The sequence below is a fragment of the Camellia sinensis genome, unplaced genomic scaffold (genome assembly GCF_055761805.1).
Source record: "Camellia sinensis isolate YWXY unplaced genomic scaffold, ASM5576180v1 Unanchor1, whole genome shotgun sequence".
Classification (NCBI taxonomy): Eukaryota; Viridiplantae; Streptophyta; class Magnoliopsida; order Ericales; family Theaceae; genus Camellia; species Camellia sinensis.
In genome coordinates this window covers 16,834,046-16,978,224 of record NW_028128987.1, presented here as the reverse complement: position 1 = coordinate 16,978,224, position 144,179 = coordinate 16,834,046, and the positions used below count along the sequence as shown (strand labels likewise).

The 144,179-nt window shown below is 37.0% G+C and overlaps 5 protein-coding genes, 1 non-coding gene and 2 pseudogenes across 11 annotated transcripts in view; 3 read left to right on the top strand and 5 right to left on the bottom strand.

Moving 5' to 3' along the window:
• Window positions 1-429, top strand: part of LOC114318548 (uncharacterized) — a 5,267-nt gene extending 4,838 nt beyond the window's left edge. Inside the window, exon 10 of one of the 2 annotated variants that reach the window (XM_082910575.1) lies at window positions 155-429. In XM_082910575.1, the coding sequence (XP_082766701.1) occupies window positions 155-190 (36 nt within the window). In that variant the 3' untranslated portion in view covers window positions 191-429. The remainder of the gene's footprint in view (window positions 1-154) is intronic. The other variant, XM_082910574.1, reaches the window with a different exon arrangement.
• Window positions 430-3,343: 2,914 nt separating this feature from the next.
• Window positions 3,344-3,415, bottom strand: TRNAH-GUG (transfer RNA histidin (anticodon GUG)). The gene has a single exon. It is a non-coding gene; the product is annotated as a tRNA-His (tRNA).
• A 33,148-nt stretch (window positions 3,416-36,563) lies between these two features.
• On the top strand, window positions 36,564-45,067 carry LOC114286339 (T-complex protein 1 subunit eta-like; annotated as a pseudogene). The gene is made up of 14 exons (XR_014357497.1): window positions 36,564-36,734; window positions 36,955-37,215; window positions 37,861-37,986; window positions 38,101-38,304; window positions 39,258-39,428; window positions 39,504-39,639; window positions 40,175-40,291; window positions 40,452-40,571; window positions 40,650-40,748; window positions 40,838-40,927; window positions 41,728-41,815; window positions 42,635-42,723; window positions 42,830-42,904; window positions 44,531-45,067. The product of XR_014357497.1 is annotated as a T-complex protein 1 subunit eta-like (transcript).
• Window positions 45,068-45,851: 784 nt separating this feature from the next.
• Window positions 45,852-57,363, bottom strand: LOC114286340 (NADH--cytochrome b5 reductase 1). 2 transcript variants are annotated; one of them, XM_028229492.2, is made up of 9 exons: window positions 56,960-57,363; window positions 53,822-53,963; window positions 53,612-53,702; window positions 53,414-53,491; window positions 52,846-52,926; window positions 52,628-52,717; window positions 47,799-47,864; window positions 46,350-46,436; window positions 45,852-46,216 (listed from the first exon to the last, which is right to left on the bottom strand). In XM_028229492.2, exons 1-9 carry the CDS (start codon window positions 57,081-57,083, stop codon window positions 46,124-46,126), a joined length of 852 nt encoding a protein of 283 aa, XP_028085293.1. In that variant the 5' UTR covers window positions 57,084-57,363; the 3' UTR covers window positions 45,852-46,123. The 2 variants fall into 2 exon arrangements, with proteins under 2 accessions (XP_028085293.1, XP_082766984.1); XM_082910858.1 differs by lacking the exon at window positions 52,628-52,717 and having other exon boundaries at window positions 56,960-57,272.
• A 9,019-nt stretch (window positions 57,364-66,382) lies between these two features.
• On the top strand, window positions 66,383-68,148 carry LOC145814111 (uncharacterized). Its single transcript, XM_082910638.1, has 5 exons — window positions 66,383-66,710; window positions 66,812-66,925; window positions 67,012-67,117; window positions 67,211-67,408; window positions 67,506-68,148. The coding sequence occupies exons 1-5, from the start codon at window positions 66,383-66,385 to the stop codon at window positions 68,146-68,148; spliced, it is 1,389 nt and encodes a 462-aa protein (XP_082766764.1).
• An 8,010-nt stretch (window positions 68,149-76,158) lies between these two features.
• Window positions 76,159-79,578, bottom strand: LOC145814249 (zeaxanthin epoxidase, chloroplastic-like). The gene is made up of 5 exons (XM_082910857.1): window positions 79,180-79,578; window positions 77,921-77,985; window positions 77,775-77,835; window positions 77,095-77,241; window positions 76,159-76,420 (listed from the first exon to the last, which is right to left on the bottom strand). The coding sequence occupies exons 1-5, from the start codon at window positions 79,451-79,453 to the stop codon at window positions 76,290-76,292; spliced, it is 678 nt and encodes a 225-aa protein (XP_082766983.1). The 5' UTR covers window positions 79,454-79,578; the 3' UTR covers window positions 76,159-76,289.
• Window positions 79,579-83,986: 4,408 nt separating this feature from the next.
• Window positions 83,987-86,045, bottom strand: LOC114270945 (cation/calcium exchanger 1 pseudogene; annotated as a pseudogene). Its single transcript, XR_014357595.1, has one exon. The product of XR_014357595.1 is annotated as a cation/calcium exchanger 1 pseudogene (transcript).
• A 9,216-nt stretch (window positions 86,046-95,261) lies between these two features.
• LOC114270944 (BTB/POZ and MATH domain-containing protein 4-like) lies at window positions 95,262-121,166 on the bottom strand. Of its 2 annotated transcripts, none has more exons than XM_082910855.1 (4): window positions 120,449-121,166; window positions 113,853-114,198; window positions 113,177-113,453; window positions 95,262-95,796 (listed from the first exon to the last, which is right to left on the bottom strand). In XM_082910855.1, the coding sequence occupies exons 1-4, from the start codon at window positions 120,841-120,843 to the stop codon at window positions 95,609-95,611; spliced, it is 1,206 nt and encodes a 401-aa protein (XP_082766981.1). In that variant the 5' UTR covers window positions 120,844-121,166; the 3' UTR covers window positions 95,262-95,608. The 2 variants fall into 2 exon arrangements, with proteins under 2 accessions (XP_082766981.1, XP_082766982.1); XM_082910856.1 differs by lacking the exon at window positions 95,262-95,796 and adding an exon at window positions 106,955-109,649.
• Window positions 121,167-144,179: the final 23,013 nt, after the last annotated feature.

Here is a 144,179-nt window from a genome sequence, read left to right as displayed (position 1 = left end):
GCAGCTTATGAATTTAGTTATTGAAAACTTTTGATTGTTTAAAAATGAACTTATTTAATAAGCACTTAGATGTTCCTGTATAAAACTTCTTTTCTTTTAATTTGTCTATAATCTTTTGAATTCCATATTTTTCTTATCTCCATATTTCAAGTAGGTTGTGGATGAGGGCAGCAGTGGAGCAGTGGTGTGACTTCTTTGCACGAGTGTGTTCTTTGTTGTCTGTTTGCACAAATATTCTAATATTTTTCGGTTAGTGCACGGACTAGCGATTTCCTAATGGTATAGTTAACAATGACTAGAATTGGTAAAGGTGCATCGTTATTACAACTTGTTTCGTTCATTCAGTAGTTTGGATAAGCATATATAAATCTATGGATACACATACAACATATGCTAGTGAAGGTCTAAGGCTCCTCATGGTTTTCATTATGTTGATCTTTGATAGTTGCAGCAGGGCCTTTGTTATCTTGCTGTTGTTATTTTTTGTTTTCTTGAATTTTTATTTTTACAAAGTCCAGATTGTCGTTTCCAAATAGTTTTGATCTTTCATTATCACAAGTTGACCACCCAAAAAAACTACCCCTAAACTAATCGGACTCGCAGGTTTGTATCTTATGAGCATTTGACTTCTAGTTCTAGTTGAGTAAAATTAATATCAGTGTAATTCACCCAATTAACTTTTGACCAATTTTTTCTATCATATTCATAATCTAATGTACATATTATTGTTTATTTTTATTTACTAATAATACTTTTGTATGAAATATTTTTATTAAATTGTCTACTTAATTCCTAAACTATTAATTGAGTCTATTCGGTCCTTATAGTATATCAATCAAAGTGTTTTTAGTGCTTAAATTATCGATTGAATCTATTAAGTCCTTAAAATATTTAATTCAAACATATTTAGTCTCCGAAAGTATTACAAAAATAAAATATATGTTTATACGTATTATAAATTAATAAAAGACCCTACTTAATTAAAATTATATTACAAAAAAATTATAAATTTTTATTTTGTCTTTAAAAAAGTGTAATTGTGTGTTTAAATTAGTATTAGAGTTTGATTTTTTAGTTATATGAGTATTAGATATACTAAATAAGTAAAATTAGATAATTTAAATAATCGCACTTTGGTATAAATAATAATAGAATAAAATAATACATTAATTAAATTATAAAAAGAACTTAGGGAAAAATTTAAAAACAATCAACTAAAAATTATAAACGAAATATGACATAATATTAGATAAAAACAAACACCTAGCCATGGTAAAAGATAAGTAACTTTTACTCTTATAAAGAAAATTCACTATGAGAACTGATGTTCACTTTTTAATGACAAAATAAAATTTTCAAATATTTTTAAAATAAAAACTTAACTCAATAGGATCTTTCGCTAATTATTTATTAACATTTATTTTTTTCATAAATTTTTTAGTAATTAAATAAATTTAAACTAAATACTTTAGGTGGCGAGATACAGTGAGAGAGCCAAAATAAAAAGAGACATGGAGTGCCTGTTGTGGGAGCTTCGAATTGTACGGGGAGAGAGTGGCCAAAATAAAAAGAGACATGGAGTGCCTGTTGTGGGAGCTTCGAATTGTACGGGGAGAGAGTGGGTGGGAAAATGAGAGAAGGGTTCAGCAACTTTATTGGGCAGTAACTCAGGGTGAGTGGCAACCTGGTAGGGGCACGGGGTTTAAGCCCCTAAGTCTTAGGTTCAATTTTTCTCTGGACCAATTTTCTGGACGTAGTACAGATGGTTAGGAGGTTGATCTCAAGGATGCCTTATCAGCTACTTGATGTGGGTTTAATTCTCTTCCGCTGTGCGAGTCCTGACTTAAACGGAGCTTACCTTGGGAGGTTGGGACAAACTTCCAGGTTATAGTCTCTTACTCAACAGGACACCCTGGTTTAATTCTCTCCCGCTGTGCGAGTCCTGACTTAAACGGAGCTTGCCTTCGGAGGTCGGGACAAACTTCCAGGTTATAGTCTTTTACTCAACAGGATACCCTGGTGATCTCCTCAAGGGGCGCTGCCTTGGATCTGCGGGAGAGTGGGAGGATTTTCCTGTAACAAAAAAAAAAAAAAAACTTTATTGGGCAGTTTGCCCTTTTTTGTATTAAAAAATTTAAAAAAAATGTTATAAGCCTTAAATTTTTTACTAAATAAATGATCAAATGTCTCACATTTATTTAGTAAAAATTTTTGTATTCCTAGCATTATCCAAAAATTAAATAGTCAAAATTAGAGATTTGTAATATAAGAAAAAATAACACTAGAAAAAAATAATTATAAAAAATAATAAATATTTCCACTTATGCATAACAATTTTTAAATATTATAATGGTAATTTTTCCGTAATCTAATGGCGTGCAGTAGTACTAAACTTTTCTTTTGAGTTTAAAAAATTAGGAATTTGCTTTTCTCCTATCTTCATTTAGATTGTAGGGTTGTTGTTTGGGCATGTAGGTTTCATCATGCAATCTGTTTTAATAATTTATTTTTATGATTTTTTGTGCGTCAATTTGATATTTGTAACATCTTTATTTTATTGTGTCTGTCTCTAAAAAAATACAAAATGAACAAGTGTGCTTTTAAAAATAGATAATTTATTTTTTAAAAAATAAATGCAATAAGATGAATATCTTATAATTATTTGATAGATCTATTTTTTTGTATGGACCATATACATGAAAAAATATATAGTTTGAATAATTGAAACAAGACCCATAATAAACCCCAAAAGTCGGGATGGTGCTTTTCCTGTACAAAATCCTATCCCTAAATCTAAACTTAGCATGTGAGACATATCATGAGTCCCTTTAATGATGTGAATTGTTTATTTTGTAACATAAAATAAACATAATGTATATTGTTTATACAAAAATAATAATTTGACTATTGAATTGTAAAATTTTTATTTTTATCATATTTTGCTAATGATAGAGCCTGGGACGTTTTTGAAAAATACTCTGTTTATTTCCTTTTCAAATTTTTTTTGTGAAAATTATCAAAAACTAGCTTGATAAAAATAAACACTAAAAAGATGTTTTTGAATTTTTAGAAATAAAAAGAAAAAGAAAACAATGTAAAAATTATAAGTGTTTTCAAAAAAAAAATTATCAAATTAATTTTTAGTGTTTTTTAAAAAATAAATTATTAAAACGAAATTAAAAATCTATTTTGTGGGTTAAATTCTAGGACTCTGTTTTTATATTCTCTAGCCAGCTAAGCTTTGTTAGGGGTTTGTTATTGTTTCTCTTGTAATCTCTCCGTGCAAAAAATACGACGACACAATACTTGGGAGAAAAAAAAAAAAAGGGAAAATAGAAATCATTGTGGCTGCTGGGATTCGAGCCCAGGTCTCCACGGCCACAACGTGGAATTCTTACCACTAAACTACAGCCACCAGTTATTCAATTTTTCTTCACTAAATTATATCACTCATAACCTTGGGAGAATATCAAAAATTTGAAAGTAGAAAAATAATTACAAAATGATAAAAGTTGACATGGACAGGCCCACGAGGCATACAGCCCACGGCAAACCGCCCCGAACCCATCGCTTTGGACCCATAGCATAACTTGATTGGCAAAGCTCAGGACAGCTGGAGTCCACCTGGACGTGGAGGCCCAAGGGCATTCAGACACATGACAGATGAGACACAGGCCACATCAGCAGAAAAAGATCTGCAGAGTTATTGCCACAACACATCACCATTAATGCAGCCCATCACAGCATTTATTACAACAACACCTCCCCGTCGGAACAGAGCCCCCTCACCCTGAACAAGGTAAGCTACGGCACAGGCTTTCGGCGGAAAGGGGGCACGTCACAGAGGACAGTGAAATGATTACCAAAGGATATAAGCAACAAGAGAAGCACAAGAATAAGGTTAAGCTTTTTATCTCTCCATCTTCTTCCCTACATCTTCCTGTTTTCTCTACTAATTCTCTCGCCGGAGGGTTCACTGGGGTACTGCCCCGTTCCTCTTTGGACTTGCTTGCAGGTCATTTGACGGAATCACCACCCGAAACCGGAACCTGAAGAACCTGAGCCAGCCTGGCCCATCCACCCCGGACGGACTGTATTATCAGTTGGCGCCGTCTGTGGGAAACTTTGTGGTTTATTCGTGCGCTAGTTGTGTTCACTATCGCCGGAGCCCCCTCTTCTCACCGTTACCTTTTCCTCTCACCCGTCCAGGTGTATGGTCACGACTAGGTCCATGGCTTCTCACCATAATAGCACCGATCACCAAACAGACCCTTCCCATCCAAACAACCCACCACAATACATCATCGAACTTACTAACAGCATTAACCGCATCGCCGAGCAAAACCAGGCCCTGATCAGCGCCTTACTCCAAAGAAACCTCCCCGCCCCACCTCCAGACATTCCACCCAACGAAGAAAGAACCCCGGGCCACACTGCTCCACAACCCCCTGCGCCCAACCCAGAAGGTTTACAACCCCCTGCCCCTCCACATATGAGCCTACCACCTCCACCTCCACGACCGTCAGTCGTGGCACTCGCCCCTAAGGGGGAAGCCAGCAGTGTCCAGCCTCCATTGACCGACCATGGCGACAACATTCCCCTCTGGGACGCTGAACTCCGAGCTATGAAGCTCCAACTACAAGGGGTCATGTAGAACATTCAGCACAAGCCCTCAGTCACCGCCAACTCTCCTTTTGTTGCCTCCATCCGCGACAAACCATTGCCTGCCAAGTTCAAAATGCCCACCATTGACTCCTTTGATGGCACGACGGACCCAGTCGACCATCTGGAAACCTACCGCACCCTCATGATCCTCCACGCTTTTCCTAACGAGATCATGTGCCGAGCTTTTCCAGTGACACTAAAGAGATCAGCTCGGTTGTGGTTTAGCCAGTTACCGGCGGACTCCGTCTCCACCTTTCAACACCTCAGTGACTCTTTCCTGAGCCATTTTATCGGAGCCCAGCGTCAGAGACGCCCAGCCACCCAACTCCTTAACATTCGTCAGACTGAGGGGGAGTCGCTCCGCAGCTTCGTCACCCGCTTCAACACCGAAGCCCTTCAAGTAGCTGAGAATGACGACAAGGTCATTCTCACGGCTTTCATGGCCGACCTGCGGTCGTCTGATTTTCTTTTTTCCCTCTCCAAAAACCCTCCAACCACCATGGCAGCCCTACTATCCCAAGCCCAGAGATACATGAATGCTGAAGACCCTCTGGCCGCTCGGAAAGAGCCGACCCCTAAAAATCCGACCCCTAGAGACAAGAGGAAAGACTCCGAACCAAGAACCGCCCAGTATAATAACCAAACACCCCACTATAATGACCGACCCCCTCGTGCCGATCGGACGACTCCGACCAGACCGCTCGGTCGGTTTGAGCGATACACACCTCTCAACTCCCCTATGGAGCACATCCTCAATCAGATCCAACGGGACTATCCCCTCAAGTGGCCCCTACCTTCACGAAACCCTTCCACTTGAAAAGATCAGTCCAAATACTGCCGCTTCCACCAAGACCATGGTCATACCACCGACGAGTGTGTTAACCTCAAAGATCAGATTGAGACTTTCATACGCCAGGGCCGCCTCAGCCGATTCACAAATAACCGCCCCCCAAAGAGACAAAGAACCGACCTCACCAGGAACAATCACCGACAAACACCACCCCGCAACCAAGGCCCACCTAACCAAGGCCACGATCGCCCACCACCACAACCTCGACCTCCTGGTAATCCCCCTCCACCAGTTGGAGAAATCCGAGTTATTTCAGGCGGTCTTGCTTGCGGGAGACCATCCCGCTCGGCTCAGAAGGCAGAACTCAGAAAAATTAGGCAGGGCTCAGACAAAGCAGTGGCGACGGTGGACCGACCTCCCAAACAGTCCAAACAATGGATCGAGCCTATCACCTTCATCGACATTGACTGTACGGGGGTCCGTTACCCACATGATGACCCCCTTGTCATTTCCGCCATTCTCTCCAACTACAAAGTCAGACGAGTCCTCGTAGACAACGGCAGCTCTTCAGACATTATCTTCCTCAATTGCTTCCGCCAGCTCCAGATTGGGGAAGAAAGCTTGTCTCCTCTCCAAACCCCTCTGGTCGGCTTCACCGGCGACCGTGTGACCTCCATCGGCTCCATCGATCTGCCCATCACCATTGGCGAGCACCCACGGCAGACCACTAAGTTGCTCACCTTTCTTGTGGTCGACTGCCCCTCTGCCTACAACATTATCCTTGGCCGCACAGCCCTCAACGCCTTCCAAGCCATCACATCTACATATCACCTTGCCATCAAATTTCCTACCGATCTCGGTGTCGGAACTGTCACAGGAGAACAGACCGTGGCCAGGGAGTGTTATGTCGCCTCACTCAAAGAAGTCAAGCTCAAAGAGGCCATGATCATTGAAGGGCTTGACGTCCGAGACGAGGACGAGCTCGTCAGAGGTGAACCTGTAGAGGAACTCGTTGAAGTTAACATCGATCCCACCAACCCAATCAAAACCGCCAAGATTGGCAGCCAATTACCTTCCCAAGTCAAGGCCGACCTTACTGCTCTCCTGACCGAGCACAGAGATGTATTCGCCTGGACCCATTCTGACATGCCAGGTATCGACCCTTCCTTCATAACTCATCGCTTCAGCATCGAACCCCACTTTCGATCCCACCGACAGAAGCAACGCATTTTCCATCCGGAGCGCAACACCCTCATAGCCGCCGAAGTTGATAAACTCCTCGAGGCCCAATTCATCAAAAATGTGGACTATCCTAGGTGGTTGTCCAACGTGGTCCTCGTCCGCAAACACAATGGCAAATGGCGGCTCTGTGTCGACTACTCTGACCTGAACCGAGCTTGTCCCAAAGACAGCTACCCCTTTCCCCGCATAGATCTGCTGGTCGACGCCACGGCCGGTCATGAAATGCTCAGCTTCATGGATGCCTTCTCTGGGTACAACCAAATCCTGATGCACACATCCGACCAGGAGCACACATCATTTATTACCGACCGAGGTACCTACCACTATTGTGTAATGCCGTTCGGATTGAAGAATGCTGGGGCCACTTATCAGCGGCTGGTTAACGCCGTTTTCCACCACCAAATAGGTCAGAATATGGAAGTCTACATCGACGGCATGCTAGTCAAAAGCAAATACTCCTCCGATCACCTTGCTGACTTACGTGAGACCTTCGCCACCTTGCGCAAGTACCAGATGAAGCTCAACCCAGAGAAGTGCGCCTTTGGCGTAGGGTCTGGAAAATTTTTGGGCTTTATGGTCAGTCAGCGCGGCATCGAAGCTAACCCTGAGAAGATCAAGGCCTTGGTTGAGATGCAGTCGCCTAGGACGATCAAAGAAGTTCAGAGACTCACGGGCTGAGTGGCGGCTCTCAACCAGTTCATCTCCCGTGCGACAGATAAGTGCTTGCCCTTCTTCAAAGTTCTTCGGCAGACCTTTGAATGGACAGCTGAATCCGAAAAGGCTTTCCAACAGTTAAAGCAATGCATGGCCAACCCCCCCTTCTCTCCCAAGCAATCACGGGCGAACCCCTCTTCCTCTACCTAGCGGTATCGGGAACCGCAGTCAGTGCAGCCCTCCTCAGAGAAGATGGCTCAATCCAACAGCCGGTCTATTACATCAGTCGGGCTCTCAGAGGCGCGGAGCAGAACTACCCCTTGCTGGAAAAACTGTCCCTGGCCTTGGTCATTGCCTCCAGACGACTCTGCCCATACTTCCAAGCTCACTCCATTGTGGTCCTCACCGACCAACCCCTGAAGAAGGTCATGCAGCAACCAGAACTCTCAGGTAGACTGATGCAGTGGTCCGTAGAACTCAGCCAGTTCGACATCTCTTACCGCCCTCGGACAGCAATTAAGGGGCAGGCTGTAGCTGACTTCATCATGGAGTTCACCAAGCCGACCCCGACCACAACACCTCCACCCTTACCCACTCCAACAGAGCCAGAAGATCCTCATTCTTGGACTCTTAATGTCGACGGGTCGTCCCGAAGAGAAGGAAGTGGTGCCGGCCTCATCCTCACCTCTCTTGAGGGCGGCTACTTCAAATGTGCCCTCCGTTTCTTGTTTGAAGCAAGCAACTATGAAGCCGAGTACGAGGCATTAATAGCAGGACTCCACCTCGCCAAGGACATAGGGGTCAGCCACCTCTGAGTATTCAGCGACTCCCAACTCGTCGTCGGTCAGATGACGGGGGACTTTGATGCCAGGGACGACACGATGCGAGCCTACAGAGACCTGGCACTCCCCCTTGCTCGCCTCTTCAATACCTTCCACATCAGGCATATTCCTCGGGCAGAAAACTCCAAAGCAGATGAGATGGCTCAGTTGGCTTCTACTGACCATCCTACTCTCAGCCATGATGTCCGCGTTGAATATCTACACCACCCGGCCGTTTCACCCGATCTACAAGCTGTACAATACATTCAAAATGAACCTATCCCTTGGGCATCCGACATCCTCCTATTCTTGACCACAGGAGCACTCCCAGATGACCAGCAGCAGGCTTCCAAAGTCCGATCCCGAGCGTCCAATTACGTCATTGTCGACGATATATTATACAAACGCGGCTTCTCCCGGCCATATCTACGGTGCCTCAATCCAGCGCAAGCAACTTACGTAATGCAGGAGATCCATGAGGAGATTTGTGGTAATCACTCAGGAGGCAGGTCCCTTGCCCAGAAGATACTCCGTACTGGGTACTTTTGGGCAACTCTCAATCAGGATGCGACCGACTTCGTGCTCAAATGCGATAAATGTCAACGCTTCGCCAACATCCCTCATGCTCCTCCTACAGAGTTAATCACACTCTGCAGCCCTTATCCGTTTGCCAAGTGGGGGATCGACCTGGTCGGTCCGCTTCCCACCGGTCGAGGTCAGACCAAGTTCGCGATCGTTGCCATTGATTACTTCACCAAGTGGGTCGAGGCTGAACCCCTTGCCACAATCACCGAGCGGAACACCACCAGGTTTATCTGGCAATCGATCATTTGCCGGTTTGGCATCCCTCAAGCCATCATCTTTGACAATGGCAAACAATTCGATAACGCGACGTACAGAAAATTTTGTGCAGATCTCCAGATTCAACCGTGCTTCTCCTCCCCCGGTCAACCCCAAGCAAACGGCCAAGTTGAGATCACCAACCGTTCCCTTCTGAAAATCATCAAAACTAAGCTCGAAGCTGCTAAAGGCCTTTGGGCTGAAGAACTACCAAATGTACTCTGGGCTTATCGAACCACTGCTCGCACTCCCACTGGTGAAACCCCTTTTCGCTTAACATATGGCGCTGAGGCGGTTATTCCGGTAAAAGTCGGTTTGCCCACTCCCAGGATTTTACATCCGGATCTGGCCGCAACCGAAGAACTCCACCGAACAAACTTGGACCTCGTCGAAGAGCTCAGAGAGACCGCTGTTGTCAGATTGGCTTCGTACCAGCAGAAAATGAGAACACACTACAACCGCCGAGTTCGACCACGAGAGTTCTCCGTAGGGGACCTTGTCTTACGAGAAGTGACTCTTGCCACAAAGAATCTAACCGAGGGCAAACTGGCAGCCAAATGGGAGGGGCCCTACGTTGTGAAAGCCCGACCACGACCAGGCACTTACCGACTTCAAGACATGGAAGGCAGAGACCTGCCCCATCCCTGGAATGCAGAACATTTGAAGCGTTACTACCAATAAGTCCATACTTTTGTATTGTCAACATTGTTGTATTCTCCTTTCTATACATAATGTAAATTCCGACTGGTGACCTCGGTTTTCGTAATTCAACTGTCTCTATGTGGCCCCAATAACTTTTCCACTTGCAGCACTTCAAAAGCCTCAGCCAGACTGAGCACTTCAAAAGCCTCAGCCAGACGGAGCACCTCAAAAGCCTCAGCCAGATTGAGCACTTCAAAAGCCTCAACCAGACTGGGCACTTCCAAGCCTCAGCCAGACTGAGCACTTCAAAAGCCTCGGCCAAACCGAGCACTTCAAAAGCCTCAGCCAGACTGAGCATTTCAAAAGCCTCAGCCAGACTGAGCACTTCAAAAGTCTCAGCCAGACTGAGCACTTCAAAAGCCTCGGCCAGACCGAGCACTTCGAAAGCCTCGGCCAGACCGAGCACTTCGAAAGCCTCGGCCAGACCGAGCACTTCAAAAGCCTCGGCCAGACCGAGCACTTCAAAGCCTAGCAGAACTACATTTTCAACACTTAGTCACATTATGAAGTTTCTTCACAGTTCCAGGACCACGTTTTTTCCTAGTTAAATTCCTCACGTACTCTCACGTATTTCATTCACTAATCAGATTATTCGCCAACTATTTAGTTACGATTTGCAACCTGCCTCTTACTCCAATTTTTGAATTATCCTTTCAATTTTCATACAACTCCAATCGCACTCCGCAGGGAGGAACTTTTAACTTTCATTTTACATGATATTTTTATTACCCAATCTTTACGACCAGTTTTTATCATAACACTTCATTCATTCTGGCAACATAAGCAAAATAAATAAAAATTCAACTGGCAACATAAGCCAAATAATCTTTGTACACAAATTCATTACAAGTAAATTCTGCATACGTTCATTCATTCATTCACTCCTTTACAATGTGTTCACAAGTTCAAAAAAAAAAAAAAACAAAAAAAAAACAATATAGAGCACGCCCAACTTTCCTTCCCCTTGGCTATTCCTCCTCGCTAGATGCCAGATCCTCTTCTTCAATACCTTCATCCAGGGGGGTCTGGGCCACATCATCTTCCCCTATCGTCACACTACTAAGGTCCAAGTGTGGGAACAGCTTTTCAGCTCTGCGCTTGAACATGTTCCAACCGCTGTCCCAGAACTCGGCCATTTCGTGCTTATAGAAATCTGACTGCTGGAAGCTTTCAATCACCTCTGTCTCTGTCCTACCTCCAGCAGTCTTCCTTGATGGGCCCACCCCCCCCGACTCTTGACCAGCTAGACTCCTGGCGACAGCGGCGTCCACCACCATCTGAAATTCGGAGGACCCCTTATATTGCTCCACTGCTGCGACGCACAGATCAGGGTAAGCCGCATTTTCAGACGCCGCCTTCGCCCTCTCCTCGTCCAGCTCTCTTTGCAGGGCCCCCCTTTCAGCCGCCGCCGTCGCCCTCTCCTCCTCCACCCCCTTCTTCAGACTCTCCAGCTCCGCCACCGCCTTCGCCTTCTCTATCTCCCACGCCCTCAGAAGCCTCCCCTTCTCCTCCTCTGCTCTGGCGCGCTCCTCACCCAACTCCTTCAACAAATCTCCAATTCTGGAATCCGCTTCATCCTTTTGCCTGACCAGCTCTTCATTGCTGGTCATGGCCTCTTCATGACGCTCGACTGCCACGGCGCAGGCCCTCTCAGACTCTTCCAACTTTTTTTGTTCACCAGCCAGTTGGAACTCGAGCGACACGACCTTACGGCGTGTGTCCTCGAGCTCCAACTTGACTACTGACAGATCGGCATGGGCAGTCTTCCAGTCGGCACTGTCCTTCCTCAATTTGGCCAACTGGACCCTGGCCTCCTCAGCCTTCAACTTGGCAGCCCCTGCCTTCCTAAGGAAGGCCCCTGCCAAGGTAGTTACCTCCATTTGGGCAGAGCATAACCCCCTCAGCAAGTCGGCCTCGTTATACCCTGATGCCGCGCGCGGAGCCGTCTCCTCCACAATCTTCACCAGGCGGTCTGCCCCCGCCCTGGCTGGGCCTTCTTCTCTCTCCAACCTTCCAGCTACCGCGCGCGCATGATAGATCACCGTAGCCAGACGAACCCCTCCTTCCTGGGGGTCAGTCCTCTTCTAGACCTGTTCCATTCCGCTCGGCACTGCCTCAGTCGACCCAACCTCTACTTGCACTGATGGAGCAATCTCCACAACCTCCACCGTTGGGATGATCTCCACCACCTCTGGGGCGTCCTTGGCCACGAGGACCTCCACCTCAGTTGGGGCCACCCTAGCCCTCTTGGCCCCAGACGCATCTGCTGCTTCCTCTGGGGCACTCCTCTTCTTCTTCTTCTTTTTTAGAGCTTCCACCGCCTTTCCAGCCTTTTCCTTTATAGGGTCTACAGGCGGCGGTCGCGACTTAAAACTGTTTAAGTCTTTTTCACCTAACGGCCTTGGGCGCGGCCAGATTCTCTCCCGCGCGATCGGTTGAGGCGGACGGTCCCTCTGCGCCTCCTTGAACTTCGCGGCCTTTGCCAGAATGGCCCGATCCTCTACCTCTTGAGCTTTTCTCCTCGCCTCCAATTCCGCCCGGCCGAGGTCTCCGCCTTTCGGCTGCGGTCCCAGCCCCGCCTCAAACAGTACAGACGGTTGGACAAGCTCGTCCCATCTGGCCTTCTCTCTCTCTCTCCACTCCTTCACCCGCTTCACCCTCTCTTCCGCCATCGCCCCCGGTCTCGACTCCATCGACCTGGTTGGCACCTTCCAGATGGTGCGCACCCCCATCCCCCCATTAACAGTCACGTAGAACCACCGTGGCCGCCACCCCTTGATCGACGTGGGCAGCCCCGCCACCAATCCCCTCCCCATCACCGCCTGTAAGGTGACCCAAGTTTCTTGCTGACCCGACGCCTTGTAACACGAAAAGAACTCATCTACCGTCATGGCCTCCCCCCCATTCGCCTTAGGCCAGGCACTCGCACAGGCCAGCAGAATCTTCCAGGCATTGGGCATCAATTGCCCCGGCGCTACCTCCAGGCGATTCAGCACGTCAACCACCACTTGAGGCAGTGGCAACCTCAACCCCCCTTTTAGCGCCTCCTCGTACAGGGAAAACTCCCCTAGCCTCGCAGTAGACGGCCTTTCCCCTGATGTTGGCAGCAGTAACTCTACCTCCGCCGGAATCTGGTACCGCTCCCTAATCATTTCCAAATCCGCCACCGTGAGTGTGGATTTGTCCGCCTTAGTGTGCCACTGCTCTGGCTCCACCTGGCTTAGTGGCTTTGGGGCCAATATCAGGGCCGACGCCTGCGATTCTCCCACCGTCTCACCCACCCCCGCCCCCACCGTCCGTGCCTCCGTCCTGTATTGCGCTGCTAACTCCTCCCCATCATCATCCCCCAACGGGTCCACCCTCACATTAACTCCTTCTTCTTGTGCCATTTCTAGGGTTTGCTTGCAACTCACTTCTGACGCAGGAACGAGGAAGTTCAGAAAATGCTACACAGGTATGTCGTATGCAGTGAAGGAATTAACACTTGGATATTTTGGGTTTTTGTACACAGGTAGTTGAAACGCATTATACCAACAACCCACGGTTTACCCGTATTCCATGGATCCGCATTAATTTTCGCCCGTTTCAAAACCTTTCAAATCAACCGCCAAAGCCGCCTTTTCAAAACCCCACTCGTGACCTATCGTTTCATTTCTGCTTCAACGCTTCACTTCCCCCACGATATTACCACGTGTCTGGCCATGATGCACTGTCCCCTCCCCTTCCCCTGTCCTTTCCATTTCAAATCATCACATGGCCCCACCCTATCCCCTCTCTTTTCGAACCTCGCGCCGTCCTGGTCGGCACGCCTCTCGGTCGACCCCTCTCACGCGGCCACCCTCGCGGTCGGCACGCCTCTCGGCCGACGCCTCCCGCTCGGCCACCCTCACGGTCAGCTTCTCCCGATTCAATCACCCTGGCGATCGGCACGGCTTCCCGTAGACCTCTCCACTCGGTTCGAACTTCTCTTTCTTATTACTATTCCCTTCGTTGGACTAAAGTTGCACTCGGAAATGGGGGACTACTGACATGGACAAGCCCACGAGGCATACAGCCCACGGCAAACCGCCCCGAACCCATCGCTTTGGACCCATAGCATAACTTGATTGGCAAAGCCCAGGACAGCTGGAGTCCACCTGGACGTGGAGGGCCAAGGGCATTCAGACACATGACAGATGAGACACAGGCCACATCAGCAGACAAAGATCTGCAGAGTTATTGCCACAACACATCACCATTAATGCAGCCCATCACAGCATTTATTACGACAACACCTCCCCGTCGGAACAGAGCCCCCTCACCCTGAATAAGGTAAGCTACGGCACAGGCTTTCGGCGGAAAGGGGGCACGTCACAGAGGACAGTGAAATGATTACCAAAGGATATAAGCAACAAGAGAAGCACAAGAATAAGGTTAAGCTTTTTATCCCTCCATCTTCTTCCCTACATCTTCCTGTTTTCTCTACTAATTCTCTCGCCGGAGGGTTCACTGGGGTACTGCCCCGTTCCCCTTTGGACTTGCTTGCAGGTCATTTGACGGAATCACCACCCGAAACCGGAACCTGAAGAACCTGAGCCAGCCTGGCCCATCCACCCGGGACGGACTGTATTATCAGAAGTAAAGTAATTTATGCATTGAATTATGCAAGAATGTCTTGTACTTTCATCACTTTATAATTATTTTATGGCAATAATATTTTTCTGCAATTGTTCCCATAATATTTCTTAGCATCACATACTTGTATAGAAGTTTATGATCATTGTGAGGTTCTTGAAATCTTTGTTTGGTTAGATTTATAAAGTGATTGTCTGTTCATATAACAATAAGTGAACACATGAAAAATAAAAAATAAAGATACCACATATCATATATGTCATATTTAGGGATGTTTTGGCAGAATTGGCTTTTTAGAATGAAATTGTACTTAAAAAAATTATGGTAAATTACACTGATAACCCATGAGGTTTATGTTTATTGTAGTTCTTCCATCACCTTCTGAAAATTACATCTCCCCCTAAGGTTTAAAGTTTCATTACAGATTCCTCCCTCAGTAATTTAATTTTTTAAATACCAATTTTGCCCTCATTGAGTAAATTACGTTGACACCCCTCACATTTTAGAAATTACAATCCCCTCCCTAAGGTTTAAAGTAGCATTACCAATTGTCACCTCGGTTAGTATTAGTTGGAAAAAAAATCCATTAAAAAAGGAAATTAAAATTAATAAAAAAAAAATTGTTAGTAAAATTTGTAAATTTTTTGTTTAAAAACCAACGTAAACTCATTTTTTGAATTTATACTTTTTCTTCAAATTTACAAACTGAGACAATATATATAAACCAAAAAATTATCAAATAAGTTTTTATGACAGTTTTTGAAATTTTTGTAAATATAAATTGAAAACTGAAAACGAAATGGTTACCAAACAGGGTTCAGATGGTAAAAATGTCGTAAAATTAACAAATAATTAAATAAGTTACCAACATAAAAAATGACTTATCAAAAGATTCTTAGGCTATGTATGGTTTGATTTTTAGATTTTTTTTAAAAAAAAATTAAAAAATAATTTGGTTAAGAAATAAAACAATAAAAAATAATTATCATTTAAGGGTAAAAAATAATTATTATTTTAACTTTTGGGCAGATTATATACATATGTATGGCTATTTTAATTTAATTTGTAAAAAATTATTTCTAACCACTCGAAAGATAAAAATTATATAAAAATTATATTTATTTCTTATTTCTTATTTCTTAACCAAATTAATTTTTAATTTTTTTTAAAAAAAATCAAAAAATCAAACCATACATAGCCTAAGAATCTTTTGATAAATCATTTCTTACGTTGGTAACTTATTTAATTATTTGTTAATTTTACGATATTTTTACCATCTGAAGCATGTTTGGTAACCATTTCGTTTTCAGTTTTCAATTTATATTTACAAAATTTTAAAAAACTGCCATAAAAACTTGTTTAATAATTTTTTTAGTTTATAAATAGTTGTCTCAGTTTGTAAATTTGAGAAAAAAACGTAAATTCAAAAAATGAGCTTATGTTGGTTTTTAAACAGAAATTTAAAAATTTTACCAACAATTTTTTTTTTAATTAATTTTTTTTCCAATGAATTTTTTTTTTCAACTAACACTAACCGAGGGAGCAATTGGTAATGCTACTTTAAACCTTAGGGAGACGATTGTAATTTCTAAAATGTGAGGGGTGTCAATGTAATTTACCCAATGAGGGCAAAATTGGTATTTAAAAAAATTAAATTACTAAGGGAGAATCTGTAATGAAACTTTAAACCTCAAGGGGGAAATGTAATTTCCAAAATGTGATGGAGGAAACTGTAATAAACCTAAGCCTTAGGGGTTGTCAGTAGTAAGTGTGTTTGGTTTGAATTTTTTGAATTAAGTTTTTTGAAAATTAAGTTTTTTGGTTTTTTTATTTTTTTATTTTTAGTGAATATTTTTGAAATTTTAAACATTTTTTTTACTTTTTTTAAAAGCACCTTACTTAGATGTATCTAAAAAGTAAAAAATTTGTGAAAAAATATTTTTAAAAATTAATAAATACAAAAAATATACTAAATTCTTGCATTTTTTTTGTATTTTTGGAATTTAGTGAATTTTTAAAAGGTTTTTTTCAATTTTTTTTTACTTTTAAGGTATATTTATGTTAGGTATGTCTAAAAATTAAAAAAATTGTTCAAAATATTAAAAAAATTCAGTAAAAACAAAAAAACACGAAAAATAAAAAAATAAAATTTTTTAAAAAGTATTTTTAAAAAATGATAACCAAACATGCTCATCATATGTTTAATGGTACATATGGAAGTTATATATATATTGAGTCGTCTGAATTGCTCATACAAAATACATTTTTTAACTGGTCAACAGAATGAATATACTCCTAAAGATGGATCATTATTTTGAACTAATTATAATATATGTTTTATTCACACATTTATCATTATAATACATGTCACTACTATTTTCTTAAGTTATAGGAAATGTTTGTTTGAAAATAAATTTTTTTGTTGACAAGGAATGTAATAAATACATTGATTAATTTTCTTCCTTTGAATAAGGATAGGGGAAAAAATTGAATGATGCTAACAACAGACCATGGCATATAAGTTGAACACTTGGCTTCGAATGTGGGTCTGGGTCAGATTGCACTTGAATTGAGTGTGACTTGTTTGCCAAAATTAAGAAAATATTTATCTAAATGGTCACTTGGTATAATTTTAAGTTTAGATTAGAGATCTATTTTTAAAACTGTTGATTAAGTATGTCTAAATGTAAATTTTTTTAAACTAAAAAATCACTTACTTGTCTAAAAACTTACATATCTATACATGTTACTTATATGTTTATATGTCACCTATTTGTACACGTATTATTTATCTGTCAAATGTCACCTATCTATCTATCTCATCGCCACCAGTGACTTTTCTGACCAATTTTTTGAAAACTTTTCAATGTTTGTCCTCACTATAAACATATAATTAAACATTAGACCAAATAATGTATGACTCTATAAATGCAAACTTTTCACCAATTAATCTTATTTTTAATTGTGAGGTTAATGAATGAATGTATACCTAAATGTTTACTCTTCACACTCTAAAATTGGACTCCATTTTTTGCTGTCCCAAAATTTGCTTCTTTGGTTATTAATCATTACACTTCAGCTGATGAGAAATGGACTTCCCAGGTAAATTGCTTGAAGTAGGAGCCTTCTTTTGGCATTGACTTTTTGAGCTATATTAGGCATAAAAAGGTAAAATAAATTAAAAAATTAATAAGATAAAATATCACATCTAAATTATGGGGACATAATTTTTGAATGACAACACGTGACCGAGGTGACACCGAAGTGTCAGCCGAGGTGTCACGTGTCCTAGTTATGATGCTGAGATGATCTCAGCTAGGCCGAGGTTATTTGCGAGAATACCGAAATCTGAGATAAGCGGATAAGGGACAAGAGTCCTAGAATGGGAGAATACTTCAGTTTGGGTAAAGATAAGACTCTTTGAGAGTTTATCCTAATCCTACTGGGAGTCCAAGACTAGCAGTAATCCTAAGTCTATTAGAGCTAGGCTTCTATTGAAACTAAGATTATGTTGGCTATAAAAGAGAGGCACCCTCATGGGTCTAAGGTATGTCTTTTATGCTTTGTCCAGTGAGTTTAGCACTATTGATTATCTTTGAGAGATATACTGACTTGATCGTCGGAGTGCCCCGGGTGGACGAACCACCGCCGGAATCTTCTCTTTCTGTTGCAGGTCAGACAGGTGCCATCTATTCTGTTAGTGCTCTCCAGCTGAATACTAGTTTGGCAGTGTGGTTGGAAATTGACACCCACAATTTGGCGCAGTCTGTGGGAAAGAAAGGAGAATAGATGGCCAACACCGGACTGAAAGAGAAGGTTGGGTGTAGACGTCCCCGAACGTCCCGGGAGAAATCCCCTCCCCCCCGGTTCTGTTCATTTGGGCTCACTACAGTTTGGACTCAAATTATCACGGTTCTTAATCTGATCTTGCAAAGTGCAATGCAAGACTGATAAATCACCAAAGAGTCCAAATCCGGCAAATCGTTTTTGGAAAACAGATTTTTTAAAAAGAAGTGCCAAACATGGACTGCTTTGCCAGATACAGAGTCGCCACCTAAATATTTTATTTTGGGAAAATTTAGGAAACCCTAACTCGTTGCCTAAGGCCACGTGTCCGTCATCACCAAAGTTGCCTCGGCTCGGGAACTTGGGTACGATTGGGAAAGGTCAGCTATGAGCACCCCCGCTCTCCCGATCAAAGATCGGCCTCTACTAACCATGATATCGATTTTTGAAAACATTATGTGCTCTTATTCTGGTTTATTAGCCTAGAATTACTATATGATGCGCACAGCATACAAGTATAGACTGAATTCCCTGAATTGGAACAAAATATCGCATATCCGTTTGTTTTGAAAATGAATTGAAATTTGCTACTCGCAAGTAGGCTAAAACACGGGTTTCAACGAATTATTCCAATTCAAGCAACCCAACCTTTACCCACAGGCATTCAGGCAGTTATAACACATAAGCACATAGCCTCATGGTAAGCATGCTATCATGGCAACACTTACACTCATGCAAGGATGCTACAACATAAATGCTTATTGAGTACTCCAAGCCAAAACAGAAACTAGTTAATAATCATATGCATGATCCTAGTTCATGTTAAGATGGCTAATGCAACACATGCAAGATGCAACTACAATAGGCTCGGCTATTCTAAGATGGCATATGATGATACTACAGCTAACACGTATTCAACTTAGAATTGAAATACAAATGCAGTTAGTATGATGCGCCGAACCTGGTGCATGTAATACAGATGAATGATGCAAACATGCGAAGCATAAGTATGCTAAATAAAACATGCCCTAATCAACCATCATAAGCTAGTAAATAAAAGGGAGAAAGACGTGGGGTTGGAAGACATACACACACTCACGCACACTTATTACAGAATTACCCTCGCTCGGAGGGACCAAAAGAATAATACAAATTAAACAAATAATTAACTACTCTAGCTAATTAAATATTACAAAGCTTCTAATTAAATATAGAAGGAAAGTGGCCGCAGCCCCGCCTCAGAATGATGGGATGATGCATGCTCGGTTCGCCTCACCTGGAAACCCGGTACCATGCCACTGTTGCCTCTGTTTACACTGCCTTGCTCCTCTGAAATTTATGAAAGTTTCCAGAATCCTTCTGAATCACTCCCTGAGTGTTATGGAATATCACCGGCCACAATTCAAAACCACCAGCCATGGGAATAGGCTTATCGACCAAATATTAAACCACCGGCTGGACACTGATGGTCGGTCGGCACAAAAAATGGTCGACCGGCCATTTCTTCCTGCAGAACCCTGTTTTGACAGCAGCAGAGGACAGGCAGTGCATGGTATGGAATTTTCAAAGTAACGTGTGCATGGCCACTCTCCCTATCATGCTATGGGCTCAAGGGAGTTTGGTACTCGACCCTCGGACCACCAATCGCGCATTTCAATGCGTGATGGTCCAAGAAGTCAAGTATGCATTTCAATGTGAATGAATGTAACAAAACACATGAGTGCTACACGCCTTATCATGTTGAGATCAAGGACATCGGTGACCGAGGATTGAGGCACGTTACGTCACTTTGAGTACGAACGCCCCTCATTCCTCATGCTTGGTTTGACACCCCAAACCAAGAAAAATGTAATGCAAGTATGCAATGTGACTCAAGTATGCAACATGTCTCAAGCATGCAATATGAGGCTAAGGTAACAAACATGCCAAGTGCAATGTGCCAAACATGCAAGATACAATGCAATGCAACCTATCATGCAAGCTAGGATATGGAATGCAACTAGCTAAACAACATGCAAACGTGTAAAGATGAGACAATGCAAGCATGAAACCAAAGTAATACAACATGTCAAAACATGCAATGGTGGACTTAAACCGCAAATGGCAGACCTTAGCCTTGCCATAAACAGTGGCCAAAGATGATGCAAATGATGGACAAATGCTCATGCAAACATGCACACCAATGGGCCTAAAGCTAAGGCACAAAAGGTAACTTTCAAGAACACTCAAAAGATGATAAACATGGACATTAGACCAACATGTTAAACTCTGAAAATGCATAGAGGATGATGCCAAATCAACCATGTTATGCAAGTAAGGCATGCAATAATGACCAAAACTTGAAGCCAACAAAGAGGTCCATACCATAGCTATGTCAACCAAACCCCAAAGGACCAAAATGGATTAAAACAGTCCTAAGGCACTCCAAAACAAGATTAAAGCATGCATAGTACATGATCAAAACATACCAAGAAATGGGCCCAAAACAAAGGGCATTCAAAGCCACGAAAAGGAGCATTGCTCTACACCCACCCCAACTAAACATGGCATGGACTAGACAACTAAAAACAGAGTTTCAATACATCAAAATGCACCCCAAAACCCACTGATATGGCAGCCCAAAGCCTCAAACACATAGGCATACACCAAGGCCCTATCATGAAGCATAAGATCACATCTCTTCAAGGTATTGAAAGGGTAGCAAATGCAAGCATGTAAGTACAAAATAAGGACTGAAATGGCATAATCAGTGATTCCAAATCACTGAAATAGCCTAGGTAATGCAAGCTAATGACTCACACACTCAAGGCTCACAAGCCAAAATGCAAAGAGGCTATACCAAACATGGCAAACATGATCAAATCAGCATCCAACAGACCTTAAGTATGATGAAATATGACCAAAAGCTTCATGAATTCAAACTAGAACATGCAAGCATGGAGGTCTAAAGGCAAGATGCCTTTCTAGGCAAAATGGAGAAATACAAGGCAAGTATATTATGCATGCAACAGGTCAATAAACCAACATAGAACAGAGGTAAAATATGCTAAATAAACTCCAAATAACCTCTGAAATAAGGCCAAACAAAACTAAGCATGCATGCTACCCTTATGAGCCAAAAACATGAACAAATGAGACACAAAGGGAGAGGGGTGTCCCTCCCCTATGCAAGACCTCAAAACCTCTTCTTCACTACTGAAAATCCTCTGGATTTCAATGGTGAGAAGGCCAATACACGAAAGTTTCAAAGGCTCAACAAAGAAGGCACAAAAAAAGGCCAAACAAGGCCAAAGAGGGGGAGGTTGACCCCAACACTAAAGTGACCTTAATGAAACATCTTAAGCATGAAAAATCAGAGTTTTTATCATTTATACACAAAGCTCAAAACAGCATGCAAAGTGGGTTAAAAGCTAGTGCAAGAAAGGGGAATATAAAGTAGCTATGCTCACCCTTGAAGAACACTTGAAGAACAGCAACCTCAGGCCCCTTCTTCTGATCAAAATCAACTCAAAACTCCAAGAACAAACTCTCAAGACCCCAATAACCCAAGTATGGTGTAATACTAGATGCCTTAGTGCAAAACTAAGAACAAAACACCATTTTAGGCCCTCTAACACACACAAATGAAGAGAGAGAGAGAGAAAGAGATATAGAGAGAGTGTGGTGTATATATCACATATATATATCTGATTTTGCTGAACCTCATCAAAGAAGAAGGAACGCTTCCTTTTATAGAGGAAGACAAAGGCCTAAGCTTCTTAAATAAGCTAAGGCAAAAGGGTCAAGGAGGTCAAGCTTCTAAGAGAAGCTAACTCAAAGGTCCAAGCTTCTTGAGGAAGCTAAGACAAAGGTCCAAGCTTCCTCAAGAAGCTTGAGCAAAGGGTGCAAGCTTCTCCAAGAAGCTTAGAACAAAAGGGTGCAAAAGGGGCAAATCCTCCATACACGTGTATGGAGGACAAGTCCGTGCACTCCAGCTGGCACACCTGGCATGCACCATGCTTGAAAAAGGCGAAAATGAGGTATCGGCCAGAAAAGGAGTCAATCGGCCAAATAAATGGTCGGCCGACCACACAAAAAGGCCGATACACCTAAGAGAATACCGACCGACCAAACATTTGGTCGGTAGAAAAAAAATCAAGGCCGGTGGCATCATGCCATGGTCGGTGGGTTTCAGGGATGGTTAACAAGCCTCTTCCCACCCTCAGAAGCACAAAACACAAGTCCTTGGTGCAAAACCAAGCACAGAACAGGCAAGTTAAGAGATCCTGAGACAAGGTGCGCGGCCGAGGCCTCCGGGAACTCAAAATGAACACGAACATGGATGATCACCGAGCGTTCAAATGGTGATGTCCAAGTCTTGAGGACGGTCAAAAATAGGGTGTCTACATTGGGAACGACACCTCTACCGAGAGTGGGAAACATATTGACCTTGACGTCGAAGAAGACAACTGCAACAAAGAGACTCGTGATAAGAATCACGGAGGAAAGGACGTCGGCCAAGAGGGCGGCATACCGAAGAAATCGGACCAGAACGGGTATTATAACGAGGACGACCTCCAGGTATGGAAGGATAGATAATTGCGGAGGGACGAAGAGGTGAAAGAGATAGCAAACAAGTTGGCAGACCTGCAATCGGTCGTCAATTTTATGATGCAAAATAACGTCATGCAGCCACCATTCCCGCTGCAGGACACGCCGATTCTAGCGGCCAATGCCCAAAAGGGAGGGTAGAAACCAATCCCAATAGCCCCTCAACACACCAGGAGTGAAAGACACTCTCACCGACTTTCAAGGGAGGTCGGGCGAGGAGAGTCAAGAAGGGAAAAATCTCGAAGGACACACCGCTCCAAGGAAGAAGACCCTAAAGAACATCGGCATGTTCAAGGGCAGGAGTTGTGCACAACTAATGGAGAAAGGTCAAAAAGGGCTCACAAAGAACCTGAGAACAGTGCACCGAAAAGATTAAAGTCAGGAGATAGCCAAGCTCCTGGGCGGACCAAGGAGGACTTAAGAGATCATCTACAGAAGAAGTAACAAGATGCCGAGGTAACCTCCCCAATCAAACTGAGAACGCCGTTCTCGGAAGAATTAGACAAAGTTGAGGTCCCGAAGATATTCAATATGCCAAGGTTCCAGATATACGATGGGAAGTCGAACCCCAACTTTCACGTCGGATTATACCTAAACGCGATGGCGTTATACACTGGGAACGAGCCGTTGCTCTGCAAAGTGTTCCCCTCATCATTCAGAGAAATTGCATCAGACTGGTTTCACAAGTTGTCGAAAGGAATTGTGAAAACCTGGGAAGGCCTGGCTGAGATGTTTGTGGCCAGGTTCGTGACAAACAAACTATAGCCATTGAGAGTAGACGCCCTAATGGCCCTGAAGATCGGCAAGGATGAAAGCTGTAGGGCCTATGCTAAAAGGTATTATGAGGTATTCAACCGAATACCAGGATGCAATCAAGAGGTGGCGGTCATGTTGTTTAAAAATGGCTTAAAGGATGACTGTTTGCTTCAAAAATCATTGACAAAGACATTGCCAAAAAGTATGGAGGAGCTGATGGCCAGAATAGAAAAGTATGCCAGAGCCGAGGAAGACACGCCGGGGACAAAGGTGTCCAAACAAGAGAAGAGAAATGGTTCGCCGAAGCAAAGCCGAGATAATACTGGACACGAGAAGACAAGAGCTTAGCCCAAGTGAGCAGATCCCAGATTCTAGATCTGGAATCCCAGAAGACAAGATCTCGGCTTAGATGATTAAGTCCGAAAAGAGAAGAGCTTGGCCTAAGTTAAAGAATTTTTTCCACAAAGGAGTATGTGGAAGCCATGCAGGTGGCAAATCCCCTGCCCATAGAGCAATATCAAGGTCAAAGCCACGTGCCTAATGAGAGCCCAAGTGGAACTTAAGTTCACATTAGGGGGCAAAGGACTGAAGAATGATGCTTGGGAGTTGGAATTTCACAAGTTGAAGTTAAACCGAGACTAAGGTTAAACACTTGTTGAAATTTTTTGAAAAAATTTTACAAGCTGAAACCAAGGTTATGCTAAGAAAGGTACTTGGGTACTTGTTGAGGTAAATCATCAGTTTGTATAACCGAGGTGTGTCACTCCGAGAAAGTTGCACAAAGATTTAAGTGTATATTAAAGCTATGCAAATTATTTTTAGTATAGAATCGCACAAGAGTAAAAAGAAGACACATATAACCACGTTGAAAGAAGAAATTAAAGAATGCATTCAGTAAAGGAAAGAAGGCACTTCGGCCTAACATTGAAGAATGATTGTTTAGATTACAAAAAGGCCGATGTGAAGTACGCCGGTGTCAGACGGTAATAATGAGCAAAGAAGTGCAACGAAAGCAGCAATGAAGGATTTGAGAGAAATTTTTTTTGATTTTGATAAAAAAACATGAAAAATGGCAATTATGGTGCCTTGGACGACGTGCTTGACAGACAGCACGCACAAAAATGATGCGACTTGATGGCGCGTATCAGATCTGGTCCAGTAAGGGAAAGACATATGGTGAAAACGGTTGAATACTGTGCGTAGTAACTTATACGCATGCTGGAACTCTTGGAGTTCTCAATTTAATGAAGCAAGTACCTCGGCTAGGAGGACGATTTCGGTTGAAAAACTTGAACGAACTTGGTCATCGGTTCTAAAACATTTATGAAAGCAGACTATAGGTCTTAGTCATTGTCACAACCCAAACCCGCCCCTATAGGTTTAACATCGTAACCGGCCAGTAATCCTGGGATTACCGAAGGCCTCTGAGATAGATTAACATAATATTAGGGACTAGCAGAAGCAATTACAATATACAACGTCCATTGAGCTGTGTAAACTTATATGAAACAGAAAAATTTTAAACTTTTTATATACATATATACACATTATCTTTAAGTCATCACATATATACAGATTAGACAAAAAGGGATTTAGCCCTATTTACAAAATACACAAGACTTGTTCAACCAAACACGAAAACAAAACTTAAACTTTAAATCACATAGCGGTAATCACTTCACATATCCGGAACCTCCACGGGAGGCACATAGGTTGGCTGACAAAAACAGATTCTAGGCAGATGCCTCTAAGCCTGGTCACGCGCCTGATCACCTACATACATAAATAATACAGTGAGGTAGAGCCCAGTGAATAATAACAGAGTAAAGGGGTTTTATGAATGATGTCCAGCACAAGTTAAGATCCAGTATTTAAATCAGAACATATTCAGACTTCAAAACAGAAATAGATTTAGATACACACTCATGTTCATATTCAGATTTTGCATAAGATCATACGTGGTACACCCATTAGCTATCAGATCAATTTGGTCCAGAGACCTACATGCATTGTTGGTACCAACGACCATAAAGGTCCATATCTTGCGCGCAAGTAGCCATGGTATTGTTACCCCCAGGTAAGGGCCACGTGTAGATTGGCCGCGGTATTGTTACCCCCGGGCGAGGCCACGTGAACTAAGAGTGCCACAAATACTTTTCAGAAAATTAGACATTCATTCATAATTCGTAAGATAGCATTTCAGAAAACAGATCATACCATACCAGTCAGAAAATACTTAAGTTAAACATAACTTTACAGAGTTATTACTCACAGATGGTTGCAAAAGCAATCAGACAGACTGGACATATCAAATAAATCAGGCAGACAATGGTGCGTGACCTACACAAGCACATAACATATACACATTAAAATACAATATTACTCCATTGATCAAACTTAACTTTCCTAGTTTTTTCCCGTCTAAACAGTCCGAAGTTCTACTATGCTTATTCTTTTTCATTCAAATAAACTGGGTTCTTATTTCACATATTCTTTCATTACTAAGCCCTTCTTTTCCAAATAGATTGATCTTTTACTTGGCTTGTTAAACAATTATCACTAGATCAATGATTCATTCCTTAACTAACTAATCTATGTTGATTGGTAGCTTCTTAAACTTCATTGAATCATAAATCACGTCTAGAATGCCTTAGAAAGAGATGAGAATAAAAATGTGAACTAAATGCAATTTTCCAAAATATGTTGAAAATTGGTCTTCGCTCGAGCGCCACTTTGGTCGCTCGAGCAGACTGTAAAATTTGAAAAACTACTGGGAGCTCGATTTTTACGCTCGAGCGAGACTTTCCTCGCTCGAGCGGACAGCGTAAATTATGAAATTTTCAGAATTGCAATTGAAGTTCAAATTTGATATTCAAAGCATCAAAACATGTATTTTTGGTACACAAAAATGGAGGACCATTGTATAATTTAGTAAATACTTTTAATTAGAGATCATTCATTCAAAATCATACTCCAATTGTCCAAATATAGTTTTAACTCATCTTCTCCATATCAAACCCAATTTCGAGCCCACTAATTTTAAAACACGAATTAAACTTTCAAAACTTTTGAAAAATTCATAATGTACGTACAATTGGAATTCAATTTCATGTTAGGACAAATAAATTCAATCCAAAGTAATTAATTTCTAAGTTAATTTTCATACATTTGATCATAGCTTCAATTTCTCATTTTCTCTTTAATTACATAAAATTGGCGTCAAGTTCTTTTTATTTTCCTTGAAATTATGAAATTGGAGTTATGAAACTTCTTATAAATTTTCCAACTAATTTCCATAATCTTAAACTCAACTTAATTTTAACCTCAACTTAATTCATGATCAAAATATGTTTAATTTAAATAAAATCTTAAATTACATTACATGCATGGATTAAAAATCTAATTATAAAATCAAAGCTTTATCTAGCATTAGGATTAATTCTAATTTTTCATAAACTTGATGTTCATAAAACATTTCATTTTTCTCTTCAAAATATGAACTTGAATGGCTCAATTTCTTTAAAATCCATGATGCATGTAAATATAAATTCAAATACTCATAGAATTCCATCATGCATGTAACAATGGAACTTAATCTCATGCAAGATTACAAAAATGAAACTCAAAATAATTAATTTCTAATTTATTTTCCATAATAGTCCACATGCATGTAACCCATTTCATGTTTAGAATCCAATTCCAAATTAACTTCCATAATCTTACACTTAAATCAATCTTCTTCATTTTCTTGCTAATTCCTTTCAATTACATGATTTGAGTCTAATTTCATCTTTAATTGTAAGTGTAATGTAAGGATTCTACACAAATTAAGCATAAATTTCATACCTTGAGTTTTCTAATTCTTCTTCTCCTTCTCCTTCAAACCTTGAGCTCCTCTTTCCATTTCTCATCTCTTCTAGCTTTTCTTTCCTTAGTTTTCCTTCTTCTTGAGCTAAAATTGCTTCCTTTCCTCTCTTGGTTCTCTCTCTCACTCACGAGTTGCCCAAAGAAATGTGAAGTTCCTCTCTCTTTTTTTTGTTCTCAAATCCCTCAAGCATAAGAATGCACCCAAGATAAAATAATAAAACCAAGAGTTACCTACTCTCTCTCTTCATGTATACACACTCCCTTCTTTACAATACACACGTGCACACTCCTTTGATTTCCAACGCATCACATACACACACATACACAGATTTCTCAATACACCCACATCCATTTACACCCCTCAATACTAGTTTAGTCCCTAATTCAATATATGTCTAGGAATAATTTAATTAAGCATCACTTAATCTTAAATAATTTTAATTAACACAAAATTAGTCAATTATAACTAATCTCAAATCTCACATAATTTAATTAGTCTAGTTGAGTTCCATTAGAGCCTAATTAAATATATTTAAATTTAACAATCCGAATCAAATTTTTAATCAAACTTCCAAAAGGCTCCAAATATTAAATTAAACTCATTTCCATCCTCAATTTTGATTTCTTAGATCATTTAATCCTTCAATTTCTGATCAGACTCAAAATTTGGTCAATAAATTACATATTCAAATTGGACACATCATAATTAAATTTAATTTATAATAACCACAATTCTCAATCCTCATGACTTAATCAACTCCAATTAAGAGCTAATTAATCGAATCTCAATTTAATAAACTGAATCGATTATTTAATTAAACTCCCAAATGGGTCCGTAATTAAAATTAAATTGATTCAATTTCTTAATTATACTTCCTTAAGCCATTTGGACCCTTAATTTCTAAATTCAAGATAAATCCTTGATAAAACCATATATGAAGCAATCTCCATAATTTTCGTGAATCCTATATTAAATTATAATAATCGGCAGTTAAATTTCAAATCCTCCTAATTAATCAAGTACTAATCATTATACGTGGTGGGGTCGTTACAGTCATATTGAGTCGACGAGTTCTGACTTCGGCAATAGATGATGAAGCGAGCTTAGCCGACATGCTAAATGGAAGAAATGATATAGGTTCCATCACCTCAGAATGCCGAGGTAATAGAACTTAGGGGGCAGTTGTGGGAACATAATTTTTGAATGACAACACGTGGCCGAGGTGACACCGAAGTGTCAACCGAGGTGTCACGTGTCTCGGTCATAATGCTGAGATGATCTCGGCTAGGCCGAGGTTATCTACGAAAAAACTGGAATCCGGGATAAGCGGATAAATGACAAGAGTCCTAAAATGGGAGAAGACTTCAGTTTGGGTAAAGATAAGACTCTTGGAGAGTTTATCCGAATCCTATTGGGAGTCCAAGACTAGCAGTAATCCTAAGTCCATTGGGACTAGGATTATGTTGGCTATAAAAGAGAGGCACCCTCATGAGTCTAAGGTATGTCTTTTATGCTTTGTCCAGTGAGTTTAGCACTATTGATTATCTTTGAGAGGTACACTGACTTGATCGTCGAAGTGCCTCCGGGTAGACGAACTACCGCAGAAATCTTCTCTTTCGGTTGCAGGTCAGACAGGTGCCATCTATTCTGCCAATGCTCTCCTGCTGAATACTAGTTTGACAGTGTGGTCAGAAATTGACACCCACATAAATCATAATCATTTTTTTTTCTCCCTTTCAAAAATCAAAAAAGTAACCCCAAATGAACTTTTTAACCATAATTAATTAACTAAAAAAAAGTCACATATCAAACCACAGCTAAGAGTATATCTCACTCTTCTCCCAATTTGCAACAAGCGAGCGTGCTCTTCCTATGATAACGGTGGATTGAATGAGTAAAGCTTCACTAGATTCTTATAAGTATCACCTGTGATGCAAATTGGACATACCTGCTTTTTGTCCTTCCGTGGAACACACCTCTTCAGGTGCATGATAATAGATAATTGGGTCTTGCATATGTTTTTAGGGGTGGTTTAGAATGATTTAAATAAGTGTAGTTTTTGATATTTTATAAAATATGAGTTAAATTTAAAATGATGTGGTAGAGAAGTAATATGAAATAAGATGATGTGTCTTAAATAGGATAGTAATTTTTTGACTTTCTGACTTTTTTGTATTATGTCAAACTTAGCCTTATTATGAAAGGTTATTGGTGAGTTTATCAAATTCACAGTATGCTTGGTTAGAGCTTTTCAAAAATTCTTTGCAGAAAATTTACTTTCTTGTTTTTCGTATTTTTTTTGTATTTATTGAATTTTTTTAATATTTTCAGCAAATTTTTTTTTACTTTTTAGACATACCTAACATAAATATACCTAAAAAGTAAAAAATTTGTGAAAAAAACTTTTTAAAAATTCACTAAATACCAAAAATACAAAAAAAATACAAGAATTCCGTACATATTTTGTATTTTTATGTATTTATTAATTTTTTTAAAATATTTTTTCACAAATTTTTTACTTTTTAGATACATCTAAGTAAAGTGCATCTAAAAAAGTAAAAAAAAAATGTTTAAAATTTTAAAAATATTCTCTAAAAACAAAAACCAAAAAACTCAATTTTCAAAAAATTTAATCCAAAAAACTCAAACCAAACGCTATACAAATCAAATTGAATAATACTATGGCCCCGTTTGGTAAAGCTGTGGGAAAAGTGATTATAGATTATAGCTTACAGTTGTGAGCATAAGCTGGTAACCTGTTTAGTGTAGCTATGTGATTATAGATTTAAGTAGCAGAATAGTGTTTCGTAAATAAGTTGTAAATAGCTTTTTCTGTACAATTGACTTTTTTGCCCTTATATAATATAAAAATGATAATTTTGTCAGTTTTTTTTCAATTTTAATTTAAAAAAATATTTCATTTATAAAAGTTAATATAATTAGTATTAATTAGTATCAACTAATATAAAAATTGATACACTTGATAAAAATGTAATAGAAATATTATTGTAATAATTTTTTTCCATTATAAATTAATTAGTATCAATTAATTGCTTAATCAGTATCAATTAATACTAAAATTATTAATTAATATCAATTAGTGGCTTAATTAATCTGAATTAATACTAAATAATTAGTATCACATAAATCATTATTTTCATTAACAGTATCAATTGTTAATTTTGTTTAATTTATTAATTCATTACAATTAATATCAATTAATATAAATGTCATTTCATTTATTTCATTTTTTTATTATTTTATTTTGTTTTCATTAATATAAATTAGAACAACTATTACAATTTTTTTTATTATTTATTGATATTAATTGAAATATATTTATTTAAATTGTGCAATTTATTTTAATTGATTATTTTTGTTTTTAATTTTTGCTTTTAATTGGTAAAGAAATTACCAAATAAATTTATTTTTGTTTTTAATCATTATTTTAATTATTATTTATTGATATTAATCGAAATAAATTTATTTAAATTGTGCAATTTATTTTAATTGATTATTTTTGTTTTTAATTGGTAAAGAAATTACCAAATAAATTTATTTTTGTTTTTACTTATTATTTTTATTATTATTTTTTTAATTATTATTTATTGATATTAATCGAAATAAATTTATTTAAATTGTGCAATTTATTTTAATTGATTATTTTCGTTTTTAATTTTTGTTTTTAATTGGTAAAGAAATTACCAAATAAATTTATTTTTGTTTTTAATTATTATTTATTGATATTAATCGAAATAAATTTATTTAAATTGTGCAATTTATTTTAATTGATTATTTTCGTTTTTAATTTTTGTTTTTAATTGGTAAAGAAATTACCAAATAAATTTATTTTTGTTTTTAATTGATTATTTATTGATATTAATCGAAATAAATTTATTTAAATTGTGCAATTTATTTTAATTGATTATTTTTGTTTTTAATTGGTAAAGAAATTACCAAATAAATTTATTTTTGTTTTTAATTATTATTTTTTAAATTTTTTTTTCTTCTCTTCCTTCCTCATGAACCTTCCGTATGCCGGAAATCTGCAACCTAGCCACCGCCGCGATCTGGAACGGCCGAGAGGGAGTGCCGCCGCTCGTCACCGTTCACCCGCCTGAACAGCGCCGGAGATGGTTTATTGGTTCGTGAGAGAGAGAGAGAGAGAGAGAGAGAGAGAGAGAGAGAAAGAGAGAGACGACGGCAGATCGCGATGCCTAGGGTTTTGAGATCGCGATGCCTTGAGATCGCGATGACGGCGACTTTGGATCAACCCAGATATTCATCTACGAGCAACCCAGATCTTCATCTTCATCGAGATCGAGAGAAAGAGAGAGAGCATAACGTCGGAAATTACCTTGACACGCCGGAAATCGCCTCCACACTACTGGAAATCGATTTCATCGAGAGAGAGAGTGAACAGTGTTTTCAGACGGGTATATATAATGCCATTTTTGTAAATAATGGAGATTAGGAGGGGTATTTAAGTCATTTTAGCACCCACTACACAGCTGCGTGCTTAAGTTATGAACTTAAGCATCTCCAGACCCACTTTCCAAATAAGTTGAAAATTAGCTTTATTTAAGCTATAAGTTGGTGAAATAATTTTTACCAAATACTCCAAAATAAGTTATTTTAAGCTATAAGTGGCTTTAAGCTACAAATAAGTTTACCAAATGGGGTTTATACCAATTAATATACTAACAGATGATGTGACATAATTTAAAAGTTTTGAATATTTATAATTTGTATAATAGAGTAGGTCAATAATAATATGTTGGTACACTAGTTAGTATACTAATTGCACCACTAAATCAAATTACTTGAGCACACCTTATGTTCAACAAACTCTTTTGAGATCATCGGCTGGAAAGGTAAATAAATCAAATTTGAACATATTTGAAAATTCATAACAGTTAAATTTTTGTATATATATATATATATATTTTAAATGATTTTTTTTAAAAATTTGGATCAAAAGCTTTTATTTTCAGGTTCATTCAGTCTAAAAGAATTTATAAGTAATTGTTATTTTGAAAATATCAAAGAAAGTTCACTACAAGAATAAATAAATAAAATTTTAAAGTTTTTTTTTTTTGTCTTTATAGTCTTTTTTCAAAATTTTAAACTTTTTATTTACTTTTTAAATGATTCTAATATAACCTCAAAATAAAAAATTTAAATTTTTTTAGAAAAAATAATTAACTAAAGACACAAAAAAAATTTAAAAAAAAATCTGCTAGAATACAATTACCAAACCCACTCTTTAATAATAGTTTAACCTCCAGTCTCTTGGATTAACCATCAATCCATGGATTGTTTATTTTTAAAAAAACATAAACTACAAACGCGTTTGGTAATTAACAAAATGTTTAAAAAATTTTAAAAATATAAAAAAGAGTGAGAAATGGCAAGTGGTGGCAAGTGGCGGCGGACGACGGTGGTGGAAAGTGGTGACGGTGGGTGGCGGGTAGCTGGTGGTGGCGGGTGGGTAGTGGTGGTGGGTGGGTGGGTGGGTGGCGGCGAGTGGGTGGTGGTAGCGGTGGTGGCGGATGGCGGGTGGTGGTGGGTGGGTGGTGGTGACGGGTAGGTGGCGGTGGGTGACGGTGGCAGGTGGTGGGTGGTAGCGAGTGGGTGGTGGTGGTGGCGGGTGGTGGTAGGTTGGTGGCGGATGACGGGTGGTGGTGGGTGGTGGCAGGTGGGTGGGTAGGTGACGGTAGTGGGTGGTGGGCGGTAGCGAATGGGTGGTGGTGGTGATGGTAGTGGTAGCGGGTAGTGGTGACAGGTGGGTGGCGGATGGCTAGTGGTGGCAGGTAGGTGGCGGGTGGTAGGTGGGTGGGTGACGGTTGCGAGTGATAGGTGCTAGCGAGTGGGTGGTGGGTGGTGGTAGCAAGTGGGTGGCGGGTAGGTGGCGGGTGATAGTGGTGGTGGTGGTGGTGGTGGGTGGTGGTGGCGGGTGGGTGGCAGGTGGCTGGTGGTGGTGGGTGGCTAGTGGTGGCAGGTGGGTGGTGAGTAGTGGTGGCAAGGTGGGTGGTGGTGACGGGCGGTGGATGGTAGTAGCGGGTGGTGGGTGGTAGCGGCGAGTGGGTGGGTGGTGGTGGCGGAAGACGGTGGTAGAAAATGGTAGCGGGTGGTGACTAGTGTTAGGTGGTAAAAAAAAAAAAAACTCAAAACTCAAAACGGAAACACATTTTTTGTGTTTTCATTTTTTGACCAAATTTATAAACTGAGACCACTGATTTGTAAATCAAAAATTTTACCAAACAAGTTTTTATTTGAGTTTTTTAAAATTTTCTAAATATAAACAGAAAACTGAAAACGTAAGTGTTAGCAAACGGCATATAAACAAACAAGATTTAGTTTATTTGATAGTACTTATAAGTTAATTTATTTAGATTATTTGATTTTAAAAATTGACTAATGATGTTTAGTGGTAATTTTATATTATAAACTTAACTTACTTGACTAAAAAACAGTAGATTTTCTTAAATTACAATTTGAATTTTTTTAAAACTTAATTGAAATCTTTAAACATGTATGGACAAAAAAATCTCAATTCTTTTGTCTTAATTATAACTTTTGAGAAAATCTTAAATATTTAACAGCAAGTTATGCGACAACTTATTTATTTAAACAAGTTCTATATATATATATATATATATTATAATTTATGAAATTTTACACCAGACAAATGTATAACTTATTTCAAATCTTTTGAATTAATAATTTAAAATTATAACTTATAAGTGATATTAAAAGGGCTATTGTAGAAGAGCAGTTCTAGAAAAAGAGAGAGCGAACAGACTCTTTCTCTCTTAAGAGATTTTCGGCAATGCTCCAGTGGTTTTCCGATGACATTCTGGTGACTCGTTTTACACTTCTAAAATGTAGATTTGTACTCCTAGAGTATAGATCTACAGTTTTAAAGGGTAAATCTAAATTTTTTACATCTGAAATCAGAGTTTTGAGAGTTTTCTCCTCCACTTTTGGCATAGATTTTTGATTTTTCTACACGCACAATGGTTCATTCCTCTCTCAACTCTTTTCCATACCATTGTGGGTGTTCTTCATTCTCTGGTGGAAGCAGTGGTGGAGTTGGGCAACAACGACAGGAACGACATCAGTGGAAACGCCGTGCTTTCAAGCAGATCTTGCTTTCCAGATCACATCTTTGAGCAGATCAGTTATTTTCCCTGGATCGTAACTGTTTTTTAACGAATTTATTTTTTTGTTGTTTGTTTGGTTGGAATGGCCTAATTATGTACTGTTATTGTCTTTTATTAATATAATGTTTCCTATGTTCTCAAAAAAAAAAAAAAAAAAAATGAGAAAAAGAGGCTGTTGTAAGTTCAACTAATTTATTCACCCTTTACCTTTTCTTTCAGATAAATTCTCCATCATCTTCATTTCTCTTGAAACGATGGTGTTTTAGCCTTGTGCATTCCAATGAGTAGCCATTGTATTGTGTGCACTTGAATGGTCCATCTATGCACAATCAACCATTCAACTGTTGCAAAAATTTATATTATAATATAGTTGAAGGATTGATTGTGCACAGATAGACCGTTAAAATGCACACAACACCATCATTATGTGGCTACTCATTGGAACACACAAGACTTGGCCAAAATGCTATTGTTTGAAGAACAACAGTTACTGCTACACTAGAGTGGCCCCGTCTCCCCCAATTTCCACCCATACTCCCTCAATAATGTCCCAAATATTAGAGATGTAATTAGAGGTGATAAAATAGAGAGATTAGGCATTTTTCATATCAAAATAAGAGTTTTAAATATTGATTATTATGTACTATAATTTTTTATTTTCGATACTGTTATTTGACCATATACCAAATAAAATTATTTAATATTAATTGTATTACGATATTGATACATAGTTTAATATTGTTATTTAAAATCATAATAAAAATCCTATTCACTCAATTTGGTTTTCATTTTCAGAATTCACTTTTCAAAAAAGTTTACTTTTTTTTGTTTTTCATATATATTTTTTTTCACTAAATTTTTTTAATATTTTAAGTATTTTTTTTTTCATTTTTAGACACACCTAATATAATTACACTTAAAAAGTATAATATTTGTGAAAAATTATTTAAAAAATTCATTAAATGCCAAAAATACAAAAAAATGAAAATTTAATAAATTTTTCATATTTTGGTGTATTTATTAATTTTTTTACAAATATTTTACTATTTAGATATATTTAAATAAGGTACATCTAAAAAAGTAAAAAAATTACTTAAAATTTTAAAAATATTCACTAAAAAAAAAAAATTGAAAAACGAAAAAAAAACTCAATTTCTAAAAAATTGAATTCAGAAAATTAAAACCAAACACACTGATTAGTTTTGGAGTTTTTGAAAACAAATTTTGAGTTTTTAATATGCATAATTTTAGTTTTTTTTGTGAATTTTTTAAATATTTTAATCAATTTAAATTTTTTTATCTTTAGATCTAATTAATCTAAATACACTTAAAATATATATACTTTGTTATTTTTAAAAAAATTCACTAAATACAAAAAAATATATTTATTATTTTTTTATTATAGATTTTTCACAAATATTTACTTTTCGAGAACATTCAGAGGTTGTTTGGGATGATCTAAATAAGTATACTTTTTAACTTATTATGAAAAGTTATGCAATGTGGTAGAGAAGTGATGCAACCAAAATAAGAAGTGACGTGACCTAAATAAAATAAAAAGATGATCTAAAGTAAATCACTCCAAACAATTCCTTAGATTATGTGTATCTAAAAAATAAAATAAAATAAATTATTAAAATATGAAAAAAATTTATTAAAAAAAAAAAAACACAAAAAATAATAAATTCCAGATCAAATAAATTTAACTTATAATGAAGCCCTTAGTTGTAAACTAAAAAAATTGGAAACTCAAAATTGATTAAATTTAACTAACAATAAAGCCAATAACTTGAGTAATTTTTAGATTCAAATAAGGTGTATGTCATGTAATATATTTTATTATTGTGATTAATTGTAATTGTATAATCCAATATATTTATGTTAAGTATTTAAAAAATAATAGATGATATACACATTTACTTGTAGTGAAACGTCATGTCACCTGATACTATACAAAAATTTATCTCTTAATTGTAACTTCAATATTTATTTTATTTTATTTTTTTTGAATTTTTTCTGGGAAGAAATGGAAGAGTCATGAAAAAAAAATAAAAATAAAAAACCTAGAAGAGGGCCGAAACATCTAAACCGCAAAAGCTAAACCGAAGGAACCAAAACCCTAACCCCCTCTCCACTCCCCACCGATCTACTACGCCGCTGTTCTCTCTCCTCTCCCAAGCTCGCGCTTCATTTCTACTCTCTCTCTCTAAGCTGCTCAACTTCCAATGGCAGCTATGCTGGTAAGCTCTCTCTCTCGCTCTCTCTGTTTACTCCGATTGGTTGCTGAGAAAATTGAACAGGCCAGTTGCTGAGAAAATCTAATACCTAAGTTTCAACTGTTATTTTCTCGGCACCCAAACCGAGGATAATGTGCAATAAAGATAACTTACTTTGTTGATTTTGATGATTCTTTTCATTTTTTTTTTTTTCTGGATGTGGTGGTGATGATGGAAACAACAGCAACCCCAGATCATCTTGCTGAAGGAAGGCACGGACACGTCCCAAGGGAAGGCACAGCTGGTTAGCAACATAAATGCTTGTGCTGCTGTCGCCGATGTGGTTCGCACTACGCTCGGTCCCAGGGGTATGGACAAGTTGATCCATGACGACAAAGGCAATAGTACTATTTCCAATGATGGTGCCACCATCATGAAGCTTCTTGATATTGTTCACCCGGCGGCTAAGATCCTTGTTGACATTACCAAGTCACAGGACTCTGAGGTATTCTTGCTGCCCACTGCTATTAATTTTGTTGCTGTTGTGGATAATTTATCAAGTCTACTGAATTGGTTTTAGGCAATGGTTCCATTATACTAAAGGGATGACTTTTATTTCCATTTGGGATTCGTATTCAAACTATGGCCATACGAATTTTGTATAGGTTCGTAGTGCAGGGTGGTTGTTTTGTGGCGTTGGCCTCATTTTTATTGTTAATCCAAATTATACTTTAACTAAACACTTGGGTTCTTGAGAAGTTGAAATGTAAAGGAGAAAATTAGTTTGTGGTTTGGTCTTTATTGTACTATCTCATTTAAAAATTGTGTTTGTATTTTTTTTTTATTTTTTTATTTTTTGTTGATTGATTCATAAAAAATTGTGTTTGTCTTTAAGAATACATAGTTTTTAAATTTAGTCAGTTAGAGTAACCCTAAATTTTGGGGTGAGGGGGCAATTATTTGCTGCTGTGTGGCCAAAAATACCTCATGCAAACACGCAAAATTAGTGATCCTCCTGGTGCGCTAAGAATTAGTTACCTTCGAATGTCTTAGGTGGGTTTGGCTGTAGAAAACAGCTCCACTTACTTGTATATGACACTTCTATGGTTGTAAGCTTTTCACTTCTGCAAATATTCTGGTTGTGGCGTAGGTTGGTGATGGAACCACCACGGTAGTTCTGCTGGCAGGGGAGTTATTGAAGGAGACCAAGCCTTTTATTGAGGATGGGGTCCACCCTCAAAATCTGATCCGGAGTTACCGCACTGCAAGCAATTTGGTATACGTTTTGATATATTTTTTTTTGTCCCAGTTTGTTTTTGTATCATTTTTTTGTTGATGCATTCAAGAGCTTTGTTCTTATGTGTACTTCATATTGCATGCTACACAATAGGCAATTGAGAAGATCAAAGAACTTGCTGTTAGCATAGAAGGAAAAAGTCTGGAAGAGAAGAAAATTTTACTGGCAAAATGTGCTGCTACAACTCTCTCTTCAAAGCTCATTGGTGGAGAAAAGGAGTTCTTTGCATCTATGGTTGTTGATGCTGTCATTGCAATTGGCTATGATGACAGGCTAAATATGATTGGAATCAAGAAGGTACTCATATTTGACACTGAATGTTGTATTTTTGTTTATTTTGTTGCATTGCACCTCTGATCTACTTGTTTAGACATGAGATTCTTTTCAATCTTAATTTCTGTAGATTTTTAGCTGCTATATATGATGAATCTCACCATTGTTGTGCGGTGAAAATTATTCTGCTGATAAATATTCGTTGTGCCATAGACAAGTTCAAATTTATGGCGTCATTTAAAATATTTGTAGGTTCAAAATCTTGAATATCTATTTGAGGTATTTCTCTTTCAATAGACATTACACTGATAAGAAATGATATAATATATTGGATCTGGTGATGTTACCATATATATTAATTTTTTCAATATCTTTCTGTTTGGTACTCAAAAATCACAGTATAGAGATTTGCCATTGCCTTGGTAATAAATTTTAGCAAATAATATGTGTAGTGAAGAACGCAGAAGTTTATATGTAATGTGGCATGCTGTAGGTGATATATCTTATGATTAGAGAATGTCTGCCAGAAAAAAATGTTAATGTCTCCCCTTATAAGTCATAGAAAATGGAAAAGTATCTGTTTGCAATAAATAAACTAGTAAGGCTCACAATTTAATGCTAAAAGATGAGAAACATGGAAATCCATAACCACTCAATAGATGCATCTCTGTCTCCCTATGCCAAATTGCCAATGTTTCAAAATGAAGAAAAATTGCAATAAATGTAGTTTTTTGATACTTTGAATTTAGGCTGTTAGGTTTTGTTGATTTATATGTCTGTATATATGGATCTGTGTATATGCATGGATTTGCACTAGTGTTCTTGCTTATGACATTTGAGTTGATTTGAATTGGTCCACATAGATCATATTACAGCTTTTCCCTTATTATAGTATATTTTCTTAATGAATTTGGCATTGGCTTGAGATAATAGTTCAAAATAATTAATGCCTTGGGAAAATTGGTTTGCATTTATAGGTTCCAGGAGGTAATATGCGGGACTCCTTTCTTGTAAATGGTGTAGCCTTCAAAAAGACCTTCTCATATGCTGGGGTTTGAACAGCAACCGAAAAAGTTTTTAAATCCCAAGATTCTTCTGTTAAATGTTGAATTGGAACTAAAATCGGAGAAAGAAAATGCAGAAATAAGGTAGGATTATTGTTGTTAACGTTCTTTTATTGTGAAGTGCTGAACATACCTGATTGATTTTCTTATTTGTTGTAGACTTTCAGATCCATCACAGTATCAGTCGATTGTTGATGCAGAATGGAACATCATATATGACAAATTGGATAAATGTGTGAAGAGTGGGGCCAAAATTGTTCTTTCTCGGCTGGCTATTGGTGATCTAGCCACTCAGGTTCGTGACTTATACTTTTCTCTTAGTGCATATTAACTTTTATTTCCATGGAACACTAGCACATGAATTCATTCAAAATGTTTAAATATATCCCAAATACTGATGCAGTTGTCTTTTTGTTTCAATTTCATTAATTCCAAAGCCATTGGTAAATTCATTAGTAGACTTGGCCATATATCATATTCTTAGATATAAATGTCAATTCCAACTATGCAGCAAGGTGTTGCTTGATGACCTTTAAAAAGACGTTTTTTAATTTTGATGGTGCCAACATATGCCTCACTAGGATGCATGTGGTGGGAAGAAAATCTATGATGCTTTTACTTTGCGAATTTTCTTTGAAGATCGCTATCCTCATCCATTATGGATGTATAGGCCCTCTCTCACATGGTTGGGGGGGGGGGGGGGGGGGGCGCTTTTGATTTAGAAATCTTCTTTTCTGTGCATGTAGACTACATAAGTGTGACATTTGTGGCTATTTTAGTAGGTTGGTGAGTGCCAAAACAGAATTCTCAAATGGTTTGTGTGTGATCAGTATTTTGCAGATCGGGATATATTTTGTGCCGGTCGTGTTACAGAGGAGGATCTGCAGCGAGTTGCAGCTGCAACGGGTGGAACTGTACAGACATCTGTTAATAACATTATTGACGAGGTTTCTGCCTTGCTTTTTGTCCCAGAAGTATTTAATTAGCAAATGAAGCATTCAACAGTTAGATGTGTTGGTTGTTAGGGTAATTTCATGCTTTAGTAAATGACCCTTTGCTCTCTATTGTAAGTCCAGCTGATTTGGCTGAGCTTTGATTTGTTCCAAGGTTCTTGGGTTCTGTGAGATTTTTGAGGAAAAGCAAGTTGGGAATGAACGGTTTAACATATTTAGTGGATGCCCATCAGGTCTGACAGCCACTATTGTTCTACGCGGTGGAGCTGATCAGGTGTGTCATTATATGCCTAGCAAACACGTGTATACTAGTTTTATCTTGGCCCGCCCTTATTGTTTTGAATATTTTCAGTTCATTGAGGAAGCAGAACGGAGTCTACATGATGCAATCATGATTGTTAGGAGGGCTTTGAAGAACTCTACTGTGGTTGCTGGTGGTGGTGCGATAGATGTATGGGTTTACATCTACTTTTAGAAATTATTCTCAAAATCTCAGGATATTTAATGCCTTGATGATTTAAACTATGTTCTTGGTTGCAGATGGAGATAAGCCGATACTTGCGGCAGCATGCACGGACAATATCTGGGAAGTCTCAGCTTTTTATAAACTCTTATGCAAAAGCTCTTGAGGTAGGTGTTATGGGGTGTCTTTTCTGCTTAGAATAAAATTTGCTATGAATTGATCATTTTCTTACCTTTCATTATTTGTGTGAATTGAAAATTCTCTTGCAATATGAAATTATCTATTATTTTGCTTTGAAAACAATATAAAATTATTTTAGAAAATATATTTTTAGATGCTGCAACGTTTGATTAAAACACATTGCAAACATTCAATTTGTGATAAATAAAGTTAGAGCATGCTTATCAACGAGTGTTTTGGCATTTGCTAATACTTGGAAAAAAAATTCACATGTTCAGTTTTCTATTTCTGTTACACCATCGGTTGATACTCCTGATGCCAATTACATGTGATGTGACGGTGACCATTGTACCAGCCTATACTATGATTTAAAACCATGGTGGTAATGATGGTGTTACACACGGTCGCAACCATTGTGCTGGCCTATACTACAATTTAAAACCATCATTTGGCAATTTTAATACTTTCTTAAAAATGGTTTAGATTACTTTAAAGTTGTTGTGTTATACTATTTTGAGTGATAATAAAACCTATTGTAAATAGGAGGTTTGCTTTACCATATTTCATGGTTTTGTTGCAAGTTTTGGTTGAATGTACTTCTGATAATGTCGCTAATTGGTTTTTACCTCTTCAGTGGAAAAATTAGTATTTGTGTATTTTCCATGAGGTTTTTGTAGTGTATTGATGCAGGACACTAGTTCCGGATCAGTAATTGTCTAATTATAATTTGTATGAAGTTTAAGAATGTGTGACTGGTTGAAATTATAATGCATCTCATGTGTTGCAGGTTATCCCAAGACAACTCTGTGACAACGCGGGCTTTGATGCAACTGATGTGCTGAATAAACTGAGACAAAAGCATGCATTACAATCAGGTTTGCCTCTTTCTGTGTTATATTTTGTGCTAGAACTTGACACTGGCATTCTGCCCATGCAAAACCATTGAATTAATGATTGTTTTTACTGTCTTCCATCCATTTCCTGTACTGTGGTGCCTTGTGTTTGGTTAGAATGACTTGTAGGTTGGATGGTTAGGTCTAGGAAATTATTTAGGTGGCTTTAGGCCAGTGCTTGCCGTGCCACCTTGGTGACAAATTCAGGGTTGGGGAGTTGATTTTGAATTCCAGAGATTTGAGGAAATACTGCTATTATAATTATTCGATGTAATTTGAAATGAAAAATGCAAAATTCTTTGTAATATTTGGGATAATAACAAATTGTTTGAGAAGTAAAGTGGGTGATTATGTATTTAATGAAAAATATATGATAAATTCTCTAGATTCTAAAAAATCAAAGGCCTTGTTTGGTTTGTTTTTGAGAAACAAATTTTAGAAAATTTTCTAAAATTTTGTTTGGTTTAGTGATTTTGGAAAAAAAAATTCCGAAATCACTTTCTATCTCTTACACATCAATCAATCACTTTTGGTCTCTCCTCTCTCTTTCTCAATCACTTTTCTCTCACACGCATCTACTCAACTACGACAAAATATCAAATCATCCCAAAATAAACTCCCACACTCAAAAACTATTTCCAAAATATACAACCAAACAAACCAAACAAATTTCTAAACTCTTTCCCTAAGATTTTTTTTGAAAATTTATCTCCCAAAACCAAACCAAACACACCCAAAGTATTTTATTACTGAACTTATGTCCACCACATATTGTTAAGAATGTTGCGGGATTTTGAACAGGTGAAGGTGCACTCTATGGAGTAGATATCAACACTGTTGGAATTGCTGATTCATTTGCTAACTTTGTGTGGGAGCCAGCAGTTGTCAAGGTAGTTACCCATTTTAACTCGGTTATGGGTTGAAGACATCTGTTGTTTTCTTGTTGATGTTTTAAAGTTGTCAACAACTATGATAATTTTCAAAACTTTGTTGCAGATCAATGCCATAAATGCCGCTACTGAGGCAGCTTGTCTTATCTTAAGTGTGGATGAGACTGTGAAAAACCCAAAGGTAATGTGAACTTTTATTTTAAAGTGTTGATAGTGAATGCCTTCTCCACTTGTTTTTATCATACATAGGCATTTCTATAGATATTGTAGAAAGTGTGGTTTCTTTAACCTCCTGGCTCTCAAGTTGTTACTGGCTATTTCTGTTTCAGTGTCTTATAAAATTTAGTTATTGAAAGCTAGCTTAGAATCTTTCATTGATAATATTAAAAGGATGAACAATGGGTTCTCTTTAGCATTTGGAGTATGTTTTACCTTTTAAATTGTAAACTTGCGAAGTTGGTTTTTTTTGTTTGTGACCACTTCAAGTACTGGGCGTCTGTCTTTTTTAATGTGTAGTCCCTTGAAGTTTCTGATATAAGTAGTGTTGAATGGAGACAAATTTTGGGGTCAAGGTTAATCTCTGGAGACGTGCCATAGTGGTTATTAATCTTTCACAGATTGTTTCGCAAAAATTGGCTGGGTTGATAGGGTGTCCAATCGTATCTCTGCAATGAAGTATTTAAAACTAGTGTGAAGGGGCAATCCTATTATTTTTATGCACCTTTCATTGGGAAGATTGGTAAAAGACTGAAAGGGTGGAAGAGGGCTTTAATTTCTAAGGGGATTAGGTTTATCTTGGTCCATTCCGTTCTGTCTAACGAGGGGGTAGCAAATAAGATTGAAAAATTATGAGCGACTTTTTGTTGAAACGTAGTGACGAGGGGAATAAAGTTCACTTGGTCATTTGGGAAGTGTTGTTCTGCCCAAAAGAGAAGTGGGGCGGGGGTTGGGGTGTCATGCTTTGGGTAATATTGTAGCTAAGAACTTTGCTTTGCTTGCGAAGTGGTGATGGATGTTTCCTTGGGAGAGGGAGTCCTTGGCGTGTTCTGTTGATAAGAGTAAGTATGGGATGGATACCAATTGATGGGACTTGGGGGAATTCTAGATCTCCATGGAAATTTGTTTCTCACTACATCTATTTTTTCTCTAGATTTACTCAACTCATTGTGGTTAATGAGGAGAGATTATTTGATTTTGGGAGGATATTTGGGTGGGTGAGGCCTCTTTTCAGATTTTGTTCCTTCATTTGAATCACCTTTCTTAGTTTCATAATATTTCCATTGCCTAGATGAATTTTCAATATTTGGCTTCGACTTCTTGAAATTCAATTTTTTTTAGAATTCTTAATGATTGGGAGTCCAATGAGTTGACTTCTTTATTTATTATTTGTCGTTGACGGTGTTTCATTGAGTCATGAATCTATTGATAAGAGGATGTGGGCTATTTATTCTTTTATTTGGTTTTCTCGATCTTTTCAAAGATATTATTAATTTATTGTTGATGCCATGTATTGTATGCACATTTCTGTATGTAGGGTATCACAACACGTGATACATAATGGTAATGTAATATATGATATTGCTCTTTACTCAAACTGTACAAGGAAAACACACTTGGATGCTGGTTACATGTGGGAGCAATTGTACCCTGTATCCTGTTATACTTTCATGGATCTCATGGCTTTGATAACTTCAGGTGTTCTGGGTTGTCTGAGTCCTGATTTTACCTGTGAATCTGTGATGCAATTCTGTTTTGTTTGATGTGATTTTAACTCTTATTATGGTCCTAATTGATGTTGAAAATGCAGTCTGAGAGTGCACAGGGAGATGCAGCAGCAAGTGCCATGGGTGGTAGAGGGCGTGGTGGAGCTGCTTTCCGTGGTGGTCATGGACAAGGAATGCGGAGGCGATAGGCTTTACAGATTTTGAATTTTCAAGGAATCATTTTCTTGACTAAAAGTTTTCGACATAGCTTGGGTTTTAAGATGGTATTTTTGTTTCATCTTTACGGTTTCTTTTTTTTTTTTCCAAGCCTAAACTCATGGTGTGATTTTAAGTTGTATTTGCATGTGATCCTTCTCCAACGGTGAGTGTAATGAACCTCAAGTAGCTTTTTGACACTAGTTTCTTTGTGGAATGTGGCTTCTACCCCCTCTAGTTCGTTGTGCAATGTGGGTTCAAGGAGAAATTTGTTTGGTGTATTAGGACCATTACATGAGCTGGCTGGAATTGAAGCCCTAGCCTATGCCTTTTATTCAGATACAATTTGAAATTTTTCCTGCTTGGATGTAAGATCAAGGTTGTTAAATGAATCAAGCTATTAAGCTCATATTAGTTTGTTAGAAGTTCATTTGATTTGTTGGGCAAACAAGTTAAATTTGAACACACTTTATAACTTGTTAAGTTTTCAAATTAAAGTCTAAGCCTACGTTTGGGAAGTGGGTTGGCTTTTTGGCTTTTTGGCTTTTTTGGCTATTTTAGCCTGGGCTAAAAAGCTTGGTTTGGGAAGGGCTTTTTGGCTTTTTGGCTTTTTTGACTTTTTTTGTGAGAGAAGAGTAATGATTATGGGTTGGATGTGATGTTTTGTTTTTTGTGGCTAAAATAGTCTATTTTGTCTTTTGTGGCTAAAATAGCCAAAAAAGCCCCAAAATTTTCTTCCCAAACGTAAGCTAAATAATTTACTATTCGGTTTGGTTTGTTAAAAGTTCTTTTCAAATTGACTCTTTAAGTTACTACTTATAAGGACGCTGACAAGGGCACTAAATAATGCAAAGTCGTAACCTAATAGCTTGACTGAATCTAAAACAGTGAAATTAAGTCACAAAGCAGAACTTGAACCTGCATTATTGGATAAATTACATCTAGGTTTTTCCATCATTCAGATTATATATATATATATATATATATTTTGGCGGCCCTATGGGTTTTAGTCATCACTTACCTCTCTCTTCGCGGGTGCACATATATATTAACTCTCAAATTAAGCCTTTGACATAGGGCAAACTGCTTCTGCATCTCAGAAGCCGTTGTTCAATTTCAAGTTTGCATGCCATGAGACTAACTGAATTGGAATCTGCACAGAAGATGAATGGTTTCACCAGTAGAGCTGCACTGTGTATAGAAACCGAATGGGGATAATAGAATGTTTTCTAAATAATCGAGCTACTAAAGAGTTCGCTAACACATTTTGAGTTTGAATGACAGTTGAAAGGCCCTCTCCAAACTACATCAAGCTATGCTAAAGAAACACAGCCTCTCACTTTATTGACAGCCTCTCTCTCTCTCTCTCTATATATATATATATATATATATATCTCAAAAATAAAAACAATAGGATTACATTGTTCATGTAAGTGACAAATCTTGCACACGGAGAGGCAAACAGAAGTTATGTGAAAGGCTCAGAACTGGAACTGCATTTGTGGAGCGTATCCAAGAGCTTCAAGGTGAGCAGCCATTGCCTTGTTCATGGGTGGAGGCCCACACCTCAGTATCTTTAACATCATGGGAGATTCGTTTAGATCCAAGATGGATGCATAAGAAAAAAGAGAGAGAGAGAGAGAGAGAGAGAGAGAGAGAGAGAGAGAGAGAGAGAGAGAGAGAGAGAGAGTTAGTTAGTTAGTTTACCTGAATATCCGACGCAGGTGCAGGGCAGTGGGCTTGAAGAATTTCTTTGGATACAAACCCAACTCCACCGTCCCATCCTTCAGGTGGCTGAGGATGTATTATTGAAGCAGTTTAAAATCAGGAAACGCATTTATCATCAAAAGTAAGGGGAAAAAATGGTATTAAGGCAAAAGCACAAGAACTTTGAGGAGATTTTGAGATCACAAAAGACGAGAGCATAGTAACCCTAGGAAAAAGAATTAGAGGTCATCAATATTTTTTTTGAGTTACCAAAAAACCACCTTAAATATGATACGTGTCCTATTCATTTCCTATTCTCTTACTATAGTGATCCACCAAGTGATTTTCATTAGTTTCCTAAATGTTTCTCCTTTAAGATTTAACTAAGAATTCGACATCTTTTGTTCAAGTATTCCTATAGGTTTCTAAATAATTTTTTTAGACTGTGTTTGGATCATGGATTAGGATAGGAATTTGGAAAGGAAAAGAGAAAAATTGGGTGAAATATATTTCACCCAACTTTTCCCTTTCCAAATCCTTATCCAAATCCAGAGGCTGTGTTTGGATCTTAGATCTAGATAGGGATTTGTGGTGAGAAGAAAATGGAAGGAAAACATTAAAAAAAAAAAGAAAAAAAAAAAAGCTTATATTTCATTCACATTTTCCTACCCTTTTCTTTTTCCCTCCACAAATCTGACTTAAAATCCAAAATCCAAACACAACCTTAATGTTTTCTTCTATTTGGCAAAAGTTTCTTGCTAGGATTTCTATTAGGTTTCCCTTTTGATTTTCAATCATTTCCCCACTTCCCATATCCCACATACTTTTTGGCCACATTTCCCATTTCTGTCTTCCCTATCGTTTCCTGGTTTCATTTCCTATTATAGTAACTATGATCTGAACAACACATTGATTTTAATGCTCAATTTTCTTTTGAATGGCATTTGAAACAAATTTCAATAACATTTGCACAAAACATTTTAAAGGAGGGTCACATTGCACAGACAATTTTAGGATGCAAAGAGAATCTGTCCGTCTATCATGCTTTTTTAGTTATGGCATCACTTCTGATCTAAACGAAATGCAATTGCCGTGAAATTAGTCTCTTAATGTACCTCAAAAAAAAAAAAAAGCTAAGAGTAACCCAGGTAAAAGTTTGGTGATGTAGAGTAGACACATGTTCTAGAACATCAGAGGTAAAAAAATTGCAGTGCAGTATGTCCTAAGCAATAACAGTACAAAAATTATTCCCTTCCTTTCTTTTTTTAAACAAAGATCAGTAAGCAAAACAATTTCTCCATTTTGTGTGAGAATGAATGTGAATCCTTACCCAAGAAATAACTTCAATAAAAAAAAAAAAAGGGTCCTTGTAAATGGATGTCTCTATCCTTATCAGAGGGTGAAAGAAATTAAAACTAAAAGTGAAGATGCAAATAAAAAGGATGATACCTGATTCAAAACATAGTAGACATTAAATCGGTTAGGAAAACTACATGCCAAATTAGCCAATTCTTCCTGCAAAAACACAAATGAAATAAATACGATGAACACAATTATTTAACTCCAGTCAACCACCAGCTAATCTGATCAAGTTCTTAGAATCATTGCAAGCATGATCAGATCCAAACACAATGATTACATTTTCCAAAACCTGTGATAGTAATTGTAAAAACCACTGTAATTTAGGCCAGAGAGATCAAATGAAGATTTCTTAAAAAGCTATTAAATTGCAAGAGCAAAAACAAACAAAAAATAAAAAAATAAAATCCACACAACAATTTGTGTATTGTGTACAAACTAATAAAGACTATTTACGCTATTCAAATAGGAATATTAATAACAATTTCTCATTATCAAATATTCTTCTCAACATTAAGTTTTCAAATATCCTAACATTTGGGGAAAAAGGGCTGAAATTTAAGCTGATTGAGTATGCAAATTTAAAGAGAAACTGAAAAGAAAAGAAATTTTAGAGGAGAACTGTGTTGCACGGTCTCATATGTGTGTTGGACATGGGAATGCATTTATGTGTCCAATTCAGCTAATTCCCAAGTCTAAGGACACAGAGGAAAGGCTAAATATTCATATTTCTTAATGTTCTTTCATTTTCTAGAATAAAATGGTATTATATTTTATATAGATGTTAAACATGGCACTTCACTCATTTTGAAGCAAACATGTAACAAATAACATGATAAAGGAGTATTATATGCCATCCTATGTTACCTGAATCATGGATAATTCCGGTACGTGGAACAAGAATGTGGTGCACCACATGTTCTAAAATGCAGTATGATCGGGATAGAATTGAGTATAGATTACACTATTAACTCTTCTGTTTACCAGTTCTTGGATGTGGTAGAGCTTTTCGATATAAGAGGAGGTGTATATGTAGTTTTTGCCTTTTCTTCCTCTCTTTTGTATACTCACTCCCCTTATGCAGCCTTTTATAGAATTATTATTTATAAAAAAATTATGTTACAATAAACTTTAGCTATCAAACATACTTGCTAGTTGCTAGGTGCCAAACACGTAACCAATAATCCTTACCCAAGTGTTTTGTGTTTGTGTTTGACTTGGTAACAACATATTTGGAAGAGTTTATGTCACATGGGCCAGAATAACTATACTACTGTAGAGGGGAATCAAATCTTTTAATCAGTAATAATAACTGACGATGTGATAGTAACTGACAAGAGATAATGGGAAATGACTAAACACATAGGAGCAAAAATATAATAAGGTGAGGAACAAATCATAGTGCACACCATTCTCTAGTGAAACTCTAACTTTGATACCTAGTCTTGAACCATTATCTGGTTTTGAGCAAGAAATCAAGTTGCTACCTTCCCTGTATTAGCAATGCAACGTTACTTGCTTCTGCCTAAGAGATTATTGGTCTCTTTACAGGTGCCATTGGTGGAATTGGTGAATCATGAATGGGTCTGAATTCCAGGAAAGTATCCCCAACTGTATTCTACTAGTAATGGGATTGTATTAAAAAAGTTTTTCAGACATAATTTTTTTAGCAGTAAGGGTATTTTTGGTATTTCACAGTTAGGAATGGCAACGGGGCGGGGCCGGGCCGGGCCGGGGATCACCCTCCCCGTCCCCGATCCCCGATGGTGGAAACTCCCCCCGTCCCCGGTTCCGACCCCGACGGGGAGCTCATCACTACCCCCGCCCCCGCCCCTTAACGGAGATCGGGTTTCTCCGATCCCGAAAAATCCCCGACCAAAAGAAAAAAAAAAAAATCAATTCCAAATTTCTTCAACAACAACAACAACAATCTGATGAGCTAAAAAAAAAATAAATCAGATCTAACACATATATATATAACAGATCTAACATATATATATATATATAACAGATCTAATATATATATATATATATAACAGATCAAAAAAATAGATCTGTGTATCTGGACGAAGAAGTGGCGATGGACGACGTCGCGACAGTGGCTGTGGTGTGGCTGTGACTGCGTCGCGATGGGCTGTGGCTGTGATTAATGATCGACGTCGCGGATACCGATGATCGACGTTGCGAACAGGCCGAGAGTGAGAGAGAGAGTAGAGGGAAGAGAGTGAGAGAGTAGAGGGAGGTGACGAGAGGCGGAGAGCGGATCTGTAAGACAGCGTAAGAGAGAGAGTTACGGATCTGTAAAAAATAAACATATATATATAATAATAAACAAACATATAAACATATATATATATATATATATATATATATATAATATATAATATTCAAAGACACAGTCTGTAACCAAACCAAACATATATATATAATATATAAATCGGGGGATGACCGGGGCGGGGAGCGGGGCCAGGGCCGGGCCGGGACCGGGGATGAAATATGTATCACCGTCCCCTGCCCGAATGTCACCGGGGATTTAATTTTGAATACCATCCCCGTCCCCACGGGGGTATTTTTCGAGGAAAAACCATTCTTATCGGGGACGGGGGTCGGGTCCCCGTTGGGCCAGGTTCAAATTGTCATCCCTACTCACAGTTTTCCCCGTTGCCCTAATACTATGTATCTCTGTTATCAGAATCTTACGATTCACGATTCGATTCACGATTCGATTCGCAATTTTTGCAAAATCAATACGAATCTATGGGTGAATCTATTTTAGAAGTGAATCTCTAGTGAATCGCACGATTCACAATCGATTCACGATTCGATTCACTTTTTACGATTCATGTAATTTTTGAAATTATTGTGTCCGACATATTTTTGACTCTTTTTTTCTCCATCTTTTTAGTGAAAATGGCATAATGCAACTTTTAATAGTGTTTAATACCAAAATAACCAACATATATACATGATTTATTGTTATTTTAGTGATTATGGAGTTTTTAATAGGATCCAATCAAATTCAATCAGACCCAACATATTTTTAACATTTCTTCTCATTTTTTTTCTTTTTAAAAAATCATAATATATCTTCTAAAGATGTTTAAGATTAACGTTACACTATGAATTATCTATTACTATTTTATTAAATTGAATATTACATGTGTGAGGTGGGTTATACTTTTTAAAATGTTTTAGACTTTAAAATAAAAGATTCTAAATAATTTATTCTTAGTATTTGCTCACTATTACGTAGAAAAGTATATATGCTTATAGTCCAAATATCAACATTGTTGTTAATTATTGATACTTTGGAAATTGATAGTTTGTCTATTTGGTTACTATCTTTATTAAGAATGGCTGATAAAAAATATCTAAAAAAGAGAAAAGGCAAGATGGTGATATTACATCTTTATTAAGAATGGTTGATAAGAAATATCTAAAAAAAAAAAAAAGGTAATATGATGATCTTACATAAGAACCTTTGTTAACTTCTTACCTATTAAACTACGTGATTATTATCAAAATAACATTTTTATTGATTTAAGTCTAAATATTTTATATTCATAAGATATATTTAACATCTAAATGTGTAGATATATGTTTTTAAGTAATTTAGAAAAAGTGACCGAATCTTTACGATTCACGATTCGATTTGATTCGTGATTCGGTACAAGGCCATTTCGATTCACAATACGAATCCCGATTTGACAACTATGCTATGTATTTATAGTTTAAATGCCACATCTCTTTGTATTGTATTGTAACACTTTCAAATCACAGTGAAAACTGTAGCGACTGTGGACGTAATCTTATTCTAGGGTGAACCATGTAAATCTTTGTGTTCTTGTGTACTTGAAGCCAAGTTTGGCATAACCTAAATAATACAAAAAGTCAAAAAGTCACTATCCTATTTAAGTCACATCATCTTATTTAAATCATATCACCTTTCTAACACATCACATTAAACCCAACCCAAATCCAACCCATATAAGCCAATAAGTCAAAAAGTACACTTTTTTAGAACATCCCAAACCAACCCCTTCTTGTTTTATTCTTGTCTATGTTTCATGTCTCACCAATCCTTGTTAGGTGTATCAATGGCTAACAGTGCTGACACCACAGGTGGGGCAAAGTTATTGTACCACATGATCTGTCCCAAGATGACCAAAATTAAATACTACCTCTGTCCCAAATTGTTTGTCCAGTAGGTAAAGCAATAACTTAAAAATAATGTGTTTTTACGTCAAAATTTTCAATTTTTTTTACACAAATAAAAAGTACTTAATGAGATCTTTCAATTGGTGAATTTTTTTTTTTAAAATTTTAGTACGAGATGAGAATATATTATTTTTAAGTTCTCATTTTCTGTGCCAGACAAACAATTTGGGACAGAGGGAGTATCATATCAGAAACCATGCACTCTTGCATTCTAACAGTCACTTATTTCCTGTCAAAACAGGGAAACATGACCCAGTTTTCCCTAGAGTTCGGAGATTGTATCCCTCACTGATCGAGATACCAAAAGCCTACACTAACATTGTAGAATTGTTAAACTTATAAATCCTACTTGCTTTCCTCTGTGGCATAGACTTGATGATGGCGTCTATATGCAAAATAGCATCTAAAGCAATATTTATTCACTCCAAAATAACCATGTAAAAGACATTTACTATCTTATGGACTGCTGAGTGACGTGAAATAAGTTCCTCTCTTTCTTCTTTCCTTTCAGGTATGTTTAGAAGAAGGCATGAACGCACATACAACCTAAATATTTTCATTATGATGCCAAGCTGTATAAACTGATGGTACAACAGAAATTAAATTATGCATATCAGTCAAATTCCGCTTATATCTCTTTGTGTGAGCATGATTTATGTTGGTAGAGAGAGAGAGAGAGAGAGAGAGAGAGAGAGGTTTACCTTCAAAAGGATGTCTTCGTATGTGACATTAGCATAGATAAGATTAATATTGGTTTTGTCATTTGGGTTTTCAAGTATGGCTCTAGCAACCTAATTCAAACAAATCGAGAAACATTAAAAGCTAGCTAGGTCAAAATAATATAAAGAACAATGTGTGACAAAAAAAAAGAGTCCTTGTTTGGGGAAAGCTATCGATCTTTTGTCAATAAGTTAGGTACCTGAAACATTGGAGTAATGCCAGTGCCTCCAGCAAGCATCCCAAAAGCTCTAACTTGGCCCGGTTGATACTTGAATCTTCCCTAGAGACACCGCACATATACATCAATTACAAAGATTTGGAAAACATGAACGTGGTTCAGAACCTTGACTTCAAATAACCAGCTTAGCTTCAGAAAAGAAATTTATACATCATGAGCTTCACTGAATGTCTTAAAATATACTTCATTGAATGTTTATAGAAAAGTGTAGACAGAGCTCAACATGTAATAATTGCCAGAGACCTTTTTTAAGAAAGTCAAAGCTTAACAATATGTTTTCGTATTCAATCGCCACACACCTACAACCTTTCTTATACCTTCTAGAACCTTAAATCTACAGGCTTTTCTTGCCCTAAACTTGACACAAAGGCAAATCAAACAATAGATAATAGCATACTAAGTTTTCCAATAGTTATCAGACATCACACATTTATAACTTGTGGAATATTAAGTTCTCATATCTGTTTCACATTACCGTAATAATCCATATTCCAATTACCATTATGCTAGAAAGAGGAAGAAAATTTACCTTGGGTCCCTTCACAGCTAGGTAATCACCTTCACGCATCTCTCGAAAATGGTGGGACATCCTTCCTTGTGGATACATCTAATTAATATGAAAATTCGAAAATACAAAAGCCATTCAAAAGGTATAAGAACCAGAAAAAAAAAAAAACTAAATCAGAAGTATTAAATAAATTAGTGGAACATTTTAGAGTACATATACCTTTATAACAAGTTCAAAGTAACCAACATCTGAATCTAAAGTGGTTGGTGTGTAAGGCTTGATAACGTCTTCACCCTGACTATCCTTTCCTCTGTTCGAGAAAAAAATGAAGCTAACAATAATAACCTCATATATTTGACCTTAATCCAACCCAATCAGCACTTATGCAAAATTTGAGCCAAATAGCATTGTGTTGTAAATTGGACAAACCTGCAACTCATATGTTGTCCAATCGGAAGTCCCAAAACTGAAGTTGGTGTAGGTAGATCAAATCTAAACTTGGCCACATTATGGCTGAGCTGGGTGCGTTTAACAAGTTTAAATTTCTTGAAGTTTTCAGGGTCCAAGCAACCTATCAATGCATATGAAGGGTTCAGTTGAAATGCAAACACAAAGGAGGAATAGTCTTATAACACAACCACAAAAGGGCTGTAATCATAGTTGTCAAATCGGGATTCGTATCGTGAATCGAAATGGTCTCGTACCGAATCGTGAATCGAATCGAATCGTGAATCGTAAAGATTCGGTCACTTCTTCTAAATTATTTAAAAACATATATTTACACATTTAGATGTTAAATATATCTTATAAATATAAAATATTTAGACTTAAGTTAATAAAAATGTTATTTTGAATGATAATCACATAGTTTAATAAGTAAGAAGTTAACAAACGTTCCTATGTAAGATCACCATCTTACCTTTTTTTCTTTTTTAGATATTTCTTATCAACTATTCTTAATAAAAATAATAACCAAATGGACAAATTATCAATTTCTAAAGTAGCAATAATTAACAAGGATATTGATATTTGGATAATAAGCATACATACTTTTCTAAGTAACAGTGAGCAAATAATAAAAAAGAATCTTTTAAAATCTTTTTTTTTAAAGCTTAAAATATTTTAAAAAGTATAACTGACCTCATACATATAATATTTAATTTAATAAAATAGCAATAGATAATTCATAGTATAATTTTAATCTTAAACATCTTTAGAAGGTATATTACGATTTTTTAAAGGAAAAAAAAAAATGAGAAGAAAGGTTAAAAATATGTTAGGTCTGATTAAATCTAATTGGATTCTATTGAAAACTTCATGATCACTAAAATAACAACAAATCATGTATATATGCTGGTTATTTTGATATTAAATGCTATTAGAAGTTGCATGATGTCATTTTTACTAAAAAGATGGAGAAAAAATAGAGTCGAAAATATGTCGAACACAATAATTTTAAAAATTGCATGAATCGTAAAAAGTGAATCGAATCGTGAATCGATTGTGAATCGTGCGATTCACTAGAGATTCACTTCCAAAATAGATTCACCCTTAGATTCATATCGATTTTGCAAAAATTGCGAATCGAATCGCGAATCGAATCGCGAATCGTAAGATTCTGATAACAGAGGCTGTAATTACTTTTTAATGGAAAGGTGGATAAGAAAACAAAGATAACAAACAAACAAAATGGAATTTTTTTTTTGGATAAATAAAATGGAAAAAAAAAAAATGTTATCCAGCCAAAGCAAGCAAAAAAACCTTTTACTCAAATTATTCACAATTATTAAAACTTACAATTAATTTCAAATAATCCAAAAAACTCAGCCCTAGTACACTCTTCTTGTTGAATGAGGGAAGGTTCAAAAGAATGGAAGACAGGGATGAAATTCCCATTTTTATGTGCCAGCTGAGGCAGCTCAGAAACATAACCTCTTGAAATCATATGAGGAAAAAAAAAATTGAGAAACGTGGAAATGCTGAACAAAAACAAAAAGAAAATCTACAAATGAATGAAGATAATCCAACTAATTGATCAACTAAAAATGGTTTGGCCTTAGACATCCATATATTCAAGTGAACAGTAGGGAAGATTGTGGGAGAAACAAAAATGCAAACAGGTCATCAAAATAATAGCAAACATTTCTTTACTGGTAAAAAGCGAGACCAGATGATTGTGTAGACTGATTTTCCCATGTAACGATGAACTATCATAATCAAATAAAGCATCCCCAAATAATTGGGCATAAAACTACACAATATACACATCAAATTAGTTGGTCTTGCAATGAGAGAAAGGTTGTCAACTCAAGATGAGGTTTTGCAAATGAGATTGATTCAGGGAATGTTCTTTAATTTTTTCAGAAAAGGACCGAGTCACGTGACCATCTGTTCTTTCAATGCAGCCTTTGCCATAGGATATGGATCAATTTAATGCAGAAATGTCAAGTTCAATGTCTTAGCAGAAATTGATCAGATACAATTTGTTTTTTTTTTTTTTTGGATGAATCAAATTGTACCTGATTGTTGGGCAGTAGTTGTGATTACAGGGAAATCATTGCAATTCTATCTTACAAAATTGTGTTTAGGTGCTGCTATTTATGTTATTACCCAAACTATGATATAAATACACGTGCTGATACACTTCTAAAGGTCTCAAGCGAGTCTCAATACACATCCAAATCCATTATATCTATTCTATTATATAAACCGTACACTCAATTTGGTGTGAACACTGTCCCGTTCATCAATAATTGTCAAAAAAATGCCCTTCACTTCCAATAATTGTCACATCGAATAATTGCTAAACAGTTTTTTTCACCCTTCAAACTGTTTTTACAATTGCTAAATGGTTTTCCTCATTCAAAAACTGCTATATGATTTTCCTCATTTATCAAACTGCCAAAAAATTTAAATTTATAATTGCAAATGCGTCACCTTTGCATCCACTACTAGTGTATATACATACATGTTCAAGTGGTCAAAATCCATCAGCAGTCCAAGTTCCCTACACAACTCTAAGTTCAAATACAATTCAAGTTGCAGATTCAATTCAAATTTCATCTCATCAATCTGCAAGCACACCAGATTATTGGCCTTCTTTGATGGTTTTAATGAGGTCTGAAGGAATGAAAATGGAGTAGACAACATGAAATTAATATTGACCATTGCATTCTTACCTCAATGCAAGTGATTTTCAATTTTCCTTGGATATTTCTTCTTGCATTTCCTAGATTTTCTTCTATTTCTCTCTCTATGGCAATACAGTTCAAAATGAAGACTTCTCTCTTACATTTCCTTCTTGTATTTTATATAATTTTACAAAATTAGTTAGGACACCTGGCTCTGGTTAGGTAGAGATTTGTCCCAAGAAAAAACACATCAGACCATAAAGTTAAAAATTCATAATAAACCAAACCCATATAAAAAAAAAAACACTACATTATACAAATATTTGCATACATAGATTTGTTTCTGTTTTTTTTTTTTTTTTTTTTTGAAATAGATTATTTTACATGAATACATAGATATAAATAAATGAGATAGATGTATGTAGATTGGGATTACCTTTGGGTTTGTTCTTGTTGGAGAGATAGAAGTAATAGGCAGTGCCGGCACCAACTGCAACGAGAGCAAAGGCTATGCCCACCATCAACTCCACCCTCTGAGATTGTAAAACCTCCATTCTCATCTTTTTGCTGATTCCAATTTCTGGGTTTTGCTTTTAATTTCCTAAAAGCTTGGAACTTGGAAGAAATATATTAATGGTGTTTTTATCCCCCTCTCTCTCTCCTCGAGCCTGTTTGGTTCTGTTTGTTTCTCTCTCTCGGTACCAGAGAAATTGTTATGGGTTGCAGATATGATTGGGAAGTCTGCGTTGTAGATGATTATTCCTTTGTCTGTGATTCCAACAAGGTTGGTTGTTGAATGGATGGTTGGGTTGTGTCGCGTGGTCTTTTGTTTCTCCACGTGTGGATGACATCCTGGGTGGGTCTTCTTAGTCCTCCCGCGGTTCGGTTTGATTGAAAAAAGAAAAATGCTTGGCAGCACTAATTAGTGCTCTCACTAATTAAGTGGCAGTGAGTCCCGTCATTAATGATGTGATGTTTTGGTCTTGAAGTTGTATTTTTTTTTTTTTTTACTTTTTTAATGCATTAGTGCTATTAGTGGTGATATTTTTAGTGGGATGAATCATTGTTGTTGAAAAAATTTTAATTCATCATTCATCTGTCGGACGAGGGGTTGAAAAAAATCAATTTATATTCGCCTATTAAATTGGTAAATGTAGATTGAACGAATTGACGGATAAATATGAATTGATTTAACAGTTTAAATTTTTATAAATTTTAAACATAATATAACTTGTCAATATATATTTTTTTAAGATAATAATCAAACTCAACATAACCAAAAGATTATTAAATAAATTATCAAATAACAATAATAAATACATATAAGAAAATCATATATTATCAAAACTATTTTATTATTATTTTTTATTCAAAAACTATTTAATTTGATTTTTTAAAAAAATGACAAAACTATTGCGGTTCGGTTCGGTTCGGTTGTGGTCAAAAGAATCTCAAATCCGCTATCCGTTCAAAACTAGATGGTTTGGAAAAAATTAATCTGTAACTGTCCACTCATCATCACACATCCGTCCAAAATGCGGCAGATCGAATCGATTCGGTCAGTTTGGACAGATCAGAATATCCAACCCTACCTCCAACTACTTCCTGCTTCATGTGGTTGTACCTTTGGGCAACCAAAAAATAAATAAATAAATTATAAATACATACGATTCGTCCTATGTGATTTTAAAAATTATATTTTATTTTTTAAAGTTTTTAAATTTATAATAAATGATTCATTTTATTAATAATTCATCAAGTTAATTAATAGTTTTTAATAATGTAAAAAATTTATTTCAATTAATAATTTAGGTAATTTTATCATTGCATAGAAGAATAGTTAGGAATTTCATTTTTTAGTTGATTTTGTTAAATAATTTTTTTTTTACGATGGAGTATTTGTAATTTTTCAAACTATAAAAGATAGTGCATATTTTAAACAAATCTCAATAAGTGTATTTGTAATTTACCTCCAAAAATTGAGTCCAGATTCTCTACTTGTATTCTCTCCTTATCTCCCTACTTGTAAGGGTGAAGATGCACTCTAAAATGATCCAACGATCTAAATCTTGAGATATACAAAAAAAAAAAAAATTAAAAAATAACTAGATCTGGACCGTTAGATTATCTTAAAATGCATCTCCACCATTACAAGTAGGGAGGAAAGGAGAGGATCCTAATTCCCAAAAATTGGTGCTATATAGGGTTGTACCATTTGAATTACTAATAATTAAGTAAATTACATAGTGATCGATATAGATTATTAAATCTATCTATTAATCTCATTGTTTGATTTTGATGATATCTAAAATATATTAGATTTATCATATTTTTAGTACACATATTTTATATTCTTTGTTACAAAATATTATCTGTTAAAATATATGTTGTATGATGCATTTGAAATGAATAATAAAAAATATTGTGCAATGAATAGTAAATTACTATTTATTATTTCAAAATCTCGTATAGATTACTATACAAATAATATTTCATAATTTATCAAAAACGACCTTTGCCCTATAACTTCAAACTTCAGCTTGCAATTTAAAAGAGAAAAACCTGAAGCAGCATGTCACACCCCAAACCTGCCCCTAAAAGTTTGGGCGTGATCACTTCAGAAACGGACATTAAATTCAATCTACATAACATATGGGGCCTGAACGGAAGCAGTTAACAATACAAAATAACATCCATTGAGCTAATACTAACATGTCAGGATCACAAACACTGCATCAGGTAGATAAACTTACAGTGAACACACACATGAGAATCAGTTATGTACACACACATATACAGACCCAACCCTATGGTTGGGCATGTAACAAAAGCATCGGTGAAAAGAAGGTTATACATATTAATTACATTAGACAAAAAGATGAAGGACCAACTAGGGATTGTTAGGGAAATCCCACAAAATGCATAAGCTGCTTTATATAGCTTGACCAAAAAAGAGTGACCGAAGTCGAACTAAGACCGATCTCCGGATTGATTGCCTACAGAAACAGATATAACACAAAGTGAGCCAAGCTCAGTGAATAATAGTACTTAAACAAATCACCAATTAAACTTGAATTGTAACACATATAGGCGCAGAGGGCATATGATTAATCTTATTTGGTAAATATTTTCAAAACGGCCTCAGGGCTAGATTTTATTCAGAGCGGCTTCCAGCCCAGAGATATACAGAATGGCCCTAGGCCTAACAGACTTCACAGATTGGCCATAGGCCTAACAGATTTCACATATTGGCCATAGGCCCAGATATCATCAGAGCAGGCTAGTTTCAGAGTCATACAGAGGTGCATAGATTCTTCCAATCATTCATATAGTTAACACAGTTAATTTGCGATTAACAGAGTGCTAATAGTAATTATTAGCGATAAGTAAAGCGTACTACTATAGTACTACTACTCACAGCGCTACGGTGGAGTGGCAGTTGCTTCCGGTATGTGCCTTACACACACACACAGTTCAAGAATTAGTTCATCTTCCTTTTTAATCATTTTTTATTTTTTTTGTTCCAAATGAATTTTACAAACATTTAAAGGCATCAAATACATATTTTAATAATATCAGAGGGTCAAGCACATAAAACGGAGCAGGTGAACTTTTTCAGCATGGGCCGCACGTGTAGCTGTGAGCCCCGCACGTGCGGCAGTGGTTCCCGCATGTGCGGCAGTGAAGTCCCGCACGTGCCTTTTTTCCAGTAGCCAAAGACCCAAAATCCCCTCTTTTCCACAGATGCGGCCATGACTCCTGCACGTGCGGTAGTGCTCCCGTATGTGCGGCCATGACCCCCGCACGTGCGGCGATTTGCTCTGTTTTGCAGTCTGAAATTCAAGCAACTTTCAACTTGACAAATTCAATTCAAAGCATAAAATAAGGGAAATTAATGCAATACAATGGTTCAACATCACTGTAACATGGGTTATAAGTGTATAATGTCACAAGAATTATAAATCACAAGCTCAAGTAAGTTAACCCTTTTTAACTTTTACAACACAACTCAATTCCCTTAAACACACAACAATACACATGCATAAACATGTAATTCAAACATGAGAATTCAAGGAATTTGTCATAATTCCTCCCTATAATCCAAAGTACCTCCAAACCACAAAATGCTAAGAATGCTTTCCAATGAAACAATTAACACACATTTGATCTCAAAGACAACCTCTAGCTTACATGAAAGTATTCTTACTACATTTAAGAAGAGGTTAAAGAGAGGTTATTTAAGATGATTCATACATACATTGGTTCAATCTCTACAAACCCTCTCAACTCTCTAATCTTCTCCTCTTCCTCTCTAACTCTCTTCTTCTAACTCTCTCTTAGGAGATATTTATGAAAATGCTTCCAAGTCAATTTTTTTTAAAAGAACATAGATTTATATATATCTAAAATGTGAATAAGGACGAAAATCAGTTAGTTTAATCATTCTAAATTGAAATTTCACAGAAAATCATATTACAACCTAAAAATCATACTAATCTCAAATATAAAATCAATTCCAGATTATTAAGCTTCTAAGTCTTTCAATTTCTGATCCAAACATTGTAATTGTAACAGATTTTTCCCCCATTAGACAGATATGAATCTATATTCATAAGATTCACTTAATTAAACTTCATTTCACACGAAATTTCACAATAAACATATAAATACGCAGAATAGGGGATTGAAAGTATACCATAAAACATGTACGAGGGTCGGGTTATTACACAACATGGACCGTTCAGCTATATCCTCATGATTTGAATAGCATGCAAAAGTTAGAAGTGAAACATCTTCCCTCCTCCAATAGATAGATTTTTTGACCATAAAAGAAGCATTTTGCTTAGAGAAAAATGAAAAATAACGAAATTGAAGAGAAAAAAATGAGTATTCAAACTTTATTCTTCGATTGCATTTTCATTATGTTCTTTCACTTTCAGATCTGATATTCTCAAAGTGTTGTTATTTATTCTCTTTGCTCCTTCACTTTTATATCTATTTTATAGAAAGAGAGAAATTGTTGTAAATAAATGGCTGAAATATCTCTTATCCTTATTGATGAATTTGTGAGAGAAAACCTGTAAATGTCAGGCATTTATTGTTGAGTGAGACTTAATAGATAAGAGTAAGACCTGTAAAATCCATAATCTTAGAGAAGCCTTAGTGGTGTATTGATTTATTTGATAGTGAAGAAATTCTCGAGAAGGATTTTTAAGGAGTGGACGTAGGCCCAGTGAACCGAACCACTATAAATCTCTATGTTTGCTCTTCCCTCCCGATCTCTTTTATATTAATTATTATTGTTATATTTTTTATTTGTTGTAATTCGAATTTTTATTATTACTTGCTTGTTGAAATTCAATTATTACATTGGTATAAAAATATTGTGAAATTATGTTTTAGTAACCCAATTCACCCCCTCTTAGATTGTCTACATAGAATAACACTATCCGTAATAATAAGATAAGGGAAAAACGTTTTATATGGTTGAGTGTGACAAATTAAAAATCGACATATGTCATGTTATATTATTGAGAGTTAAAATTGTTGGACAATCTTCACTGTATTAAGAATAAATTATGTTTGTGTACTTAACAACAAACAGAACACATAAGAAATAAAGGAAATGAGAGAGACTGTTTGATTACAAAAATCAAAACAGTGTATAAAAATAAATAAATAACAAACATATTTTTATTTTGTTATAAAAACAAAATCAAAATCTAGAACAGAAAAAATAATTAAATAGAAAAGTAATCAAGGCACTTACATTATTATTTTTTCGAATAAATTTTTAATCAAGTTCAGTGTTTAACACTGTGTCCGTAAAGACAGATTCGTCCTCTCTACTGTACTTTCATATTGTGGACGTCTATCTCTCAAGATAAAATGATCAACAACGAATAATAGCAACACTACAAATTATTCGCACAACGAACACACTTTATGTTTACACTCTTTCTCACAGAAAATTTAATGCAGCAAAATGCAGAGAGCAATAGCAGATTTGAGAACGAAAATTGAGTGAAAAACCAAATGAGAGACTTGTCTATTTATAGATGCAATAGTGGTTGTTCGGTTTGAATGAAACAGATAGCAAACCTATTTGAACAGGTATAATACCTGTTCGGTACTGTTTGAATAGGTAAGGCACTATTTGGGTTTGAATTTTGAATAAAAACTGAATTTGTTCGATTTTATTTCACATAGATAGGAACTTGTTGGGTTTGAACTTGAACAGATATGAATTTGTTTAAAGAGAAAAAAATTTGAATTTCTGGACAGATTTTATTTTCCAAAAAATAAAAATAAATTCAAATGTTTTTGGCCCAAAAAGATAAGTATTGGGTCGGACAAGCCCAACGCAACCACACATTACGCACCTGAGCCCAAGCCCAGCCTACCCGACCGACGGGCGGAGCGCGTGTGTTTATTTTGGATCTAATGGGTCTAGTCCACTTTACTTATAACCTCACATTTCCACAAAACTTGGGTACCTCTTGAGGCCCTCCCCCAAGTTGCAAACCCATGCCTTATAAACCCACAAAAATTTGCCCCACCAAATCAATGTAGGACAAACCTTTAATTTAAACCTTTAAGGAAACTTCACCAATATACCATTTCCATGAAGCTCACTTTAGTTTCAATTTCTCATTCACCCGATAATGATTTGAACAACCAAATATACTACGTGAATCACAACGCGGCATAGAACGCGTTACTACTTAGACCCGCCAACTTTGACGCATGGGTCCCATCTAAAAAATAGACCAAAATTGAGGAAAATTTTGTTTTTTTAAAACCATTTGTTACAAAAATAGATACATTTTTTTAAGGGTCACAAATATTTTTTATTATAGATGTATCGTAAGGCATATGATCAATAAAAAATATCAAAACTCATAATATAAGGTCCACAATTATACTTGCAATGACATGATATGTTAATGCCCCAATTAGTGTTTTATTGGTTGAAATAGTGAGAAATACTACTTTTGTGTTGACTTTTGACAAACGCAAGCAGCACAATTTAAATGATGTATAGTGTTGCTTCAAGTCAGTCAAATAATCTCTGTGAGGGAGTTATGGAATTTAAATTATGAGTTTTTAACACTCTTCATAAATACATTTTTATCTTCATGTTTTTCAAGCAGTTGATTATTTTCAAATATAAGTCAATTTAGTCAAATTGGACAATTATCATCCAATAATAAATATTTGAAAAAATTACAAATCAAAGTAAACATCACAAAATATTTACAAATTCATAAAAAAATCAAAATTTTAATTATAAAAATTAGTAAACTTTACCATTGATCTGAAATTATTTTTGAAAACATGTACTAATTTGCAATTTTCTCTAAATATTTAGCTTATAGAAGAAAAAAAAAACAAAAAAACAAAAAAAAAATCAACAACTCATTATAATAAAGAGTGGAAAAAACCTTTAGAAGTGTACAAAAGCGATCAAGTTCTTATTCCGAAAACAGTTCCGATTCGTAGCTCGAAATTCGGAGGTTCGAATTTGGCTCGACACCAAAATGACGTCGTTTTGGTGTCTTTTTTTTTTTTTTTAAATTTTTTTCCGTGTTTTTTTCTGAAGAAGAAAGAGGAGGAGTTGGGTCTGGCTGGGTTCATCAGCAGAATTTTTTTCCCTTCATCTTCAATCCAGATCAACATCAACAAAAAAAAAAAAAAAAATCTGGCTCGGTTCAACATTTTTTTTTACACACAAACACACAAATTTTTTTTTACACACAAACACACAAGATCTAGTTCTGCAACATCAACAACTAGTCTAATAAGTATTTTTATTTTGGTTCTGCTACATCAACAACATGAACAAGAAGAAGATTGACTGTTGGGTTCATCAACATCAACAAAAAAAAAAAATTTGGTTCTGCAGATCAACAAAAATATCTGGTTCTGCAGATCCAGATCACCATCATTAACATCTTCATCCACAAATTTTTTATTTTTTTTTTCCTTCATCTTCAATCCAGATCAACATCAACAAAAAAAAAAAAAAAAAAAAAAAAATCTGATTGCTGGGTTGACAAATAAGATGATGATGAAGTTGTAGAGAGAGAAATTGAAGGACCTGATCTGTAGAGTGAGAAGTAAAATGAAGTTGTTGATCAGATGATGAAGTTGTTAATGTTGATAAAGTACCTGATCTGGATTGAAGGACCTGATCGCGTCTCTCTTCCTCTTCTCTTTTCTCTCTCTCGTCTTCCCTTCCCTTTCCTTCTTTTCCCTCTGTGTTAAAAAAAGAAGCAAAAAAAAAAAAAAAAAACCCAAAACGACGTTTTGGGTATTCGAGCCACTATTCAAGCCACCTATTTTGAGCTACGAGTCATTTTTGTTCTGCAAATTGCCTGGCCCAACTTTTAATGAGGTTAAAAGCAAAATCTCAACAGCAGTTTATTTATTTATTTTTTAATATTGAAATAATATTTATTATGAAAATTTTGAGAAGATACAAGAGGCTTTATCAAACCAAAAAAAAATAAAAAATATCAAATAATAAATTCCTCATAGACCGTTTTCTTGGGTGAATAATTTCCTCATAGACTTGGAATTCAAAGAATTCAAATATTAACTGAATGTTCTACAAAAATATGTATTAAATTTTGGGAAAATTATCAGAAAGTCCTATGTACCAAACTGTTACTCTTTATGGTCCTAAATTTAATCTTTTTGATTGACAAGTCCAATTTTACACGTTTGGTAGACAACCAAGTCCCATTTCAAATTGTGTGAGGTGTGGGGAGACTGATTTGCCCTTTTTTGTTATGGCATGTACGTATATTATGGGATTCATTGAATATTTTGTGGGATACGTTGCTCTGTCACGTTGGCAAGTTGGATCCTATGTTTTGGGGTGTGATAATTTCGTGGGTCGGGCTAAGGGCTTATTGTGAGTTAGCAAAGTAGGGTTTCATTGTCTTCTTGCTGGTGGTGAGAGCTGTGTGCAGTCGTCAACATTGGTTATCATTGCAGGTACATAATACGTTTATATCTTTTTCATAGTTAACACGCCATTGCCCTGCAGATGACGTGTGCCCATGACCACGTTTTTACGTCCTTCGCACTGTCCACATTTGTTATACTTTATGTTTCATTGTGATGTATCTGCCTCTGATTTTTATCCCCCCCCACACCGTTCCTACGGGATGAGAGGATTCAGATTTTTTTAGTTCACTACTGTATTGATTTTGTTGGTACTTTTTTTGGTTTTGTTACATATATAACATGTGTTTTCACCCATGTCAGTGTGTGCTCGACGGTATGGAAGGGAGTTTGATGTTGTTGTGTTCTTATCGTAACATTAACGCAGCCTACAATCTCCGAGATCATGGCACGTTTGCCGAATTGGTTGATTTTCTGTGTTCCAAGTTCAGCGGGATAGGTCCCCATAATGTGGGATTGTCGTACAACATTCCAGGTTTGAATAGATTTACTTTACAAGATGATGTTGATTTGAAAAACCTTGGTAGTCTTGCCCAATCGTTCGGGTTGCAACACGTTTGTGTGTTGGTTGATCAGCATGGAAGGTTGGATAGTGTAAGTGCAGCCACCGAACAACATAATATGCAACCTAACCCGGTGTCCGGAATAATCGTTAATGACCAAGGACAAAGTGATGACGAGGTTGATTTGTTGCCTGATTTCTGCCCCCCACAAGAACAAAGTACTACTGACTGAATCATGGGCGCGGGGGTTAACCCATGTCGGTCAATGCTTTGAGGGGGGTGCACACGAATTTCGTACGGTTTTGTACAAGTACGCTGTGGAGTTCGGGTTCAATTTCAGATATGTTAAGAACGATTCCGTACGGGTCACAGCAGTCTGCTCCATGTTGGAGGATAAGGGATGCACGTGGTCTGTACATGCTCAGGTGTTGAAAGCGAATCAATTTTTCTACATTCGCAAATTGAACAGTGTACATAGTTGCGGTGTATCCGTCCGGACATCAAATCATCCAAGGGTTGGATCTGATATGGTTGCTGACATTATCGCAGCTTGTGTTCGGGACAGACCACTCACACGTCCAACTGATGTCGTCTTAGATTTGAAAGATGATTATGGGTTGGACGTCAACTACCGAGTTGCGTGGTTAGGGGTTGAGAAGGCAAGGGGGAATTGTTCGGCGCCCATTCCGTATCATTCGACCAATTGCGTTGGTATCGTGAAGCCGTCATGCAATACAATCCTGGGAGTTATGTTGACATTGATTACGATGAACATAACTACCGGTTCTGTCGTTTTTTTATTTCGTTCAAAGCATGCATTGATGGGTTTCGTCATTGTCGTCCATTACTTTTCCTCGACGGAATCTTCTTGAAAGGCAGATTCAAAGGGTTTTTGCTAGCTGCCACAGCGAAAGACGGTAATCAAGGTGTGACCCATTTAAATTTCAAAACAATTTTCTTTAATGGTTTGATATATTGTACACGCTACTCATATTCTCATCATTTATAATAGGTTTGTTCCCGCTTACTTATGCCATTGTGGACTCTGAAAACAACGCGAATTGGAATTGGTTCTTACAACATCTTGCCAACATGGTACCCAATGACAGGACACTCACGTTCGTGTCTGACCGAAATGTGGGACTTATGGAAGCAATGCCTACATTTTTCCCTACATCTCACCACGCATTCTGCCTCTAACATTTACACAGAAATTTGCGGGACAAACTACGTTATGTGAATAGCATGCATCGGATTGGGCTTGTCAGCAAATTTCGTAAGTGTGCATACGCATCCACCATAACAACATTTAATCAAAATGCCGACGACTTTCAAAAATCTGGAAAAGCCATTGCCGTGAAATTCCTTGCGGATGCACATCCACAACACTGGGCAAACACATTTTTCAGGTACGGATATTTCCATTACGCGACGCAAACGTGAACATACCCAACAACAAACGAGCATGTTTCATTCTTTACAATTTTTCCCCTTTCGGCTTTGCAGAGGTAGACGATACGGCGAAATGAGCTCCAACGCCGCCGAGTCATTCAACTCTTGGATTCGCGAAGCACGGAATTTACCAATCACCAGAATGGTTGACAACATTAGAGGTCAGATTATGCGACAAATAGCGAAACGAAGGGTGTCGGCCCACACATGGACAGGCGCAATTTGTCCCACAATGGAATCCCGCCTGGAAGAAGCTTACAACAAAAGTCGGTCATGGAAAGTGAGTCAGGCGAATAACGACGTGTACGAGGTCCATTCATTCCCATCTGTTATGGTGGACATTGCCAGCCGTACATGTTCGTGTTTCCAGTGGCAAATAAATGAGTTCCCATGTGCGCATGCTATTGTCACAGTGCGAAAAAGCGGAAAAAACCTTGACGACATAGTCGTACCTTGGTACCATGTGTCCGAATACCGTCTGACGTATGCGCCCACCATCTACCCAATACCAACAGTTGAAAAACCACCATTCAACCCCACTGACTACGTCATTTACCCACCAAACGTCAAACGTCCGCACGGGAGGTCGAAGAAGAAGAGAATACCGTCTAAAGGTGAGAATGTGCAACAAATACGGTGTGAAAGGTGTGGTCATATGGAAAACCACAATAGGAAGACCTGCAAAGAACCTATTTAGACGTAATCCCAATACGTCCGACATCCCAATTTATATTTAGTACGTTTTAAGTGGTTGTGTACTTCGTGCATACCATTAAGTAAGAATGTGATAGTCACATACAGTTTAGTATTTTAATAACTTATTAGATGAATGTTTGTGTTCGCCTATAAGTACAACTGGCTTACAGTTTTTGTTATGTTTTATTTTTTTCTCAAACATATTCTACGTACCTTTGCTTAAGCCATATTTTAATTTTATGAAAGTTTTTGTGTTTCAACACATGAATGCAGACCCTGCCTACATGTACTGTGTGTGTAAGTTTACTTACATATAAACGTACACACAACGACAAAATTATGAAAACGTGGCCTCCCTAACTTCAATAAGCAGTTAACGAAACTCCCGTTCACACCACACACCGCACATCAACATCACCACCGTCGGCGCTAACTACTTATAATTTACCAAACGCATACTCATCATCGTACTACATATAAATTAATTCAAATAACAGCATCCCACATCACACTAAACGCGACATGCAGCTAGTCAGTCCCTTAAACTCATTGACACCTAACTGATGTTCACTCAACACAATGGACTGGAACGTGTGGCTTATTTAACTAGTAAACCAATGTCAATCTGCTTTGGTTGACACATTACCCATCAACCAGTAACATTCTAGTTTCATACACTTGTATACCTTCGAGTCACACACAACTTTCTGTATCGTACATGACATCCCATAATGCGAAAAACACACAACTATGTAACTTACGTACAACGTACATCCCACATAAAAACCGATGCCTCCCTAACTCCAATTAACAGTTACTAGAACACCCATTTACACCACACTCCCGCAAATTAACATCACCACTGTTGCCAATAACGAATTACAATACGCCACCCGTGTACTCAAAGTCGTACGACATACACACTATCTCAAATAATAGCATCCCACATCACTCTAAAACACTGTCATGCATATTTTCAACCCCTTCCACTCATGCACACCTGACTAATGTTCATGCATATCTCAAAGAAATAAACAATCAACATACTTTGCAGACAAGCACATCGTTCATCAGAATACACATACATTACACAGAATTGCAAGCAAAACATATCATAATATTTCCCTAAAAAATATTCCAGCTAACTTCAGACAGAATGTTGTGCACGCCCGTCACCCATTAATTCACGACCAACCATCCACCAAACTAAACTACCAATATGAACAAACCACAATATGTGCTAAATAATATAATGTGCATAACCCAAAAGATAAACATCTACGCATCATAGCGTACACAATCTGGAAAACCCACATTCTAGCTTCCTAATATTATACCTAAAAATAATTGTATGTGCGCCCCTACACACTGTGAACACGCCATATGTGCGTAACCCTCACTCAATCCAGATCGTTCTTCAATCCACGCAGCGGGTCATTCACAAAAGACTTCACCATGATCGCCCGCAACACACTGTAGTTGCCCCCATGTAGCGATCTTCTAACTTCCACATGGCGCACATACTGGTGCATCACAGCACACACAATGATAGCACAGTCAAGCCTGTCCAATAATTTCACATCACATGTTATTAATGTCATAAGTACAAATGAAGACAATTCATGTACTGTACCAGGGTTTGTCATTGAGAAAATTAAAATGTGCTTACGATTCGGGATGTTGTTGTGGACAGTCCATAACTGACTCTAGCGGCGGGTCATAGTCCTGGATATCAATCGACTGATTTCCAATGGTCTGCCTCTGCACCTCTGACACAATGTCTTTCTATACCACCGCATACATAAGTCAGCCAATACAGTTGTCATGTGGACACACACACCCATACAATTTAACATGTTCAAATCTTACCAGGGAAAGTGCCTCCATGTAGTGTACGTCCACAATTTCGTTCCTCGGCCTCATCGAGTTAAAATGCTTCCAACTCCCATCCTCAGTGTCATACACGACCAGCGTCCAGTGTGAGTCTTTGCAAAGCGGGAAATGTACGTAACGGAAGAGCTTAGCTGCACGCAGGTTGTCCAACACATACCTATTCCTTGACCGTACGTTGTTGTTCTTCATCATGTCCTGCATCACCATGCGAACATGTTACACATTATTACATCGCATAAACAAACATAACATTCACAATCACAAACTTACTAGACATATACTACTGAAGAAATAAGATTTGTCTGCAGCATCAACGCCCTCATTTATCCTCTCCTACTCAGCATTTAGCAGAATAGCATATGCATCGATCATCTGTGACATTTTCACATGTTGGATTATTGCATGGTTGGAAAAAAAAAACAATAAACATCAAACAGATTGAATAAATCCCCTAACTTACATTCCCCCGTATCTCAGATTGACGCACGAGTGATTTCACATCCGTGAAATACACAGCAACACCATGACCCTGCCCGTCCCACATCACAACACTGCATACAACTCACAACACACGTCATCGCACAAAAAAATGTATTACATTAGTAACGATAAACCTAAACACTTACTCCGTACATACCTATCACCATCTCTGTTGTACGCGTCGGTTATCTTCTTCTTCTCCGCAGCTGTCATCATTTTCCACACCGCGTGTTTGTTGTTAACGTCAAATCCTGACTTCTTCTTTGGTTTTACGTCAACATCATCCACCTCAATTACATCCGTGCACCCAGTATTACTGGCATTGCAGACTACATTACTCATGGATGAAGGATGATGCACCACGCTCAATTTGCTCATCTGCCCACTTACACCCACGCACTCAACCCCCGTTAGTGTAAACCCCTTCCTTTCTTTGCGTTTGACATCCCACATAAAAGAACTTTTCCCAACATTCAACCTACCACCTTCTGCCATGTTTGGACTGATAATCACCACCTCTGTTCCAGGCATTACACCATGCTGCATTTCACTAACACTGTTTGTTTGTTCCCTCACCGGTGTGACATCCCAAACTGGAACTGCATCCCTATTCACTGCAAACACTCTGTTGGGGGTGGCATTTTTTGTTAGGTCTGCAACATGTTCGTTTCCACTCAAACCATAATTCACACCTTCTACATTCATGTCTACATGACGAAAAGCCCGTGTCACGTTATGGACTTCACGCTCCGCAAGCTGATCCTCTAAAACATTGATTGGCCTTTGCAATTCAGCATTTTGAGTGTTAAGTTTCTTCACCTCATCGTCCTTTGCTTGCATCAAGCTTCCAAAACCTCCAACAAGATGCAACGTTTGCACCTCATTCGCCTGCCTCAGTCTGTCCACTTCTGCACGCAACTCTAAAATCACAATGTCTTTCTCGTTGATCTGTATTTCAAGCTCCACAATTTTCTCCGTAGCGTAGCAAACGTGTATCCCAACATCCATTACGTGCTTGCCTGCGTTTCGTGGAACATCCCTGGATGGTGTCTGAAAACGGACTGAAGACGAACCCCTTTCTACATTTCTACCATAAATTCCTCCGTCCACACCCTCCACATTATCATTCACTCCTATATCAACAAAATCATCCTCATGCACACCACCACCGAATTCCTCAATTGCATTTCCAACACTCCTACCGTAGTTTACCCCATCCACCTCAAAAAACTTAACCTCATAGTCTTTCTTCATCAATCGTCCAACATTCAACATAACAAATATATGAACAATTATGAAACGATGTCCCGTATAATACAATCATAACTACAATTTACTATTACCTGAAAATCCACATTCCCTGATAGATTGACCCCACGTGCCGCTGTTACTAATGTGGCAACATCCCACTTCATGAACCTGGGAAACGTGACTGTAGATTTCGGCGATATGATCGTTGAATGTTCACAGAGCCAATACTGTACCCCACATCACACACAACAAACAATACGATCCATGTTAGCTACATGACTACACTGCGTACAACATATAACAAATCACTTGCAATTAATGGCACACCCAGAGGAAAAAAAAAAGAAGAAGCAAACTAACAATCAATGCGACGACACATCCGGTGACTTTTTCAAATGTTCGATAAAATTCCCTCACCGAACTCATCAACGAGCTACGTATTGCCCCCGTCTAATCGTAGGTTTTCATTGTATCCAAATTATCCATATACCGAATTAGAGCCCAGCTGATTGTTTCCCCAGAATTTGAGAAGAATAATTTCCCACAAGCATATAAACATAGCAACTTCACAGTGTCTTCCACATCACGAGCAGTGCTACCCTCCGCAGCTTCGACTAGTAGGGTCCGTATCAGTTTCGAGGTTATTCGACTAGTGTTAATACACCTACGTTGTACGAAATCTGACGGTGGCTTAGGTCGGGAGGTCAAATCAAGGCAACCAAACCCACATTGTATCCCAAATATTAATTTGATGTCTTCATCGCTTACGCACACGCTTCGTCCTCCAATGCGAAACATCCTGTCCCGCGCATTGTACGCCCGGATGATATTTACCACCAAGTCGTCCCTTTTGCGGAAGTCCGCCTGGTCAAGTTGATTTACCAAAATTGCTTCAAACATCAACCAGAACGGTGTTTTCTTAAGGTGCACAAGGTGTTCGTCTCGCAGATTAAGCACGTACACTAACTTCACAATGCCTGCAATGTTCGACCGGAAGTTGAGCCTCATACAGTTAAGCTTCGGTGTCGCACTTGGACGATTAACAATTTTTGTCTGTTTGAACAAGATCCGTCCTTGTCTACGTACCGCAAGTTCGTTTGCCATTGTTTTGCTGGCTGCATCTTGACGTTTGCGCTCACATGAACGTGTCCATGGACTATTTGTCCTCCTACCACCTGCATTTAAAAAATCAAATCAAATATCAGTTTCAAAAGCATAACTTTCAAAACAAAAAAGTTTCGTAACTACCTTACACTATTATAACACGTCAACACCACACGCACAGGGTTTACAACAAAAAGACTCTTCACAGTAGCAGGTACTTATTAAAAAAAAAACATTGGAGTAACCCCGTCCAACCAGTAACAATAACAACATTACGATATTTTCACATAACATTTTATATTAAAGTTTGACTTTATAATGTACGGAAATTACATATCATACAGTTATAACGGAATGGACATACCAACACCAACCTAACGTAACACATCCTATTTTCAAAATGCCCACATGCAAATAACGACGTAACCCCACAATATTTTTCCCTTCACATGAATACAAATCTAATGTGTGACGACCATCCCTTACCGTTCCAACCAACGCAACATTGACATCCACACAACTATGTAGACTAATGCCCAACACACATCTCAAAGACAATAAAACATTTTAACTACAACCACATCAAAAAAATTGGAAGGCCCACATACACACACATTACATTATTAACACACCCCACCACTCTCAGCGTTTTAATAGGAAATACAGTTGGTCTTTATGATTGCGACACCACACACCTACCCACGTAAACAACTACGCACTACAACCTTCTGATTTTGCCCAACATAATTAGCACTTAAACATGTCATACGTAACATATATCAACAACCACAATGGTAGAATCCACTCATCGTCGATGACTGTGAACAAGTTTTGTAAACACGAATCGGAACATAAATTCTGTAAACAAAATCATGTACTTAAGTTTACCAATCATCGTTGACGAGTGTGAGTAAGGTACTCCTCCGCCGTAATATTCCCGTAAACGTCGCACGGTCGGCACGTCGCACCACTCTTTACTGTTTATCACAAACCAAAGACTGCAGAAACACCAAAGCGATTCCAGACGCAACGCTTTGAATCTCCAAATCTTTGTAAAGCCACACCAAATCTATAACGTGGGTTACAATTGACTGAATTTGAATTTTGAACCATCGATTTTCACCCCTCAATTTTAGGGCAATATTCATTTACATACCAAATTGAGTGGTGTTTCCAATTTGGGAGATTTGAAACGTTAAGGGTCGGGGCATGTGGGTCTGATTCCCATATTGCAAAATCCATCAACGTGACACCCAACCACATTCATCCGTTACGTTAGTGAAACCCCCACACGGGTTTGAACTTAATGGCATTATAGTCATTCAATGCACATGAGGACCAAATGGTGCATAAGCAAACATTTGGGACCATCCACACCATAAGTTCAAAAATGGGGATTTACCCGTCAATTCCCCTTGAATTTTAGGATAAATTATCAATAAATCTTATTTTTGAAATTTTTACTACCTATTAAATCCTATTGATAAATTTATCAATCAAAATCTAAAGATAAAAAAGTCTAATTAATGGAACTGCCCTTGAATTTTAGGGTGATTGACCTAGAAATCCCAAATGAATGACTTGTGAATTAATCATCCCAACTTTTATTTAGGCCTCGTTTAGAAAGCGACTGGTTTAGTAAAAAATCCAAAAAGCCAACAACCCATATCAAAAAGTCAAAGATTTTCTTTTCTCTTTACTTTTTGCACATTTTTTCTTAAAAAGTCAAAAAGTCATCCCACACATACAAATTTTTTTAACTCATATTTTAGCAAAATAACTAAAAAGTTACTAAATTAATCTGTTCCCAAACGAGGCCTTAATACTCTTGGAAGTCTCATTATCTGCTAATTTCCGTTTTTGCCCATTGTGGTTAATTAGTAATGGTAATTTATGATTGTTCTGCATTCTATGCTCTGACACATCTAGAAAAAAAAGCTTGCTATAGTCTTTTATGGTTTTCCGCGTTGGGTTGACCCACCCACATTTGTACCTGCCCCGTGAGACGTTTGGAAAATGTTCTAAAATATATGTAAACCATGTTTGAAGTTCGTGTAGGGTAAGGGAGGGAAATTATTTAAGGTTCTTAGAGTATCATGTGTGCATATTCTTTAATTAATTATCATTTAATATGTTTATTTATGTTTCCTAATCACTCAATACAATAGCCCACCTATCCACATTTTTCACCAATCACAATGTTATAAAATATCACGTGTTCATATTTCGAAATTATTGAATAATTACTCGTAATGGAGGAGTATTTCGAAATGAGATTGGTGTGAAAATTTGTGTGCCAAGTGTGTTAAACAATTTTGAAGAGTTCCTCCTATGGGAATGGATGTCTTGTGGGGTGGTGGCTTTGCTTATTGAAACATGTCATGTCGATGCGAATTGTTAATCAGAACGCAAGCCGAAAAGTGTTTGCTAGGCTGTTTTCCCAAGTCATGGTCAACATTTAAATTATACCACAAACAAAGCATTCAAATGTGTTTTCATATCTACACAATTGCAAATTGGGGTAAAGTGCTTTTGACTCATGTACCGAAACGAGACAATGTTATTTATATTAAACGAGGTAACCAATTGTTTGGCGAAACTAAGGACGAAACATCCTAATATTTAAATTTGAAATGTAACGAACGGCATGAATGTGAACGCACACCATCCACCATGACATCGACATTATTAGCATCATAAGAACACAATAACATAGTGTTGTCCCCCATCCCTTCAATGAAATAAAACAAACATGTGATTAAATTCAGGAAAAAAACCATACATTGAGTCCGTGTTAAGTATGCTACATGACACCCGTGTGATGTGGGAAAAAATGTAACCATACAACAAATATGCATCATACAATGTGCGTTCGTAACCACATATGCTAACCGTGACCTATCACGTGACCCTGTCACATAATGCCGCGCATCTACCATTGCCACACCGCAATGCAACATTACCCATTCCCCCACACAAATCAAACAAAATCCAAACACAAAAACAAAGCACATTTTAGGAAAATGTAGTCGCAAGGAAACCAAAAACACTACTTCCTTTCTTTGAAACTTCCCAGCCTGTCAACCGCAATCAACACTACACCGAACGTTATTACCTTCAGCACCCCCACCCCGGAATTCAAATATACAGACAAAGACACCACCCACGCACGTCCTTCCCAAAGGTAGACATCAGAACAACGTAATCAATGGGATTTACCACTCCCCTTGTCAAAACATTACACACTACAATGAAGGGTAAAAGCGTCACAAAATCAATCCCAAAACACACAAACGGGATCTTCCTTATATCATTACCAAAAAAAACAGCACTTCCAAGGGTATTAAAAAATACGGAGGACTACTCAGTTCAAAACTCTCCCAAATGGGATTTTACAATAATTTTCCCTAAACTTTAACCAGTGGTCTCTGAATTGTCACTTGGGTCTTCTTCACTCTCTGGTTTACTTTCAGAGCCCTCTGATTTTCCAGAAGCTTCCACATTCTCTAGCTTTGAAACACGAAACATTGCTAGATGGATATCCCCTTCCAACAAAGAAAAATCATTTAAACAAAATTAAGATGATTATAATTGAAATTTATGTATATACAAATGTATGTGTGTGTGTAAGGCTTTAAAACCGAGTAAACATTCAATGTGACAGTGATACCGACAATGTGGTATCATCAACAAATAATAAAACCTACATGGCAAGGATGAACGCCTACTTGTCAGATAAAACTACCTTACCACATATGAATAGGAGGGTAAATTGTGAGACATTATTGGATGGTGATACTGATGATGTGGTATCATCATCGCATTGAAGTTTTTCCCCCCCTTAAAATCAATGTTATAACTCAAGACTTGCATAGGCCTTTGGTGTTGGAACCATTGTTATCAAATTGTGGATGAAATGGTGAATTGTTTTGCTAAAATAATGATTACTGATTTGCATTGAATTATGAATATAACTAATTGATCTCCATTTTTATTTCTTGATAGAGAGGCGAAAATGACATCGTTTCATGCATTTTGCAAGCATAAACAAAATTGAATCGCAATGAATTGGAAACAAGTGTGGTTTCCGATTCTAATAAGTGTGCTTTTGTTTTTTTCACCATCAATTTGCTACCAACTGGTGGGTATAGCATTCCAACTTACGCTAAACCCAAAAGTAGAAAAGTAAATGGATAAGATCAAGATAAAGAAAGAGTACCAAATGTAATATAACTTCCAGATGGTGCTGTAGCAGCAACACCGGGTCTAAGCCGTTTTTCACCAATGAATGTACCATTGGTGCTGTCTAAATCTGTCACAAAAAGACTCCCATCCTTCTTCTGCATGCGAGCGTGCAGACCTGACACTGTTTAAGATTGGAAAGAAAACCAAATGAATACACAAGGGAAACACAGCCGTTCCATTTAGTCACACGAATTAATTTGAATCTAGTCGAAGTTTCTCTCTAATTCGTCATCAGTTTACTCAACTAATGGTTAATTGATTATACACATTAGTTCTGCAATCAACACAAAAACTTCCATAGAATCAGACACAAAATATATATGAATAAATGGATAAGACCCTGCAAAATTTGTTGGTGGGATTCACATCTAAAATATCATACCCATCCATATACATTCTGGTTTCTGTATTCTTAGACTCATCCTTATTCTTATATGCATAGAAGATCGTTATACTAAATATAGTTAATTATGGTAAGTAAAGTCCAGTCTAGCAAGAAAAATGCTCTATGAGTGGATGATTTAGTAAGCACATACAAGTCATGTATAGATGTTTCAAAGCCCATTTTTATTTTTTATTTTTTACATTTTATTTATACCATTGAGCTACACGGGGATAAGCAATGACTAATCAACAATTCAAGTTTTTGAGTACCTGTTGCAACAGGTATTACCATATCTGCTTTCTCAGGAGCACGCCCAACGGTGACTATGTTCTGAAGAATCAACAAAAATATATGGTTAACATTTTGTGCATAGTATTAACTAAATAACCATAAAGATGACAATTGAAGTACTTACTGAAGTTATTGCGAATGCACTGGGCATTGAAACCTTATAACCTAGGTGTCTGGAGTCACCGTCACCTATATAGTTACCAATTTGTATATACATCATGTATTGTCATGTGTTGAATAAAAGGTACAAAATTGAAGGGCAAAAAAGAGGTACAAGTAAAATGAGATATAGCAAACTTGATTAGTTCAAACACTAATCAAATGATCTTTAGAAAGCTCCTGAACAAAAGAAGCAGTAAATTTTGGAATTTGACAAACGAAAGGTCCAAACAAATAAATTTTATAGTCTTCCAATCAAAGAAGAAATCTTTATATTGAGAAATTGACCAGCATGAGTATGTGGTATAAATGTCATCCGATTTTGAGAGTGAATTAAAAGATAGAGATTCCAATTATGATTATATAAGGACATATTACAAACAAAATTTGCACTAAATTAAAGGTCAAATATTTAGCATATTGGCAGTGTGCAAAAACTAATTTTGATGGGTATAGTGAAGCCAGGGAGTTCATCCAGAAAATAAACAGAAATAATTTCAGATTACAATTTCAAACCACAAATTCAACTGAAAGCAACATGGCAGAGACTGAAGAACAAGAAAAAAAACAAAAAAAAAAAAGGTCCCAAGAAGTTTTAAGGAATGGAATTCCAAGAAGCAATATCAGTTCAGAATACAGTAGTGAATAGGAAGACCAAAAATGAACCAGTTAAATTACAAGCAATTCCTAATTTAATTTTGGGGGAATTCTACAATACACATCGTAACACATTGGGTTGTAAGCAACTAACACCAATTTGGGCATAATTGAAGACCACCTTAGACATGACCAAAAAAACATGGTACATGGCCAACTTTGATTTCACAATTTGTTGGCTCCACCACCACCACAATGGATCATAATCAACACCAATTTAGATCTAGAATATGATATGCATCATGTGGTATGACCCTGTAGTTCCACTTTATAAGGCAATTAACATTGTGCCACATAGATGTAGACCACTTATTTTGGTTCAGCTGATAATGATTAGAGAATGAATTGGTTATATCATGAATTAGCTGCAACTTGTGTCTATACTCACTTTTGCTTTTGCAATTATGGGACTTCACTTTAGTAATAGAAAAAAAATAAAAATTTATTTAATTTAATTGAGTATATAGCCCTGATCGAACAGAATGGCAAAAAAGAGCAGAATGACGAAAAAGAATTCAGATAGCCTGACCCCATTATAGAAAGCAGAGAAGAGCAGTATTGACTGACCTACAGGTTCAAGAAGCCATCTTTCTGAATCATCTGTTGCAGTGGTTTCAACCCCAGAAGCACTTATGGGGACAACTAGGTTCCTCTGTTGCCTTGTTTTGAGTCTACTGCATGGTAGCTTTGAGGGTATGTTCTTATTAAGGCCCAGAAAGGGGACAGATATAGAATGATGAGAACATGGTTTGGAGTGGAGGTGAGGAGATAGAGAACAACTAGGCCTTTGAGGGTTTGGAAGCTGCTTGGCACAGGAAAGAGACTGTGCAGATAATTCCATTTTTTGTGCCACAAAAAAGTTGCTGCCAATGCTCTATAACTCACACAGTAGTATGTGGCACTCTGGTTTTGCTCTTTCATTCATATTTTTTGTGGTGGAATTGGATAGATAGATGGCTATTTTGATCACATGTGGTGTTCAGTATGTGGCACCCATTTAATGCTCTGATGGGGATTTTGGATAACAAAATCTTGACTTTGGGTTGAGGGTCTGGTTAAAATTGAATAGCTGAATCTGGGTGGGGCAAACCCGGCCGTCCCTCCGGGTCCAGGTTAAAATTGGATCCAAAGCCTAACAAAATGTACTGATTTTCCTTTCTAAAATATAATCCCTAAAATAATTGGAATTGAACTATTATGTCATTGAATGTAAAATTATTACTTACTGTTATAGGGTATCAGGTGAAGAGTATTCTTCAATAATAATAAATGATTACGTTTTATGTTGCCTTTCAAATACTAACATAAATATAATAGATTTTATTATTTACATCAATCATAAAAAAAAAGAAGAAGATATATTAGGTTCATATCCTATCCATATGCAAAAATTACTCCATTATAGCATGCATTTGAGGTTTTGGTCATGAATTCCATATGATTAATTGTTCATGAGCTGGGGCGGGTTTTGATAGATGGGATTGAGCAAATTCATGGTAGAAGTTGAGCTTACCAACCCTAGGTAGTTGTTTTTTTTTTTTTTTTGGAGAGTTGGTTTATTTATTATTTATTTTAAACAATCTAAGAATAGGAGAACAAAGGTGAGACTCAAACTCAAACTTCAAATCTGATTAAACGTCTCATTTACCAAGTTAATCCTTTGAAAAATGTTTGAGGGTCACAAAAACAGTGGCTCAAATGGTTCAAAACTGTCAAAATAACGTCGTTAACTCCCAAAACGACGTCGTTTTGACAGTTTTGAGCCATTTGAGCCACTGTTTTTGTGGCCCTCTACCATTGTTGTAATCCTTTTTATCTCTTTCTTTTTTTGAGTAAATTACGCTAACACTCCCTTGAGGTTTTTATTTAATACAGATTCCCTTCATGTTTAAAAAATTACACTTACCCTCCTATCATATTAAAATAACATATTTACCCTTTAGCCTTTATATATATAAAATAATAAAATAATACTGATATTTTGTTCATGTCATTTCAAGAGAAATAACAACCATCTTCTTTGGTTTAACTCATACAAAAAATTGAATTTTTTTTATATTTTTTTTATTTTTGCTATATATATTTTTAATATTTTAAGTAATTTTTAATTTTTTTTTTTAAATACACCTAATCTAGATATACTTAAGAAGTATAATATTTTGTGATTTTTTTTTAAATTCATCAAATAAAAAAAATATAAAAATACAAAAATTCAGCAATACTGTAATAAATGTGAATGGCGGTATTTGGTAATACCGTAATAAATGTAAGTGAATAGACAAGAAAGAAAAATGATGGTGGAAATAAAAATAAAAATAAAAAATTCTATTTATATATAAAAATTTATACAAAAATATCATAAAAATGTTGTGATAGTGATGTTGTTGTAAATATAAATCATGTTTATGGATGTTTCGTTTTAAAGTGAAAGGTCACTATTAAACTATATCATTGTGTTTGAAAATTTTATATAAAATTTATGTTTGTATATCATCACTCAATAAGAATATGTTCATGTAGAATTTAATGATGGAAAGTTGTAGAATGTAGTCATAATGATAGAGAGAAGAAATGATAGGAACAAGTTCAAAATGGACATTTAGAAAATTTTACGGCATAACATTAGCAATCCGGAAGCCAATTTGTAATGAAATTACAAACTTCAAGGAGGAGAATGTAATTTTTCAAACATGAAAAAAATATCTGTATTAAATAGAAATTTCAGGGTGTGTTAATTTAATTTACCCTCTTCTTTTTTTCAAATAAATAGAATTTCATGGGTGACAATATGTGGGGATTGCAGCATATGCCAAGCACACACATCAAAATTAACGCTAAATGTCTAAATCTAATATTAAAAAACTGTTTTTAGGAGTTTTGCTCAAATAACCATATTATTGACCTTATTTTGCTAAAAGATAAGTTGAGTTAACAGCTTAATGTTACCCCAAGTAGTGCAAAGTAGGCAGAGCATTCATTTTTACATTAGAGAGCTTTAAACAATGAGTTCTAAAATCAGTTAACATCAGTAAGTAGAGCCCATTGATTAGACCTCTCTTAAAGCTCATTGTTTAAAGCTCGGAAACATTTTTCTTTTTTGGTCCTGTTTAATTCGCTGCATAACACAAATTCTCTGCTATTGGGTTCAAATAGAAACTGATAAAACAGTCAAAATTTAAAAATCAGGAAAAATAAATTGAACAAAAGTTTTGATGATTCCTTGCAGACCCAAGGAAACTCCAGCAATATATTAATAATAGCAATACTAAATATTTACATTAATATTACCAGCAAAAAGGTCATAGGAAAAATATTAGAGAAAATTGTTAAAAAGTCCAAGGTAAGGAGAGTATAAGATATTAGGTTTAATGAATTTTTTTTTATTAATGAGAGATCCATTATTTATGAAATAGTTTGGTAAAAAGTCCTTTCGTTGATTTTGGAAAATATTTTGTTTTCAATTTTACTCTTTTAACTTATCTATTGACTTTTTTTTGTTTGTTGATTTTTTGTTGACTATGTGTCAATTTTTTCCCAATTTGTTCAAATTTATATCTATCTGTTCAAATTTTTTTACTATCTATTTAATTTTTTCCCTTATTTGTTTAAAATGTTACTATCTGTAGAACAATTTTAATTATATGTTCCCTTTATCTATTCAAATATATGTTTAAATTTTATTTTGTGTTCAATTTTTTTCTCCAAATTCAATGTCTAAAATCAATCTGTTCAATTTTATTTTTTAATTTTTTTCTATCTGTAGAAATATAAGCTAAACGGAATCCTATCTGTTGAGCCAAATCAACCTCTATCTGTTGCAATATCAAGTCAAACCAAATCCTATCTGTTCAAATTTCTATTTGTCTCTCCCCTCCCTTCCTATCTGTTGCAATATGTTTCATCATCATCAAGCCTTGGTTCATCATCTTCGCAATGAAGGCCATGCATCCAAGTGATAGCCGTTGAAACCACATATTTACACCCAAAACAGAACAAGAACAAAACCAATTTATAAATATCTACATATACATATGAAGCTATGTCATATGACAAGAGACAAAGTTTTTGACCGCATCGCCATGTGCAGGTGTGGTGAACCGCCCGTGGACTGCCGATGGAAGTACCATCGCCGTCGTGTGCTAAGAGAGAGAGATATGGGATATGGATCTACAATCTGTGTGGATCGTTCACAGTTCTCTGTGGATCGCCTCAGATCTTGGCCTACTGCATTAAGATCTACGCCGGCGAGAGGAGATGCGGTGGTGGGTAAGTGGGAAGGCCTGTCAACGGCGGCAGACCGAAGAGGACGGCGGCGATGGAGTCCGTCGGCAGAGAGAGAGCGCGAGTAGGGTTTGGTTTGGTTTAGAGAAATGTAGAGCTTTTGTGCTCATTCGACGACAACAGAGTGCTACATGACGTCGTGAAACAACGATGCGTCTGTTGCCGTGCTCATTCGAAGCCGTCGGCGGCAGCGCCACCTCTGCTACGAACAGTGAGGTAGAGAGAAAGAGAATGGAGGGAAGAGAAATAGAATGGAAAGCGGGGGGCTGAGAATTAGGGATTTGAAATGAGTGTATTCCATCTATAATATTTACGATACTGTTACGTAGCTCGAAAATCAAATGGCTCGAGTGGTTCGAAATTCTAAAACGACGTCGTTTTAGGGTGTTTTTTGATTTTCTTATCGGTAAGATAATATTTTCGAGCCATTCGAGCTCTACACATTCGAGCTTTCACGCATTTTCCTAATATTTATATATACGGGTAGTTTGATCATTTTATAAGGAATTGTTTTTATGGACAAAGTGTTTCAGGTGGTGTTTGGCAAGTGATTTTGGGATTAAAATAGTCATAAAAAATAAAATAGGTTATTTTAGTCATAACAAACAAAACATCACATCCAACCTATAATTATTATACTCTTCTCTCATAAATTTTTTTTTAAAAAGTCAAAAAACTCTTTCCAAACCAAACTTTTTAACCCAGACTAAAATAGCTAAAAAAGTCAAAAAGCCAAAAAGCCAACCCACTTCCCAAACGGAGGCTCAGTGTTTGACTTACGAGTAAAGAAAATTTAAAATTAAATTTATTGTCTGAATGCCCAAAAATTTATTTTTTGAAATATTTACAAATGATGGGTTAATTTTCAAAACCCTTACAATTAAGCCCCATTGTATGCCCTCCATTACATAATATACACCTTCAAAAAAGGGTGACCCCATCTAAAAATAACAATTCCGTTATATTATCTAAACTCGTCACTTTTTATGTAGTTGAATATACTTATACCTAATTATATTTGTCTAAACTCTTCTCCTTTTATGTGGTTCAATACAATCACACATGACTATTATCACATGAATACACATAAGAATTAAAATAAAATAATGAAATATATGCGGCGATAGATAGCATTTTTTTCTTCTTCTGAGGAATGCTAGATACAAAAAGAGCCATTGTTAGGCCTCCCTATGTCATGAAGTGGAATAGAGACACATGAAGTTGTTGTAGTAGGCCAAGAGTTCTTGCCATTTTGAGGCAAAGAAAGCACAAATATATGGCCAAAAGCCCAACACCCAGAAACCTATGAAGCCTCATATTGTAAATGGGCAGGACTACGAGGGCCCAAAGCAATCCACCCATTAGAAAGCCCACAGTTTCATACACAGTTGTATCGGTGTGTATGACATAACAAGATGGATACACAGCCCATGACGAAAAAACAAGTGACAAGCCCAAGCCCACAACAATGTTGAAAATGGGCCCAGCATAGCACCCTGAAATGCCAACCTGGATCCCATCTGGCCCACCATTCCTTGCCATTGACGAATTGGAGACTAAGTCACCAAGAGAGTTGCCCCAAGCAAGGACAGTCAGCCCTAGAATTGAAGGGCTTATGCCCAATACAAGGCCTAGTGAGACCAACAGAGAAACCAGTTCATCGGCAAGAATGTATGTCCAAGTGACGCTCATCAAGAACCCCCCTACAAGCCATGGGAACAAGCACTTCCTAGTCCTTGGTGGGCCAGACACCTCAGAGGTGAAGAAAGCAAAAACACCCAAAACAATTCCAAATGAGGCACCAATTCCAAACATCAAAGGCTGGTTTGTGTTTGGAGGACCATCATAGTAGTCCCAAATCACAGCCAAGAAAATTGGAGCTAGTGTGGCTGATATAACTGCAACTGGCTTGGACCATCTCTCCTCGGAAATGACCGGTATGGTTAGCCTTCTTGGTAAGTCAAGTGGAAGCTCTAGAATGCACAAAAGTTTCCCAAACCACCACCAAAATCTTGAACATTCAATGTTGTTCAAACACCATCTTATACCTTTTGGTTCACCAACTTGAAGCTCATGGTTTTCTTGATCAATGATTGAAGAAATAGGGCTCTTATCAATTATTAAACCCAATAAAGGTGCTCCTAACTCAGGGGATGCAGACAGGAGGGGCTTAGATGGGCCTAGTAAAACAACAGTACTGCACATGGGGGAACTGCAGGCGCTTCCTATAGATCTATCCTTACTATTACAATTACAAAGCTCCGAGGTGGACACGAGGAACACATAAACAAAGTAGAGAGAAAGAAAAGAGATTGCACCCCATAAGTTGATCTTTCCAATTGTGATAATCACAAGTAGGCATAGGATGGAGAGTAGGAAGAAGAGGACATCCCTAATGAAACTTGACTTATTGACCGATACCCGGCTAGGGCACACAAAAATACTAATGATTCCAACCACAATGCTTGACACAAAAAATGCTCCACCCAAAATGCTATTGAGCCCAACATCACCACTATTGGCACTCTCTCCTCCTCCTGATGAGTCTCCCATGAAAGAAGCTATGCTTGAAAAGAGATCTGGAGCACCATTTCCAAGAGAGAGAAGAGTCGCACCAGCAATAGAAGGAGAGAGATTCAAAACCCTAGACAAGCCCTCAAGTGAGGAACAAAAGTAATTTGCAGCTGTGTCACCAAGGAGATAGAAGAGCAAGACAAGCCAGAGGATGAGGAGAGTGAAACCAAGTGGTGGGTTGGTGGAGAAAGTGCAGTAGAAGAGTTGGAGATAGGGTATGAAGCTTCCTAGTTGGCAACCCTTGTGGGATTTCACGTAAGAGCACTTTGATTGGCTTTCATGGTGGTTGTGAAGGTCTTTGCAACCAATGTCGTCACTGTCTAAGATTTTAGAGTAGTTGGTTTTTTTGGGATTGAGGAAGTGAGATTTGGAAGGTGACGAGAGATGGGTGAGTGTTAGGCAGATGATGAGGAGGAGAAAGGATATGTTGAGAAAGAGAGTGAGACACTTGGCTCTGTGAATGGGAAGAGGTGCTTCCATCTAGCAAAATCTAGAGAGAGAGAGAGAGAGGGGAGAGGAGAGAGAGTGGAAGTAAAAATTGTGATTCATGAAACAAATATATATATATATATATATATGTTTGTTGTGGGGGGGGGGGGGGGGGGGGGGGGGGGAGGAATCAAGAAGCTTTTGTTAGTGACGCAAGGGAAGTGCTTTGCGGGGAAGGAATCAAGAAGCTTTTGTTAGCGACGCAAGGGAAGTGCTCTGCTAGCCTTTCCCATTACAAGATAAGCACTCACCCCAGTTGGGTGAAGTTACAGGACTAGGATACAGTGCTGGTCAAGATGCAATCTCCACTGTCCAAACCACGACCTTATGTTTGGTTAAAAGATTTGAAAATAATTTTTAAAAAGAATATATATATATATATATATATATATATGTAGATTAAGTAAAATATAGATATATTTTATTCATATTTCACTTACTTTTTATATTTTTCTTTTAAATTTTGTCTCAAATCTACCAAACCAAACACAGAGTTACAATGTTTTGTCCTCTAAAAAATCTTAAGGATTGGTTTGAGAATAACTTTTTAGTAAACTATCAATAGGTCCTAATAATTAGACTTAATTCCCATCAAGTTCTATTGAAAACAAGTCATAATAAAATTGTTGTTAAAAATTAAAAAAAAATTGACAATTTTTTACATACGTCGCTAAAAATTAATAATTAATGACTTTTTTTTGTTATGATTTTTATAAACTGTCGCTAAAACTTATAATTAGTGACTTTTTTTATGACGATTTTTTTTCCATAAGACCTATTAGACAATAAGTCTATACGTAAGTACCCCTAACTTTTTTAGCCTGATTTTTTAGTTTTTTTGGTTAATTTAGCTTGGCTAAATTAGCTCTGTTTGGGAAGAATTTTTTTTATTTTTTTAATTTTTTCATGAGAAAAAAAGTGAAATGATTATGGTTTAAATATGACATTTTGTCTTATTCACTTATTTAACTTATTTTGTTATTTTATACTTCTTTTAATCCCAACCTAAACCCAACTCACTTGCCAAATAAGGACTAACTATATAGCCATTATGTGGCTTAGATTTATGAGTCTTTACTTAAATTTTTTATTAATTAATATATCAGGAAAGAAAAGTTAGGGAACATGAAAATTTTTTCATGAAAATGATCATGAAAGATTTATGATCTTTGGATTACCATGATTAGTGTGTGGTACTTTATTCTAAGTGTAATCCAAAGGTCACAAAATTTTTATGATTATTTTCATAAATTTTTTTTCATGATATCTAGCATTGCTGTTAAACAATTCATGTTTTCATGTCTTAATCTATTTATAATTATTATATTTTGAGATTTTCATACAGTGACTTTCATTGAGTTGGCAAAGAGTTTTTGGAATAAATAGTCATAGTCATAGGATAAGAGAGATAGAGGGGGGGATTAGAATGACTGAGTAGTGTGAGGAGACAAAAGTTTTAGTAATAATGCAGATGAGAACGAACTTCTGGATGGGAGAAAAATGAGTGTAACTGTGACTTCACAACCACCACCAAGGTTGATGATGGGAGTTGGCCTCATTTGTTCGTGGAATTAGGTTTAATGTGATTACTGTAAAATTAAACGAGGAGATTATTAATCTCGAAATATTAGATTATAAATCTAAAATAAATTGGGTTTATTTTTACATTAGTGTAATGATATCAGTTGATTGAGATTAAATTACGTAAAAATCCGCATTACATAAAAGATGATTTTATTTTTTTTGTAAAATAAAATACAATAAGGTATTTTCACTTTCAATATCATGGGATTGAATTAGCAAACACAAATCCTTCACAGCATTGAGGGTTTTGAAGTCTCATGAGACTTTTAATCCCACATTAATTTTTCAAAACAAACATGAAGATTATATACCCCACCTCGCTACTAATTCAACTTCATCCTATTATTTCTAAAGTCAAGCAGATTGTTGGTTTTGAAAAATATCTATTAGAGACCCTATAGTCATATCATTTGCCATGAAATATCAACATTGGTGTCTGAATATGTAATACAAAAATGTTGTGGACTACAAAATTATATTCTGAATTTTATTTTGAAAAATGAGTGTATCATACACAATTAAAGTTAATGAGAAGTGGGTCACGCCCATAACAAATGTAGTTCATTGGTTTATTTTTCTAAGTAATTTTTTAAATTTATAGTATTATTGTATGTAATATATCGAATTTAATTTTATTCACTCTGATTGATTGATGAATATTGTCTGTTTCTCTGGTTAGTTCTTACATTCAGAGTTCACTACTCTGAAATCACTATAGAACCAATTTAAAAAGGAAGGTATGTTCTATTTCATCATTGTGTGAAAGCTTCTAAACTAGAAGTCCATTTTTGATGGGATTATATGGACTGAGGATTGCTGCGGTGCCTTATGGCACAGCAGCCTTGCTGTGAGGTCCGTAGAGGTATTTTTTTACTGTATTTTGATAATCTGAACTGTTCATATTGTAAGGTTTGTCGAATATATTATTTATATAAAAATTCAAATTAATTGGACATCTATAACCCCATGATCAAGTCTTAATTGTTTTAAAAAAAATTATTAAAATCATGTTAACCATTTATTTTTTGAAAAACAAATGTGCTCTTATTATGAGGCTACAAATGTCCAATTTACTTGATTTTTTGTATGAATAATTTATTCAACGAATCGTATAATATGAACGGTTCAGATTATCAAAAAAAAGACTCGGAACATGCCCTCATTGGGCCTCACAGCAGCCTGCTGAACCCCAAACTCGGGATTAAATATCAACCATGACTCTGTATGAGCTGGCCTTCCCCACCAAATGACAAACAATGTGCAATAATGTATTGGGTAGTCCTTTTTGTCTCCTGCTCTATAATGTGTTTTTGTAACTCTTGTGGGTAAGAGGGACAACACATAACAGTGTGAATTCAGTAGTAATGGCTAAGTGGCCAATTTATATGACAACAAAATCCTACGTGGAGAAATGAAGTGAAAATATATCAGCCACAATTGTTTCATTACGTTTGATTAGTAAAATTAATAATGAAAAGATTAATAGAATTGATTATTCAATTAAATTAGTGGGATAAATAATCATCTCTTATTCACGTTTATTTTGCAGTAGATATGAAAATATATCATCCAATTTTGATTCATTTTAAATATAATAATAATAATAATAATAATAATAATAATAATAATTTAGTTCTTTATAGTCTCGAAACAATGTAAAAAGTACAAAATAATAAAAAATATGTACTAAAGATTTTTATTTTTATTTTAAAATAGTTACCAAACGAGCACTAAATTCCTTTTCTAAAAACATCTCCAGCGAGCCATCTACGAATTCACTAGGGTCGAGTATTAGCTCATTTAACTAATTCAAATTTTATTTTTACCTCTGATGCATATGTTACACTACTTTAGTTTTGTTGTTACAAGAGTTGTTAACTGTAACGACACAGTTAGTGATGAAAGAGATGATGACAGGCGATGGGGCTAGAGGCATGCCCTTCCATTTTTTAAAATAAATAAATAGATAGAAATCTTTAAAATGACCCTCAAGTTTTTTAATAGGAAATATTAAAAAAATTATTTTCATGTGTTTGCATCCTAATTAGTCCATAAAATATTATTATATTTTAATAAGTTTTATTATTTGGATATTTGATTTATTAAATCATAATTCTCATATTTAAGGTATTTTATGGATATTTTTACCCTTACAAATATTTTTTGATAGCAATTTGATAATGTGAACATTCATATTTTACAATGTGAATATTTATATTGACGTATGAATGTTCACATTGATGATGTGAACATTCACATTAATGGTGTGAACATTCACATTGCAGAACATTTACATTGTAAATATAAATATTATAGGGGTATTTTGGTAACTATGTCACCCATAAAACTTATAGAAATATAAAAAAATAATATAAACTAAATAAAATATAAATAAGTAAAAAAGAATTTATAAAAAAGTGTCCCTTTTTTAATTACCAAATAATCAAACTGATGACCAATAATACCGTGATAATTACATTATCTTATCCCTTGTTGTATTTCACTTTTTATGTCACCATTGACATATTTATCTATAGTGATGAAACTTTATATATAATATATAAAATATAATATAATAATATAATTATTAAAAATCGCACAGAAAATGTCTCTCAGCTTTCTCCCTCTTATTTGTTTCTTTACACATTTGTTCCTCTCATTTGTCTCTTTCAACATTTTTTCCCCTCCCGTCTGACCATTTTGAATGCCATACCTATCTAAATTCAAGATTTGAAAAGGTGCGTCAAGTTCCCCACTCATTTTTAACGCAAAAAAAAAAAAATATATATATATATATATATTATATCATTACTGCATTTGTAGATTAAGTCTTGAAATAATAGATTGACAGTCTAATTTAACTCCACTCATAAAAAGGAATTCACTATCGAAACACTAATGGAAGTTAGGCCACGCACTCCAGAAGAGGTCAAAGCTAATTAACCCAACATATTCGCACTCCCAAAGAGTCGAACCTAACTCACTCCTATGAAATGAGCTGCCTTTACCACGAGACCATCACCCATGATGGTCAAGTTCCACTTTGATATATGATCAAATTAAAAAATATATTTTGTTAATGTCGAATATTTTTTATTTTTATAAATAAAATTATTTTGTAATTTTAATATAAATATTTTGATTAAACTTATAAAATATATTAATATTTGCCTCCCTAAATCACAGTTCTGATTTCGTCCCTGATAGTGCCCATATTTTTTTTATAATTCTTTAATTATTATTTTCTCTTCATATATACATCACATTTTTATTTAACAAATATTTTAATTAATCTATTAAAATATTCATTCACTCTCCAAAATTTTTAAACACTTGACACACCAAAATTGCGATTCACTGAGCAATGTGAACGCATTAATGAAAGAGCTGGCACTTGGTGGTTCAAGGAATCAATCAAAGTGCATGATTTTGAGTGAGAAAATCCCAAATCTGATCTCATCTCAGTTAGATAATTACATGTATTTAAAAAATGGTACTAATAAATTATAAATACCCATAATTCAGTTCCAATATAATAGTATAATAAAATGAAGGTAGAGATTGTGCCACGTTGTGCCCTTAACGGGCCATTGAGGGTATATGATTAAAGGAGACTACCATTCTATTTTGTGGATTTCATCTTCCAACCCACAATAATGAGTCAATCTATTCATCTTGTAATGAAAAATATTTATATAAAATATTAATATAATCAGATATTATTAGATACATGAACAAATTATATATTGTATTTTAAAATGGATGACAATTATGAGTTTAAACTTAAATCGTCTATTTTATAGAATAAAATGTAATTTTTTTATTTATTTATCAATATTTGATGAAGTTATTTTTTTGCACAAATAATCTTCACTATGAGATTTCCAAGATAAATAGTTCAGATTATTATTATAGACCTAAAATAGGATGCACAAAATGAAATATGGTGAGTGTTTAGGAAGTGATTATTTTTTAGATTTTTTTGCTATTTTAATAGTCTATTTTAGTTTTTGTGTTTGGAAAGATAGATTGAATTTTTATTTGAGTTGTTATATTAAAAAATATGTTTGAAATGATGTCGGATAGTAAATGACCAAAATGCCCCCGTGTGTATTGTTGCTGCTGGCGTGGGTTTCTCAAAAATTAAAAGGGCAAAAGCGTCATTTTACAGCTTGTCAATTACAGCTTTGAAATGATTGGGATATTAAATGACCAAAATGCCCCTGTGTGTATTGCTGCTGCTGTGCTTCTCAAAATTAAAAGGGCAAAAGAGTCATTTTATACTCTGTCCATTACAGCTGTGCATCATGTGGGAAGTGATGACCAACAGTATAGCCTTTTGGATTTTTTTCCTCAAGAGGGCTACAATAGCCTGGATTTCCGTTTGCCAAACAACGCCATGAAATAGTATAAAAGATATTGGTATAATGATGAGTAATTCTTAAAATGACATATGAAGGATATAAAAGATAATTTTGCTGCAGCTTCTTCTAAATTAAAAATTAATAATTAAGAAAGAGAAATTAAAACCATCTCTTCATTAGTTGTCCAATAATTAACTTTGTTCAACTTAAGCTATTTTTTCTCATAAAACACTCTAATGTGAACACTCCAAAAACATAAATAAATAAATTATAAACAAAGTTATATTGGGTATCTCAAATAATATTAAATTTTCTACCAAATTTCTCATATGAGTGTAAGACCCATATTAATTTATAGCATTTTCCTTATAAACAACATGAACTTAAGCTTATTTAGAAGAGTGACCCCTCAAATAATTTGAAGAGTGTCCCTTCAAATATTTAAAAAAAAAAAAACAAAAACAAAATTTGCCAATAGGTCCACCTCACCTCACATTCTATATACATTTTTCTCTCTATGATTCTATCCACATGTTATCCAATTGAAAAGGACTGGAATAATTATATATTTGGGTTAATTTCACTTGTCCCTTAAACTATTTTTATTTTTTTCTACTATATCCCTAAACTATCAATTTCGTCTATTCAGTCCATAAAGTTTCTAATTTCGGTTCATGTGGTCTAATTGGAGACAAATCAATAATCGTTAAACTCTAATTTAATGGAAGAAAAAGTTATTTTAGAAAATTAGCAAATTTAAATTATATAACAGAACACTCATTTTTCTTATTATTTTGAACAAACTACACTTCACAACCAATTTAATGGGTGTTCGTTTGTATCATTTAAGTTATCTAAATTATAAAATTGTCTTTTTACCCATCAAATTAAGATTTAACGATTACTGATTTATACACTCGTCTCTAATTGAACTACATAGACAAAAATCAAAAACTTTAGGTACTACTTAGACAAAATCAAAACTGTAGAGATGAATTAGATTAACTAGTGATTGTCCAGGGAATAAAAGTAAAATTGAATTTTTACATTTATTATTCTAATTTATAGGGATCATTTTTCTCATAGTGCCATCAAGCTTCGGATTGGTTCGGGCTAGGGCTAATCCTAATTAGTATCAAATCGATCTGATTGAATTTGTTATGTTTAGATCCAAAACCAAAACAACTCAACTGATAGAGATCGAGTTATTTTGACTCTCAAGTATTTTGGGACTCTTGTGCAACCCTACCCGTGGCCGGTAGCTTTGTTCTTTAGTACTTTGTCTCTCATTTGTGTAGTTCTCTGCTTCATTAAAAATAATTTTCCAAAAGTGATGAAAACTAGGCTATTCAAATGTCCTTTAGCTACTCAAATCAAAAAGTTTAGCATCAATTAAAACATTGAAGGAATGCTTGGTTGTGAAGAAGATGATATAATTTTTTTGGTTATACCTTATATAATTAAATAATGTCACTCTTAAAATTTTGACCTTCTAGGGGACAAAAGTTGAAGAGTTTAGGTGAACTGAAAGATGGATACGCACAACTTACAAGGACGAGTCAATCAAGGAGAAGAGAGAGAGAAAGAGAGAATAAGGACAAAAGCCATCCATGAATCATATTTAAGAATAAATATTGAATATAATGGTGACACTATATGACGTATATCACCATATCGAAACGTTCTTTCTATTCCCAATTTGACAATGAATGCTCCTTTCCAAGACTTTCCTTTCTAAGATGAAGTTCTCTAACAAGAAGAGCTCTTAGGATGCGACTTTCCTTCCTAAGATGAACTTCTCTAACAAGAGCTCTTATGCTGTATTTGGTTGCAGAATTTAAGGAGGGATTTGGAAAGAAAAATAGAAAAGGTAGGTGAAATGTGAATAAAGCATACTTATATTTCATATAGTTTCACACACCTTTTCCCTTTCCTTTTCTTTTTTCCTCCCTAAATCCTCCAACCAAACACAGCATTAGGATGCAAATTGGACTGAAAAAAAAAAAGAGGATTGGCAATATTTGGCTCGGGAAAAAAATTGATTTTTAATTTTTTTTTTTTTTTTTTGACAAGAGAGAGTCAAGACATGTCAATATCCTTCAACTTTGTTTGGCCAATAGGGTTAGATTAAGAGAGATAGGTCTCTTAATCCAAGTCCCCATTTTGAGGGGGGTTTGCAACGTACTTCCTAACTAAGCCAATGAATTGATCTTTTGTCCTGATTGCCGGCCCACAGGAAATTAAAGAGAATGGAAGAGATTTTGCTACAAACATATTTGGGAAAAGGATAAATGGACAAATAGCAAATCAATTAAAGGGACCAAAACTAACTTGATGAGAGTGATTCTTTCTTCTTTATTAAGAAGAAAAGACATCCAAGCATGGCATTTGGATCTCACCCTTTCAATGAGATCCTTCATTTTGCTCATATGTCAAAATTAATCTCTAAATACATCCCAAAGTTATCAGAGCTAGAGGTATGCCACGATGTTGTGAAAGGGACTCTTGCATCCCAAAAGGCATAGGGGGAGTAACAAAGAGATTGTACTTGTGAAGATTAATAACAAAGAGATAGTAAGTGTCCAAAACCAATTTCAAATTTTGACTAGAATTGGGGGTGATTTTAAAGAAGAGGAAGTCTTCTTCCGCAAAAAGATGGGGAAATAGGGGGGCAGACCTAGAAACTTTAGGCCTTAAACCAGGGTAAAGATTCAACTCGGTAAAACCTTACGTCCAAACCAGAATAGATTCTACTTTCTACTACTTAGAACTCATATTCCTATTACCCCAATGGTAGAGCTCATACACCTTATTAGATCATGGGTTCCGACTCCGTACCCAAAAAAAAAAAAAAAAAAAGAAGAAGAAATAAGAAAATAGTAAAAAAAAAGAACATTTGAGGCAATAGATCATCAGGTCATGTTGAGCACTTAACGGTATATAAGCTTTCTAACAAAGTAATCATCATCTGTAAAACTAAATCTACAGTTAGGAGAAGAGTAAAACATCAACCTCTAAATTCAACATCTGCTTTCAAGAAAAGAAAAATTTACAACGCAAGAACCCCACAAAGATATTACTCAATGTTGTCACTGCTACAACCCCATTCAAGATGTCACAAATGATATTACTCATGTTGATGATGATTATCCATAAAAAATCAAACATGAGTCCACAAGTTTGTGCTCCATCGATGCCACTTAATACAGCTTAAATTACTCACTACATGAATCTATATAAACACAGCATGCTAAATTAATAATCAGCATAATATAAGTTGAATGAAGCACATGCAACCAGCCTAATTTCATACAAAGCACCATTACTCTTCTACGTATACACACAAGCACATACACATACACAAGTAAAACCACTTTCTATTAAGAAATTGTACAACTATGAACTTTGTCAGCACTGATACAGAAAAAACACTACTGGGACTTCTCTGCAGAACAAGAGTACTAGTATACTTTGCCCGAAAACAAACACAGCCTTAGGGTCTATACTAGTAAAAAAAAAAAAAAAAAAAAAAAAAAAACTAAGTTTAACGACAGTCAGTCTGTTTCTGACATACCAACATCATACATTCATGAGAAAAATGTCTGAAAAACATATTGTTTTCATTCTATTAACATTTTTCTGTACCTTTTTTTGGCACCATCACCATCATTATACAAGAACAATGATATCACTGACTGTCAAAATCAAGTCCTCTGCCTCACCCTCCTGCTATTGGTGTCACCACCATCTGAAAGTTGGGCCCAAACACTTCGCGACTTTCCACCTCCACTACTACAATCATCTTCACAACCTGCCAGAGTCTTCAAGAGCTCGGACTGCAGTGACGGGCAGTTTTCTTTAAGATACTCGAACCCATCAGACCGCATAACAGCTGCAACATAAATTCCAAATCAAGGTTAAGAAATAAAAAATTATGCACAGGAAATGTAATGCTACAATCAATCAATTAAACCAAGAAAATCCCAAGAACAGTTCCAAAGCATGATAAATTTTGTAATGTGCAGCAGGGCATCATGCCGTCTTACAGTCAAAGCACATTTAAACCTTCGCAGATTTCATTTCTAGAAACTTCTCTGCAGGGCACATTAGTAAAGATTAGTAGCCTCTATCCACCAAATCCTCCCTCCATCCCTTCTCACAAAGAAAGAAATGAGCCATAAAATCACTTTCTTAGCTCCTTTGCCACTGCAAATGCCTCATGTTGTTTCAATTCAAAAACAAGGTTCTCAAACATCAAGTTTAATCTTCAGAACCATGGAGAGAACAATTGGGTTGAAATTCTAGCAAAATGAAACAGAAGAGCATACAGGCATATTGAAAATAAATACCTTTCAATATTTGACTATAGTAATACGTTTTTAGGAAACAGTTAGTTACAATTTAGAAATCATCCTAGCCCCGACGTATGTAGTAATAGATGAATGAAAAGAGATACGTAAAATACAACAAGAACTACAAATTAGTTGCGTCAATGTTGAGCTTGAAATATGTCACAAGCAATATTATCTGGAACGTGAATCATTCTGGTACATAGAACTAGGGCTGCAAACGAACCGAGCTGTTCATGAATAGCTCGTTCGACCTCGGTTCGATTAGCTAATAAACGAGCTCGAGCTAAACAAGCCGAGCTCGAGCTGACTAAGGTTCGGCTCGGTAAGGCTCACAAGCCATAGTATATAAATAAAATAAAAAACTAGGGGTTCCTTTGTGTATCAAATTCATACGCTGCTCTGCTCCTGCTTGCTACTCTTTGTAACCTACACATTCCTAATCCTATTACTGCTGCAAAACACTCAACAATACAGATCTGGCCAACACTTGAATCAATCGCACAAACTCATCAACTCTCAGACACTCAAACATCAACAACAACGGTATAGTTTCACTGCTCTGGTGAAGATCTGAGACTGAGAGATTATTCTTCTCTCTTGAATCCATTGTGGTAAGTTAATCTTCTTCTCTCTCTCTCTCTCTCTCTCTCTCTCTCAATCTCAACCATGGTGTTTTACATGCTCATATGCACACACAGTACACTTATTTCACTTCACCATTGACCCTTTCTCTATCCTCTCCCTTCAGTCTCCTGCTAGAGTGAAACTTTATTCATATTACATGTATACATTTGTCCCCTGTTTTTTATTTTTTTTGATTGGTTTTTGCTCCCTGTTTTCAACATATAAATTAGGAAAAAATTACAACCTCTCCCATGATTCACTCAATTTTTAATTCAACAAAAATTCAAAATATATTAGTTAAAACTTGTATAAAATCATATGAATGAAATTGTGAAGGCACGATTTTAAAAACCTTGATACAGAATAGCAGGAACAGTGTACAAAGAGTAGCAAGTGTCGGCCAGATCTGGATTGTTGAGTGTCAACTGTTTTTTTTTTTTTTTTGGATTGGTTTTTGTTCCCTATTTTGAACATATAAATTAGGGAAAAATTACAATCTCTCCCACTCAATTTTTAATTCAACCAAAATTCAAAATATATTAGTTAAAACTTGTATTAAATCATATGAATGAAATTGTGAAGGCACAATTTTAAAAACCTTGACGATACAGAATGCTTGAAATTTTACACATAAAACAAGAATAATGAACCCATACAAGGCTTTTGAAAAACTTCAACATACATGGGCCATTTTAATTTATGAGTACAATGATAGCATTTCTTTCAAAGGAAATAATTTGGAACACCTTTCAAATTCAATTCATTAATCTCAACACCTTTTTTTTTTTTCAAGAAATCATTTATTGCAGTTATGATGTTAAGACTCTGTTTGGTATTGTTTATGACTTACCTTTATTTATTTATTTATTTTAAGAGTGTAAGTTATATTGTTTGGTTCCGTTTTTATTTACCGTTTGTAAGGCAAAGATCTTTCTTTGGAAACCTCTTATAAGTAGTGAGCATGATGCACTGCCAAAACCAGAATTTGCTCTGCAATTTTGAAGATGAATTTGCATTTCAGTTTTGGATGTGATTTTAGTACTTCAATAATATTGTAGTTTATGGTGCTATTATTTTGTGCTTATCTATATGTATATATATATATATCCATATTCAAATATGGGTCTTGGTTACATTTGTGAATAAAGATGATTTATTAATTTTGTGCTTTAACAATTTAATTTTTGTTGCTTTGTTTGGGTAATTTTCTATCTTGGTTTTACTTATTTAATACAATGGTTGGTTCAATTTTCAGTTTCTTAATGTATTATTATTATAGTTCAATTTTATATTGATTGTTAATTTATTAGTGTATTAATTTATTTGTTGCACTATTGTTATTTTTCTTAGATATGTCAGGTGACAAATTAATCTCACTTCTCTAGAGCAAGATTCTTGTACACCGTTTTCGTCATTTGAGGAGTCATCCACTGGTCCACTGATGGATACAGTTAATGACGATGCAAATGATGTAATAATTTATTTAAACTAGAGGAAAATGCAAGAGAAAATGGAGTTCCTGAAGACAACAATCCATTCCAAAAGAAGAGTAGGAAACAAACATCAAAAGTTTGGAATGAAATTAAAGAAGTGGTTCTTCCAGATGGTACCAAGAAGGCTGAATGCATGCATTGCAAAACAAGATTTGCCATTCCTTCAACGGGTGCTACAACTCAACTTCTTAGGCACTTGAACAATTGTGCTAGACGACAACTTGCTGACAAAAAGCAAAGGATTCTATCACTTGAGACAACCGGGTCTAACAATGTGACCAATGTGGCAGCCTTCAAGTATGACCAAGCAAAGGTGAGGGAAGCTGCTTCTCATATGATACTTTATCATGAATATCTTTTTATGCAAATGGAGCATGTTTTATTTAACAAGTTCATGAAAACTGCTACTCCACATTGGCAAAAGATAACTCGTACCACCGCAAAAAATGATTGTGTGTCGAGTTCTAATATAGAAAAGAAAAAGTTGAAAACATTATTGAAGAGTGTTAATAGGATTAGCATTACAACCGACCTATGGAAGTCAGGGCAAAAAATTCAATACATGGTTGTCACGGGTCATTTTATCGATAATGACTGGAAGTTGCAAAAGCGTGTTCTTAACTTAGTAGCAGGAATCGTCTCAGATGGCGACGACTCCGAGGAAAAAGCGCGATTTTGCGCTTCTGAGGAAGGATCGCATTAGAATCGCGAATCTGAGGAGAGGGAAACGCGAATCTGATGAGGGAAGGGAGCACTATTGAGAGGGAAAACGGAGTACCTGGTCGCTGGCTTCGATCCTCCGTTCGACGACTTCGATCTCGCCGTTTGACTTCCCCGTCGAAGCCCTCGTCTTCGTCCCTCTCTTCGAAGTCCTAGGTCTTTGTCTCTCTCTCTCTCTCTCGCTTCTCTCACCCTCGATCTCCTCTTCGTCTCTGTTGCGTCTCTGCTTCTCCCTCTCTCGATCTATGTTGCGTCTCTTCTTCTCCCTCTCTTTCTTCGTCTCTGTTCTCTCTGTCTCTCTCTCTTTCTTTCCCTCTTCGATTTCATTATTTTGTATAACATAATTTATCATATGTAATATAATTTATAATTTATAAATTATAAATTATAATATAATATAATATATATAATATAATTTATAAATTATAAATTATAATATAATTTATCATAAACAATATAATTTTTATTTGTAAAATAAAAAATTATTTATTTTATTATATATAATATAATTTTTATTTATTATTTATTTTTTTAACAATTATTTCTTAACTTTTTAACATGTAATAAATTATCTAATTGTTTAAAAGAAATTTATTTAAATCATATATAATAAAAAAAAATTCAAAAATTTATAAAATAAAACATCTAATTTTTATTTATTATTTATTTTAACATAATTTATTATTCATTATAATAAATAAAATATAATTAATAAAAATAATACATAAACACTCCTAATTTACGACTCCTCTAAGTGGCCACGTTCCCCCGCTCCCGCTCCCGCTCCCGCTCCCGCTCCCGCCCCCGCTCCCGCCCCCACTCCCGCTCCCGCTTCGTGCAACTAAGGTTCTTAACTTTTGCAATGTACCACATCCACACACTGGGGTTATCATTGCGGATGCTCTTCACAAGTGTCTAGTTGAATGGGACATTGAAAATAAGGTGTGTACTATAACAGTGGATAATGCTTCATACAATGATGTTTGCTTGAGAATTTTGAAAGAAACCTTTGCAATGAAAAAGTTGCTTTTGGGTGGAAAATTTTTTCATGTATGTTGTGCCCACATAGTGAATATCATGGTGCCTGATGGGCTTGGCCAAATAGGAGATATTGTTGATGGTGTTCGAGATGGTGTCAAGTACTTGAGTGCATCAGAAGCACGTCTTAATTAATTTAGTGAGATTGCTAAGCAATTGCAGTTGCCTTCAAAAAAATTGATTTTAGATTGTCCAACCCGGTGGAATGCAGCTTATATGATGTTGTTTGCTGCTTTGGAGTTTAAAGATGTCTTCCCTAGAAATCAAGAAAGGGATCCAAGTTTTGTTTACGTGCCTAGCCTTGAAGATTGGGTGAAAGTTGAGACTGTATGTCAGTTTTTGGCAATTTTCAATGAAGTCACAAAGATGTCTTCCCTGAATATCCTACTTCTAATTTGTTCTTTGCAGAGGTTTGGAGGATAAAAGAAATATTGAATGAAAAATCGGTGAATGACAATGACTACATTAAAGGGATGGCTTTGAAGATGAAAAAAAAATTTGACAAGTATTAGGGTGAATGTAATTTGTTGATAACTATAGCTGCAATGTTGGATCCAAGATTCAAATTGATGCTTGTTCAGTTTTGTTTTCCAGAGATCTACCCAGAGGCAGAAGCTGCTAAAAACATTTCCGTGGTGCATGAGGCCCTATATGAGCTTTACAATGAATATGTTGTTATTCATACTTCAAGTAACAATGAGCAAAGTTTGCAGCAAAGCACTCGAGAAGCTAATGATTCTAACAATGCTACTTATGGTCTTGGAAAAGCTCTCGGGACGGGAAGATCTAAATTTGAATCTTTTGTTAGAAAAGCTGATACAATTCAGCCTGCAAAATCTGACTTGGACATTTATTTAGAAGAAAGTGTCTACATATGCAATGAATGTTCAAATTCCCATTTTGACGCGTTGGAGTGGTGGAAAGTGAACAACCCCAAGTATCGAATATTGTCCAAGATGGCAGCTGATATATTGTCAATTCCAATCAGTACAGTAGCGTCGGAGTCGACATTTAGTGCTGGGGGTAGAGTTATTGATCCCTATCGAGCATCATTATCAACAGAAACAGTCCAAATCTTACTATGAGGATCTGATTGGGTACGTGCACTACATGGACTCAAAAAGGGATCAGATGTAAGTATTTTTTTTAATTATTAATTTTGATCCATACAAATACAATGACAAATTCCTTTATTATCAATTTATGTGAAACAAAATACTGAAATAATATATTATTGTTTCTTTTGATAGACTATGGAGTCATCTTTCAAAGAGATTTTGCTTCCTTAGTTTGACATCTTTGGGTATGTTTCATCTTTAATAAACTAAATTTCTTAAGTACTATCATAAGATTCATTCATATATAATAATTCTACAGTTACAGGTTGAAGGCTCCTGCGAAGTTCCAAAGGAATGAAGACTTTTTGGTGTGTTTTCAAGTGAATCGAGTCAAGAAATTAGTGGTTTAGTTTTTGGTTATTATGTTTTGTTTAAGGATGCATTGTGTAATGTGTTATATTTAAGGATGCACTATATTTTTGGCAATTATGTTTTGTTCAAGGATGCATTGTTTAATGCATTGTGTAATGCACAGATTTCTTTATTACCAGTTGTATATAATTTTTTTTTTTTTTTTTTTGGGGGGGGGGGGGATTTGATGCACGGATTTTTTTTTGAATGCATAGATTTCAGGTTTCTATTACAAGTACATAATTTTTTTTTGGATGCACAGAATTCATTTTTTTAGTTATAGATGGGAATTGGAATTTCGAGCTTGTTCGAGATCAAGATCGAGCTTGAGCTCGTTCAAGCTTGTTTGCGTTGTCGAGCCTAAACGAGCCAAGCTCAAGCTTTCAAAACTATCCAATGAGCCGAGCTCGAACATAATTTCTGAAGCTCAACTCGAGCTCGAGCTTCTCCCATTTTGACCGAGCCGAGCGTAACCATCTAAAAGCTCGGCTCCGCTCGGCTCATTTGCAACTCTACATAGAACGGGAACTAAAATATTGGATGTGGTACAATACCTAGTGACACTTTTTCCCACAATGAATCCTCATTGTCAATCCTATCCTCAAAGTTCCTTTCCAATCACATGACCCCCCCCCCCCCTTTAAAAATAAAAATAAAAAACGAAAAAACAACACACTTCCACAACACTTTTGCTCTCTTTTTGCCTCCGAATACCCAGAAATCAATTAAAAGCATATGAGGACCAGCCTTGGAGCCGCCTAATGATCATCACCAAAAGAAATAGGCGGTGCCAAAGGTTTAATGCCACAAGACAATGTAAGAATAAGTGGTTCAAAGATTCCCCATCCTTCCTACACATGATGCACCATTGAGGAAAAAGAAAGCGATTCGGCTTCTTTCTTTGAAAGGTATCTGAGAGGAGGATTTGCGCCGAACAAATAAACCGAGCGAAAAGTTTGGGTCGCTGCCTTGCGTCGCAACCGGGCTAGCTAGTTGGCTTGGGTCGAGGGTCGAGCTCGGTTAAGCGATGGCCTAGCCCTTGACTGGGTTGGGTTCTTCACCGCGCTTCAGAGTTAGGCGGGATTTGCCTAGACAAATGAATGGCGCTTTAACCAGGCTAGCTAGTTGACTTGGGCCGAGAGCCGAGCTCGATTAGGCAATGGCTTTGCCTTCAACCAAGCTAGGTTCTTCACCGTGCTTCAAAGCTAGGCGGGATATGCCTTGATAAATGAATGGCACTTTAACTAGGCTAAAAGCTTCGGCCGAGCTCCAAAGTTGGGCGGAATTTGCCTTGACGAGTGCATGTAGCTTGACCGGGTTCGAAGTAGCTAGCTAGGCATCTCAGATCTAGTCCAGTTGGGGATAGCACGGTCCCAAAGGTTGGTCGGCATCAAACCGCGCTATGGATAGCTTGACAGGAATATACTATGTGGCCCAATTGGAATGCTAGGAAGAAAACCCGCCAGTCGTACGCATCAATACCGTTTGAATGTTTTAGACAATGTTGTTTGACAATATTGATGCGCACACATGTAAGCAAGGTTCTGAAAAGCGGTTGCGGTCGCCGTAACGGTGGCGGTGACGCGGTTGCGGTTGCGGGGTGTAAAGGCCGTAGTGTAACGGTTGCGGTAACCGGAACCGTGAATTTTTTTATTTTTCGCACAATTTGAAAAAAACTTACCGATACGCATATTTTTTTTCCATGATCATATTTATTGGGTTAAAAATAAATATTAATCAATTTTTGTAAATTTTTAAGTATGATCCAATATATTTCATATTTTTAATTCACTATAAATTGAGTTTTTTACATTTTATTTTAATAATTAATGACTTTATATTATACAAAAAATCAATCACTAACTATTATATATAAGATAAACAATGACAAAAGTAAGAGAATAAATAAGAGCCTAAATATATATATATATATATATATTTTAACCAAGCCAAATAGATAATGACCACACTTATTATTATTATTATTATTTTCAAACAATATATAGATGACACACACAAACAAAATGGTTTAGTGATAGCAGCTGAATAGAATAGCATAGGTCTTACAACTTCAACAAATCAATAATATGTTCTTCATCTTCCCTCCTCTCTCTCTCTCTCTTGCTCCTCCATTTTCTCTCTCTGTCTTCCCTCCTCTTTATCCCTCTTCCCCAATTTTCAGTTTTTTTTTTGTATGTTTTTTCGAAAAAAACAGTTTGGAACCGTTACGTAACGGTGCGTAACAGGCCGTTACGACTGTTATGGCACCGTTACGACCGCTACGGCAGCCGCTACGGCCAACACACCTGTGAATCTCAATCACATTGCAAAAGCGGCCGTAACGGGTGGCGGTAACCGCCAAAACCGTTACGTAACGATTGCGGCCGCTTTTTAAAGCCTTGCATGTAAGGCAAAGAGAGGATAGTACATCCACGCATCCAAGAAAGGACGACCGAGGTAGCGCACGCACAAACTATATAAACGCTGCAACACCTCCATGCAAAAAGTTTGCAATCTCTTACACTAAGTGATCCTTGTCTCATTTTTTCTCTCTAAAGTGCTAACTTGATTGTCGGAGGGGTTTTCTAGCAACACACCCATCGGGTAGCTCACCGTCACTGTGTTTTCAGGTTATACAGCACCGTTCGGAGTAACGCAGAGCTTGGTCGCAAGGAATACAGAAACAAAGAATATTTGTTCACCACACAATATCATTAATCATAATGCTTCTGTAAGCAAAAGACCATATAAAGATATTCACTTTGAAAGGCACAAACACTTTCCAAATTTTGTTTATGAAATGGAAAAGAAAGGTCATTAGGCTCATAATAAGTTTACCAAAAAAGGACTTACATGAAAAGATACTAGAAGAATGAATGAGCCAAACCCACTTATCGATCATATTTGGAGATAAAGAAAAGCCCTCAACCAAAGACAAGATTCTTTGAGCCTCCTCTTCTGGAATTGGTTCATCATTCATGATATTCTCTTGAGAATGAGATGCATCTTTGACCCTCCTCTTCTATCAAATTTGCAATAATGAAAGTTGGTTTGTTTTCTCCTTCATCACCAAGATTTACTTAACAAAGATCATCTAATGTGGCTTGAGCTCCTTCCTCAAATTTTGTTGGTGCAGGGTGAGTTTCATCTTCATGAATGTCTTCTGACGCCTCATGTGGTAGTCATGTTCACTAAGAACTTTCCTTCAGCTTCATGATAACCCAACCCTTTTGTCCTTCTAGGGACATGATTCCCTTGTTGAAGGGCTTTCCTCTGTGAAGATGTCAATGCAATGTCAAAGGGTGTAATTGTTCCTATTGACACTTTCTCAGGATCTAGACCAACCTTTACCCACATTTGTGCAACTTTTGTGTAGAAGCTAGATTTCTTGAAACTTGAGACCTCTTCTTTTGGAATTGGTTCATCATTCACCTTTTGTTCAACATTTTCAAGTGAAAGGAATATGATGCCTTCAGATTTTTTCACATCTTTTTACTTCATGCAATCCCTGTATAGAAATGAGCATTAGCATAATAGTGTCAACCACAATTGTCCCCTCTTTTCTTAGTGGAGGCAATATTTGATGCATTAATGGAAAGTTGAAAGTACGACATAATGATTATGCATCCAAGGACGCCCAAGCAAGGCATTATAAGAGGTGTCTATATCAATGACCAAACATTCAATATCCTCTTCAAGGTCCCTAAACTTGGTTTGTAGTTCAATCTTCCTCATAGGGTGTTGCTAATTTTGATTGAATCCCTGAATCATGAAATGACTTGGGTGAAGGTGTGAAAGTCCTAACAAGCTTAAGGCCCTTCTTGGTAAGAGATTCACTGTGGACCCTCCATCGAGCATAACTCAAGAAATCTTCACATCATGGATAAGCCCAGTGACAAACAAAGGGCAATTATAGTCCGTCACTATTTCCGAATGTAACCATGGCCATGCGTGAAGCTATTTTCCCTTGACCTTTTTCCTCAACCTCTTTGTGGAAGTCTTCCGACTTTGACAAGGCATATATTAAAGATCACTGAAGTTCCAAAGACATTTTCAATGCATCACATAAGCTCAATAGTGCTGGAATTTTCTTAAGTTGAGCTAGTACATCATATTTCACCTGCTATTCCTCTAATGATACTTGTTGGACTTCTTTTTGTGCTACTCATGTTTGAGGGTCCTGTAGATTTTGTGGTCTCCTCTGGTATGAGAGATAAGTTTGACATACATCAAAAATGACTTTTCCATTGTCTTTACCTTCTTTTGCCTCATCACTTATCTGGACCATGTTCACCGATCCAACTGAAGATTGATCATCATCCTCAGTCATTTTCCATCTTCCTGAAGCTACATTCTTGTTGCATTTCTTAAAGCAGTGTTTGGTTGGGGGATTTGGGACGAGATTTGGAAAGATAAAGAAAAAAAGGTGGTAAAATGTGAATAAAATATACTTACATTTCACCTAATTTCACATACCTTTTCCCTTTCCCTATTCCCCTTACATATTTTGGAATATTTTGATAGTACATCGGTGGTATTAAAGAATATTCCGAAGAATTTTCTTTGTTTCTTGGAGACTTCTACCATGTGGGGGTCAGAGTATGTTTTAGGACTTCTTGTGTATATTCTGGCGAAGACAATGTATGCTCAAGAGAATCAACTATAAAAATAGGAGACATATGATGCAATCTCCTTCCTTAGCCTCTGAACAAACTACAATTTTCTTCATCATCACTTATCATTTTCTCTTCCTTTCTCTTATCAAAATATGCCTGCAACTCCAAATATTGAAGTTTTGGAGACAGGAATTCCTGAAGTGTAACTGGGATGAGGGGGAACTACTCTATTTGTTCATTACAAACCAACTTCTCTCCCTTTTTTCCCTTCTTTTGGCCCTGTTTTTCCCCTTGCTTTTGCTTACTTTAGTCCTTTTCTTCTTCTTGGAATCTTTCTGTTTCTGTTATCCTATAGAAGTAAATTGAAACTTTAACTTTCAACATGGCATTTCGTCTTTCCATGCCTTTTGGTTCATAAACAACCCATTCATATTTATTTTCATTTTCATTATCATTATCGACAGTGACTAGGTTAGCAGATGCCTTTACTTGTGAAGGGAGCTCCCTGTAGGAGCTTGTGCACTATGAAGCACGGGCACGGGTACGGATAGTGATACGAGGGTACGTTACGAGTACGCCGATACGACAAGACTTAAAAAAAATAGGATATGGGTACGACTGGGGTACGTCAATAAATTTTTTATTTTTTTTAATTTATAGTTTGAGATTCAATCTACAAATCAAAGTTCAATACCAAAACTAAAAGAAAAAATTACAAAACCAAAAGAGAAATCATAATTCAATACCAAAGTAAAGTCTATAAACTGTTTTAATGTCCTTAAATAGGAGAAATTACAAAAATAAAGTTTCATTCCAAAAGCAAGCTAAGCAAAATTTGAAAACTTAAAATTTCAATTTTCACTTCCATCAATTTCATCATTAAATAATACATCTTTCATTTCTGGCGCATCAAGTTAAGAATTTGTAATTTCAAGTAAATCAAAATTCTCTAATAAATTAAACTTATCTCCACTCATGTCCCATAACTTGGTGTACCCTCAATGTACCCATCTCATAACCATGAAGTACCCACGGAGTACCCAACTATCAAAGAATGTATAAGAAGTACCCGATATGTATATCGAGTACCCGGTACGCATGCAGCCCTATCAATATGAGTACCAGTACCCGATATGAGTACGACAACATTTTTGGAGTACCCGTTCTTCACAGCTTGTGCATGTTGCGTTCAAATGGATGCCTCTACCGTTGCGAATTGTGTCCTTCTAAGAAGCATGAACACAGTCACGTGACACGACATGGATATGAGACAGACATGCCGACACGTCAATTTAAAAAAAATATAAGACATGACACGCAGGGGACATGCATAAAATGTATAATTTTATATATTTATTATATGTTATATATATAAATATAGGATTCAAAGATAATAAAAAATACAATATGGCACTAATTTCTATAAATTTATTGATTTTTATTTTATTATTGTATCTTGAGTTATTTTGTTCAAACTTATAATTAATTTCACATGTATTTAAGCAATAGACACGTGTGTCCTCTAAGTGTCTAAAGAGTGTCTGAGTCTTTAAAAAAAAAAAATAGGACACGTTTTGAAGAGTGTCGGACACGTGTCAGAAAAGTGTCCAAAGAATGTCGGTGTCTGACACGGACACGACACGGATACGTCACCTTCTTAGAAGTGTCCATGCTTCATAGGTGTCCTTTGTTGTTTAAGTACACTTCCCGTGCCTATCATCATCTTGGTTTGCAACTTTGGCATTTTCTTCAACATAGTAGCCATTTCTCGTAAGGCTGCCTCCTTTTCTTTAAGATACGTTGGCCATGTTGGGATTGCAAGTTTCGGCCATCTCCACCTTCAACATCATTACTACAATGACTTTGGTGATGCCTTTCAAATCATCATTTTCAATGTTGGTTAAAGCAGATGAATTGGATGAGACAAAAGCATCCTTTTCATACAAAAAATGATCCATCCTTACAACTTTACTCATACTTAAACATCGAACTGTGATGCTGTGTCCTGAGCCTTGGCACGGGCCATCGATATTGTCATTGGTCCTTTTCTTGCAAACTACTCCCTCTGTCCCAAAATAATAGTCCCTTTTGGAGAATCTAACTTTTTTTGGTAGTACAATAATTGCAGTTTAAAAATATTAATTTTTCAAAATTACCCTTTGATAGTACTTTTTTTGGGAATATCAATTATCATAACCGTACTTTTTGTGTTGTTAATGAATTTAAAAAAAATGACAAAATAGGAAATTTACATTATTTGTCCTTGATTTTTGAAAAGGAACTAATATTTTGGGACAATGAAAAATGGAATAAGGGATTAATATTTTAAAATGGAAGGAGTATAAAGGATCTGAGAGTGTACCCTTTTTACTCATTGTTTGTTTTGTTGATCCATCTATTGGTGCTGACATAGATGGCGATTGGAATAAATTTGGACATTGCCCTCCGATTGTGGGCAAGAACATCTCTCATCGATAACTTTACCTAACCTTTAAAGAGGTTCAAATTTGACTTTCCAACAAAGCCTAGTTCCCCAAATCCCCTTAATGTGAAGATAGGAAATCAATTGACTTTGGTGTTCATCCCTTCCAAGAACCTTTTCAATAGCTTCAATAACATTTGCAGCCACAAATTTTTGCTCTAGCTCCCTTGGCTTTATTCTTCCTTTGCCTTTTGTCTTGTTGAGCTTGGAACATTTGGCGATGCATCAAGCATCAAGTCAAGCCCCTATTGGCATGGAAGGAAGAATTTGCATTAGTGCGTATTGCAAATTCATATTCCTCGTGTATTTTTGATAACAGGGAGGGTTCTAAAACGTCCCAAAACTACAGGAGCTCGACGTTGTTGAATTAAACTCCGTTGAGCCAACAAATGTTCTTCCTTTTTAGGAGTCATTGTTGACTCCTCAAAAATGATCAAATGGGTAAGGAAATTCCAAAAAGCCAAATTTTGTGCTTTTACCATAACCTTTGGTTCAAAGGCTAGCATTAGCTTAGCATGGTTCGGGGTTTGGGTCATCACCCTTCTTCCGATGGCTTTAATTATGGCCCAATATTCAGCAGAAGCATTCATTTGAGCAGACTCCGCAATCTTAATGAAATTTTAAGCCATTCTGAGTAGCTAGGCCACAGCATTTTGTGCTATACCCATAGAAGTTACTACAAGGGCCATAGTTGCAGTCTGGTCTGCCTCCTTTGCTTGAACCAAGAAATTCTAGGTTCGAGCTAAGCATTCACATAGTCCTCAGAGGACTCGAGACTTTTAGCCTTTTGAAAAAGAGTACTCTTCATAGCACAAGCTACCCTTGGGGACAGCCGAGAGCATTCGCTCTAGAGACCCTTGGGTAATAGGCATAGGAAAAAGAAGCGATCTTTCCATGATCTTGCTTTCTCTATCCCGAGTGTTGACCTCTTTGACAATCACTTCAACATTCCTATATCAAGAAAACACGTCAATGACTTAAAGTGAAATAAACAAATAAAATCCGTGCTTCAAAAGATAGGAGTGGACAAACAAGTCCCACTAGGCATCCCAAAAATTTCTAGACTCAAATTTCGAAATGTGAAATGTTTTAACACATTTCAAAACTCATGTTACAAACATCCATTGTTTAGTTTTTAGACTAAACAGTGTTGTGACTATTTCATAGCAGGTTCCGATTTTCGAACTGGATTCCAGATCATTAATTATTCACTTTAAACAAGTGAACCCTCCAATTAATGAAGAACAAAAAAAAATTAACAAAGGAGAATTTAAGCAAAAAAATTGTTTTATTAAAGTTTTGGCAATTTAAAAACCCTTAATACACAAAGCACAATCAATGAATTTGGAACCCTTTACACATAACTTGTCATCGTACTGTGTGTTGGGGTGTTGAGTGTTGAACGTTTGTTGCTCCTCACAATTCCCTAGCCTATAACTCTCTCTCAACTCACACCTTTCGAATTTTTAACACATTTCAAAATTCATGTCACAAACATCCATTGTATAGTTTTTAGATTAAACAACAAAACAGTGTTGATTATTTGATAGCAGGTTCCTATTTCGATCTAGATTCAAGATCGTTAATTACACACTTTAAACAAGTAAAACCTCCAATTAATGAAGAGAAAAATTAACATAGGAGAATTTAAGCAGAAGAATTGTTTTATTAAAGTTTTGGGATTCAAAAACCCTTAAATACATAAAGTACAATTACTAGGTTTAAAACCCTTTATCTACAACTTGCAATCGTAGTGTATGTTAAGGTGTCGAGTGAATGTATGTGCTCCTCACAATTCCGTAGCCTCTTAACTCTCTCAACTCTCAATTTTTGAACTCTCTCAGTCTCTCTTTTCTTTTTAATCGTCTTTATGTTTCTTGCTTTCTGATCACCTTTCTGCTTCTCGCTTTCTGAACCCTTCTCCTGTGTGATGTTCCTTTATTGACGGTCATCTACACAATGAGTCTTATCTTCAATTTAAATTTCAAACTTTATGATAACATCGTTTGAGTTTAAGTTTAATGTTATCGTATAAAATTTGATTAACCATACATCTAATTAACCATATTGATCTTCTAAATTTCATTCCCTATAGCTTCCTTCTTGTAGGCTCGTTCAACTTCTATTGGAGGGGCAAAGGATCTAAACACGGATTGGCAACAAGGAATCCACTGAAAGACCAAAGCATTGGTTGCTTCCACTTGTGGTCTTCTTTTACACACCAACCAAACCCCTTCCCCTTTCTCCGATCATAAAGGTCAGTGCAATAGGTGTGGAATGCTCTACTCTACACAGGTTAGGGTTTACAGAGCTAGGGCTGATTGTACATGTCATCCTTTGATTGTATCCATTGTCTTGTAGACTCACGTCACTTAAGTTGTATTGGCTTAAAGTTCCCGCATAACATCATTTAAATGTGATATTATTGTATCTCAACTAATCATACTAATCAATTTAGGGTTGGTTTCCTACAGCCATTTCACTATACGCTCTTTATGTGCCATCGTCTGATTGAATGTATTGTCTTCTAAACTATATAGACTCCACGTGTCACTGGTATAGGTTCAAAAACTTTGAATCTTAGGGCCTCATCCCATTGAACCTAGAACCTTAACACAAATTCGGTTGAAATTTATGTACCCAACAGACCCCCTATTTCTTTGGTCCTATTCACACCAAAATTGAACCCTACCTTTTCTTCTTTGAGCACCCACCATAATCCCCACTCTACCCTCCCTTTCTTTAGACCCCCCACCTCTGCAATCCTCTTCCTCTGGTAGGCTCCCACCACATCACCGACCACCGTCCACCAGCTTATAGGGTGAAGATGAGCATGTTGCGGTGATTGCGAAGGGGTCGCAAGGGTAAGTGAGTGATAAGGAGGGGCTAAGTAAGGAGGAGTTGGGTCTGTGCAAAAGGGAAGGGACTAGAGAGGCTGGAGAAGGGTGAGATGGCTGGGGAGGGGTTGGGTGGTGGCAGCGAGAGCTGGAAATGGGCAAGAGAGGGCAGCCTTAGCTGCTAGTGGTGGCTAGAGTTGGTGGTTGGGGTAGGGTTAAGGTTAGTGTTTGGGGAGGTTAGGGATGAGCTCAAAAATGAAATTTTATTATAGGGTAAAATTGTTAATTTTTTTTTGGATGGGGGTCTAAAGGATTAGTGTAGGGGCATTTAGCAGCGCCCAACTAAAATATTTCATGTTGAATCAAAATAACTAGGCTATAGGCCTTCAAATATTGCCATAATTTGGATTAGCTAGAGAATATTAGGAATGTTGCTACAATTCGAGCAATCTCCATCTCTCTCTCTCTAACGCACTCCACTCCAACTATGCTTCGTTTTCTTTGTCTCTCTATCTCTCTTACAAGGAAGACCATTTGGCTGCTTCCTTTCCCTTTTCTCCATTTTATCAAATAGACTATGATCTATTTATTTGTTTTATTCTCTTCTTTTGTGTCTCCTAGAGACTCATTTTTTTTCCCTCTATATGTTGTGTCTCTTTTTTATTGCAATTATACAATAAAATATAGAGCTATTGTTCAACCATTTTTTATATGTATTTTGTTTTCTGTTATTTTAGTGCATCCATTTTGCATTACATGGCTCATCTTAAGAAGCAGACACTGAGTAGACATATCATGTCGAACACCTATGTCAAACATGACACTCCTAAAAGCGTGCAAAGTGTCTTAATTAAAAATTGAAATTTATAATATTAGACACTTTTACGACACTTCTACCTTTCAAACATAAGTTATGAGATGAATCTCTTCATAGTCACTATTTTGTATTCTTTGGGATGCAACTTCTGCATTCTAAATATGTTTTGAAATATTTAATGGATAAATAAATCGCATGTAATTCAATGTTCGACAATTGTTTTGCATTCTTTAAAATGAAATTGTTAAGTGAATGATATCTTAACGTTTTAAGTTATGAAATATGCACCTTTCTAATTTTAATCAGTGTCATGTTGCTTCTTTTTTTTTTTCCCCCTTCTTTTTCTTTTTCTTTACTTTTTTTAACCTTCAATAAACTATTCACATATTTGATACACAATTGACATATAATAAATTTATAAAAATCTAAATTTTTAACGTGTCCCAAGCATATCATGCCCTACATTTTTTTTTTGAATTGTCGTGTCAGCATGTCCGTGTTTGTGCTTACTTAGAAGGTATCCAAAATACACAAGTCCTCTATTTACTACCGCTGCAGAATCCAACTACTAAGAATATCATGCAAACCTTTATGTATAAGATTAGTAATAAATCAGCTCAATGTACGGTTGCAAGAGAATGGGAAAATTCAACCAAGTGAGGTTAACAGATTGAAACATCTCATTAGAGGTCTCATGACAAAGAGTCCCAATCAAAGATAATGTATGAAGCTTCTCCATCCGTGAGAAACAAAGAAGTAAGGAACTTATCCAAATGGGAAGGAAGGAAGGAGGTGAAGACAATATGGGAACCAGAACAATTTACCTGCAAGGTTTTCAGCAGCAAATCTTAGGCACACTGCTTTCAATTCAGTGGCATGAAAACGGTCGGCCAAAGCTAGCACTTTTGCTACAGAATTTACGGATATATACTTGCACAGATGCGATTCACACAAGCGTCTTAGTCTTCCCAAATCATACTTATCAGCAGCAGCTAACAATTTTGCTGTTAATGTTTCAGATATAGAGGATGTCGATGATGAACTAGAAGCTACCAACTCATCTTCAACAAGAGCATCTCTGTATATAAAGTGCAGCATTGCCTGTCACAGAATAAAATTTTATGACAACTGCTCAAAAATAGCAGAACATCTTATTGGAAAAACGAAACAAAAGTGATAGCAGTACTAAGGGGCTGTTTGTTGCAGCTTCTATAAGCTGATTATAGCTTATTTTAATTTGAGAGTCTGTACCAAGCTGTTTGGTCCAGCTTCTGCTTACAACTTGTAAGGCAGAAATAGCTTAAATAAGTTGAAAAAAACTAATTATTTAGAAGCTGGGGAAAGGGTGCTTTTAGCTTCTGTTTTTTGATTATCAGCTTTTAGCTTAAAAAAAGCTATACCAAACAGGGCCTAAAGTGCACAATACAACTAGAAAACCAAGAAGATGATCCACTGCTTTAATGGAACAAAAAGAAAAATGACAATGAGCAAAGCTCTCACCTTAAAAACCTCGGGTTCCATATCTGTAATTGCAACCTCCTGTGTATCACCTTCTGACCCATCAATCAATTCAGACCGAAACACTGGGGATCGAGCAGCCAATACCAACTTATGAGCATTAAACTTTTCTCCCGCCACATTGAAAATAACATCTGAACCATCGATATTTTCCAGCAGTGTACCGAAATGTGCTCCAATATCAGAATCTGGGACCTGAATTGAGTGCAACCTTGGACAGTCTATTGCAGAAACCACAACTCCAACAGTACAATTGATTTTCAAGCAATCATCTTTAAGATAATCTGAAGTTTCAAGCAACGCTCTTCGGAAAAAACGTTTATATCCCCTGTATAATAGCAAGATCAGAACAAACGAGTGTCTTCAAGATACAAATAAGATTGAAGATGAAGGGGAGAAAATGGTAAACTGGATGAAACTTTTTTGCTTGTTTATTCTACTTGTAGTATAAATAATCAATTGTTCCACACATAAAATTAGCCAATTCGAACAGAACAGGTTGGGAGACCCGCGGGTGAGGCAAACGAATTGAAGCAATATAATTATATAATATAACTATATAAATAACAATAAAAAGTACAGGAAAGGTAAGTAGACCAGAGATGGTGAGAACAACCATAAATTCTTTTTTTCTTCCTCATTAGTCTGGATACATTCGTTTATCTAGGCCCCAATGTTGACAATGTTGCTCAATCTTCTGTAGATACTACAATCCAACTCCCTGGGAATATATCTAAATAACTACATCACCCACCTTGAAGCATTTCTAGAAGTTCATTCTCACACTCTAATATACATATTCTCGCAAGTGTTACCAGAAAATGTTAATACCTTAGCGAATTACGCTTTAGAAAGTATGTTCCACAATATGGCACACTTTTGTTCCAAAACGTAAAATTTGGCAATCCAAAGTGATCCTAAAAGTAGTTCCAATATATCTCCTTTAGGTTCCTTGGGAGGATAAAAAATAGAGCATAATGACCTAAAATTTAAGGTGAGTGCAATTTTAACATGACAACATCAAAACATAGTGATAATATAATGTTCATAAAAATGTGTTGCCATATGATTAATTTTGGAAAAAAATAAATAAATAACACTAATAAAATAATAATATTATCAGATGTCTAATTGTTAAAAAATTCTCCATATTAAAAATATCTTAAATTGTTACATTGTAAACTATGCAAGCCTACCTCTATCATACCCCAATTTAAAGCATGTAACGTACCACATTCCCGTTCCATGTACCGGAATGATCCACATTCTAGGTAACATAGTCGCACTCTAATATGAATATCAAGAGGATGGGCATACCAATGCTTACGGATGCTTTGGAGTATGTGTCAGAAAGCAATGATCAATATATTGACTCGGATTCAGTTGTTGAAGAATCAGATTTTTTTACCAGCATTGAAGAGCCAGATTATGAATTTGGTATTCTTTTCAAGGATGATGGGGACAATAACCACGAGGTGACAGTAAACAGAACATTGACAGATAACATCCACAAAAACTGAATTGCAATGAAGTCCTTGATTTTGAACTATGTCACAAGGAATCTGATTTAAATGAGCCTAAACTTTTTAATCAAGGTTGTCAAATTCAAGATCCTACATTGGATAGTTGGAGGGATCCTACATCGGATAGTTGGAAGGAAACAATGTATAATAATTTTTATATGAATAAACATTTACTAAAAGTAGACACAAAATAAACATAAATTACACTTAAAAGAAGTGCAAATATGTGAAAATTATAATACACCATGTAAATATGAACATTACTCCCTCCGTTTCATAATATTAGTCTTTTTTGGAAGGACATCTTATTAATGTATTCAAATTAAAAATACAAGACATTAGTTTCTCAAATTGTCCCTATATTCCCACCCTTAAATATATTCATAATCATTTATGAGGAATAGTTTTGGAAATTTGTAAAATTTTATGCTTTTGACTTTTGAAAGAGGACTAACATCTTGAAACATTCCAAATTAAAAAGGACTAACAGTGTGGGATGGAAGGAGTAAAATAACAGAAAGTTTAATAATAGAAGTTTTGCATTTCATGAAACTAAGAGAAAATGGTAGAGAAGAAGAATTTTATAACAGAGCATTTTATACTTTCATTTAGCAGTACATAAAAGAAAAAGAAAATAGTAAATAGATTAAAATTCAACAAAGGGAAGCAATAAAAGAAACAGATTGGCTTATGTATCTACAAAAATCTATAGTAGATGCATTCTACATTGGTACTAAATAGAACAGAGAAATTACAAGAGCAAGAGAAAAAGAGTGAGATTTTTGGACACTAAAAAGAAGAGAATCCGACAAATGTATAGAAACAAAAAGTGACAATCTACTATGCAACAATGAAGAGAGAGATGATGAAGCATAGTTGGAGAGGGGAGTGTATTAGCCTATTAGGGGGAGAACGAGATGCTTGAATTGTAGTGATGTTCTTCAACTCTCTAATTTTCCCGAATAACGACAATATTTGAATTTCGACTGCTCTAGTTTAATTTTCTTGGCCTGTTTGATTCAAAAAGGCCAACTTTTGTTTAATTGGAAACAGGTGCAATTGGTATTTAGGCCACAAACCTAAAAAGTAACAAAAAAGAAGCCACATACAAAGCAAACAAGTTTTAAATGTTGGACAAGTAGGATCCAACCCTGGATCAAGATTCCACAATCTTACAATATCCAAGTATCAAGATCGAAAGATCCTACCAGCCCAAGATTTTCTACCGGATCCATATCAATTTTGTCCAAATGGATCATAAGAATATCATCATAGGATCGTAAGATCCAAATCAAGATTTTAACAACCATGTTTTTAATAATTATACTTCAAAGGGGCATAATTTCTATAATATTTTTGTGTTATGAAGCACGGTGACCCGACACAACACAGACACATCTATACATCAGTTTTCCAAAAAAGCATAACACAATATGTGGGAAACATGCTCAAGATATATAGCATAATAGGACATGTTTTGACGTGTGTCCAACACATGTTTGGAAGTATTTGACGAGTGTGGAAGAATGTCTGATATGCACACGCCCCCTTAGAAATGTCCATGCTTCTAATTTCGGGGCAGTTGAGGGGCAAGGTTGTTAAAATTGGGATCCTAAGTAAGATAGTTGGAAAGGTCAGATTATAGAATTGAATCGAGGATCGTAAAAATAAAACGAGAAATTATCCATAATGAAAATGTATATTAAATAATTTTAAAATCTTTAAAGAAAAATAATAAATTTGATATAATGCATCTTTATGTTAACATAAATTGGAGGAGATATTTGGAGAAAGAGTTTATAGTCAAATTTCTTATATAAATATACACATATACATACCTATATAATAATAATAATAATAATTATTATTATTATTATTATAATAATAATAATAATAATAATAAAAAATTAGTAGGATTTGGATCGTACACGATTTTATGATTAGGATCGTAGTCACTTTAAAATTCTACTGAATTTAAGATCCTAGTGTGATCCGAATCGTTTAGCCCAACTCTCCTACAATCCGGATCGGGATTCTAATAACCATAGTTGAAAGTATTGGTGGTTCAAGGGTGAGTGCTTGTGAATCTATTCTAAACTATGAAGGTGCTTTTGCTTTAGAAATATTCATGCTTCATTGTTTTCTTTGCCATTTTGAAAAATTCGTTCACCTTTTAAAAGGATAAGGGGATGAAAAAGTTCTACGAAAAATTGCTAAATAGGGTCAAGTTAATGCTTTTTTTTTTGTCAATTTGACTCGACCTTTGAACACATTTTGCCACTCCGTCTCTTGTCTAAACTCAAGCATGTGCTTAATGATTGATCTGTTTTGAATTTGCTTTCCTCATTTTTTAAGTTATCCATTCGAATAAAAAAAAAAAGGGTTGCACAAGAAAAATTAAAGGCAACACTAAGGTGCAAGGGAAATGTGAAGACAATAGTTCCACATAAAAGTCCTTATACAGAATGTCAGAAGGATCGGTAACGAAACCATCTTGACTATTGACGTCCTTAGGAAGAGGCATAAGATATTATTGATTGGTGTTGTATGTAAAAGAGAGTGGGAAAGAGTATCAACCACCTTTTGCATTTCCCAACAGCCAATGATCTATGGAGGTTGTTATGTTCAATGAATTTACAATGTCATCATCCCCAATTGCACCAATTATGTCAAAAGTAACACTCATTTATGCACGTTAACATGACAATTCACAAGATAAGCAAAACTTATGTTGCTTGAAATATGAATCGTTCCGATATGAGGAAAGAGCATGGACATGTGGTTCATCACATCTTCTAAAATATGGCTTGGGTAGGATAAGTTTGTATACATTTCTCAGAGCATTATGGTTCTTTCTATTTACATTTTTCTACCCAAAACTCTGTTCTCTTTAGATTTTAATTAACTAAAGTCAATACTTTATCCTCTTAATGAAATAAATAATAAAGAAAAAAATGAATTGCTTTTGGATTGCTAGATTAATCATTACGAAGGGGCATCACCATGTATTAGTCAGGGTGTTCAATTAAACACCCTAACCTTTTTAAAAAATTCATTACTTGTATATGATATAGAATGAGCAGTAGTTTAACACGAACTCGTGAACACCTTGACAATATTTTACAATTTGTAGACATAAGGGGGGAAAATGGACAAAAATATTATGATGACCGCATATTTTTACTATATCATCCAATCCAACATATCCACAATCATTGGTCCCGTTTGGGAACTTGGCTGTTTTAGTTGCCTATTTGGCTTTTTGACTATTTTAGCCTAACTAAAAAAGTCAGTGTTTGAGATGATAGTTGGTTTTTTTGTAGTTGATTTCACGGCTATGAGAAAAAAAGTGAAATGATTATGGGTTAGATGTAATCTTTTAGGATTGTTTGGCAACCTGCTACTTTAGCATACTTATTTTTTTTTTATCTTATTTAGATCACATCACCTCTCTACTTTTCTGCGCATCTTTTCGTAAAAAACAAAAAGTTACTAAAATAGCATATTCCCGAACAACCCTTTCGTCTTATTGGTTATTTTAGCATATTTTGTTTTTATTGGCTATTTTAACCAAAAACCATCTTTCCAAACAAGGCCATTAACACAATAAATTCCCTATGCTACATAAACTAGGGTATGGTTGCTGGGTGTGGATGCATTTCTAAGGTTCAGACAAATCAAACCCCAAAAATCAATGATACAAGGACTTCAAAAAATGGTCTAAAAATTAGATATGGATACGACGATACGTCGTTTAATTGGAAAATATATATAATTTTATATATGTAAAAATAAAATTCATTCACGCTAATATTATATTATATACAATGATTTATTATAATTTTAATATATTGGCAATGTAAAATATGGAATTCAATGATTTTTTTACTATAATTTTAATATTTCGGTAATAATTTTACTCCATTTCTTTCCCTCAAAAAAGGAAGAAAAAAAGAAGAAGAAGAAAGAAAAACTAAGAAATATTTATTTCAAAATATAAGGATCGGATCCATTCCCATATCCGTACCCATGTGGGGTCATGTTGACATGAGCACTACAGCAAAACTAAAAAGGCCATGTAACATAGCAGGCTCATTCCACATGAACCACATTAATATTCAACTTATTGTAGGTGTGTTAATTTGTCAAATCAGACCATAAACAAAATATAATTACAAAAAATTAAGTATAGCATTACTGATACTGAAAACATCTGACAACTAGACATATCTGATATTCTGTGTGTGTGTGTGCACACACACACACGAACTTCTTATGGACTCCTTGAGAATGATTCTGATCTAGTTGATGGCCTAGTAGAAGTACAAAGTGCTATGGTGGGATCCTCACGGACAGAAAAACACCCTTCTTAAATTCAATGTATATTCTATCAAAATTGTTTCTTTATATATATTTGTTAATGGATCATTTATTGGATTATTTTCTGCATTGTAAGTGTCTTATGAAGTGATTATTTGCATTCAGTTTCACGGGTCATGCTAACAATAAGCTCAATAGGCTATTAATAAAGCAAAATGCTAAAAAGTTAAAATCATAGGACCTTTTTTACACTATCCAAAACATTTTCACATATCTATATTCACACATTTCAATGCACTTTTCGTAAGTCCGTCATTATGGCCATCTCCAATCCTTGACTCAAACCTATATCAAATTTAAATTTTAGTAAAAATCACGCAAAGCACCCTTCACTCCTTGATCCAAACTTATACCAAATTGAGTTTTACTCGAATTTTTACCCAAATCAAGGGAGGCTCGAATGTTTACTCAAAATTTTCAATATTTTGTGGCTCTCAAATCCACTCTGCCATTAGTGAACATTTTACTCAAATTTATGCTTAAATTTGAGTTTAACCATCGGAGTGGTTCATATTAGTTCCAAAATGTAAATTAATCTTTTCTTATAACACTGAGCAAAAACCATATGGAATTAACTAGTATACACAATAAATAAAATAAAAATAAACCCTGAATTAAGCAAAACCCATGTTGAATTTAGCTTTGGATACACCATGTCTTCATGGAAAAACATACCACATGCTGCCTCGATACTTCAATGTATACGGTCCACTCTCCAACGAGCGATCGAAATGGCTATGAACCTTGTGCTTCCCTTTCCCACTCTGATCAAGCAAAGTCAATTCAAACAAAGCCCTAACATCCGTGCCCTCGCTCGCCAGCGCAATGAAAACCGACACGTAAGTCGAATTGTCCTCCGGATTCTTCCCATCTGGGTAGAAATATATCGCCCATTGGTACCCTCCAACTGTGAAATTATCGCTCGCGATGTGTTTCCCAATTCCCATACCTTTCGCCAACGAATAGCCCTGAATTACGAACCTGTGCGACCCATTCACGGTCTCGGTCACCGATCGAGAGCTTGTCGGCGAGACCAAGGGGTTGTTCTCTAGCGTGAAGGACTCAGACATTGAATCAGAGCTCTGGAAAAATGGAGCTCATGGAAGGTCGTGGTAATCTGTGTGAAATTGAGGGGTTTGAGTAGGAATTTTAAGAGAGAGAGGGATTTTGGTTTGGGTATTCAATTGTTGAAGATTTGGGGGTTTGGGATTCTGAGAGAATCTTGTTGTGAGGACGGAGGAGAGAGATGGACTAGGGCTTTTTTTTTCTCCTTCTCTCTCTTTCTCGAGGAAGTGTTATCTGTATTCGTTGGAGTTTTCGCATGGGCAGATCCAGTTGGTTTCTCAAATGGAGCGTTCTGTTGGGCTTTCGTCTCCACGTCATAATTCGAACCTTTTACGATGGGTTGTGTCGTGAGATCTGGGAAGAGATTTAAAAAGTGAAGAAAAAAAAAAATTATTTATAAATTTTATTTTTTGAAAAGTTGAATCATTTAGTTCTATTTTTTTTTGGTAATGTGGGGATATATTTTCTGAATACCAACACGTGGCATGGTGATGCCGACGTATCAGCCGAGGTGCCACGTGTCGTGGTAGTTAGGCCGAGATGATCTCGGAGTTGCCGAGGTTATCTCCGAAGATATCGGAATCCGAGATAAGCGAATAAGGGACAAGAGTCCTAAGACGAAGAGATGACTTAACCAAGATAAGGATAAAGCTCTTAGGGAGTTTATTTTTATCTCTTAAGGAGTCCAAAATAAGCACTGAATTGGAGTTCATAGAAGCCATACTTCTAGTAGGACTTGGATTGAATATATTATAAAAGAGAGGCACCCCCGTAGGTCTAAGGTATGCAATTTATGTTTTGAGTATTAAGTTTAGCACTTGATTATCTTTGAAAGATATTCTAACTTGATCGTCGGAGTGCTCCCGGGTGGAAGAACCACCCCCGGAGCCTTTTATTTCTGTTACAGGTTGCTGAAGCCATCTATTCTGTCTGTGCTCTCCAGTTGATCACTAAGCAGGCAGTGTGGTCAGATTTTCACCCACACAATTTGGCGCCGTCTGTGGGAACGAAGGAAGAATAGATGGCCAGTAACGGACAGCAGGAAAAAATTGGGGATGACGCTCCCGCTGGGAGTGGCAGACCAATTGACCTTGACATTGAAGGAGACAACCACAATACAGAAGCCCGTGACCAGGGTCACAGAGAGAAAGACGTCATCCAGGAGGGCGACACGTCAAAAAAGACAGACCAAGGAAAGTACTACAATGAAGATAACCTCCAGGTATGGAGGGACAGGTGCCTACGGAGGGATGAGGAAGTAAAAGAATTGGCGAACAAGTTGGCAGACCTTCAGTCAGTCGTCAACTTCATGATACAGAATAATGTTATGCAGCCACCATACCCGCTGCAAGATACGCCGATGCCAGCAACCAACACCCAGAAGGGCGGAAGAAAAACAATCCCCGAGGTCCCTCAGCATACCAGGAGTGGAAGGCATTCTCACCGGCCTTCCAGGGAAGTCGGACGAGGAGAGCCGAGGCAAGAAGAGTCCCGAAGGACGCACCACATGAAGAATCCAGAGCCCAAAGAACATCGGCATGTTCAAGGGCAAGCACTCTGCTTTGACACAACCCATGGAGAAAGATCCAAACGGGCCCACCACGAGGCCGAAAGCAGTGTACCAAAAAGACTAAAGTCCAAAGACAGCCGAGCTCCAGGGAGGAGCAAAGAAGACCTGAGGGACTACCTCAAAAGGAGGCAGCAGAATGTTGAAGCCGAGGTAAACTCCCCAGTAAAGCCGAAGACAGCCTTCTCGGTGGAATTGGACAAATTCGAACCACCAAAGAGATTCAGTATGCCAAGGTTTCAAATTTATGATGGTAAGTCAGAAAGCCGAAGACAGCCTTCTCGGTGGAATTGGACAAATTCGAACCACCAAAGAGATTCAGTATGCCAAGGTTTCAAATTTATGATGGTAAGTCAGATCCAAACTTTCATGTTGGACTATACCTGAATCCAATGACGTTATATAGCGGGAACGAGCCGTTGCTCTGCAAAGTATTCCCCTCATCCTTTGGGGAAATTGCATCTGATTGGTTCCATAAATTACCAAAGGGAAGCGTAAAGACATGGGAAGGCCTGGCCGAGATGTTTGTGACCAGGTTCGTGACCAACAAGCTGCAACCCCTGAGGGTTGATGCTTTGATGGCTCTAAGAATCACCAAGGAAGAAAGCCTTAGGGCCTATGCGAAGAGGTACTACGAGGTGTTCAACCGAATACCCGAATGCAACCAAGAGGTAGCGGTCGTGTCTTTCAAGAACGGCCTGAAAGATGATTGCCCACTACGGAAGTCTTTGGCAAAAACATTGCCAAAAAGTATGGAAGAACTCATGGCAAGAATTGAGAAGTACGCCAGAGCCGAAGAAGATACATCAGGAAACAAAGAGGTAAAGCAAGAAAAGGGAAACGGCTCGCCGAAGCGAGGCCGAGGCAACAATGGGCCGACCAAACAAGAAACAGAGTTGAGAAGTAAACAGGCGGTAACGACGGTATTCCGAATCCCAATCCATAAAGTCCTAGATCAAATTCGAAACCAACCTTATTTCAGGACTCCGGCAAGAGCACCAGGGGAATTCATGGGAAGGAACGTTGGTAGACGTTGTGCCTACCACAATGAAGAAGGGCACCCAACTCAAGGTTGCAGAGCCTTGAAAGCACACTTGGAGGACCTGGTGAAACAAGGCCTTCTGAGGGACCTGGTCGATGAAGCCAGGACAAGGGAAGAACAGGCAAGGTTGCCTCAAGCACCAGCAGCGCCGCCTCCCCCAGCACAGCTACCACAAGCAGGAGGACCGAGGGTGGTTAATGTGATCCACTAAAGGGTCAACGAAAACGAAGTCAGAGGGGAGACCCAGAGGGTAAGACATTTACAGCATGTCTACCAAGTCGGGGAGAAGAGACATCGGCCAAAAGAATGCCAAGGGCCGATGATAGCCTTTACTGAAGCCGACCTGGAATTGGTCCAACATCCGCATAATGATGCCTTGGTAGTATCCCTCCAGGTTGGGGAATGCCAAGTGAAACGCATCCTAATAGATCAAGGCAGCTCTTGTGACATCATGTATGTCAGATGTTACAAGGAGCTGGGCCTTCACCCTGATGACTTAGAACAATCCAGCGGCCCGATGGTCGGCTTTAATGGAACGCCGACATGGCCACTGGGCGCAACAAGCTTGGAAGTACAAGCCGGCACTAAGAAGATCAAGACGGAATTTCTGGTAATTGACACGCCCTCACCATACAACATCATCTTGGGAAGGCCGTGGTTGCATGCAATGGGGGCAGTTCCCTTAACGTTGCATCAACTACTACGGTTCCCAACAGAGCATGGGATTGAAGAAGTCAGAGGAGATCAACTGCAAGCAAAAAATTGCTCCATGACAGCAATGAAATCCACCTGTAGTATACAGGAGCCAAGGAAAGCAGAAGTTGAAGATGAGGACATGGAGGTCCTAGAAGACGTCGGGAAAGAACCAGCCGAAAAAGAGCGAAGAGGCGCTAAAAAAAGTTTTCGTCCAGAAGGGCGACGAAGAGCGCTTCTTTCTTCTCGGCTCAGGCTTAGCTAGAGAAGAAGAGAGAGAACTGGAAGATTTTTTTAGGGCAAACATAGAGGTGTTCGCCTGGACACCTTACGAAATGCCTGGCATTGACCCCGAGGTCACTTGCCACAGACTGAATGTCGACAGGTCGGCAAAACCTGTGATTCAACGAGCCAGAAGACCGATGTTGATGCACGTCGAAGCAGTAGAAGAAGAGATAGACAGACTCCTGGAGGCCAGGGCCATCCGAGAAGTTCAGTACCCAACATGGCTGTCCAACACAGTAGTAGTAAAAAAGAAGAATGGCAAATGGAGGGTTTGTGTAGACTTTACCAGCCTCAACAAAGCCTGCCCCAAAGACAGCTTTCCTCTGCCCAAGATCGACCAACTGGTAGATGCTACTTCAGGACATGAAAGGATGAGTTTTCTAGATGCATACAGAGGGTACCACCAGATTGCCATGTACCCTCCAGACGAGCAGAAGACCGCGTTCATCACCCCTAAAGGCCTGTACTGTTACAAGGTAATGCCTTTTGGGTTGAAAAACGCAGGAGCAACCTATCAGAGGTTAGTGACAAAGATGTTTAAGCACCTGATTGGCAAAACAGTAGAAGTCTACATCGACGACATGGTCGTGAAGACCAAGGAATCAAAGGGTCATCTTTCCGACCTAAAAGAGGTCTTCGACATACTCAAAAGATATCGGCTCCGACTCAACGCCTCGAAGTACGTCTTTGGAGTTGGATCAGGTAAATTTTTGGGGTATCTGGTAACAAGAAAGGGCATTGAGGCCAGCCCAGACCAAATCAAGGCCATCCTGGAACTACAGAGCCCGACATCGGCAAAGCAAGTTCAAATGCTTACTGGGAGGGCCGCAGCCCTAAACAGATTCATCAGCAGAAGCTCATATAAGTGCAGACCCTTCTTCAACCTGGTGAAAAAAGCCGCAGACTTCCTATGGACAGAAGAATGTGAAGCCGCCTTAACCGACCTAAAAAAGTACTTGACCACAACTCCGGTTCTTTCCAACCCAGTACCAGGGGAGGAACTGTTTTTGTACTTAGCAGTCTCAGAACACGCAGTCAGTGCAGTGCTAATCCGAGAGGAAAAAGGGGAGCAAAAGGCTGTTTATTATGTAAGTAAAACTTTGGCCGACGCAGAAACAAGATACCTACCACTGGAAAAATTAATGCTGGCCTTAGTAATGGCTTCAAAGAAGTTGAACCATTACTTTCAGGCACACAAGATTGTGGTCCTAACAGAGCAACCACTGAAATCCTTGTTGCAACAAGGAGACTTAACAGGAAGGATAGCAAGATGGGCAGTAACCCTGGGCCAGTTTGACCTGGAGTTCAGGCCGAGAACAGTAATAAAGGGCCAAGTTTTGGCCGACGTCGTCGCAGAACTCACACCTGAAACCATCGCACATCGGGCTCCGTCGAGCCAAGATGAGCATTGTCCCAACAAGCAAAAAGAATCCCAGCCAAAGACAAAAAAGCAAGAGAAGGAGAAGCTCAGACCCTGCAGCATTTACATCGGCGATTCATTCAGACTATTCGTCGATGGAAGTTCAAACCGTCAGGGAGTAGGGGCAGGAGTACTGCTGATATCTCCAGATGGAGAAATAGTAGAACAGTTCATCCATTTGGGGTTCAAAGCCTCAAACAATGAAGCAGAATATGAAGCATTAATTGCAGGGCTAAAGCTGGCAGCAGCAGCAGAAGCAAATGATGTAATTGTTTTTTGTGATTCACAACTCATTGTTAACCAGTCAACAGGAGAATTTGCAGCCAGGGACGAAAGAATGTCGGCATATGCAAAAGAAGTCATCAGATTGGCAGCCCTATTTCAGAACTGCAGATTACTCCAAGTTAGGCGAGATGACAACACCCACGCCGACGCGTTGGCTAACCTGGCCAGTTCAATTCAAACTGGAAAAACAAGGACAATTATGATCGACTACATGTCGGCCCCGAGCATAGATAAACAGAGCACCGAACAAGAAGCAATGTGCGTGGACTTGGGACCAAGCTGGATGGATGCAATCATTGCATTCCTAAAAGAGGGGAAGCTGCCAGAAGACCATAAGGAAGCACATAAAATCAGACTGAAGTCGGCCAGATTCAGTCTAACAGCAGAAGGCTATCTCTACAGGAGGTCCTTCACTGGGCCGCTTTTAAGGTGCGTACACCCTTTGCAGGTTGAAGATTTTCTTTACGAAATTCATGAAGGAATTTGTGGAAGCCATGCTGGGGGCAGATCATTAGCCCACAGGGCCATTACCCTGGGGTATTGGTGGCCCTACATGCAAAAGGATGCCGAAGCCTATGTGAAAAAGTGTGAACAATGCCAAAGGTTTGCACCTTTGATACATCAGCCAGCTGCTGACCTGAACCCAGTATCCAGTCCTTGGCCGTTTGCCTAATGGGGCATGGATCTGGTTGGACAACTTCCCCAGGCAACTGGGCAGAGAAAATACTTGCTGGTAGCAACAGACTACTTTACAAAATGGATAAAGGCAGAACCTCTTGCCAAAATCCGAGATGTGGACGTCAAGAATTTTATATGGAGAAACATTATCACCAGATTTGGGATTCCAAGAGCAATAGTTGCAGACAACGGAACACAGTTTGACAACAAACTCATCAAGAACTTTTGTGCAAAATTCAAAATCAAAAATTATTTCTCAACACCAAGTTTTCCTCAAAGCAATGGGCAAGCAGAGGCATCTAACAAAGTAATTCTGGATGGAATAAAGAAGAGGCTGCAGGCAGCAAAAGGAAAGTGGGTAGACGAGTTGCCCAACGTACTTTGGGCATATCGGACTACACCGAGAAGATCAACAGGAGAATCCCCCTTTGCCATGGCTTATGGCACAGAAGCAGTCATCCCATTGGAGATCGGCATCCCAGGGATCAGAACCCAGGGAGTAGAGAATGACACCAATGACGTACTCTTAGCCCGAGATCTGGATTTATTGGAAGAACGAAGAGAGAAAGCTGCAATTCAGCTTGCAGTATACCAGCAATAGCTTGCCAGAGCTTACAACAAGAAGGTCAATCCAAGAGATTTTCAAGTCGGCGACCTAGTCTTGAGAAAAGTCGTCGGGAACAAGAAGGATCCCAGGGAAGACAAGCTTGGCCCAAACTGGGAAGGACCCTACAGAATTACTTCAGTATTAGGCAATGGAGCCTATCGGCTTGAGGACAATGAGGGCAAAGCATTGCCCAGACCTTGGAATACTTGTAATTTGAAATATTTCTATCATTAGATGTGCATCATTTTTTGGCCGATATCATCAATAAAGTCTTTTCAGAATTCTTTCAACACATATGATTGATAAAGTTATGCATTGATGTTTATTGAAGACATAATTAATGTGAACCCAAATCAAACTCAAGTTCACATTGGGGGCAAAAAAAAGGCAGAGATTATTCCTTAATTCACTTGTTGAAATTTGTAGCAATTTACAAGTTGGAATTAAGCTGATTCCTTATCTTCACTTGTTGAAATTTGTAGCAATTTACAAGTTGAAGTTAAGCCGAGATTATTCCTTAATTCACTTGTTGAAATTTGTAGCAATTTACAAGTTGGAATTAAGCTGATTCCTTATCTTCACTTGTTGAAATTTGTAGCAATTTACAAGTTGAAGTTAAGCCGAGATTATTCCTTAATTCACTTGTTGAAATTTGTAGCAATTTACAAGTTGGAATTAAGCTGATTCCTTATCTTCACTTGTTGAAATTTGTAGCAATTTACAAGTTGAAGTTAAGCCGAGATTATTCCTTAATTCGCTTGTTGAAATTTGTAGCAATTTACAAGTTGGAATTAAGCCGATTCCTTATCTTCACTTGTTGAAATTTGTAGCAATTTACAAATTAAAGTTAAGCCGAGGTTATTGCTTAAGTTCTCATAGTAATATGTGGGTTGCTTAACCCTAAGGAAGATGCTTAACACTTGTTGAAATTTGTAGCAATTTACAAGTTTATGTTAAGCTGACATATGATCACCCCTGAGGTATACAAAAATTTACAGGTTGAAGTAAAGGCTAAGTATATTGTTTAAACACTTGTTGAAATTTGTAGCAATTTACACGTAGGTTAGACCGAGATCACTGTTTAATACTTGTTGAAACTTGAGAAGAAGCTTGCAACGTTTACATTAAGTAGTATATGTTTTATACTTGTTAAAATTTATGAAAGGTTTGCAGGTCAGTATCTTGCCGAAGTAAAAGTTTTGTAGTTATACCCGAGGTATGTAACCCCGAGAAGATTGCACAAAGGAAGTAAAATGAAAAAACATGCAAAAATTTCTAAGTATAGAACTATGCAGAAGCAATCAACAGAACATCACAAGATTAAAAACATCCATAGAAAGAACAGTTGCAGTTACATATTGAAAAAGCTACGTCGGCCATAAGAAGGAGTTTTGCATTGTCTAGAAATTAAAAGAGAGTACAAAGTGCAAAGTGCAGAAAAAGAAGGAAAAAGTACAAAAGACATTTTAAATCAAGACTCTTCAGTATTAGCAGCTGCAGGGACTGGGACCTCGGACGATTCGGGTGGAACCTCCTCGGCAACCTTTTCTGCTTCAATCTCAGCATCAATCTCAGCCAGCGTGTTGTCCAGATTTCTTTCAGCCAAAAGAAGGTCGGATGATAGTTGCCCGATGGCAATTTCCTTGGGTGCCTCCCTAACCTCATCACCCTCTTCATCCAAGGTTAAATCCATCACTTGCTCAGCAGGAGGAGGGGACTTAGCTTCAGCAGCATCCTTGGGTTTTCTCACCAAGGCCTCATCATCATTGTTCTCTTCATCCTTATCCTTAGCATCAGCCTCAAGCTCTGACTTGTCTTCAACCTGAGTTAGAGGAGGAAATGGTAAAGGAATGGCATCGGCATTACGAAAGGGCGAGTCAACAGGGAGATCAAGTTTTTTTATCAGGGACATCCAACCAAGGGAAAATCCCCTGTTGCATGCCTGCCTGACTTGAAGTTTATAATCCTCTGTGACATCGGCCATACCCTGGGCATAGGCCTTTTCATCAGCCTCTTTGACTTCGGCCTCCTTGGTGGCCAAAGCTTGCTGGAGCTCCTTCTCAGCCTGGGCCTTTTTTATTTCGGCCTCGTTCTTCTCAGCTTCAGCTACTTTTCGGATAGCCTCAGCAGACTCCACTTTCTCTTCGGCCATCTGCTGGGCCTTAGTAGCCGTCTCGGCCTGATCCTCCAGTTTTTTCATCCTTGATTCAAGAGATTTGATCTCTTTCTTCAGGGAAGATGCTTCCCTCTTCATATCAACCAATCTTTGCCGATTTTCAAAAGATTGCATTGAAAATGAATGGGCGTGCTGAATGGCCTGAAGAAAAACAGAAGTGTTAGAAAATATTCTCAGTAAGAAACAGAAGGAAAAATCACAAGTGCAAATAGAAACACTTACTTGAACGGAGTGTTGGAGCATAAGAGCGTAATTCTCATACTCACTGAGCTCAGCATTTCGTTCCAAATCCTTCGGAAGGAGAAGAGCAGTACTGAGGGCGACACCAACGTTGATATCGTCGGCACTTTCACTGGCCATAATAGGCCTATCCTCCAGAGTTAGTTGAGGGGTCCATGGAACGTCGGGCTTCTTGGACGCCGAGGTCGTCGCAGACGATGTGTAACAACCCTCATACTGTTTACCGATTACTGACTGATTGATTACCGATAAACACCGATTACCGTTAAACTGAATTGATTATGACTGATAATTGGACTGATTAAAGTACTGAACTAACTGATTGAAATTGGAAACCGAATTGATTGAGTATATGTTAGTTAAATTGCATTTTATCTGTTTGACCGTATGATTATCTGTTCATGCTTATATGTTTAAACTGCTAATTGAAGGCCATATCGGCGACCGAATTAGAAATTGATTGATGTTTTATGATCCACATAATTAATGTGATTTTATGGTATATTTATCTGAAAACTGATTAGGTATGATTAAATTAGATAAAATAAGCTAATTAAAGAGTTTGTTTTATTTACCATATTGCCACCCTTAGTGGCCCACTCAACATACATGTTTGAGCCTCATTACACCTTGTATCAAAACACATTTCCATCAGCCATTTCTCCTGAGCTTAGCCGACCTTGAGAGGAGAGTTAGAGAGAGAAAATTGTTCTTGTTGATTTGGCTTGAATTGCTTGGAATTGAAGTGTAGATTGCTATATTGAACCTCTAGACTTGCATTCGAGGAACCTAGGTATGAATTTCATCTTTTGATTTTGTCTTTAAGTTGATTCATGCATGGTTCATGTTAATTTGTAGAGCTAAGTCATGATTTGGTTCATTAATGGCAGATTGAAGCTCATCTCTTGCATGCATGTTAGTATTGTTGCATTGTGAGGTTGATTACATGGACATTAGTACATGCATGCTCATATTGTTGTTACAGACCATGTTTTCATCTGGTTTTGAAAAGAAATGAGCTCATTTGAGCAAGCTTTAGAGCTTTAATTTGGTTTAAAACTCATCCATGCATGTTTGAATGTTGTTCTTGAAAATGGGTTTGATTATGGTTTTAATTGACTCACCTTGGGCTTTGATTTCTTAAAATTGAGCTTTGAAACATGATATTCTATGTGTTTATAAGAGTTTTCCAGAAAATGAGCCCAAGGGGATCGGTTTTGAGCTGTTAACAACTTGGTTTTGAACTTGGAGGTGCAATATGGGTTTTCCAGATTTTGCACTTCCGCTCGAGCGGAGGAAGTGCCGCTCGAGCGTAGAATTCGAGCATCCAGTATCTCTGCACTGTTTTACCTTACGCTCGAGTGGAGGATTGGGCGCTCGAGCGGAGTCAGGTCTCACGCTCGAGCGGGCATCGAGCGGAGATTTCACCCATCCAGTACTTTTACAGTACGCTCGAGCGGGACAGTTTACGCTCGAGCGTGTACCTTTGTTGCATGACCGCTCGAGCGGGGAAACGTGCGCTCGAGCGGGACTCTGTTTTTCTGAAAATGCTTTTAAATGTGCATCTTTGCATCCTCATCCCGTTCTAGGCATTCTTAGGCCTAGTTTAAGGCATCTTGTTGAGGATATAGATGTAGAACACACCGAGGCATTAGGGATTAAGTTATGAGATTTCCCAACTGTGTAGCTTAGTGTGTTCAACCTGTTAACTGTGTAGGGTTGGCAACTGGGGAGACGCGCTCTAGCATACTGTAGCCCAGAACTCTGTGAGTAACAATTGTGTAAAGATATGTTCAACTGATTATCTTTTGAATACTGAACTAAACTGTTTACTGAACTGGTATTATTTACTGAATGAATGTATGTCCTTTATTTCTGAACTGTACTGTGGCATCCTTAGTACCTACTGTTTACTGTTACTGTTACTGTTACTGCGACAGAATTCTCTGTCGGTTCCCTCGTGGAACCACTACTGTTTACTGACTGATGGCCATCATTACTGTTCGGTCTTTTAAGACCTACTGTTACTGTTATACTAATGGATGTACCACATATGACTGTTTACTGTACTGAACAACTGAAATACTGATTGAATTGAACTGTTTTCATTACTGTAAGGACATTCATCCTAAACCCCTTTACGCTTTATGTTATTCACTGGGCTTTAGCTCACTGCTCATATATATATGTAGGTGTACAGGCACCAGATCGGAGCTAGGAGCGTCAGGGTTAGACTCCAGTTTTGTCAAGCCAGCCTTTGTGCCTCACTGCGAGGTTCCGAGTTGCCATGCTATGGCTTGGGGGTGTTTTGTTTGTTTTCCCCCTTCTGTACTGTTTTACTGTTCTGTACAGACCGGGTGTTACTGTACTGTTACCAAGGGATTAGGTCCCTGTACTGTGTGACTGTAAATTTTGTACAGACGGAATGTTTTCTGTACTGTTATGTAGGGTTGAGTCCATAGTTTGAATGGATGTAAGTATTGTACATACTGTTCTGTACTGTTTATGTATGAATGCATGGAAAAAAATCTTTTGCATACAGACTGTCACAGCTCATTGGACATTGTTTAATTACTGTATTGGCTTCCGCCAGGCCCTGTACTCTATTTTACTGTATTACTGTATCTGCAGGCCTTCGGTAATCTCGGATTACTGGCCGGTTACGGTGCTAAACCCATAGGGCCAGGTTTGGGTCGTGACACGATGACCTCGGCTTTTTTGATTGTGTAGACCCTGAGGGTTGGGCCCCAGCAGACCTCTTGGTGGAAGCAGAGGTTGATTTTTTACTTTCTGCCAGCTGAGAAATAGGCAAAGCATCCTCAACCTCGGCGTCAGTAACCTTGGCCTTGGGTTGAGTCTTTTTTACTCTCTTCGGCTTTGGTGGGGGCATCGCATGCGTTAGTACAGCATCGGCGTCGGTTGGAAGGTCAGCAAGAAGATCTTGAACGACAGGCCTTGGACGAACCATCTCGGCAGTCTTTACAAGTCTTCGTCGACGTTTACGTTCTGGAATTGGTATTAAGTAGGGGGCCGAAGTGGATGGAAGATCAGCTGGGTCAGAGGTGGATCCTTGATCTGTTCGGGATGAAGACGCGGTTACAGTTGTGGCAGTAGGTGGGGAAAGACTCTTTTTCTTCTTTTTTGGGACGTCGGGTAAAGTGGATTTATATATCGGAATGAAGTTCAGCAACAGGGGAGCCTTGCGCTTATGGATTAGAAGACCGAGAAACTTCTTTAAGTCTTTTCCAGGGAAAAGGATTGACGGAAGTTTTTTGGTGGTTGATAAAGATCTGCATGACAAGTAAACAGACTTTAGAAACAGACAAAATTTTAAAGACTTAAATAAAAACAACTAAGCGTTAGCACTGGGCTCTTACCCTTGCCCTCTGTAACTGTTCGAGGAAGAGGGTAGAGGTGGACATCTTCGTCTGGGCCAAATTCCCAATTTCCCGAAGCAATAACAAAGTCATCCCCAGCCCCCTTGTTGGAGTCTGGGAGGTCGGCTACAATTTTGAACTCGGTAGACCTCGGCTTAAGGTAATAAACAAAGCCCCTTTCCTTCAGGTTGAGGGGGCACATTGTATAACAGTACTGAAGGTCGGCCAGGGTGATCCTAAGATTCTCCTGGCTAGCTAAAGCTATAATACCGTTAATCACCCTATAGGAGTTGATAGTAAGTTGCATGGGGTTCAGCTTGTAGAAATGAAAAACTTCACGAAACAAAGGATTAAGTGGAAGCCGAAGTCCACATTCAGTAAAGGCTACTATAGGGCATCGTATGGTCTGTGGGCATGATGGTATCATCATCCCCAGCTAGCTTAAGGTGAACATTGGCTGGAATAGAGAATTCTTGCCTAAAGTATTCGAGTTTTGTTGGGGTATTTACCCTATGCCTCCACATACCCATTACGTCGACTTAAACAAAAGAAGAATGTGTTTCAGAAGATGGGCGTTTAAAGAAGGGTTGCAAGAACCTCGGCAAAGACCTGGGAAAGGACTGACAAGGCTTGTTTCAGTTTTCCCTGAAAAATTGACGATTCTACACACAACTCCCAAGCCAAAGAACTATAAAGATCAAAATCGAAGGCACAGATCTGGAACAGATACAAAAAAAAAAAAAAAAAAACAAGAAAACGATAACGCTTCAGAATCAAAGAACAGAGGTATGGTTCTCAGAAACGAAAGAAATACAGAAGTAAAAAAAAATCAAGAACAGTGGCACGAAAAGTGGTGAAATAGTGCAAGTGTTCAAGATGTAGCCACGATTCAAGATACAAACAAATCCAAGGCTTTGAACAAAAGCAATAAATGACAACAGGCAGACGAAAGCACATAAAGAGAACTAAGAGTGAAAGGAACAGAATCTTACCAGAACAAATGAAGCCGGGGCAATATTCGCCGAGATCAGATATTGGTTGTGACAGCAAAGAAAGCTTCGCAAGAATGGAAGATTAAAGACAGTTTCAGAAGAGAGATTGAAGCAATGGCAGATTTGAAGAAAAAAGAGCTTTCGGAGAGAGAAAGAGTAAGAAATCAGAATGAAAAAGTGAAGAAAGAAAGAGGCAAAGAAAAGTTTTGTCAAAAACTTGAAACGGTGGCAAAAATAAGGCATTTATTACGCCTGGAGCACCGGATACGTCAGACGGCGCAGACGGATGAAAAGACAGCCTTAAGGCGCGTCGCAGGAACGGGCCAATAAAAATAAAGCATTTGAAGGGAACGGTTAGAAGTGCATGACAACTCATGCGCGTGGGAGAGTACATTCGGCACCTTGTTCTTCGAAGAGAACACATCGGCTGGAAGTGGATTATCTCGGCTAAACAGTTTTTGAGCCATTACTCAGAAAAGAAATGTCGAAATATCGATATAGGTTCCATCACCTCAGAATGCCGAGGTAATAGAACCTAGGGGGCAGTTGTGAGGATATATTTTCTGAATACCAACACGTGGCATGGTGACGCCGACGTGTCAGCCGAGGTGCCACGTATCGTGGTAGTTAGGCCGAGATGATCTCGGAGTTGCCGAGGTTATCTCCGAAGATATCGGAATCCGAGATAAGCGAATAAGGGACAAGAGTCCTAAGACGAAGAGGGGACTTAACCAAGATAAGGATAAAGCGCTTAGGGAGTTTATCTTTATCTCTTAAGGAGTCCAAAATAAGCACTGAATTGGAGTTCATAGAAGTCATACTTCTAGTAGGACTTGGATTGAATATATTATAAAAGAGAGGCACCCCCGTGGGTCTAAGGTATGCAATTTATGTTTTGAGTATTAAGTTTAGCACTTGATTATCTTTGAAAGATATTCTGACTTGATCGTCGGAGTGCCCCCGGGTGGAAGAACCACCGCCGGAACCTTTTCTTTCTGTTACAGGTTGCTGAAGCCATCTATTCTGCCTGTGCTCTCCAGTTGATCACTAAGCAGGCAGTGTGGTCAGATTTGGGAAGAGATTTAAAAAGTGAAAAAAAAAAAGAAAAAAAAAATTTACTTATAAATCTTATTTTTTGAAAAGTTGAATCATTTAGTCCTAAATACACCATTTAGTCCTATTTTATTTTGGTAATGTTGTTTATTTAATTTTCATTATTTTGTAGGTTACAGTAGTACTCCTTTTGTGAAATGTTTGTTTCATCAAAAATCAACAACATCATCAATAATATCAAACATTAACAAACATCAACTACATCTTCACCAATAAATTCGAACATCATCATCAACATTATAAACATCATCACCAAACTCTCTCTCTCTCTCCCCCTCATTTTCCTCTTCATCGTCTTAGGAGTCCATCTCCTCTGTCCACCGCCTCTCCTCTAGCGACGCCACTCCTTCGTCCACTGCCTCCTCCTCACCTACTTCAAGATCCACCACCAGAACTATTGCCTCTCTCTCTCTCAGATCGTGAAACCCTAGGCGGCGATCCATCCATCGCACCATTAGCTCCTACTCCGTAACCGCCGCAGACGATAGCGACTACGCCGCCTCTGCTGTTGGAAACCTCAAACCTGTCTTCGTTAGAAAATATTGCCGGCTTTACCTCATCAGCGTAGCTCGATCAACGTCCAACGCGATCGCGGTGGAAGAGGAAACGACCGATTTTCACTTCTACTGCCTCTCTCCACCCGTGGCTATCATCTAAGGGTCCGCGACCTACCAGATTTGGATCTGAACCCTAGATTCAATGACAGAGAAGATGATCAAAGTGGGGTTTTGTTGATAGTGGAGATGCGATCTGAAAAAAGGGAGTTTGAAGAACATTACTGTGTTATACGATTAAGCCCTAAAATTCAAATTTTTGGTTGATGTTGTTGGACCGGAATGTTTGATGTTCACATGTTGATGATTAATGTTGGTGATGTTCGATGTTTGATGATGTTTTTTTAAAGTTTGATGTTGTTGATGTTTTTTGATGATGTTTTGTTGATGTTTGATGTTTGATGATATTTTTATGATGTTGTTGATTTTTGATGATGTTTTTTTAGTGATGTTGGTGATGTAGTTGACGATGCTTGATGATGTTTCTATGATATTAATCATTTTTGATGATGTTTTTTTAGGGACCGTTTGGGAAGAGCTTTTCTACGTTTTTTTGGCTATTTTAGCCACAAAAGACAAAATAAGCTATTTTAGCCACAAAAAACAAAACATCACATTCAACCCATAATCATTACACTCTTCTCTCACAAAAAAAATCAAAAAAGCCAAAAAGCCCTTCTCAAGCCAAATTTTTTAGCCCGGGCTAAAATAGTCAAAAAAATCAAAAAGCCAAAAAGCCAACCCACTTCCCAAACGGAAGCTTAGTGATGTAGTTGATGTTGTTGATGGTGATGAACACCAACCCAAAAAAAAGGCAATTAAGATCGGTGTAACGATGTGTTTGGAGGGAAAACAAACATCTACAGAGTTTTGGGCATTTCAGTCAATATCACGTTGGGGTTTTCCTCATTTACCTTTACTAAAAAGCGTAAAACATAGTGTAACACTGGTTATTTTGTCATTAACATTAGCTTGGGACTAATTGGATCATAAGATAAAATATAGAACCAAATGGGTCATAAGATAAAGATTTGAGATTTATTGGTGCATTCCCCAAAAAAATTGTATGAAATTATTTAAAATGTAAATATATTTTATTTATATTTCACTTACATTTTTCGTTTCTCTTTTTAAATTTTCTAACCAAACATAATATTAATATTTAAGATTATTTTATTTTTATAAAAATTTATGCTGATGGAATGTTAATAGCTAATTAATTAAATTATATTTGTGTTAATTTTTAAAATTATAGTTACCGTTAACACAAATTTAACTTGATTAAGTAGATATTGATATTTAATAAATATAATTTTTTTACATAAATAAAATATTCGACAAATACTAAATATTAAACTACTTGAATCATGAATGCGAACTTTATAATAAGTTCACGGAGCTCAATATACTCCAGTCGGATTCCAAACTAAAAATAAGCCCGAACCTTTTCACATTTCCACCGATGAGATGATGAGTTTTTGAAACGATGAGACAATGAGTTGGAATGGCCACATTAGAAGTTGTTACAAATGTGAGGGTAAATTTGACTTATAACAAGAACAATCACGATAAAAAAATTAAACAAAATGTATATATTTGAATAATTTTTTTTTATTCATAAGCCTGGAAAATTGAATCCCTGCCAATTAATACAGTTTTTATTTTTTTTAATTCAAAGTTGGCCCAAATATGCAGGTGTCGTTTGGTAACACTTACGTTTTTAGTTTTCTTTTTATATTTACAAAAATTTAAAAAACTCAAATAAAAATTTGTTTGGTAAAATTTTTGATTTATAAATTAGTGGTCTTAGTTTATAAATTTGGCCAAAAAATGAAAATACAAAAAATGTGTTTCTATTTTGAGTTTTCAGTTTTTTTTTTTATCACCCAACACTAGCCATCACCCGCCACCATTTTCCACAACCGTCTTCCGCCACTACCACCTACCACCCACCCCCCACCACCACCTGCCACCACCACTCACCACCCAAGTACCACCACCCGCCACTACCACCAGCCACCACCCACCTGCCACCCACTCACCACCACCACTACCACCACCACCTACCACCCACCTGCCATCCACCCGCTACCATCCACCACTCGCTGCTGTCATCCACCGCCCGCCGCCGCCGCAGCCACCGCCACCGCCACCCGCCACCTACTTGCCACCACCACTCATCACCCACCTGCCACTACCATCCACCACTTGCCACCACCAGCCACCCGCCATTACCACCCACCCCCACCACCACCACCATCACCCACCTGCCACCACCACCCACAACCACCCACTTGCTACCACCTACCACTAGCCACCGTCATCCACCTACCCACCACCACTACCACCACCACCACCCGCTACCTACCCGCCACCACCCACCACCACCTGCCATCTGCCATCCGCCACCCACCTGTCACCACCACCCACCACTCTCACTACCACCCACCGTCACCCACCCATCCACCAGTCACCACCACCCACTCGCCATCCGCCATCCACCTGCCATTACCACTCGCCACTACCACCACCACCCACCCACAGGCCACCACCTACCACCACCAACTACCCACCACCCACCGTCACCACTTTCCACCACCGTCTTCCGTCGCCACTTGCCACCACTTGCCATTTCTCACTCTTTTTTATATTTTTAAAATTTTTTAAACATTTTGTCAATTACCAAACGCGTTTGTAGTTTATGTTTTTCTAAAAATAAACAAAAAATAAACAAAAAGCAATTTATAAAATTTTTGTAAATATAAACTGAAAACGTAAAGGTTACCAAACACACCAAGTATTTGACTTTTGTTTAAAATTTTACATCCAAGCCAATCAATAGTAAGATTTCTCGTAATATGTAAATAGAATTTTAGAGGGAGCTCAATGCGCCCTAATTTTTTTAAAACAAATTAGTACACTTTTAGCTATTTTTAAAATTACCAGAAAGTATACAAACCTTAAAAAATTAAAATCCCAGGTTGCGTTTGGTAGAGTTTTCTAAATATGAGTTGTATTTGAATTTGTGAGTTTTGGAATTATGATTTAAGTGTAGAAAATTTGTTTAATGAATGAGTTTTGAAAAAAGTTTTTGAATTTAGTGATGTGACATAATTTTTATACAAAAACTTACAACTCATAACCAAACACACAATCCAAAATTCTATTCAAAACTCATAAAAAATTTAAAAAAAAAATTGAATTTTTTTTTATTTAACATATAAAAATAACAAGTGCAAAAAAAATAAAAAAATAAAAAAATAAAAAATAAAAAATCAAGAACACTATTCCGGTCAACCGGCCGGACGTCCGGGGAGACATTCGGGTACACAAATTTTCAAACGCGGGTGTGAAAATGTGTTTTGAAAACCGTCAACAAACGCCGCACTCAAACTAAAAGATAGAATCATGATTCAAAATATGTACCAAACACAACCCTAATTTTTCTTTTCACTCATTCCCTTCTCTAACATCTCCGTTGGACAACCACAACTGCTGCCTCTATTGCTGTCGTTAGAGCCAACCTCTGTTCCACTACTTATCACTACTTTCTAGGTCGAGACAATAGACCAACTTACGAGCTAGCTTCGTTGGGAGGCTCATATAGTTTGTTACATCAATTCCAAAAGAATAAGTTGTGTACCTTTCGGGCCATCAAGCAAAAGAAGAAATATTCTTTCCGCTACGATATAGTTTTCGTTCTTATCGGTAAGTCTATCACACTTCAAATTTTGACATCCAAATGGATTAAGTGTTAGTAATGGGCGCCCACGTGGCATGACCATTTGAATTTGAATTTGGAATCCTATCCAAATAGGTTTTGAAATTGAATTCAAACCTATTTAGGATAACCACTCAAGATACAGATATTATCAGTTTTAACTGATATGGATAGATATAATAATATATTATATATCTGATATATGGTTATTGGTAACCAAGAGAGAAACAACGTATGATCTGTTTCTACCCATATACCGACTCTCTCCCACAAAACAACGATCAAGCTTTTTGCACTGTGATTTGTGTGGGTGATATTCAATCTGTGATATCACTCCACTGCTGGGTTGGTTTATCAGGATTCTGGAAGCACGTGATTTATCCACGAGGTTCTATCATCTAAAGGTATGATTTGATTATTTTATTCGCTGCATGTTTTGTGTTTTGATTTACATTGGTATCAGAGCCATTGATGGATATTTTCGTGTTTCTTTTTAATCATGTGTATATTTTTACATGTGTATGTTTACATTATATACATGAATGTTTGTAAAAGAAAAAAAAATCTACTTTAATTAGATTAAGAGCATAAATATTTTTTTATGTTCATTAATGTCTTTTTTCATACCATAAACGGTTTTATTTTGAAAAAAGGAGTCCGGCAGTATAAAAATCGGACCAGTCAGTACCCTGGAAGGTGGCGCGTGGTATCCACGCGCCACCACGCCGCCACCACACGCGCCCACACGTTGCCACGCGTCCACACGCGCCAGACGCCCCTGCAGACGCGCCTGCACGCGCCATCACGTGCGCGTCAGCGGCGCTGTCCAAGCGCACGCCGTCCGCGCCTCGCACGCGCGCCGCGTGCTGGAGCCGAGCGCCGAGCCGCGCCGAGCCGCCCCTTAAGCCGACTCGCGCCGAGTTGCGTTGAGCGGCGACGAGCCGAGCCGAGCCGTTTTTCCCGCCTGGCTTGGCTCTAAGGCTCTGTCTGTTTGTTTTTAATTCTGAAATCGCGTTAATTGGCCGTAATTTATTCGTTATAGCTTTGTTTTTAACATGGTTGGTACCGTTAGACTCAGAATTAATTTTTCTACATTCTGTAAAATTTTGAAAATTTTACGAAAATAAAAAATATTTTTCCTGAAATAATAATGCATTATTTTTGCTTTAAAATGCATCTGGTGTTGCATGATTAAATTTCTGGGGCTGAATTTTTTATTGTAGACTATTGATATAGTTTACTATTTACTGGAATAGTTATAGCATTTTATCAGATTCTGGAATATTTATTTATGATTTTATGTGTGTTTATTAGTTATTTAAAATTCCAGAAAATTCCAGAAAATACCAGAAAATTCTAGAAAATTTCAGGATGATGTACTTTCTGTTATGGCATAATTTAAATATTTAATACAACATTTTTTTTTAGAGTTTGTAGTATGTTGTAATTAGAGGAGCATGATTATTTATTTATTTATTTATTAGAATTCCATTATTAAATGAATATAGCATGAGTTATTTGTAAATTTACATTAAGATGCTATTGTATGGAATTTATCATGCTTTGTATATGCCATAGTCAGTGGGAGGTTATTCGGTTGAGAGAAATCTTTGTAGATTAACTCCCGAAAACCAATATTTTGTGCATAAATTAAATTAAATTTTGGATAATTGTCACTTGTGGCGCAAGAGATGATTACGAGCATAGCGGATTTTCGATCTTGCGACTTGTGTAATATTGTCACTATTTAATTTAGTTTTTTGCGGCAAAATTATATTATGCTAATCAAATTAATCCCAATGCGAATTTCTCTCTAAATTGATTTAACTTATGGAAGTTAATTTGATTGACCTAGACTTAGTAGAGATGTTCAAATGTGAACAAACTAATCCCATTCTTTAGATGAGCAAAAGTCTTGGAGACTTTAGGTCAAACCTTAATTGAGCCAAAGTAAGGAAACATGACTCAAAGTCGCCGTGGTTTTGGTGCCTTGTTTGGCACAATAAAAACTAATGTGTGCGCTATGGTTAGCGGCATACTACGTAGTTTTGGTTGGCGAGTTTTGGAGTTATGAAATTAGTAAGCCCTCAATAGATCAGTATATGATCTTGACTAATGAGCTGCGCGGATTGACTTTGTAATTTGATTTGTAAAAAATGTTACATCATTGGATGAAGTAACATTCAAGAGTCACGTCATCCTAGAAATGCGAGCTTAAATAAATTAGTCATTAAGTGTAAGACGAGTAGCCAGTATGAGCAGTGTTTTGCTCTCTACCCAATTATTGGGAGTTGGATGGAGCAAAATTTCATGCACTATAATAGTGTGCGTTGAAATATCACGTGAAGTTAAAAGATTAGCGCTTAGAAGCTGCAAAATCTATTAACACTAAATGAAAAGATTAGCGCTTAGTAGCTGCAAAATCTATTAACACTAAGTGAAAAGATTAGCGCTTAGTAGCTGCAAAATCTATTAACACTAAGTGAAAAGATTAGCGCTTAGTGGTTGCAAAATCTATTAGCATTGCCAACTTGTCTAAGTCTGGACACTTACTGTTTCCACACTTGAGTGTGAGACATGAGGAGGGGCTTCTTTGTACAATTCCTTAGCTAGGCTAACGTTTTTTTAATAACGTTTAACACTAAGCGCAAACGTTGCGGCATAGTGATGAAAAGGTCAAGGCCGACAAGGTTGTTATGACTCTAAGAATTTGACGCATCACTTGTGAGAGCATTGTGTTGAATTAGACTCTTTAGCCTAATTCGCGCTTAAGTTACTTTGGAGCTGTCATAGTTGATAGCTTATTCTCTCCTTCTTGTGGATAGTAGAATTAATTGCAAGTAACTATGAAGCGAGAAATAGATATGGCAAGATGAGTATCGTTATCTTTCAACTAGATGCAGTAAAGTGTATGGAGAATAAAATTGATTTGAAGGTGCAGGGGATTAGCACTTACTAGTTAAATTTGCGACTTAGGCGCACTTGATATCTCCATGACATCCCTTTTATGATCTAGTGAATATGACTTTGTCGTGAGTCATTACCTAGTTGGGCCTAAACCTTTAAAACTTGTCTTTGAGAACTCACACATTAAGATGATTGGAATTAGTTTATGACATTGGTCATGAACCAGTGGCTTATTATACTTAATCACATTAATGAGATGATGACACGATGGTTTGAGTAGGCCTTCTTGAGCCCACTCGCTTATGACATCCTGCTCTCATGTGAATGTGTAACTTTGTTCGCAATGGGTGCGCACAAGTAAGTAGGAAAGCCGTAGAAGGTCATTTGTGTTGGCGCATTTAGTCCACTATGATTTTTGTGACTAGATATGTGTGAGGGTATGATAGCTAAGCCTCAATCTCGACACATTTATAGATTACGATACGCATCTGAGTCAAGACTATTTGATCTCCCATAAGTCAAAAGTTTTGAGATGATTTTTGACATTGCACATATGAGGTTGAGATCAATTAGATAACAGCTTTCATGCTTTTTTTTTTTTAGAAAACTCTGTGAAGAGAGATGGATGCTTAGAAAATTGATTATTCCTAGTACTCAACAACACAATTGTGTAGTAGAGATAAGGAATTAAATATTGTTAATGTTAGGTGGATAATGGCGCAAAATGTTTCCCAAATTGGAAATTACACTAGTTTGTTGCCTATATCCCTAACTAAGTGCCCTCCATATCAGATTTTACATTCCATTTGAGTAATGGGTTAGCGGAGAGCCATCTATGGGCGATCTGTAACCGTTAAGCAGCTTATCTTTATTTTACTTCTCATAAGATTACGAAGATCAGACCTAGGGTTCTATAGCGCATTATTGTATGCTGTCTTGTAAACACAAAGGGTCGTGTGGCGCATTATTGTATGCGGTCATGCAAACCCTCCGGGTCATGTGCATATAGGTAAGCAACTTTGTGGTAGTGTAACTAAGTCACATAAAGTTTTATTAGTAAAGGTGACGTGAATAGAGTTTTTGGAACTCTATAAGATGGAGAATTCCAAGCATAGCGCTCTATGTAGCCTAGTTGAAAATGGAAAGAAATTTCTAATATCTTAGGGACAGTAGGAGCGATGTGCCTACTAATGGATTACTCCATTAGAGCAGAATACTCTACATTCTTAGTTGCGTGGTAGCAAATGTGAAAATTTTCCACGTCATCACTGGGTGATTGAGAGGGAAACATTCATGATTGCTCCGCAAGATGATAAAGAGCCTAGGATAATGCCAAAGGCTCTAGTCCCCTGTTTTTAGAAAGTGGATCAAATGTTGCGCAGTTTAAGACAAAGTCTTTGAGGATTAACCATTTCTATAATTTGGTTGACTTTCCATTATGACGCAAAACTGTTATAAAGTTATGCGTAATTTGGATAGTCATTGTTGAGGCATAAGGCTCGCTAGATACCGAATGGTCGTACCACTGAGGAAAGTGTAGACCATGAGAAGACTTCCTCCGGGGGAGTGAGGTTATTTTGACTTAGGCTATGATTGACATAAGTTCGGAACATTGATTTGTGGACATTGTGACCCGATTTCTCATCAGAGAATTGGATAAGTAGATCCGTAGGGATTTACCTTC

Bases quoted from the DNA above. Each gene is read 5' to 3' on its own strand.
- LOC114270944 (XM_082910855.1), bottom strand. From the start codon at position 120,843: ATGTCTGAGTCCTTCACGCTAGAGAACAACCCCTTGGTCTCGCCGACA. The intron at 113,454-113,852 runs GTGAGAGCTTTG...ATTCTGTGACAG, and splicing joins TGGAACCCGAGGTTTTTAAG to GCAATGCTGCACTTTATATA. The intron at 95,797-113,176 runs GTAAATTGTTCT...TTTATGTTGCAG, and splicing joins TGCTGCTGAAAACCTTGCAG to CTGTTATGCGGTCTGATGGG.
- LOC145814249 (XM_082910857.1), bottom strand. From the start codon at position 79,453: ATGGAATTATCTGCACAGTCTCTTTCCTGTGCCAAGCAGCTTCCAAAC. The intron at 77,986-79,179 runs GTCAGTCAATAC...GTAACTATATAG, and splicing joins ATGGCTTCTTGAACCTGTAG to GTGACGGTGACTCCAGACAC. The intron at 77,836-77,920 runs GTAAGTACTTCA...TTGATTCTTCAG, and splicing joins GTGCATTCGCAATAACTTCA to AACATAGTCACCGTTGGGCG.
- LOC145814111 (XM_082910638.1), top strand. From the start codon at position 66,383: ATGTTGGAGGATAAGGGATGCACGTGGTCTGTACATGCTCAGGTGTTG. The intron at 66,926-67,011 runs GTGTGACCCATT...CATTTATAATAG, and splicing joins AGCGAAAGACGGTAATCAAG to GTTTGTTCCCGCTTACTTAT. The intron at 67,118-67,210 runs GTTCGTGTCTGA...ACATTTACACAG, and splicing joins CCCAATGACAGGACACTCAC to AAATTTGCGGGACAAACTAC.
- LOC114286340 (XM_028229492.2), bottom strand. From the start codon at position 57,083: ATGAGAATGGAGGTTTTACAATCTCAGAGGGTGGAGTTGATGGTGGGC. The intron at 53,492-53,611 runs GTATATGTACTC...CATATTAATTAG, and splicing joins ACTTTGAACTTGTTATAAAG to ATGTATCCACAAGGAAGGAT. The intron at 46,217-46,349 runs GTAAACTAACTA...ATGATGTTAAAG, and splicing joins CACCTGCGTCGGATATTCAG to ATACTGAGGTGTGGGCCTCC.